General features: G+C 52.8%; 5 protein-coding genes and 1 pseudogene across 9 annotated transcripts; 3 read left to right on the top strand and 3 right to left on the bottom strand.

The window, feature by feature from the left end:
- Nucleotides 1–558: 558 nt before the first annotated feature.
- Nucleotides 559–32995, top strand: MAP1S (microtubule associated protein 1S). Its single transcript, XM_004277568.2, has 7 exons — nucleotides 559–714; nucleotides 1955–2056; nucleotides 3546–3628; nucleotides 4444–4584; nucleotides 5177–7532; nucleotides 25668–25903; nucleotides 26859–32995. The coding sequence occupies exons 1-7, from the start codon at nucleotides 594–596 to the stop codon at nucleotides 27012–27014; spliced, it is 3195 nt and encodes a 1064-aa protein (XP_004277616.1). The 5' UTR covers nucleotides 559–593; the 3' UTR covers nucleotides 27015–32995.
- On the bottom strand, nucleotides 20813–22533 carry LOC101284686 (serine/threonine-protein phosphatase 2A catalytic subunit beta isoform-like; annotated as a pseudogene).
- Nucleotides 32996–40022: 7027 nt separating the features above from the next.
- Nucleotides 40023–67731, top strand: FCHO1 (FCH and mu domain containing endocytic adaptor 1). Of its 4 annotated transcripts, XM_033401468.2 has the most exons (29): nucleotides 40023–40093; nucleotides 44916–44960; nucleotides 45195–45283; nucleotides 45686–45760; nucleotides 50295–50386; nucleotides 51451–51525; nucleotides 52675–52816; nucleotides 54213–54365; nucleotides 54607–54711; nucleotides 55763–55861; nucleotides 55954–56050; nucleotides 57143–57187; nucleotides 57301–57379; nucleotides 58113–58137; nucleotides 58527–58584; nucleotides 59068–59246; nucleotides 59329–59353; nucleotides 59728–59779; nucleotides 60338–60429; nucleotides 60821–61096; nucleotides 62970–63082; nucleotides 63192–63279; nucleotides 63435–63543; nucleotides 64255–64410; nucleotides 64728–64860; nucleotides 65303–65502; nucleotides 66152–66207; nucleotides 66718–66882; nucleotides 67443–67731. In XM_033401468.2, the coding sequence occupies exons 4-29, from the start codon at nucleotides 45734–45736 to the stop codon at nucleotides 67463–67465; spliced, it is 2664 nt and encodes an 887-aa protein (XP_033257359.2). In that variant the 5' UTR covers nucleotides 40023–40093; nucleotides 44916–44960; nucleotides 45195–45283; nucleotides 45686–45733; the 3' UTR covers nucleotides 67466–67731. The 4 variants fall into 4 exon arrangements, with proteins under 4 accessions (XP_033257359.2, XP_012391179.2, XP_033257361.2 ...); XM_012535725.3 differs by lacking the exon at nucleotides 45195–45283; XM_033401470.2 differs by lacking the exon at nucleotides 58113–58137 and having other exon boundaries at nucleotides 40030–40093; nucleotides 57143–57191.
- Nucleotides 67732–78150: 10419 nt separating this feature from the next.
- Nucleotides 78151–88125, top strand: B3GNT3 (UDP-GlcNAc:betaGal beta-1,3-N-acetylglucosaminyltransferase 3). Its single transcript, XM_033401467.2, is given in 9 exon segments — nucleotides 78151–79740; nucleotides 80146–82023; nucleotides 82971–83201; nucleotides 84245–84369; nucleotides 84371–84862; nucleotides 86566–86597; nucleotides 86599–86855; nucleotides 86858–86918; nucleotides 86920–88125. Coding segments are annotated over 6 exon segments (1152 nt in total). The 5' UTR covers nucleotides 78151–79740; nucleotides 80146–82023; nucleotides 82971–83201; nucleotides 84245–84294; the 3' UTR covers nucleotides 87155–88125.
- Nucleotides 88126–89906: 1781 nt separating this feature from the next.
- INSL3 (insulin like 3) lies at nucleotides 89907–91894 on the bottom strand. The gene is made up of 2 exons (XM_004277563.4): nucleotides 91282–91894; nucleotides 89907–90460 (listed from the first exon to the last, which is right to left on the bottom strand). Exons 1-2 carry the CDS (start codon nucleotides 91469–91471, stop codon nucleotides 90249–90251), a joined length of 402 nt encoding a protein of 133 aa, XP_004277611.1. The 5' UTR covers nucleotides 91472–91894; the 3' UTR covers nucleotides 89907–90248.
- Nucleotides 91895–93530: 1636 nt separating this feature from the next.
- JAK3 (Janus kinase 3) lies at nucleotides 93531–109397 on the bottom strand. 2 transcript variants are annotated; one of them, XM_004277562.4, is made up of 24 exons: nucleotides 109284–109397; nucleotides 106804–107000; nucleotides 106220–106343; nucleotides 105785–105896; nucleotides 105462–105607; nucleotides 104760–105054; nucleotides 104087–104209; nucleotides 103830–103987; nucleotides 103268–103379; nucleotides 102872–103058; nucleotides 102165–102292; nucleotides 101806–101937; nucleotides 101137–101221; nucleotides 100195–100322; nucleotides 99360–99492; nucleotides 99126–99277; nucleotides 98836–98986; nucleotides 98051–98190; nucleotides 97790–97979; nucleotides 97169–97293; nucleotides 96710–96882; nucleotides 96268–96385; nucleotides 95793–95903; nucleotides 93531–94849 (listed from the first exon to the last, which is right to left on the bottom strand). In XM_004277562.4, the coding sequence occupies exons 2-24, from the start codon at nucleotides 106985–106987 to the stop codon at nucleotides 94742–94744; spliced, it is 3315 nt and encodes a 1104-aa protein (XP_004277610.1). In that variant the 5' UTR covers nucleotides 106988–107000; nucleotides 109284–109397; the 3' UTR covers nucleotides 93531–94741. The 2 variants fall into 2 exon arrangements, with proteins under 2 accessions (XP_004277610.1, XP_049563281.1); XM_049707324.1 differs by lacking the exon at nucleotides 109284–109397 and having other exon boundaries at nucleotides 106804–107048.
- Nucleotides 109398–117348: the final 7951 nt, after the last annotated feature.

The following is a 117348-nucleotide window of genomic DNA, read 5'->3' as shown; positions in this document are numbered from 1 at the left end:
AATGGAGTAAAATGCCTAGCATATAGCAGAATAAGTGTGCCCTGTTCCAGGCCCAGAGTGCTCTGGAATGTGTCTCGAATTCACATGTACTTTCCTATCTTTAAAACTTTGCACATGATCTAACTTACGCCTCCCATGTCATTGTCCCATCACCCACACCTTGCAAACTCCTATGCATCCCTCAAAGCCCTCAAAGGTACCCTTCTTTTCTCTGTTTAAGCCCTGACCTGGGGAACTGGGACCATCTGGGACCTGGTTCTGATTGGGCCCACTGTGATGTAATGTGAGTTTCCAGAGGGCAGAGATTCCGACTGGCATGTAGTAGGCATGCAGTCAGAACTTGTTGAGTGAATGAATGAGTGAATGAATGAATGAATCAGTGGTTATTTGGGAGGGGTGCCCAAAGTGGAGACCCAAGGCTAGGCCAACCTTTAGGTCTCCATACCCCCATCTCCCACGACCTCAATGGGCGGGAAGGGGCAGATAACGTGCGAGGAGGGGCTTCCGGGCGGGGTCTTCAGCCCTTCCGGTCCGGCCCCTTTAAGGGGCGGGGACAGCAGGGCGGGCGCTCGGAGCGTCTGGCCGGCGCGAAGATGGCGGTTTCGGCAGCAGGGCCCGGGTCGGTGGAGGCGCCCAGTTCACTGCTGCTCGTGGTGGGCGGCGAGTGCGGGTGCCCCGGGCTGCTAGCCTATGTGCTGGAGGAGCTTGAACGAGGTCGGGCCGGCCCGGGAACGCGGTGTCGGGGAGGCGGGCGCGGCGGCGCATCTCGGCCTAAGGGCCGGGGGATGGGGCGGGGGGCGGCTGGATCCGGGGGCCCCGGTGCCCCTATCCCCTTACCGTTAGGCACAGGGCGCAGGCAGAGCCCGTGCGTGCCCGCAGAGGAAACAGCGTTCGGGTTTGGGCTGGGCTGCTCCGCCTCGAGCGGGGTGCAGACCGGGGAGGGGTTACGGGCCCAGGCTTTGGGACCCACGCGATTGGGCAGCATGGGCAACGGCTCCGCTTCCCGCCCTCCGGGCCCTCCTCGAATCCTCGGGCCTTAGCAGCCTGGAAGTCTTGGAGGGAGGAGCAGGGATGGGGAGGCTGGGCCCGGAGCTCCAGGGCCTACTTTCCGCAGCTCCATGAGGAACTGCTAATTGGGGTGTGGGCGGGTGCTGCCTGCTCAAGGGATTTGGCACCTGGGGATATGAGTCATAGGTGCACCTGCAAGGTTAACCTGCAGCCACTTGGCACGGTGGGACCGGCAGGCGTGGTGCACCCCGAACCGCGATTGGAGGGCATTCATCCATCCCCCATCTCTCAGATCGGCAGGGCCTGCCGTCCGTAGCCAGTAAAATGGGACGGCAGCAAACATCTCGGTTCACAGGATTAAGGAATGTCACCCCACAGGGCATCAGGGATAGCGTGGGGACCAAGGGCAGGCTCAGTCCTGCCCTCACAGGACTAATGGGTCTGGTTGGGGGGCGGGTACCAAAGTGAGTGAGGAGATGGACCAAGTTTTAAGCTCAGATGGTTACAGGGGTGTTCAGAGGATGCAAAGGGCTGAGAGGACCTGAAGGGTGGGGAGAAGGACCTCTGGGCAGTGGGAACAGCTCACGCGAAGGCTCAGAGATGGGAACTGTGCCTGGCAGGGCTGAGGAACAGTGAAACCAGTGGTGGGGGTGGGAGGATGACGGAGGGGACAAGATGACTGTGTAGGAGGCCGGGACTTTCTTTCTGATGTCCTGAGTCTTCTCTGTAAAATGCCTGATTTACACTTTGGGTTCCATGAGGGTGGATGCAGTGGGCTCCAAAGGCACATTGGATGGTTCTGAATTTCCAGGCCGTCATGTGCAGGGGCAGGTTGAGGGGAGGGGCCTGTGGCGGCCCTCACCAGCCATCTGCTAGTTATTGAAGTATTCTGGGAGCTGGGAAGCCCAGCTGATTTCCTACCTCCCTTCCCCCCTCTCCCCACCAGGCATCCGGTCGTGGGACATTGACCCTGGCGTCTGCAGCCTCGATGAGCAGCTCAAGGTCTTCGTGTCACGGCACTCGGCCACCTTTTCCAGCATTGTGAAAGGTGAGGCTGGGGACCCTGCATGCCCCAGCTCTCCCCTTCTGCTCATTCAGTGGACAGGTGTTCTTTGAGTGCCAGCTATATGCCAGGCATGGGGGTCAGGGAATGGCTGTAAGCAGCAACAGTAATAACACAACTGAGATCTACTGAGTGCAGAGCAGGGGCAGGCCCTGAGCCAGCACTCACTTCCTTTGGTCATCAGCACCCCACAAGGCAAGAACTTGTGTTTTTGTCCCCAGTTGACAGGTAAGGCAGTGAGGTGTGGGGGACAGGGAGACCTCTGAGGAGGGTCTTTTTGGATGAGAAGCAGCTGGGGCTGGTGTGGAGTGTGGAGGGAAGGGCCCAGTCAAAGGGACGGGACATTTGGAAAGTGAGGGGCTGCTGAGCGGGACTGGAGGGTGGAGTGTAGGCCTGGTGTGGCAGGGACTATGTCTGGTTTATGCCTGTGATTCCTTCACAGGGCCAGGTACACAGTAGATGCTCAATAGATGGGGACCTGAGAAAACAAGATCGAGGAGGGAGTTGGGGTTCCTGGGCCAGCCCCACATGTCCCGTGGCTCCCTGGGGGTTCTGGGGTGACCGGGGTGAACAGAGCAGCTGCTGGGCAGGGCCTGGGTTGCCTGCAGCTCTCCCCTGCCTCAGCCAGCCTGTTGAGTCACCTCCAGGCCGCTGCAGGAGGGGAAGGAAGTGTCCGTCGCCTCATTGTCCCAGTGGTTCTGGGTGGCTTCCTGACCCTCACCATTTGGGGGAGCTGGAAATGCCATCCGCTCTGTGTGGCCTTGACAGCCACTTCCCCTCTCTGTGCCTTAATTTCCCCACCTGAATGGGGCAATATCCGCACATGATAAGAAGCCCGTGATAAACTGATAAAGGGTAACCAGCAGTAGAGGGTCCTTGCCTCTCCAGACCCAGGCCAGGTGCTCCATATTTGAAACACATCTGGTCTCTGGGGAACGGACGAGCGTTCGGATCCCAGAATCAACCCCACTTCCCTCTCCGTGGCCCATGAGGCCTCCCTGCCCTCGGCTCCCTCCTGCTGCCCCTCGCTGCAGCCCCACCTGCCCCTTCCTGATCCTCAGACACAGAGAGCTCAGTCCTGCCGCAGGGCCCTTGCCCATGTTGTGCCCTTTTCCTGGTGTACCCTCCTTGGCCCTCCCTGGGCTCAGGCTCCTTGATTATAAAATGAGGGTGACAGTGGCGTCCCCTGCAGGGCTGAGAGCTGTGAATTGGGCCCTGCCAGCAGTGGAGGCCTTGTTTCCAGCGTGAGGCCTGCCAAGGCGGTTTCCTGTTCTTGCCTCATCCTGACCTGCAGCTTTACCACATGCCTGTTAATCCCTGGATGACCCTCTGGCTGGGGGTTCTGGGAAGCGGGGTCCTGGAGGGGCTCATGGCCGCCTGGGGTTACACAGTGAGGCAGGGTTTGACCTTGTCACAGGCTGATGCCCACACATGTGGCTCAGCCCTAAACTCACAGGGCCCGGTTCCCCCACAGGCCAGCGGAGCCTGCACCACCGTGGAGACACCCTGGAGACGCTGGTCCTCCTGAATCCATCAGACAAGTCCCTGTGTGACGAGGTAGGGAAGGGTAGGCTCCTGGGGGCAGCGGGCTGCTGGGACGAGCGCCATCCCCTGGCCTCACCTCATGTGTCCTTGCCTTCATGCTGCCTGAAATCCTCTTCTTGACACCCAGCAGCAGCGAAGCCTCCCCCGATGGCTCCAGCCTCGATTTATTCCCTCCTCAGAGCTGATGGTGGGAGCGGGTGGAATCAGAAAAGGCTGGAGTTTGGGAGGAAGGAATGAGATAGGGAAGGGCTGGGGGTGGGAGGGCAGAACCCAACCGATGTTTGCGTCCCGTGCGTTCCCTTGGGCTGGGCCCCGCTAATTGTCTGAACTGACTTAATACTTCTAGCTTGTGGACATCTGTGCTCTTCTCTCAATTTCCCATGAGAAAGATGAACAAGATAGAGCCCCGGGACACCCCTCTAGATACTCTTGTACGAGTTGATTCCTCTGATCAAAAATGCTCCCTGAAGGGGCTCGAGGAGACAGAGCCAGACACAGGCCCATCTTCCCCATGGCACTGGGGCTGGGCCAGAGGGAGAGGTGGGCTTCGGGGAGCCCAGAAAGGGTGTGCAGGGCTTCCAGGAGGAGGGGGCACCGGAGCTGGGCTTTGTAGAATGAGCAGGAGTTGGGAGCAGGGATAGGGGGTCGAGCCCGACTGGAGGCCTACAGGCTGTAGTCCCGGCTTCTAGTTTAGTACTGACCAGGCCGTCATGGGGACAGGAGTTGGGTGGTTATATATACATTAGGGGCTGCGGACCACCCCAAAGAGGGGTGCTGACTATCTCACTGCACAGAATAGGGCCTTGAACACTCTCCCTCTCCCTCAGCTCCGGAACCTTCTCCTGGACCCTGCCTCTCACAAGCTGCTGGTGCTGGCTGGGCCCTGCCTGGAGGAGACGGGGGAGCTGCTGCTCCAGACAGGGGGCTTCTCACCCCGCCACTTCCTCCAGGTCCTGGGGGACAAAGAGGTAAGCCGCCCCCTCACCATGCTGCCTCTGAAGCCTGGCTCGTCCCCGCTGGGCTGAGTGGCTCCAGCGACCTGCTGTCCCCCTGAGCATCGTCCCTTCCTCCTCTGTGGAATAATGGTGGTGGCGTGTCTTCCTCCTGGGCCCAGTCCCATGACCCACTGCAGTGTGTGGGCCTGTAGATTAGCAGATGTCTCAGAGTCTTCAAGTGGCACCGCAGATTCTAGGTCCCATCTGAATGGGGGTCCCTTCTGAATCCCTTAGTCTGGGTGGGGCAAAATGAGCAAAAACCTGGCAAACCATGTTTGGTTTGATAAGAACCAGTACACAGGGGTGGTGGTGGGGTGAGTGTAGAAGGTCTCTCTGGAGGATGCTGTGCTTTAGGAGTTGAGAACAGCAAGTGCAAAGGCCCTGGGGCAGGGAGAGTGAGAGAGGAGGGTAGAGGTGGACAGGTGGTGATGGGCCCTTCTGGGATGTGGGGAAGGCTGGGTTTTTGTCCTGAGGGTGACAAAGGCAGGCAAAGGGCCTTAGTTTTCCCAAGGGGCTGGGTGTTGCCTGGCTCCAGGTGACCCCTTAACCATTCCGCCCTCTACAGATCCGGGATCTCCTGGCCTCCACACCCCCGCCTGCAGACCCACCCAAGCTCACCATCACCTGCCCGACCTTTGGTGACTGGGCCCAGCTGGCACCCGAAGTGCCCGGCCTCCAGGGCGTGCTCCAGCTGCGGTTGAACCCTCCAGTGCAGCTGCCGGCTTCTGAGGGCCTGCGTGAGTTCCTGGAGTACGTGGCCGAGTCGCTGGAGCCGCCGTCCCCCTTTGAGCTGCTCGAGCCTCCGGCCTCCGTGGGCTTCCTCAGGCTCGCCCGGCCCTGCTGCTACATCTTCCCTGGTGGCCTGGGGGATGCTGCCTTCTTCGCCGTCAATGGCTTCACCGTGCTGGTCAATGGTGGTTCCAACCCCAAGTCAAGCTTCTGGAAGCTGGTGCGGCACCTGGACCGGGTGGACGCCGTGCTGGTGACCCACGCGGGCGCTGACAGCCTCCCCGGCCTCAACAGTCTGCTGCGGCGCAAGCTGGCGGAGCGTGATGAGGCAGCCGCTGGCGGGGGCTCTGGGGATGACCGGCTGCGCAGGCTGATCTCCCCCAACCTGGGCATCGTGTTCCTCAATGCCCGTGCAGCCGCCTCGCGGCTGGTACGCGGGGAGGATGAGGCGGAGCTGGCCCTAAGCCTCCTGGCCCGGCTGGGCATCACCCCCCTGCCTCTGAACCGTGGGCCGCTGCCGGCCGAGCCCACCGTGCTCTTCCAGAAGATGGGCGTGGGCCGGCTGGACATGTACGTGCTGCACCCGCCCTCGGCCGCCACTGACCACACGCTGGCCTCTGTGTGTGCCCTGCTGGTGTGGCACCCCGCGGGCCCCTCCGAGAAGGTGGTGCGCGTGCTGTTCCCTGGCTGCACGCCACCCGCCCGCCTCCTGGATGGCCTGGTCCGCCTGCAGCACTTGGGGTTCTTGCGGGAGCCTGTGGTGACCCCTCAGGACCTGGTGGGGCCTCGGCGAGCTGAGAGCAAGGAAAGCGTGGGCTCCCGGGACAGTTTGAGGAGAGAGGGCCGGACGACGGCACCCTCCAGGCCCGCCCAGGAGCGCCCCGGGGTGGCCCAGAAGGAGCCACCGCGGGCTGAGGCCCCTCGCAAGGCTGAGAAAGAAGCCAGGCCCTCCCGGGAGGTGAAGAAGGACCCCAAGCCGAGCGCCCCTCGGACCCAACCCCGGGAGGTACGGCGGGTGGCCTCCGCTGTGGTCAGTGGCAAGAAAGCAGGTGCCCAGGTGGCTCCCAAGCCCCGCAGAGCACCCAACACACCCCGCCCGGGTGTCCCACCAGCAGAGAATGGGCCCCGCAGCCCACCTAGCTTCCGGTGCAGAGAGGCCAGCCCCGCCACGGAGGCCTGCGGCTCCCCAGCCCCCCGGCTGGTGGCCACGCCCAGCCAGGAGAGCAGCCTGGAATTGGGGCTGAGCCCAGCTGGGGAGGAGGGCGGCAGCTTGGAGGAGAAGACCCTGGAGCTGCTGTTGGCCACCAGCACCCCAGAGCCGTGCACACCCTCACCCGCCGGAGCCCCCCAGGGCCCAACTGAGAGCAGCGGGCCACTGTCACTGAGCCCACTGCGGGGTGGGGAGCCTGGGCCGGATGCATCCCCCACGGTGACCACCCCCTCGCTGCCTGCCGAGGTGGGCTCCCCGCACTCCACAGAGGTGGACGAGTCCCTGTCGGTGTCCTTTGAGCAGGTGCTCCCACCACCAGCTGCCGCTGCAAGTGAAGCCGGGTTGAGCCTCCCACTCTGTGGCCCTCGGGTGCTCCGCTCGGCCTCCCCACACGACGTGGACCTGTGCCTGGTATCACCCTGTGAGTTTGAGCACCGCAAGGCTGTGCCCATGGCGCCGGCACCTGTGTCCCCCGGCAGTTCCAATGACAGTAGTGCCCGGTCCCAGGAGCGGGCGGGTGCTCCAGGGGTGGAGGAGACACCACCCACGTCCGTCAGCGAGTCCCTGCCTACCCTGTCTGACTCGGACCCCCTGCCTGCCGCCCCTGGCACCGCAGATTCAGATGAGGACACAGAGGGCTTTGGGGCCCCTCGCCGCGACCCACTGCCTGACCCGCTCAAGATACCCCCGCCACTGCCCACCCCACCTAGTATCTGCATGGTGGACCCTGAGATGCTGCCTCCTGAGCAGGCGCGGCTGAGAGAGGGCCTCGGCCATACCCGGAAGCCCCTTACCCGCCCCAGCCGTGGCACCACTGCCCCCAAAGCCACTCCAGTGACTGCTGCCAAGACCAAGGGGCTGGCCAGTGGGGACCGGGCCAGTCGGCCACTCAGCGCCCGGAGCGAGCCTAGTGACAAAGGAAGTCGGGCACCCCTGGCCAGAAAGCCCTCAGTCCCCAAGACAACCACTCGAGGTCCATCCGGTAAGTACCTGGGGGCTGGAGTCCTGCAGTGGGTTCCCTGTCCAAGTCCTCCTGTTCCCCGCTTGCTGTGTGGTCTCAGCCACACGCACCACCCTCTCTGGGCCTCAGTTTCTCAGATAAAATGGAAGCTCTGGCCTGACTCCTTAAGCACTTGCAATTCCAAGGTGCTCAGGCAGTACCGTCAACGGAAATGTAATGTGAGCAGCATCCATCGTGGTGAATTTTCCAGTAGCCACGCTAAGCAAAAAGAAACAGGTGAAGTTAACTTCAAGACCGCCCCCAGGTTGGATGATTGCCTAGGAGGACTCGGTGTATGGTCATACTCATGAGTTTATTACAACAAAAAGATACAGAGCAGGATCAGCAAAAGCGAAAGACATGGGGGGGAGTCCCAGGGAAACCAGGCACAAGCTTCTGGAAGCCTCCTCGCAGTGGAGTCCCATATCATGTGCTTGGTTCCCTGAGCTCCAAGCTGTGACAACACGTGTGAAGTACCGTCGATCAGGGAAGCTCCTTAGAGACTCAGGGCACAGGGTTTCTATTGGGGCTGGTCGTGCTGGCACCCTCTACCTCACACGTACACTGGAAAGGTTTCCAGGATCCAATTCTTGGACACCAGCCGGCTGTCCCGCAGTTGGCCGCAATCCTGACACTGTCTACCCAGAGGCAGAATCACATTCCACAGGTAAAGGGCTCCGTCCCCCGAGCACCCTCCACTTCAGGTGCCAGTCACAAGTCCAGGCTGTTACCCATGCTTCTGACCAACTGGTTGTAAATCGGAGGTTCCCATGCCCCCCTCCTCTGGTTTGATTAATTTGCCAGAGCTGCTGACAAAACCCGGGAAAACCCATTTAACTCACTAGATGACCAGTTTAGTATAAAAGGCTCTTAAAGGGTACAAATTAACAACCAGATGAAGAGATGCATAGGGCGAGGTCCCAAACAAGGGATCTTATGTCCTCATGAAGCTTGGGACCCTGCATGGTAGCACAAAGCGTTCTGGTTCCCTGGTGTGGAAGCTTTCTGTAAAAGGGCCAAAAAGCGGCCTTTTGAGGCTTTTATGGAGGCTTCATTACATAGTCATGATTGACTAAATCATTGGCCAATGGCGAGTGACTCAACCTGAGGCCCCTCTCCCCTGCCCAGGAGTCCGCACGCAAGACTGAAAATTCTGACCCGCTAATCACAAGGTTGGTTCTCCTGGCAACAAGCCCCCACCCTGGGGTGGGATCCAAAGTCACCTTCATTAACATAAACCCGGTTGTGATGGAAAAGGGCTTCTTATTAATAACAAGACACCCATTTCACCCTTTTGGCCCTAAGGTGTTTTCTGGAGCTGAGGACTAGAGACCAAATATAACAGAGATGCTCCCATTGCTCACATTGATCAGAAAACTCCAAGGGCTTTGGGAGCTGTGAGCCAGGAACTGCGGATGAAGGACCAAATATATCTGAGAATGACCAAGTATATGTATTTCTTGTAAATCACAGTACTGCAGTCCACCCCCTGGTGGAACAGATCCCTTACAGCAAAGCAATCATACCTATCACAGCACTTACATTTGGGGTCGCATTTATTAGAACAGATGTAGCAATAGTACCGACATAAATAGGCCAGACATTTGGAGAAGCTGTGTGGGACAGGGATGGATGGATTGGTGGATTTTTGGCTGCGTTGGGTCTTCGTTGCTGTGTGCAGGCTTTCTCTAGTTGCGGCGAGCGGGGGGGCTACTCTTCGTTGCGATGCGTGGGCTTCTCATTGCAGTGGCTTCTCTTGTTGCAGAGCATGGGCTCTAGGCTTCAGTAGTTGTGGCACGTGGGCGCAGTAGTTGGGGCTTGCGGGCTGTGGAGTGCAGGCTCAGTAGTTGTGACGCACGGGCTTAGTTGATCCGTGGCATGTGGGATCTTCCTGGACCAGGGCTCGAAACCTGTGTCCCCTGCATTGGCAGGCGGACACCCGGGAAGTCCCGGGATCGATTTAGAGAAACGTCATTTGCTCCTTGTACCTTACGATCAATTTGTGCAGAACTATTCAGCACAGAAATCAGCTGGTGATTAGCTATCCTGGTCCTCCTCGGGCCAGTCATTTTCCACAGGTATTACCTCCAGAGGAGGCTTTAACTCAGGCTCTCAATACATTTGATCATCAGTATCAGTGTTACCAGAAGACTCATTTACATGAGGTAGTTGAATCTTACCAGCGACAGGGCTACACCATATCGAAATATGGTTACCGTACGATTCATTTTCATTACACAACCAATCGGTAAGAGCTACAGACGTGTTCACTTTGCCTTCCCAACAGAATCTGCCTTTGCCCATATACCAGACGGTATTAAGGACAGAGGTCGTGACCACTGGCCACGATTCAGTTGGCTCCGGATTCCAAGGTAACTAGGGACAAGTTCACGAGCTTGTACTGAGTCTGATTTCCATTGTGTGTTGTATCGCAGGGCCCACCTCCCTTCTGTGGGGAGGACGGGAGTTGTATTTAGAATATTCCTATCCCAACTAACTGTGCTGCAGGGTATATTTTATTTCTAGCTTTACTGGAGGTGCGCGCAGTCAGGGTGCATCTGTGTAAATTATAAATGTCCCCAGAGAACTTCCATGAGCTGGGAGGGCCGCAACATTCCCATAGGTGTGTGCGCCCCTGAGCCCCGGCAGCTACGATTGAGGGCCACTGCCCCGCGGCCACTTCAGCCTGCGCATGTATTTAAATAGTCAGGAGGCCTTGTTGGGTCCCAATGCTAGTTCTACATATCCAGCACTATTGGCAGTCTGCCTGACCCACTTTGCTAAAACCTCATTCTCTTTCCAGGCTGGCTCCCATCCTTCGCCTTCCACCTGGAAGAGAACTCCCCCTAGTCTGCCTGTTCTAATTAATCTTTATCCTCTGGATGCCACTCCTCATTAAAAGCAAATTTCACTTGTCCTAGGATACCTGCTAGCACCTGTTTACCCTAAGGCTCTTTCTGGCTTGTGGGCCAGTGTTGTTGAATCCACCAGAGACCTTGTTGCCGTTGTGTACTAAAGGCCTGGGTGCAGATAGGGTGCATGTTTTGCACCCCAAAATTTTGGGCCCCCCAGACGAGGCTTAGCTGCGTGGTAAGCACACCTAGATGTAATTTAATTTAGTCTGAGTATGCCATGAGGCTTCCCATGGCCTGCCTCGTCTCTGGTAGGGCTGTACCCCAGGGGAACTTGAGCGACCATGTGATGCCCACTGCTTTAATCCCATCAGGGACCCACTGTTTTTCCCTAGTTTGATGAATCGTTTTCCATCCACAAAGCAGGATGACACGTGCTCGTGCACAGCACACCCTCCCATGCTCGGCACGCTGCCGTTATACTTTGTCCATCATAACCAGGGACCTTTCTAAGCAATTGATTGTCACGATCTGTAATTACACAGTGATCACATAGATCAGTCAGCTGGGAGCTATACACCACACAGTTTGAAGTCCCAGTAGGAAACAGTTCCCAAATGTTATCCTTTGTAGTAGATGTAGCCCGAAAAATGGGAGTCAGAAGACACAGGCGCATCGCTAGAATTCCATTTAATCTTTTAACAGTTGGTCCTGTCGTTAATATATCTCAGGACCAGAATGTCTTTCCAGAGCCATGCCATTCAGCTGTGCAGGCTGCTGTTCAATCTTATCAGGTCCCCAAATCAGGGCTGATCTCAGCAGACCAGCTTCAGCCTGCTGGGCATCTGGTATGCTTCTGCTAAGAGATTCTATTACTCTTGCTCTGAGGCTCTCTCCAGGTGTTAATAAAATGTTGGATTTCCCTCATTGCATAACCCACTTATTCATCCCTTTACCCTCAGCTGTTATTCTTCCTCTCCATTTGTCATTTATCTTTACCCACACTTTTCCACTCTTGGAAGGGACGTTAGTTTGGCCACCGTGCTGGTCCAGATTGCTGCCAGGAAACTAGGCTGGCAGGTGTCTCCCCTGCCCCGTCCACTGCCGCTCGCCTAGAGTAGGGTTACACAGGTACAGAACCAGTGGGCTCTTGCAACTGCTAGGCAGCGCGGCAGCATTCACTGTCAGCACCAACTTTGCCAGAGGCGGGTGAAGGCACATTCCGGGCCCATTAGCCCCTTAGGAATTCTGACATAAAGGTTTAAAGATACAGTTACCAGTTTCTTGTTGAGGAATCATCCCTGCTTCTGGCCCCCACAGTTGCATCCCTGGTTCTGGGACCACTGCATCGAGTAGGAGAAGAAAAAAAAAAAGTTGCTGTGATGCGGGGAAGAGTTATACAGTCGCATCAGCATCCTCCCCCACCCCGACTTGCCCACACCCCCAGAAAAGTGGAGGAATCTATCCAGTGGGGACCCGCCCTCAGCCCCGCTCATGTTGAGTGTGAGCACATGCTCCTGACGGTGTGTAAGCCAGCCTCTCAAGCCTGTGTCTCCCCTGGTTTTAGACAGCAAATGCTTCAGCCGCCCATTCCAATGTTCTATTAAACCATTACTCTGAGGATGATACGCAACACATCTGGTGTGAGATCTCTTGCCACTGTTGGACAGTGTGGGCTGTAAAGTGCACCCCTTGGTGCGAAGAAATGTAACTCAGTGGCTCAAATTGTTACAGTATTTTCTGATCCAGTCTTATTTTGAGCATTTGCATCTACCATCAGGTATGCAAACCCAGTGCAGGGTGTCTCTTCCTGTTAGGGCTCATCTATAGCCCCAGGGCTCCTGGCTTTGGTCCAATGTAATCCACTTGCCGGCTACCTGTGGGGCTCTGCATTGCTGCAGCCCTCTCCCCATGCCGACTCATTCATGGACCGCCCTCCCAAAACGTTCACTTGGTGGTTCAGTGACCTTCCAAACCTGGAAGGGGTTCTTCTGGTGGGCATTGACATGTCCTACTTTCACACACCCCTTAAATTCCCAGAGTGATTTCCATAAGGCCGCGCCCCATGCAGGCATCCCTTTCATAGTCCAGGTTTCCATTGCCCGTCTGCCCGACCACACAGCCACGCCATGGGCCCAGGAGTAAAAACCCAAACATAGGGGCTTTTACCGTTGCTCAATTCTTCCACCACTGCTCGGAAAACAGCGTGCAATTCAGCCCACTGAGCCCATTTGTTCTTGCTGCCTCCAGTCAGAGTCTCGCCATCCCCTGGTTTTAATGCAGCCGCTTTCCAAGCAGGTTATTATCCATTCATCTTGGAACCGCCATCCATAAAGCAAGCGCGCTTTGTGGTTCAGTTGAGAGCCGTCCATAGGGCAAGGCCACGTGCCAGTCAGTTCCAGCAGCTCCTCAGGTGGCTCCAAAGTCGGTCCTGGAGGAAAAGAGGCTACGTGCTCATGATCCAGTGGGTGCCTCCCTGCATTACCCTGGCAGCGTGCTCTCAGATGAACCATTTCTCTTTTTATCATGGAACACTTCTGGGCACTGCGTTCATTGGAGTGTTTCTCCAGCATCACCCAAGACATTGTGGGCATCTCAGGTTTCATGATTATTTTATGTCCATCAGTAATCGAGGTGATCTCAGTTAATGCCCAATCGCAGGCTACTAATGGTCTCTCAAATACTGTGTATGGGCCGTAGCATCTTGGAATTTTCTGGTCCAAAATCCCAGTGGTCACTGCTGGGAGGTGCTCCTGGGCTTTTGCCCGAAGCTCCAGTCTGCAGAGTGTACAGAGTATGGCCGACACTTCCCAAATCATACCTGAGTGGGGGGTCGGCAGGGCCCAACGGCCAAGTTGAGAGGGCTGCCACCGTTTGTAATTCAGACACAACCCGCTCTCGTTCGGGTCCCTAACTCAGAGCTTTCTTCCGGGTAGTCTTCCAGATGGAAGCAGCATTCCCAGATGAAAATCCAAGTCAACCAACCAAACGCCGGGCTTCTTGTTTGGTCCTGGGGAGGACAGTGACAGCGGTTTATTTTTAGTCTCTTGTGGAATATTCCAGGTGGCCCCTGCCCAGGTTCTTCCTAAGAATTTGACTGTTCGGGCAGGCCTGGGAACCAGTGCTGGATTTATTAACCCACCCCAGCTGGTCATGTGCGTCCCTGTTGCACTCAGATCAGTCCTAGCCTGCTCTTTGGTTTCCGCTATCACCGTAACACCGTCAGTATAGTGTATGATTACACTGGCGACCCGCATCAAGTCCACGTCCCTTCTGACCAAATCACAACAGTAAGCCAGTGAGTTCAGATACCTCTGTTGCAGCACAGGAAAGGTAAATTGGGATCCTTCCCATGTGAAGGCCAACTGCTGCTGGCTCTTTTCTGAGATCAAAACAGGGAAGAAAGCATTTACGAGGTCACTCGCTGAGTAGCAGCCTCCTTGCATTTTCTGTGTGTCTGGAACGGCTGAGCCGATGGGTGGTACAACTTGGTTTAAGTCTTGATAGTCTACATTTAGTCTCCATGAACCATCCGTCTTCTCCCCAGGCCGCACAAGGCTATGGTACAGTGAATTCGTGGGTACCCACACTCCAGCTTCTAGCATATCATGAATTAAAGTGGTCGTCTCTTTTTGTCCACCAGGCGTTCTAGATCACTCTATGTTAGCCACCTGTGTGTGCTCAGGCAGTTCTAGTGGCTCCCATCTGGCGTCCCCAATTAAAACTGGCCGGAGGGCGGACTTACAGGCCTCTGCTTTACAATAGTAAGTAGGGGAGGCAATCCCCAGTCAGCCAGGCTCCATCCCAGTAATACAGTCAGGTAAAGGAGATGTGACCACCTCACACCAAATCTGTCCACTCACCCCAGTTTTCATCCCAATGTGCACCTTCATCCCATCAACGTTTGCATCTCCAGTTCCTCCCACTCTAACCTTAGCCCCCGCTAAGACTTCACCAACTGGTGTTGGAATCACAGTGCTTTGGGCTCCTGTATCTAGGAACCCTGGGAAGGTCTTCCTCTCCTGGCTGTTTTCTCCACGCCTGTGCAGATGGCCTTGGGTTCCCCCCCCCACCCCGGGGTGGAGCCAGAAGATCCTGGCCTCTGCTTCAGTCTTTATCTTCATTAATCTTCCTAATCCTCACCCGCAGGGGATTCCTGGTCAGGTTTCTCACTGTAATCTTTGCCTCCTGGCTTTCGAAATCCCTCCAAACTAGAGTAAATAGTGGACTTGTTTGGGGCCCTTTAACAAAACGTTGGGGGCCGCACTGGTCCATCCAATCTCTGCTAGTGCTGCATCTGTTGCCGAAACTAGGCTTCTGTGAGCCAGTGCCACATCGAATCTTGCAGGGAGAGTTTTGGGTGAATTAGAAAAGAATAGCTTTAAAAAAAAAGAACCTCATTGCTTTGCCAGGCAGAGTGGGGCACAGTGGGCTCATGCCCCTGAAAAACTGTGTCCCCCAACCCAGGGGGGATTTGGTGAGGAGTTTAATAGCAGTGGTTCAAGGGCGGGTTGTTGATAAGATTAAGGTGTGTGTGTGTGGGGGGACACCTGTACTCCTTTAATCCGGTCTCAGGTAATCTCTTGATGAGCTTCTCTGGTTCCTTTCATCTGGCCTCAGATGCTGTTCTCTGGGATGAATAATGCTGACATCTTCCATTTGTTGGGGGTTTTAGTTCTGTAAAGAGCTCAAAGGTATTGTTAATATGTATCCCTTGAGGTGGAACAGGGCCCCTGCCCCAAGGCTGCCCTATTGTTTCTTGGCTGCCCCTCCCTTGTCTCTGCATCCCCTCCCTTCCGTGATTAGCAACTGTTTGAATCTGCCCTTTGGGACTCCGGGAAGGTCATGGAGGCTGGAGTCTGCCCCTACAAACAAGGAACGGGGTACACAGAAAGGCCTCCATGTCCAGGAGCCCCACAGGGTCCTGCTCAGTTTCACCTGTTTCAACTCTATCAGTGTCTGCTTTATTCATTCTACGTTTCAACAGCCATCTGAAGATTACCACTCCACTCGGTCAAGTCCCTTGACTCTCCCCTTTGTCTCTCCCCGTTTTCTTAATTACTCTAATGTTCTTGGTGTCATCAGAGAAGCTGAGATAGCAGATCTGATAAGGCTTCTAGAACTGTTGTTCAGTTTTGTAGCAGTAAAGTTCCATGGGGTGCCCATGCAGCAAGGGTCCCGTTAATCACGCATTTACCAAAACCTGGGTAACAGGCATATTCAGTGGGTGAATGTCCCAGTTATAAAGCTAATCCCACGTGGCTTGCATAGGAAGCATTTCAGCTGCTTCATCTGGGGTGTCCCACTTGGCATTTATGGGGTGAGTTGGGCAGTCCCCCCTTCCCAGGATAAACACACTTTTCAGTGGCGTTTATCCAGTCGGCCAGGCTGGTTATTCCTTCGGGAATAACCTCCTGTGTGTCTGGAACAATCTGTGATTGTTCAGTAGTGAGCTTCGGGTCCTGCATCAACCCAGATGTGCTCTTCTACTCTGCAGCCTTCAAAACCAAAGACACAGCCCCCAAATTGGTTACTCTCACGATCCATTTTGGTAAAGGTTCTTCAGGAAACTGATGATACCAGTCCACAAAGTGAGTCCGTTTCTTTACACTCTATCTCCTGGTTTTAGTTGTTTCTTGGTTTTGCCCTCCCCCTACATTAACTACCTTCTTGGTGACCAGAGACCTTAGAGGTCTTTCCTGATGCCCCTGCATAATTTTTCCCTCTCTGGGCGGCTTTGAGGCTAATGACCAAACCTCAGATCTACCCAAATCTGAACTTGGTTCAACATCAAGACCCGAGTGAGCACATTTTTTAACTTTCATTTTGGCTACTAGAGATAACAATAACCAGGAAACTGTGTATTCAGCATACTGCTTATTATTTTGCATTTCCTTATATATCCAGTAAGCCAACTCCTTGGGTGTTGGGTCTACTACCATTACTACATTCCGTTGGTAACTTTTACCTTTAGTAACTGATTGCAGTGCAGCTGCAGTTTCATACTGTGGGTGACTGGGTAGCTATCTGGGGATCAGCGTTTGCTCATTCCCCACCCTTTTATCCTTTCTCTTTAAAAAACACATGTTTCGGGGCTTCCCTGGTGGCGCAGTGGTTGAGAGTCCGCCTGCCGATGCAGGGGACGCGGGTTCATGACCTGGTCTGGGAAGATCCCACATGCCGTGGAGCGGCTGGGCCCGTGAGCCATGGCCACTGAGCCTGCGCGTCCGGAGCCTGTGCTCCGCAACGGGAGAGGCCACAACAGTGAGAGGCCCACGTACCACACACACACACACACACACACACCAAAAAAAAAAAAAAAAAACACCATATGTTTATGTAAGCCAGGGTCATTCTAGCAAATCCCACTCCTGACACCAACCAAAAAGGGTTCCTGGACCCAGTTCCACTGTGTGTGTGTCTGTGTGTAGGTTTCCCCACACCAACAAGCAATTCTTGGGTGCCAGCAGGGCGTCCAGGAATTCAAATCAATTCTGACACTCTCTACCCAGAGATAGAATCACATACCACAGGTAAAGGGCTCAGTCCCACAAGACCACCCTCCACGTCAGATGCCAGTCACAAGCCCAGGTTTCTACCTGTGCTTCTGACCAACTGGCTGCAAACCAGGGGTTCTGGTGACCTCCTGCAACTCAGGATGCCAATCGCAAGTCTAGTTTGTTACCTGTGCTTCTCACTGACTAGCTATAAATCAGAGGTTCCCATGACCCCCTCCTTGGGTTTGGTTAATTTGCTAGTGCAGCTTACAGAACTCAGGAAGAACCCATTTACTCCCTAGATTACTCATTTATTACGTATAAAACTCTGTTAAAGGATACAAATCAACAATCAGTTGAAGACATACATAGGACGAGGTCCCAAATGAGGGCTCTGACTGATGTCCTCAGGGAGCTTGGGGCCCCACACAGTGGCACGTAGAAGCACTCTGGTTCCCTGATGTGGAAGCTCTCTGAAAAAGGGCCAAAAAGCTGTCCTTTGGGGCTTTTATGGAGGCTTCATTACATAGTTGTGATTGACTAAATTATTGGCCAATGGCCATTGATTCAACCTCAAGCCCCTCTCCCCTCCCCCAAAATCAAAGGGCAAGACTGAAAGTTTCAACCTCTTAATCATATGATTGGTTCTCCTGGCAGCCAGCCAGGAGAAAATTCCAAGGGTTTTAGGAGGTGTGAGGCGGGAACTGTGGATAAAGACCAAATACATCTGAGAATGATCAGATTTTATATATATATTTGGAAGGGTTCCCACCATTTCCCAAATGATAAGAAGAGTGGCTCACCATGCCTACACTGCTTGTACAGCAATGTAGTTTATGCTGTACACTTGCTCACCCCTTCCTGGGGAGTCTGGAATTTTGGAAATGGTGGGAACCCTTCTGAAATCCAAGTTCCCAGAAGGCAGCCAAGGGCCAACATGTCTGCTTTCTAAGGGTAGCAGTCTTGGGCTTGCTGTGCTTTGGTTTTTTTTTTTTTCAATTTTTAAAAATTGTGCTAAAATTAATGTAACATAAAATTGACTACTTGGGCTCCCCTGGTGGCGCAGTGGTTGAGAGTCCGCCTGCCAAGGCAGGGGACACGGGTTTGTGCCCCGGTCCAGGAAGATCCCACATGCCGCGGAGCGGCTGGGCCTGTGAGCCATGGCCGCTGAGCCTGCGCGTCTGGAGCCTGTGCTCCGCAACGGGAGAGGCCACAACAGTGAGAGGCCCGCGTACCGCAAAAAAAAAAAAAAAAAAAAAAATTGACTACCTTAAGCCATTTTTAAGTGCACAGTTCAATAGCATTAAGTACATTCATATTGTCGTACAACTATCACCACCATCCATCTCCAGAACTTTGATCTTGTGGAACTGAAACTCTGTCCCCTTTAAACACTAACTCCATTCCTCCCTGTCCCCAGCCCATGGCAACTATCATTCTACTTTGTGTCTCTGAATTTACTACTCTAGGGACATCATATAAGGGGAATCATATAGTATTTGGGGTTTTTTGTAACTGACTTCTTCCACTTGGCGTATTGTCCTCTTGCTTTATTCATGTTGTAGCATGTGTCAAAACTTCCTTTTTTAAGACTGAACAGTATTCCATCATATGGATGGGCCACATACTGTTTATCCATTCATCCATTGTTGGATACTTGAGTTGCTTCCACCTTTTGGCTATTGTGAATAATGCTGCTATGAACCTGGATGTACAAATACCTTTTTGAGACCCTTGCTTTCAAATTTGGTGTATATACTCAGAAGTGGGATTGCTGGATCTTATGGTGATTCTATTCTTAGTTTCTCGAGGAACTGCCATACTGTTTGCCACAGTGGCCGTACCATTTTACGTTCCACCAACAGTGCACAAGGGTTCCACCTTCTCCACATCCTTGCCATCACTTGTTATTTTATGGATTTTTTTTTTTTCTGGACACGCAGGCTCAGCGGCCATGGCTCACGGGCCCAGCCGCTCCACGGCATGTGGGATCTTCCCGGACCGGGGCACGAACCTGTGTCCCCTGCATCGGCAGGCAGACTCTAAACCACTGCGCCACCAGGGAAGCCCTATTTTATGGCTTTTTGATAGTAGCCATCCTAATGGGTGTGAGGTGGTATCTCACTGTGGTTTTGATTTGCATTTCACTAATGAATAGTGATGTTGAGCACCTTTTCATGTGCTTGTTGGACATTTGTATATCTTTTTAGAAATGTCCTTTGCCCATTTTTGAGTTAGGTTGTTCGTCTTTTTGTGGTTAGGTTGTGATAGTTCTCTATATATTCTGGATATTGATCCCTTATCAGATAATGATTTGCAAATATTTTCTCCCATTCTGTGGCTTGCCTTGTTACTCTGTTGATAATGTCCTTTGATGCACAAAATTTTTTGATTTTCAGAAAGTTGAGTGTGTCTATTCTTTCTTTTGTTGCCTGTGCTTTTGGTGTCATTGCCAAATCCAGTGTCATGAAGCTTTTGCCTTATGTTTTCTTTTAAGAATTTTATAGTTTTAACTCTTATATTTTGCTTTTTGAGTTAAATTTGAGTTAATTGTTGGATATGGTGCTAAATAAGCATTGAACTTCATTCTTTTGCATGTTGATATCCAGTTTCCCAGGGGCCATTTGCTGAAAAGACTGTCCTTTCCCCATTGAATGTTCTTGGCACCCTTGTCACAAATCATTTGACCATATGTGTGACAGTTTATTTCTGGGCTCTCTATTCTATTCCATTGATCTATATGTCTGTCTTGATACTAGTACCACGTTGCCTTGATTACTATAGCTTTGTAGTAATTGTAGAAATCAGGGAATGTGAGTCCTCCTACTTTGTTCTTCTTTTTCAAGGTTTCCTTGGCTACTTGGGATCCCAGTGAGCTTCCATATGAATTTCAGAATGTATTTTTTCTATGTCTGCAAAAAAAAAAAAAAAAACACTGGGATTTTGATAGGAACTGCATTGAATCTGTAGATCGCTTTGGGTAGTGGTGGCATAACAATATTCAGTCTTCCAATCCATGAACATGGGATATCTTTCCATTAATTTATGTTCTCTTTAGTTTCTTTCAGTAGTGTTTTGTAGTTTTCGTGTACAAATATTTTACCTCCTTTTAAAATTGATTCCTGAGTATCTCATTCTTTTTATGCTCTTGTAAATGGAATTGTTTTCTTAATTTCCTTGTTGAATTGTTCACTGTTAGCGTATAGAAATGCAGTTGTTTTTTGTGTGTGTTAATATTGTATCCAGCTATTTTCTGAATTCATCTGTTAGTTCTAACAGCTTTCTTTTGTGTGTGTGGAATCTTTAGGATTTTCTACACATAACATTATATCATCTGTGAACAGAGATAACTTTACTTTTTCCTTTCTAATGATTCTTCTTTAAATGTTTAGTAGAAACCCAGTGAAGCCCCAGAGGTTTTGATTACTGATCCAATCTCCTTACTATTTATAAGTCTATGCAGATTTTCTATTTCTTTGTGAGTCAGTCTTGGTAGGTTTTGTGTTTCTAGGAATTTGTACATCTCTTCTAAGTGATCCAGTTTGTTGGTGCATAATTGTTCATAGTACTCTCATAATGCTTTTTATTTCTGTAGATTGGTAGTAACATCTCCACTTTCTGATCTTAACTAATTTGAGGCTTCTCTTTTTCATTTTGTTTTGTTTGTTTGTTTAAAATTGAAAGTTTATTCGCTCAGTACACCAAATAGAATGCAAGCACTGTCATGACAAATATACAGAAATATGCAGATCAACATAAAATAGTAATTTAGTGTAAATGAAGGGAAATCTCTTTAAATGTTATGACAACGTACGCCCAAGAATTTTCAGTTAATTATACATTTCAGTAAAATAAACGGTAATGAATTAAGTGGAAGTTAGCTTTATGATTTTTTCTTAAAAATAAAAATCCAACCCTATTAATCCATGCCAGTTAAACACTCTAACTAAGATCTCCAAGTAAGTGCAAACGGAGATGGAGTTAGTTACCTTTTTTGCTTGAACAGCCCCAAGGAAAGCGGTTACTACAAACACAGCAGGCAAACTGTTAAGACCGACCGATCTAGAACATAGCGTTGAACTAATCTCAGTCTCAAGTTGTGCTGAATGCTCATCATTAGTATGGCACAGTTTGGTCCATGATATCGTTTAATGCCAAAACAGATCCCAATTTGTTACAGAAACACATAGATTACTGTTGCTTTTTTTTGTTTTGTTTTTAAATATATATTTTTAAAAAGCCAGGTATACTTCCACATACAAATGCAGGTTTTCCCAGGAGGAATTTACAGAAAGTAGTCGGGGGTGCACTGGGTCACATGAGGCTCTCCACGACGAGGTGCTGGGTCAAACTGAAGGAAGGAATACTTCAGAGTGTCATCTAATTCCATGATAGCAGCCTGGTTCCCACAACGATAACTTAATTATTGTCGGGTATGTTGAAAATGGTAACCACGTTCCGATCATGACACCAATTGTATCCCTCCATTACAAGTTGGTGAGCACGAGAAACCAGTGTGAGACCACTGGCATGGTTAAATGTTTCAGAAATATCTTGTCCAAATGTGTAGCCAGCACCTCGTGGTGAAATACCCCACCCACCACGATCACCTGGATCTGACCATAACGGATCACACGTTGGGCCCTCGTGTGGAACTTCTTGTAAACAATCCAAGGCTCTTCTATGATCCAGTGTATCTATGGATGGGGAAAGGCCACCATGGAGGCAGAGTATCTGTCCATCTGCTAAAGCTGTAAGTGGCAGATAATCAAACAGATCTGTAAAGTATTTCCAAACATTGGCATTTCCGTACTTTCACAGACATTCATCATCAAAGCCATGTACTTGGGCAGTTTGTCGGCTTTCGTGGTTTCCTCTCTATTGTAATATGTTCTGGATAATGCACCTTTAATGCCACAAGAAGAGTCAGTCTCCACAGGATAATAACCTCTGTCTACATAGTCACCCGTGAATAGTTTGTATCTGGTGATTTCCCACCGATTCTATAGAGTTCCATAAGATCATGGAATTGACCATGCACATCTCCACAGACGGTAACAGGACAACGGACCTCTTGCACGTTTGATTCTTTTGTTAAAATTTCCTTAGCCTGGTTCTCGTTAAGTTGTTTACACTCGTTCAGCTGCTTGACCCACTGGTCCAGCTCCTTGGTGAACGCCTTGTCGTCCATGGTGGCCCGAGCCCCTCCCCTGCTGCCTCCGGCCCCCCTCCCCGCCCCCCGCACGCCCCAGCACCCTCGCCCGCAGCCAGCTCCCAGCGGGAGTGGAAGGAGCCGGGGAGTGCGACCCCGCACCACGCCCAAGCCCCGCGGGCGGTTCCGGGCGCACGGCCTCCAGGAGACCCCCGTCCGCACTGGCCCATTGGGCCGTGCGCCCCTGGAGTAGGTGAAGGGCGCGGGGAGGTGTGGGGTTTCCGCGCAGCTCCCGCCGGACGATGGGCACCTGCTGCCGCCTCCCACCCGCCAGCCACTCCCAGTTCCCTTGCCCCTTCTCTCTCACTCTTTCTCTTTTTCTTTCTTAGTCAATCTAACTAAAGATTTGTCAATTTTGTTAATCTTTTCAAAGAACCAACTTTTGGGTTTGCTGATCTTCTGTGTCGTTTTTCTACTCTCTATTCTTAAAATCTTTGCTCTAATCTTTATTTCCTTCCTTCTGCTAGCTTTGGATTTACTTTTGTTCTTTTTTTCAGTTCCTTAAGTTGTAAAGTTAGGCTGTTGATCTGAGATATTAATAAAAGTATTTATAGCTATAAACGTCCCCTTTATCAGTTCTTTCCCACAAAAAGTTTGTCTTTGTCTTTATCTTTGAACAATTTGATTATCATGTGTCTCAGTCTGGTTCTCTTTGAATTTATCCTATTTGGGGTTCATGGAGTTTCTTAGATGTTTATGTTCATGTCTTTCATTAAATATAAGAAGATTTTGGCCATTATTTCTTGAAATAATCTTTCTGCCCCTTTCTCTCTCTTTTTTCTTCTGAGACTCCCATAATGTGTATGTTGGTCCTCTTGATAGTATCCCATAGGTCCCTTAGGCTCTGTTCACTTTCTTCAATTATTTCTCTTTCTGTTCCTCAGACTCAAGAATTTCCATTGCCCTGTCATCAAGACCACTGATTCTTCTGCTTGTTCAAACCTTGAGTGGAATCTTTCTAGTGAATTTTTCATTTCAGTTACTATACTTTCCAGCTCTAGAATTTCTTTTCATTTACTCTTATGTTTTCTATCTCCTTATTGATATTTGTATTTTTTTTCCATACATTGTTTTCTTGGCTTTTTCCACATCTTCCTTTAGTTCTTTGAGTATCTTTAGGACAGTTTTTTAAGTCTTTGCCTGGTGAGTCCACCATTTGCTCTCCCTTAAGGACAGTTTCTGTTAAATTTTTTTCCTTTCACTGGGCCATACTTTCCTGTTTATGTACCTTGTGATTTTTTTTTTATTGAAAACTGTACATTTGAATCTAATAATGTGATAACTTGAGATCCGAAATTTCCCCTTCCCCAGGGTTTGCTGTGGCTCCTTCCTTTGTTTGATTATTGTGGGCTGTCTCTGTGCTGGGGATCAGTCTGTGGTGTAAACTTAGGGTGTTCTCATGTCTTTTCTGACCCTGTACCTTTTGCTGGGCATCTGTGGTTGCTTTCTAAATTCCCCTGCATAGTAGTTGCTTTTGAGTGTCCTAGTGCTTAAATGTTTGGCTCCCGAAAAGGGAAAAAGAAAAAAAAATGAAGGGGGAAGAAAAGAAGAAGAAAAAATTTCCAGTCCTTTAAGTCCCATGTAAGTTGCTTCAGACTTACGCTGAGGGGCTGCCAGCACGACTATCTAGACGGGGAGCAGATTCTTGGAGCTTCCTACTGTACCATCGTCCCAGAATCCTGCTGTGTTCATTCTTTCCTGCATACTACTATATCAAAAGGGATATTTCAGCATGTAATCAATATAAAATATTACTAGATAGTTCCCTTTTCTCTTTCCACACTACATCTTGGGAGCCTGGTGCGTGTTTTGCACTCCCAGCGTGTCTTGTCTCACACCACATTCCAATGCTTGGTGGCCACTGCATCAGTCAGAGCAGGTCTAGAATTACCAAGAGGGGGCTGGTGAGAAAGCAGCGACAACGATGGCAGTCATAATAACTCCAGATCATGTTCACTGAGCGCTTGCTCTGGACTGAGCCCTATTCTAGTAGCCTGGGGTGGTCCTGCCCTCCGGGAGCCGACAGGCATCTCCAGCTTCTCTCCCCATGTGGCTTGTCCTCAGCTCCTGGCCACCCTGGTCTCTTGATTGTCTTCTAGCCTCAGCGCCCCCCTGAGCCCCCACTTCTTGTCTTTCCTGGGCAGATTCCAAGAGAGGCATCTGATGGGCCCTTGTGACCTTTGGCAGGTCAGGGGCTCCCAGCACAGTGGCAGGGAGGGAGAGAGGGTGGCCCCTAGGGCCCATGGGCAAGGCTGGCACCCGGAGGCTGGGGATCATCTGAGACCTTCTCTTCCTGGGCATTTGACCTCTTTCCAAAGGCCACAGTCTTGGCCACTCAGGGTCTCCTGCTCCCACTGCTTCTGATAAACCAACCATCTACATTAGTATCAGCAAAGCCTGTCTTAAAGGGCCAGAGGGAAAACATTTTCAGCTTTGTAGGACAGATGGTCTCTCTCTCAGCTCCTCAGCTAGCTACTCACTCAGCTAGGTGTCGTAGCACAAAAACAGCTCAGTAAGTACTCAGTGGGTGTTCTAGTAAAACTGTATTTCCAGAAGCAGGCAGTTGCCATATTTGGCCCACAGGCCATAGCTTGCCAGTCCCTGCTCTACCCCTGTCCTCCTGCCCCATGGCTTCCGTCCACATTCCCTTTGTCTTCGCTTTGCTGTTCTGCCTCTGCTGCTCCTGTCCCCCTCTCGCCTTCCACAGCCACGGTGGCTTTCCCTTCCTGGGGCACCACTCAGGGTCCTCGACACCACTGTCCCCAGTTATGAGTGAGGGGCGCTACTTGCCCAAAGCTGGGGATTTCATTCATTCTGCAAATGCCCCAGCAGCCTTCTGGGCCCACACCCTGCACTGGGCAACGTTTATGATCTTAAGACACTGAACACCTGGCAGGCTTCCTGTGGCCAAGACCTGGCTATGTCCTCAATCACTTGGTGAGTTCACTGGCCCAGGAATGGTGGCCTTGTCCCCCTTGCACAGGCTTTGGGTTCAGGGCATGGACAAGGGCCTGAGAGCAGCTGCCCCAGCTCCATCCAGGCTGCCCAGCCTGCGTCACCCTCTCTCAGCTCTCCTTCCTACACCCACTCTGGCTCCCTGTCAACCTTGAGGGCAGGGATTTTTGTTTGTTTTGGTCACTGCCGTGTCCCCAGGGTGCGGTGCCCAGGAGAGTTTGATAAATGCCCGATTGGCTCCCCTTGAGTAACTAAACCGGTGGGTGCTGCTGAGAATTCCAGGTACTGCTGCTGTAGGAACTCAAGCTCTAAAACCCCCTCTTCCAGGGAGCCCTCCCTGGCTGCCCCCTCCCTCAGGCCCTGGGGATGTCTGTGTCCAGGGACTGGCCAGGGAGTGTCCAGGCACTGAGGGGTTGGCTGGGGTGTTTGCAGGACAAGCCAGGGAGAGCTTGTCAACCATAAAATGGAGATCAGGCTTCCTGCCAGGGAGGGAGCCACTCAGAGAGGTGCAGGTGGAGCTGGGAGCCTTGTCCTGGGCCCTGGGTCTCAGCCCCTCCCTGTCCCCAGAGCTCACAACTGACCCCATCCCTCTTACCCACAGGGTCAGCTGGCAGTCGGCCAGGAGGGTCACTGGCCCCGCCGAGCTCCCCCGTCTACCTCGACCTGGCCTACTTGCCCAGCGGGGGCAGTGCCCGCCTGGTGGACAAGGAGTTCTTCCGGAGGGTGCGTGCGCTCTGCTACGTCATCAGTGGCCAGGACCAGCACAAGGAAGAGGGCATGCGGGCTGTCCTGGATGCGCTTCTGGCTGGCAAGCAGCAGTGGGACCGTGACCTCCAGGTACGTGACGACCCGGGTGTGAGACAGTCCCGATGACAGCAAATGTCACTGGGACATGGCCCAAGCTCTTGCCACTGGGCAGGGTCAGCGCTTCCCGGTGTCTTCCTGCTGAGCCCACACTGTCCTGTGGGGTTGGTGTGACCCTCACCCGCATCCAAGGAGGGAGTGGGGCTCAGAGAGACTAAGCCATGTCCCCAGGGCCATGCGGCAGTGAGGTCAAAGGCAGGAGTGCCACCCAGCTCTCGGGACTCTGTTCCTGTTACATCCACTTCCTTGTCTGCAGCAAACCTGGGTGAGGTTGCAGGGTGGGGCTGGTTTGATCACCTCGCCTGACCCCTGGCACTGAACCTCCGTAATGTTATGAGAATCAGCCAGGAGGAATAGGTGAGATGTGTGGTATCTACACAGCTAAGAACGTTGAGAATTGACCCTGAGGGCTGGGGTTGTCCTCATGGGAAGCCTTGAAATAGAACCTTGAAGGGTGAGACGAATTTGGATAGAAGGAGCCTCCAGGTACCTGGCCGCCCACTCAGCCTGTGAGTGTGCTGACACCCAGCCTTGTACGCAGCTTACGGAGCAGCTGCGAGGGAGCGTCCAGGGCAGACGGCACAGCGTGGGCGAAGGCCAGTGGCGGGAGCAAGCTTAGTGTATTCAGGGAGCTGGAGGGAGGCCTGGGCAAGAGAACAGGGGGAGATGGCAGCAGTGGGTGTGGGCGGGAAGCATGGAGAAGAATTCGCAGAAGAGTGGTCCGGTTTGTGGAAGGGTCCTTTGGATGCCATGGGAGGGAGAAGGGACTTCGGGGACAGGCTGGCCGCCGGCTGCAGACATCCAGGCAAGAGGTAATGGAGGCGGAGACAAACGCGTTCGGAGAAGAGGGGCCTCAGATGCCTTGGGGCTGGGCCGGGAGGGCAGAGGGCGCTCCCCCTCACCGTTGGTCCATCTGTCGCACCCACAGGTGACCCTGATCCCCACCTTCGATTCGGTGGCGATGCATGAGTGGTATGAGGAGACGCACGCCCGGCACCAGGCGCTGGGCATCACGGTGCTGGGCAGTAACAGCACTGTGTCCATGCAGGACGAGGCCTTCCCCGCCTGCAAGGTGGAGTTCTAGCCCCGCCCCCAGCACCACCCCCCGCCCCAAGTCCGCCGCCGTCCTGAGGTGCACCTGTGTCAGAAATAAAACAGGTACTCCGCGCGGCTGTGGCCTCAGTTCCTTCTGCCGGCAGGAGACTTGGCAGCACTCCGCGCGGTCATTGCTGCCATGTGGGTCCCCAGTTCTGGGGGGAGACAGCTTCTGTGGAGTTCCCAGTAGCCTCCAGGTCAGGCATGCTCTGGCTTCCGTGTCACAGATGGGAAAACCCAGGCCCAAGGGCGACAGTGCCTCTCAGGTGATGACCCCTGGCCAGTGGAGCTCGCTGCTGACCATGGCCCTCCAGCCCATCCCAGCGGCCGTGAGGGCCCTGTTCTATAGACGGGAAAGGCAGCTGCCAGACCCCGGCCACACAAACCATTTAGTGGCCTAGCAGAGATCTGAACCCCAGTCTCTGTGCTCCAAAGCCCTTAAATAAAAGTTGCCCTCTGTTCCTAGGGATAATTGGCACTCATGGCAGGAAAGTCTCACTCTACAGCAAGGTCTTAAAAGGAAATCTGAGGGAATTCTCTGGTGGTCCGGTGGTTAGGACTCAGTGCTGTCACCGATGTAGCCTGGGTTCAATCCCTGGTCAGGAAACTAAGATCCCACAAGCCACTTGGCTTGGCCAAAAAAAAAAAAAAAAAAAGCAATCTGAAACTTAAAAGCTACAAAACATCAATCTCCTGATGAAGCCCCTCCCTGATCTCTCTATTCTGCACATACAGAAACACCTAGATAGTGTTTTCAATAAGATGCCATCTGCACTGGGTTGAATGGTGACCTTAAAAAACTTATGACCAAGTCCTAACCCCTCAATACCTACCCCCCTTTTCCCATGAGGAGAGACTTCTTAGTCCAGGTCTCAAGATAGGTTACTGTTTATACATGAGGTCGTATCACCCTGATTTTTCATCTTGGCCAAACTGTTGAGTACATACAGGTGCTGCCTCCTTGTTCTCATTTCATTTCTTTCCAGGGAGATTTTCTTATATTTATTTTTAATTAGCTGGTTCACTTTTTTTTTATTAGACATTTGTCTTTTTCTCATTCATATATCATAATTCCTTTTTTTTTTAATAGGGACAACAAACTTGTTAAAAATTTTAATTGTAAACAAAAACACGTAACATAGGGACTTCCCTGGTGGTCCAGGTGGTAAAGAATCTGCCTTACAATGCAGGGGACGCAGGTTCAATCCCTTTTCAAGGAACTAAGATTCCACATGCCGTGGGGCAACTAAGCCTGTGCGCCACAACTACTGAGCTCACACGCCTCAACTAGAAAGCCTGGTACCACAAACTACAGAGCCCATGCGCTCTGGAGCCCACGCATCACAACTAAAGAAGAGAAAACCTGCTGCCACAACTGGAGAGAAGCCCGTGCACCGCAACAAAAGATCCCGCGTGCCACAACTAAGACCTGATGCGGCCAAAAATAAATTAAATAAATAAATAATAAATCTTTTTTTTAAATCCTCAAGAAAATAATAATAAAAAAAACACGCATAACATAAAATCTACCATCTTAACAATTAATAAACTTTTGCATTGTACATTTTTTTCCAAATTTACCTTTCAGTTTTGTTTATGAGTAGTTTTGCTGTAAACATTTTATTTTTATGATTTTCAAACCACAGTTCTTTAAATGTCTCTCTTTTGTGCTTTTAGAGGCCCTTCCACAGTTGGCACAAATTCTCCCAGGGTTTTTTATTTCTGTTTATTTTTACCCACCTAGGACTTAATTTGGGGATGAAGAGAGAGGTAAGGATTGCCCCAACCTGGGCAATTCGATTGTTCAATGCTATGTACAGATTTGAAACACTCCTTCCTCCCTGAAAAACATCCCATGTGTGTCGTTGTTTGTTTCTAATTCTGTTCTAATCCATCGCCAACTTTTCTGGCCATCTCCTTGTTTTCGTTGGTATAGCTTTGTGTGCCTTAATAGCTCACCAGGCAGGTTCTTTCTCCTTAATTTTACTTTTTTCCTTCACAAAAAATTGTTTTTATATTCTGATTCTTCTTAGAGTTCTAGAATCTCCACGGAGGGGGCCCAAACACATGCGTAAGAAGCGCTGTCAACTTCTGCTTCTGACCAGATATTGGGCTAGAGTCCCAATAAAAACATCTAAAATTGCTGGGTAAAAATAAGTTAAGTCTTGATTAACATAATGTAAGAGTTAAGTCTTAATTTCTGGTTGCTCAGTGAGCAACCAGAAAATAAGTAACAGTCAGAGGCCAGACCAGTGCAGACAGAAACCCCAGGAGGGAAGCGGCTTTTGTGTTAGACAAGGCAGGTTTGGTCTTCCGTTTTCATGGACCTTCAAGATGGTGTGTCTGATAAGTAAAGACCTCAAAGCATGAAGTAGAAATCAAAATAAGATCTTCCCAAGAATGGAAAGCAAACTTGGGCAGATGACATGGTTTAAAGTAGTCCAGGATGAGTGGGTGTGAAGAAAAGGGAACCCTCTTGCACTGTTGGTGGGAATATAAATTGATACAGCCACTGTGGAGAACAGTATGGAGGTTCCTTAAAAAACTAAAAATAGAACTACCATACGACCCAGCAAATCCACTACTGGGTGTATACCCTGAGGAAACCATAATTCAAAAAGAGACATGAAATGCTGATGAAACTGCAGAACACTGTCAGGTGAAATGTGTAATGATTATGGCCAGTGCTTCTTTTTAAAACATTTTATTTATTTGGCTGTGCCAGACCTTAGTTGCGGCACACAGGATCTTTAGTTGCGGCATGTGGGACCTAGTTCCCTGACTAGGGATTGAACCTGGGCCCCCTGCATTGGAGCATGGAGTCTTAGCCACTGGACCACCAGGGAAGTCCCTAGGCCAGTGCTTCTTAAACTGAGAGCCACACAACACATTCTTCAGCATTTTTGAGTTCTGTAGGAGAATTTTTAGTTTTTAATTAGATGCTAATTTAAAAGTTAATACTAGCATATTTCAAATTATCTGATACACTTATTGTCTGTTGAGGAGACAGGCTGAAAAACTGCACTGACAAACAGATCAGAGGAGGGCTCCGTATTTATGATTGCATTTGTGCTGAGGGATCTCCCAAAGAGTTTAGTTTTAAATGTGTTGGTAAGAATGTCCAGCCCTACTACACATCTTGACGGCAAGAAGGTAACACTTATCCCACAACTACTATTACACAACTCTTACTAGTTTCAAATACAGGAAAAAAATTTCACTCTTCTTTTTTACAGTGATAATTTGCAACTGAAAACCATTTTCATAGAATAAAATGTTGATTTCTTATTTAGTGACTGTGATACTATCATTTGACAATGGTACATAAAAGACCCGTACTCAGAAAACTATAAGATACTGATGAAAGAAATCACAGATGACACAAACAGATGGAAAGATATACCACGTTCTTGGATTGGAAGAATCAATATTGTGAAAATGACTATACTACCCAAAGCAATCTACAGATTCAATGCAATCCCTATCAAATTACCAATGGCATTTTTTTACAGAACTAGAACAAAAGATCTTAAAATTTGTATGGAGACACTAAGGACCCCGAGTAGCCAAAGCAGTCTTGAGGGGAAAAAACAGAGCTGGAGAAATCAGACTCCCCGACTTCAGACTATACTACAAAGTTACAGTCATCAAGACAATATGGTACTGGCACAAAAACAGAAATATAGATCAATGGAACAGGGTAGAAAGCCCAGAGATAAACCCATGCACCTATGGTCAACTAATCTATGACAAAGGAGGCAAGGATATACAATGGAGAAAAGACAGTCTCTTCAATAAGTGGTGCTGAGAAAACTGGACAGCTACATGTAAAAGAATGAAATTAGAACACTCCCTAACACCATACACAAAAATAAACTCAAAATGGATTAAAGACCTAAGTGTAAGACCAGACACTATAAAACTCTTAGAGGAAAACATAGGAAGAACACTGACATAAATCACAGCAAGATCCTTTTTCACCCACCTCCTGGAGTAATGGAAATAAAACCAAAGATAAACAAATGGGACCTAATGAAACCAAAAATGTTTGCACAGCAAAGGAGACTATAAACAAAATGGAAAGACAACCCTCAGAATGGGAGAAAATATTTGCAAATGAATCAACGGACAAAGGATTAATCTCCAAAATATATAAACAGCTCATGCAGCTCAATATTAAAAAAACAAACACAATCAAAAAAAGGGGAGAAGACCTAAATAGACATTTCTCCAAAGAAGACATACAGATGGCCAAGAGGCACATGAAAAGCTGCTCAACATCACTAATTATTAGAGAAATGAAATCAAAGCTAAATGAGGTATCATCTCACACAGGTTAGAATGGGCATCATCAGAAAATCTACAAACAACAAATGCTGGAGAGAGTGTGGAGAAAAGGGAACCCTCTTGCACTGTTGGTGGGAATGTAAGTTGATACAGCCACTATGGAGAACAGTATGGAGTTTCCTTAAGACACTAAAAATAGAGCTACCATGTGACCCAGCAATCCCACTCCTGGTCATATACCCAGAGAAAACCATAATTCAGAAAGATACATGCACCCCAATGTTCATTGCAGCACTATTTACAATAGCCAGGACATGGAAGCCACCTAATGCCCATCGACAGCTGAATGGATAAACAAGATGTGGGACATATATACAATGGAATATTACTCAGCTGTAAAAAGGAATGAAATTGGGTCATTTGTAGAGACGTGGATGGACATAGAGACTGTCATACACAGTGAAGTAAGTCAGAAAGGGAAAAACAAATATCATACATTAACGCATATATGTGGAATCTATTAAAACGGTACAGATGAACAACTTTGCAAGGCAGAAATAGAGACACAGATGTAGAGAACAAACATATGGACACCAAGGGGGGAAAGTGGGAGGGGGTGGTGGTGGGATGAACTGGGAGATTGTGATTGACATACATACATTAATATGTATAAAATAGATAACTAATAAGAACCTGTTGTATAAAAAACAAAATTTTAAAAAGGGAGACATGTACCACAATGTTCACTGCAGCACTATAACAATAGCCAGGACATGGAAGCAACCTAAGTGTCCATTGACAGATGAATGGATGAAGGAGATGTGGTACATATATACAATGGAATATTACTCAGCCATAAAAAGAAACAAAATTGAGTTATTGGTAGTGAGGTGGATGGACCTAGAGTCTGTCATACAGAGTGAAGTAAGTCAGAGAAAAATAAGTACCATATGCTAACATATATGTGGAATCTAAAAGAAAAGTGGGGGGGGGGGGTTCTGAAGAACCTAGGGGCAGGACAGGAATAAAGATGCAGACATAGAAAATGGACTTGAGGACACGGGGAGGGGGAAGGGTAAGCTGAGACAAAGTGAGAGAGTGGCATTGACATATATACACTACCAAACGTAAAATAGATAGCTAGTGGGAAGCAGCCGCATAGCACAGGGAGATCAGCTCGGTGCTTTGTGACCACCTAGAGGACTGGGATAGGGAGGGTGGGAGGGAGACACAAGAGAGAGGGGATATGGGGATATATGTATAAATATAGCTGATTCACTTTGTTATACAGCAGAAACTAGCACCACATTGTAAAGCAATTATACTCCGGTAAAGATGCTTAAAAAAAAATGTCTTAAGATTTATAGATTTTAAATAAATACTTATTGAACACATTAAAAAAAAAAGTAGTCCAGGATGGTGGTAACCCTGGGGGTCTACTGGCAGAAACTTCAACCCCAGTCTTAAAGAATCACCCCAGTCACATCCCAGGAAATTAGAGCCAGAATCAAAACTCACACCCTATCAATGCCAGCAGCAAAGACCTGGTATCTTTAATCCTGGTGTCTTTGCTGTGTTTAATCTTAAAAAGTGAACAAAGAGCAAGAGAGAGTAATATCTGTAGAAGAACCAAATAGAACTAAGAGAAATTAAAAAGCAAATAATCGGGTCAACCGTGGATTTGAGATAGCTGAAGAGAAAATTGGTGAACTAGAAGATGGAACTGAATGAATTTCCCAAACATGGGAAGAGAAAAAGATTAAGAGACAGAGGAGAGAGAGCAGAGGCAAACTCTGAAGGGGATAATGGCGGAGAATTGTCTAGAACTGATGAAAAGTATCAATTCACCCGTATTCAGAAAGCCAACAAAATCCCAAGCAGGATATATAAAAAGACAAATGACAGTGCAGGATACCAAAGTCAACAAGAAAACAGACCAAGAGCCAGCTCCTCAGCCCCACAACGTGAAACTCAGGACACAGTGGGGCACCATCTAAATTGCTAATAGAAAATAGCAAGAAGTTCTCATGCAACAGAAACATCTTTGGGTGAGAGAAATGAATACCCTCATTGAAAGAAATTCTGAGGGAATATTTTTTCAGGCAGAAAGAAAATGATCCAGGTGGAAAGGCTGACTTGCAGAAGGAAACAGCAAAAAAGCAGGAAAAACATTGGTGCAGCTAAAGAAACATCACCATCATTAACAAGAATTAGAATGTCCAATATGTAGGATTAAAACCTAAATGAAATTTAGGCAAAAATGGCCACTAATAAGAGCTGATTGGAGTAAGGTTTTAAAATCTTTGTATTGTTTGAGGGGAGAGTAACATATTGCTTAGCTGAGCAGAGTAGCAATATTAATAGTTACAGTAAAGACTAGGAGAATAGAACTAGTCTATAACTTCCAAATTAGTAGAGGGGGGAAAAATTAGAATGAAGAAGAAATAATCCCAAACAAGCCTTCCATAGGGAAGGAGGTAGAAATAGCACAAAATAAGATAATGGAAATACATAAACATTTCCCAGTAATTAAAATAAATGCAAATGGACAAAAACCTCCAGTTAAAAGACAAGATTTTTTAGACTGTATTTTTTTTTAATTCGTTTTATGCTATTTACAAGAAACATCTCAACATGAAGGTGCTGACTATTTACAATAACCAGGACATGGAAGCAACCTAAATGTCCATCAACAGATGAATGGATAAAGAAGATGTGGCACATATGTACAACGGAATATTACTCAGCCATAAAAAGGAACAACGTTGAGTTATTTGTAGTGAGATGGATAGACCTAGAATCTGTCATACAGAGTGAAGTAAGTCAGAAAGAGAAAAACAAATACCGTATGCTAACGCATATATATGGGATTTTAAAAAGCGGTACTGATGAACCTAGTGGCAGGGGAGGAATAAAGATGCAGACATAAAGAATGGACTTGAGGGCACAGTGGGGGAAGGGGAAGCTGGGATGAAGTGAGCGAGTAGCACGGACAGATATACACTACCAAATGTAAAATGGATGGCTAGTGGGAAGCTGCTGCATAGCACAGGGAGATCAGCTCGGTGTTTTGTACGACCTAGAGGGGTGGGATGGAGGGGGCGGGAGGCTCAAGAGGGAGGGTATATGGGGATATATGTATACGTATAGCTGATTCACTTTGTTGTACAGTAGAAACTAACACAACATTGTAAAGCATTTATACTCCAATAAAGATGTGAAAAATAAATAATAAATAAATAAACATGAAGGTGCTGAAACTTTGAAACTAAAGGATGGAAAAAAATAAACCTGGCAAATACTAAAGAAAAAATTAAAGCTGATATACCCATACTAATAAAGTTATATGTTTGGTATAGTACTAGAAATAAGGACTATCAAATCAAAACTTTTAATTCACCAAGAAGATGTAACAGTTCCAAACTTGTATGCACGTGATAACAGGGCCTCAAAATAAAGTGAAGAACCACTGGAGGGAATAAGTTTATCTTAAAAAAAAAAAAATCTATTAATAGGTTTTCTAACATTTATCCATCCTTACATTCCTAGAAAGAACTCCACTCTGATTTTTATTTTAATAAGTTGTGTATGTGTTGTGGGGAGAGGGGGTCTGGACTTTTGCACTCAACACTTGGTGGACCTTTCCCTGCCCTTCAGATTTCTGCTGGTGCTGTGTTTCTCATCACCCTCATTTAGCAGCCCAGCATGATGGAACTTCCACCATCTAGGACATCAGGTGGCAAGACGGGAAAGGGACATGGCAAATCAGGCACCAGCTCCTAAGGGTTTCCACCATGCCACTTCCACTCTCTTTTCATTGGCCAAAGCAAGTGACATGACTCTGCCTAATTCAGAAGCTGAAAGGTATACTCCTCCCTTGTACGTGGAAGGAGGAGAATCAGAAATAGTGGTGAAAATCAATGAATAACCACTGACACGTCCCCGCAAAGAGATAGTTTTGTCCTGGCAGGAGGTTAGCAAACTCATTCTGTAAAAAAAAACAAAAACAAAAAACAAAAAAACAACACAGATGATTTTTTTTTTGGTGTTGTGGGCCATAGAGTCTGTCCAGACGTCAACTCTGCTGTTATAGCTGAACAAATGGAAGTAAATGGCTGAATTCCAATAAAACCTTGTTTACGGAAAGAACCCAGTGGGCTGGATTTGGCTTATGGGCTGTGGTTTGCCAACTCCTGGTCTAGGGCATTAACTCTGACTCTTTCCCATCTGCCTCCTAGAACAATTTGGGGCCTGGAGTTCCCCTCCCCCTCTTTCTCTTCTCTCTTTCTCTTTCCTCTCTGTGCCTCTCTTCTTCCTCTCCCAGTCCCTCCTGACAGCTGTCTGGCCCAGCCTCTGCGGAGCATGCGCTAAAAATATCCCATCAGTAGCCGAAACACCTGGGGACCCTGGAGCATGCGGCGGGAGCCAGATGTGCGATCTTGACCTAGGCACCCACTCTCTGCGCTGCCTGCTCGTCGGCAGCCCCTCCCCGATACTCACCCAGAGCCCGATCCGCAACCGCCCCCTGATTTCTCTGTGTTGCTTCAACATCCACATCCTGCCTCCAGGCCTTTGCACCCGCGGTGTCCACTCCCTGGAATGCCACCATCCAGCCATTCATCAGTCAGCACATACTGGATGCTGCCCTCGCGGGGCAAACAATGTCAAATAGGGGAGTCAGACACATAGGTGCGGACAACAACCCACAATGACGGGTGTGGTGGGTGGCACGGGGCGCCAGAGGAGCCCCTCAGGCCTGGGGGTCGGGGAAAGCTTCCTGAGGATACAAAGGATTAAGCCAATGTTAGGGAATGACAGAGCGCATGGCTGGCGGAGGGACCCGCAGAGGCAGAGGCTTGGTCTTTTAGAGGAACCGAGAGGAGACAGAAAATTGAAGCTCCCGGAACACTGGCAGGCCGGGGGCGGTGCCGGCCCTACAGCTGCGTGGACACCCCACCGAGCAGTTGGGACTTCCCCTTCAAAGGACTGGGAGTCAGGGAGAGAGGGGTCCAAGCTGGGGAGCTGTGAGCATGCCAGGGTTGGCACTTGGAGTTGGTAGAGGTTCCCAAGGGGACAGAGATGGGGCTGGGGGGACCGGGTCCCTTGTGGGGCGTGGCCAGGGCACTTTTCTGGAAAGATGTGGACTCTTTGAAGGCCACGACGGAGGAGGAAGGGGTAGCCTTTCTCTGAAAGAGCAACGCAAAACCTCTATATCTTCCAAACCCCACCTGCTAGGGGCCCTTCTCCAGGAAGCCCTCCCTGTTCTTCTTCTGGTCCCCACCTCCAGCCCAGGCCCTTCTCTGGCTCTTCATGACCCACTCCCTTTAAAATGCCACCCTATCCACCAGTGAGTCACCTTCTTGTGCTACCTTCTGGTCTGTAAGCTGGGTTGCTGCTGGGACAGGACAAGGTCGGCACCCGCCTACACAGTATGTGCCGTTCCCCTCCCTGGCACATAGTAGGTGCTCAGGAAATGTTGGTTGTGTCCCAGCTTGGCATCATTGGGAATGTGACCTTGGAAACGTTACTTAACCTCTCTGGACCCCACCGAAACCCACCCCACACACAATCTCAGAAAATTGGCCTGAACCTCCAGGGGCTGTATTGGAGGTGACTGGACACCTGAGTTTCCTTCCCCAACCCCAGACAGGCCTGTTCTGCATCCTGTCTTCCCCATCCTCACAGCGTCTTTTGGGATCCAAGGTCAGGACAGGTGAGAGCTTAGGCATCAGTGCACCTGGGTCAAGCCCTGCCTCTGACATGTCTTCACTCTCTGACTTCAGAGAGTAGTCTCTTGTCCACCAGCCTTGGTCCCTTCACCTGTAAAACAAGAATCAAAGCCCCCTTCCCAACCTTGCCCCTGGCCCAGGCTTGAGAGAGGCTTGTATGGGGGTATGAATGCAGTTCAGCCCCCACCTGGCTGGTGTGGGTGGTGCCGGGCCCCCATGGATCTCCCAGCTTCTGGCACGGAGGGCGCCAAGCCTAACACAATGCCCCAGCCCTGGGGTTTATCACTGGGCTGAAAGGAAGCCAGACCAGAGCTTCCATGCAGGAACTGAGAGCTAAGTTACCAGTCAGATGGGGAACTGGGAAGAGAGCACTCCAGCTGGAGGGAACAGCTGGAGGGAGCAGCAGGTGCAAAGGCCCTGAAGTGGGACTGATGGTGGTGGGACTGCCGCAAGGGGCGCGTGGCCAGACTGGGCTGGCCTGGAGGGCTTGGTGGGGGGGGCGGGGGGGGGCAGGGGTCTTTACTGAGGGTGCTAGGCACTCAGGCAGGGTTTGGAGCTGGAGAGGCAGGTGATCAGTTTCTGTTTGAAAACCCCTCTGTGGGTACAAGTTAACATCCTGAAGCCACTATACCTGTGCCCCTGAATGGAATAATTAAGCGAATGGAGAGCGGTTGGTGGGAGCTAGGTTTCTCACCACTGGAGTGGGAGGTTACAGACAGGCAAGGGAGGAGGCTAGGAGGATCCATTTGGTAATGGATTAGGTGCAGACATATCTGTATGAACTCATGTTTAACTTAATATAGATACAGTTACATATGGAAATATTTACAGATCTGTGTATATACACAGGTTAGTATACAAACATATATGTCCTTGCTCTGTCAGCCGCCTAGAAGCAACTACACCCCAGTAGTGATGAGCAAACCTACTACCCAGATCTTGGTTTCTAACAGTATTCTCCAATGAAAGGCACCAGGGCTGCTCCTTGGAGAAAGGCTGATTCTAGGACTGGGGCAGGAAATATACCAGATGAGCTTGGAGCATTTCGTAGTGACAACATAAGGTAAGTGCTAAAAAAAAAAAACCAAGGATGCAATGGATGGGGGCATGTCAAAGGGACATGAGAGCCAACTGAATGAGCTTCCGGGGGCCAAAGCTGGAACAATTTGAGTAGGAAAATCAATAAAGTAGTATTGGATTATAACCCAAAATGTAGAATAAATATCCATGAGTCCGTACTGATATGAATGATTGAATAGATAAATAAATGGGGAGAAGAGACATATTTCCCATCAGAGGAATTCCAAATAATTTTTGCCCTCGAGGTGGGGGAGAGTGAATCCTTATCCCTTAGGTGTGGGCTGTAAATAGTGACTTCCTTCCAAAGCGTACAGCAGGGAAAGGGGGAAGAGACTAACTTGACAGTGGAGACACCTGACAGATGCTACCTCAGCCAGGTGATCTCAACATCAGAGTGAAAATTCACGTTGATGGCATGTGCCCCGGAAGTTTCACCTCTGTGGTCCTCTCCAAACCCATCCCCCCAGTCTAACCCAGAGAAAAACATCAGACAAATACCAATTGTGGCAAGCATATTATGGCATATAAATGTATCAAATCCATATGTTGTACACATGAAGTTTACACAATGTTATATGTCAAATATAGTTCAACTTAAAAAAATTTTTTTAAATCCTGATTGAGGGGCAGCCTACAAAACACCTGACTAGTTCTCAAAACTGTCAAGGTCATCAATACCAAGAAATTCTGAGAAACTACTTAGCCTAGAGGAGCCTGAAAGACATGATGACATGATGATCCCTAACAGGATCCTGGGACAGAAAAAGGACATTAGGGGAAACTGAGGAAATCTGAATAATGTATGTATTTTAGTTAATAATAATGTCTCAATATGGATTCACTCATTGTGAAAAATGTACCATATTAATGTAAGATGTTAATAACAGGGGAAATTGGGTGTAGGACACACAGGAACTCTCTGTATTAGCTTCACAATAATTCTGTAAATCAAAAACTGCTCTAAAATTTAAAGTTTATTAAGAAAAAAACCCTATAGTTGCCATGGGGAACAGGGATTGTCGGGGGAAGAGGTGGAGGCAACAAGAGGCCCAAGTAGAAGCCCAGGCAGCAACCAGGCTGGAGATGACTGGGCCCAGGCCACTGCAGGGTACAGGAAAGTTAGCAAATTGGGGGTGTTTCAGAGACACAGGGCCAGCAGGACCAGTGTGGATGATGAAGGGAAGAGAAGGCTCTCAGGATCTCCCAGGCCTCTGGCCAGCCTCCTGAGCGGCCTTTCTAAGCTGGGGAGGCTGGTGGAGGAGCAGGCCTGTGGGCAGGCAGATCAACCAGGAGTGGAGGTTTGAATGGAGGACCGGCAGGTGCTGTATAAATCTCATTTTATGAGGACTCACTTGAGGGCGACCGGACCCTTTCAGACTTGTGACATGACAACATTCTTAAGGATGGTTCTCCCCACCTCTGGGACCAGATCCTGAGGCTGCCCTTATAAGGCTGTGGACTTGCTCTGTGGCCTGCAGGAGCCTTCTCTGAGCCTCAGTTTCCCCATCTGTAAAATGAGGATCAATAATGTCCCGCTCATAGGCTTGTAGAGGGAATCAAATGAGTCCTTCTCAATGCTTGGCACACATTGGGAAGCTCAATAAACTATAGTCACCCTTCCCACCCAATCTCAGGTGAAAGGAGCGGGACCTGTCGCTTTAAATTATGGAGATTTTAAAAAAAAGGAGCCGCTTCTCCGATTCAGCCAATCAGCGCGCTGGGCTGGCGGAGCTGGCCTCCTAAATGGTCCAATGGCTGGCCGCGCGCTCTCAGAGCCCGCCCCTGCCTCCAGGCCGCCGCGGAGGTGGGGACTCTCCAGGCCACGCCCCAAAGGCGGAGCCAGCTGGCTGCCGCGCCGCACCGCGGAGGGAGGGGAGGGGAGGGGAGGGGAGGGGAGAGGCGGGGCGGGCTCGCGTGTCAGCGACCGAGCCGCAGGTGGCGGCGGGCGCGGGGCTCGGCCCGAGCTCGGGAGGTAAGTGCTGTCCACCGAGACACCCCCGAAACCCCCTGACCCGCGCAGCCCCCAATGCGCACCGCGCCTGGCAGCCCGGCGGTCCCGGGGGTCAAAGGCGCGGCGGGGTGTGAGGGATGGAGAACAGGGGGTGGGGGGGCTGCGCAGTGGGCTCCCCGTCCTTCCCCCCGCTCCCTCGTGATAATCGGGGATCCGCGGAGGGAGCTAGAGACCCCTCCCAAATCCTCCATCTCCTGGCCTAGAACTGGAGCGTGCAGCGGGGCAGCTATGAAGCGCGAGACCCCTCCCCAGATCCCTTTATTCTAAGCCTGGATCTGGGTCTAGGTTCCGGGGCAGAGATGGGGACGCCACTCTCCCTCCAGCCTGGGACCCAGGACAGCCGAAACGGGTCCCAATTTCCCTTTTCCCAGCTCTGGCCTGTAGACCCCTGGGGACCAAGATGAGGAACCCCTTTTCTCTGCTATGAACCCCGATCTAGGCCTGGCCGAGGAGCTGGGGGTCCCCTGGTCCCTCCTCTAGAGTGTCCTTTTCCAGCCCCCCCGAGCACAAGGATGGGCGGTGGAGGGGCCTTTCACTGGCGTCCTCTGCAGGGACCCCAAGTTTGGAATTCTAGCGAGGGGTCAGTGTGGGGTCCCTTGCCTGCCGGGCCAGGCTTAGAGAGACTTGGAGCATGGACTTGGTGGTGGTCCCTGCTTCAGTGGGGTTGGGCAGCGAGCATCTGTTCCCAGGGATTAAAATAAATCGTAAATTAGGATCTTGCTGGAGGCTGGCTGCAAGTGAAGTGCGGAGGAGTGTTGGGGGGTGGGTGGCCCCTCCATCTGCCTCAGATCCCAGAATTCGCCTGCCCCAGCCGCAGTGGGGACCTGGAGGTGGCTTTGGATGGACCTGACTCACTGGTGACCTTGGGCAGGTGACAGACCTCCCTGAGCCTTGATTTTTTTTTTTTTTTTTTTTGAAAGTGGGCTTTGGAGCCTGTATTCTACAGATTCTGAAACCCACCCACCCCATCTTTTGCCAAATGTAACTCCACCCTTTTGCTAAAGATGTTGGTGGTTGGAGGAGAGAGAGCAATAGGTTTGGAGATCTCCCCATATGCCTTGCTGGCCTCTGAGCCTCAGTTTACTACACTGCAAAATGGGTTGATGTCACATTCTGGCATTGCTGGAAGGGTTGTTCTGCCAGACAATAAAACATATTGCCAAGCTGCCATCATCAGAACAGGGGCTCCTCCACTCTGGTCACACCCACTGGACTGCCCGGGGCACAGCCTGACCCACATACCTTCACCCACACCAGGGGCAAAGCCGGTACCTGGGCAAGATCCTGGGCAGGAGGAGGTGGGAGGCACTGGGCCAGTCTAACCCCTATCCCTTGGGGCTCTTTCCCTGTGGTGGGGCTGGGAGTCCAACGCTCCCAGGTTCAAACCCAGCTCTCCTGTGCATGGCTTTGCCCCTCTGCACCTTGATGTGTTCTTCTGTGAAATGGGCTGAATCGCCCTTGGAAGATCAGAGCAGACTGTGAGAATGGGAGTGCTGCAAGTGCAGACATGATCATTATAATACTACAATCATTATCATACAATATTATAATTATTATAATATTGTAATTATAATACTAATTACAATATTAGTGAGCATAAATGGGGTCAACAGCTGACTCGGGTTGGGGCAGGGGTAGGAGAGAGGGAAGTCTGCAAGGGTATTGCCTGCTGTGTCTCCAGAGCTCGGTAGTCAGGTACACAGTTGGTGCTCAATAAGTGTTTTCCAAGTGAAGTGATGGAGAGGGAGGAGACCAGGGCGGGAGGACTGAAAAATTCCTGAGCATAAGCTCAGATGCCGTTCACAGCCCAGTCTGTGTGACATGGGGCCGGTGCCTCAGTTGTCTCATTGGGGTAGTGGCTGAGATGAGATACTGCTTCCAAGTGCCATTGTGAGAATCAAGCCAGATTGTGTAAATGGGCACAGCCCTGGTGGTCAGCCTTAGAGGGGAGGAAGCACATGACAGAGCTGGTCCTTGAAACAGCATATCCAAGCGGCCAGTCACAGGAAAGGAAGAGAAAAACCCCAAACTGGCCCTACTGTGAGCAAATAAGAGTCCAAGGGGGAACAAAATGATATCCTGTTTCGCAGAACCTTAGAGGCCCAGAGAGGTCAGGGGCAGCCCAGGGCCACCAAGTGAGAGGTCAGGAGCTCCAGACAACCCATCAGGAACAGGAGCCCTGCCTTCTTTGCTGACTTGGTTCCTGTCTTGTTTTATCTGCTCCGAGACCTGCTCTAATTCTGAACCGGCAAGAAGCCCCAAGGTTTTGGGAACTGGTGCTGGGGAAGGTAGATCTCTGGGCAGCACCCAGAGCCTGTGTCAGCCACCTCCCGGAAGGACTCTTCCCCAATTCCAGCAGCCAGAGGATGGGGACATCCAGGTCCACTGACAACCTGCTGTGTGACCTTGGGCAAGTCCCTGTCCATCTCTGGACTTTGCCCTGGCTCTCTGGAGGCTGGGAGACCTGGGTTCACACAGGGCTGACTTCATCAGACACGGTGACCACCGTGTCTCAGGCACAATATTTTAGGGGTCTGTAAAGGTGTTTTAACTTCTTTTAAAATCAGAAGGGGAAAAAAAACAAGCTTTGGGGTCAAAGCAAACATTTAATATATGGTATTAATATATTCGTCTCTATGCCAAATGTAATTGTAAAATATAGTTTAAATTCTCTTTTTTTATTGGAGGAAGGGGCCCATGAAAGCAAAAGTGCCTCTGGCCTATGAGCGTCCTCAGGCGGCCCTGGGTTCGAGTTTTGGTGCTCCCATTCATGGGCTGTGCAACCTTGGGCAGGTGGACTCCCCTCTCTGAGTCTTGGGTTCTCCCCCAGTGAAGCAGGCATCATTGGTCCCCCTCAGAATGGTGAGGTGTGGAATGTTTAGCCCAGGGTTGGTGCTCAATTTGTGAGTACTGTTATTCCACAATTGTTGTCAAGATTATTTGCTTGGTAATAATAGCCCTGGCTAGGGGCCTCAGTTTATCCGCCCAGGACCTGCACGGTGCCAGGGAGGTCCCATGGGTGCTGTCTGGAGGGGGAGGGGAGGTGGCTGTTGGGCCGTGGGCGGGGCAGGGTGAGCTTCCTGTCCCCCAGGCACAGGGGCCTCTGCTTGGTGCTAACGGAAGTGGCAGGGGCCACGTGGCTCTCTCCTGGTGCCTGCCCCAGCTGACAGGGGCTCTGGCCCCATTCACTGTCTGGTGAGTTTGAGCCCAGGCCAGGAGGCCCCCATTGCCCCTCCTTGCCCCGCTCAGGAGCAGAAGGGAGACCCTTCTACCTGGCCCGGGTTTCAGGAGAAACAGTAGGTGTCACTTCCTGGGCCGGGCTGGGGCCTGCGCAGGGCCACCCTTTGCTCTGCCACCCTGACCCCCATTACGACTCTTGAGTGGCGGGAGGGATGGCAGGGTGGTCGGGGGAAGATGGAGATCCAGAGCCATGTGTGGAAGTTTCGAACAGGAGTTCTTTTGCAGACAGGTCAGGGACAAAATCATAGTGACCTGGGGCCAGTGAGTGACCTCTCTGTGGCTCAATTTCCTCATCTGTAAAGTTGGGATTGAGCCTTGCGGTGTGGTTGTGAAGGCTGAATGAATGTGTGGTACCTGTGAAGAGCTGGGCACAGCGCCACACACACACTCGTGCTCAGTGTATGTTGGGGGAGGGGCAATCTAATGGGAGTTGTAAAAACAGTAGCAAGATGCTTGGTTTCTGGGGAACTTGGGCCCGGTGGCTCCTGGGATCCTCTAGAGCAGCACTGTCTAGCAGAACTTTATCTGCGCTTTCCAGTTGGGTGGCCACCAGCCCCATGTGGCTCCTGAGCCCTGGGAACAAGACTGGCACAACTGAGGAACTAGGGGTTTAACTGTATATAATTTTATTTAGTTTAAAATTAAGTTGCCACATGGGACTAGTGGTTCCCTTATCAGTTAGCATAACTCTAAGGGATTTGGAGATGCTCAGGGTCTAGGTCATGGCCAGGAACTAAGAAATGAGATGGGAATTTAGGGCTTTTCCCCCTTGGGATGTCAGCTTAGCATATCCCCAGCTGGACTGGGTTTCCTCAGGGGCTACACTAGGAGCTAGAGTTTCTCAGGGGCCCCAGCATCACCCAGCACAGGGTGGTGGTCGGGAATGTTTGTTGAATCAAATAATTGTTTGCCTGGTGAACACCTATTCATGCTTTAAAACCCCAACTTCCACGCCCCCTCCTTTAGTCCAGGTCCCCCAGTCCTTGTTCCTCCATTTGGTTCAGCTTTGACCCTGCAGGACTGGGGTATCTGTGTTCAGCTCTGTTTTCCTAGACTGAGGGCTCCTCAGGAAGCAGGCCCAGGGCTGAATCATCTCATGGACCCTGGTATTGTCCTGGCCAGGTAGGCACATGGTGGGTGCTGGGTGACTTACAGAAGTCAAGTGACCAGGGGCTAGCTGATAATGGGTCGAATTAATCTCACTTTCAAGATTAGAAAACTGAGGCTCAGAAAGGGGCAGCCTTGTCCAAGGTCCTTGCTCAGTCCTTTCCTGGTGAGGCCCAGGGAGCTTTCCCATCCTGCAGTCACCAGCCCCGTCCCTGCTGCTACTGTGCCTCCTGGGCTCCCAGCTGCTGCTGAGCTGCCTGCGGGGTCATGAATTATGGATGAGGCTTGCGGGCTCCAGTGACAAGCCCAACCTCAAGTACATGCCAAGGACACCAAGTGTCCCTCCCTCTTCTGGTGGCTTGGCCCTGCCCCCTCTGCAGGGAGGCCTGGGGTCCTCCAGCAAGACCCCTTCTAGGCATTCCCTCTTGTTTTGCAGATGGGGAAACTGAGGCACGGAGCTGGACAGTGACTCAGATACCAGGTGAACATATTGGCTTCCAGGGGGTAGGGTTGGGACTCATAGGGGCACCAGTGTCAGCTGGGTCACCATGGCGAGGGATGAGCTGTCCATTACAGGAGTGTGCATGACATGGAGACTGTTGTAGAGGGATTCAGGAGACCCCGAGGGAACCTTAGGGGCACTTCAAGGACCCCGACTGCCATGTGGCCGATCACAGTCCCAGTGTCCACCTCTCACCAGACCCTCTTCCCACAGGAGCTGCCCAGCGTGGGGCTGAGTGCTCAGGTTGGGACTCAGCTGGCACGAGTGCAAATCCACTGTCATTTCCTGGCTGTGTGACCTTGGCAAGTAGCTTCCCCTCTGGGCAGGGCTCAGTTTTTCCATATGTGAAATGGCCTAGAGCTTTTCTACCCATCCCTGACCATGAACTCCTATTCATGCTTTAAAACCCCAACCCCTATGCCCCTTCCTCTAGTCTAGGCTCCCCTAGCCCGTATCTCTTCATTTAGTCTGACCCAACAGGGCTTGGGCATCTGTATCCAGCTCTGTCCCCCTAGGCTGGGGGCTACTTGAGGACCATGCCCAGAGCTGTATCATTTCAGGGGCCCTGGCATACTCCCAGCCTTGGGGTTTTTGGTTCCTTCTCCATCCTCTTTCTCCCTCCTCCACAAGGAGAGCAGTTGGAATTTCCCTTCCTCAGGCCCGAGCTGGCTATGACTACAGCTCAAACTTGCCTCTCTCTTCAGACAGGCACCAGACGGGAGCCTTCGGGGGTCTCCATAGAGGCCATCAGAATGTCATATTTTGGGGAGTATTTTTGGGTAAGTAAGATCCGCTGTTACTTTGGTGGGGGCTCCTGGAAGGGCTGTGGGGGCTTTTATGGAGATGGAGGGACCTGGGGGCTTGTGGGCAGAGTCTTGGGCAGATGGAGGATCTGCAGGGGATAGAAGTTAAAGTGGGAAAAGTCAGGCTGGGTTTGAATCTATATCCCCAGATGTCATAGGCCTTGTGATCTTGGGCAAGTCACAGGTTGAACAGGGAGACTGAGGCCCAGAGTAGGAATCTCTCACCCGAAGTTGCCCAGTGAGAAAGTGCAGAGTCAGGGCTCAAACCCAGGGCCAGACTGAACTTTCAGGATCCAGGATCATTCCAGCCAGGGAATTTCCACATCTTCCCCATCCTGGAGAGTTGGGGGGTTTTCTTCACTTGACCCCTAGGGACCCACTCACCTGTCTGCCCTCCAAGCTGGGGACCACATACTGTGACTCAAGGAGCCAAGTGAGACAGACTTGTTTTTATTCATTCACTCCCTCCCTCCCTCCCTGTCACCACCACCCCACACCCAGCCAACTCTGGGAGATGCTGGACCTCCCAAGAGATTCCATCCAAGCCCTGACCCTGAGAAGCCTCCAGTCTGGGGGACACAGAGCCAGTAAGATACACCCAGCCCTGTAGGGTCAGAGGTGAACCCAGTCTTGGGTATGCCCAGAGGAGGAGCAAGGACACAGAGCTGTGTTTGCCATGGGCTTTGAAGGCTGATTTTCCAGGATGTCAGAAAGGCATTCTGGGCAGGGGGAGCAGCCTGGGCAGAAATCCAGAGATGTGACACTGGGTGGCCAGTTGAGGGCACAAGGACTCCTCCCGCAGAGCTAGGCTAATGGGGAGCCACAGAGGATGTGTGAACAGGAGAATCAGGCAAGGACCAGGGCAGAAAGCCCCTTCCTCAGTTGCAAGCCCAGAGCTTGCAGAGGAAGCTCAGTTGCTAGGCAACCCGTTGCCCATGGCAACAGGCCTTTCTCCCTCCCCAGCTGGGGCTCCTCTTACTAGCACTTGCTTTCTTAAAGGGGCTGCATCCCCTTGCCAATTGTGGAGTGGTGGCGGGGGAACGGACCTCCATCTCCTTCCCAAGGGTCAGAGTCCCTGGATTTGCCTCTGAATGGCTGTGTGACCCCATCAAAGTGCTGCCACTCTCAGAGGCCCTGTGGTGATCTGTGTAAGGGGTGGGGGTTGACCGTTTTGAGGATCGGTGGTCGCCCAAGTATTGGAGCCCTGACAGCGGCACCTACATTTATTTTAAATTTCTCTTAATGGCATGCGGCACCTACATTTCTTTTAAATTCTTTTTCATTGTATGAGGCATGCAAGTTCGCTGCAGAAAATTCAGACCAGCAAAGAGAAAATAGAAGCCACCCCCAAATCCTCCTTCCAAAGATAGCCTGGTACACAGTGGATAAGAGCTTTGACTTTGGGATTTGAATTGGGCTCTTCTGGGAGCCCTTGGGCAGGTGGCTTTGCATCTCAAAGCCTCAGGTTCTGCATCTGGGAAAGAGGGATGAAACTCCTGCTTTCCCAGGACTAAGGTAGTACCCCTGGAATGTCTGTTTCTTTTAATTAATGTTTCTTTTTTAATCTATTGTTAGTATTGGTGACTCTTTGCTGGGTGACGGTGGGGCCCTGACTGGCCTGAAGGGGGCTCCAGTCAGGGGAAATCAAGCCACACAGGGATGCCCCAGTCTTGTTGGACCAAGTCAGGTCTGGAGGCATGGACGGCACTGGGGAGCCACGGGGGAAGTGTGAGCAGGAGAGGGACATGATCAAGCTGTATTAGAAAGATCTCTCTGGGGCTGGCGTGGGAGCAAGATTGGAGTCCAGAAGTTCTGAAAGAAGACACAGGCCCGAGACAGCCCCTCCCAGGACCCTCGGCTGCCAGCCCAGCCTGGGGGAGCCAGACACTGCTGGGGGCTTTGCCAGGTCTGGGAAACGGGCCAGCAGTTGGCTCTGAGTCAGCTCCAGATGCTGGCCTGGGCGGCGGTGCCTGGTGCAGCCTCACCCGAGGATCCCCTGGGCAGGGTGGGCGGAGGCCTGCTGGGGCTGTTTGCTGAGCCCTCAGCACTGTGCAGGAGGCCCTGTGTCTTGTACCAGCCTCACCTCACCAAGTCCTTTGGGGGGTGAGTGCTGTCATTGTCCCCATTTGTCAGATGAGGAAACTGAGACCCAGAGAGGTGAAGTCACTGGCTCAGAGTGACCCAGTGCATAAGAGGAGGATTTGACACTTGGGCCTTGAAAGTATGTTTCTAGGGAATTCCCTGGCCGTCCAGTGGTTAGGACTGTGTGCTTTCACTGCTGAGGGTGCAGGTTCAATCCCTGGTCAGGGAACTAAGATCCCGTAAGCCGAGGCCAAAGATAAAATTAAATTAAAAAAGAAAAGAAGTATAAGAGAAAATATATTCCTGGGGAGCTGGAGGGATCAACAATGCATGTTGGAAAGTGGGGGTCTGAGGAGGGTCTAAGAATGTTCCTGAAGGAGGAGGGCCTGGCAGTGATCCTTGAGAGGTGGAAGAATTTGGATGGGTTGAGAAAGTTGCAGGCTAGTGAGCCAGGTGACAGTAACAGCCCCAGCAAGGATACCGTGGTGGGAAAGAGCAGCATGTCTGCACCATTTGCTATCTGCTGGCGAGGCCAAGAGGCTGTCCTGGGTCTTCCCCAGTCTTGGCCTCCATTTTTCCATTTGCACAGCAAGAGGGATCATCTGATGGTGACTTCTGGCTTTATCCTTCAAGCTTCCAGGTAACTGGGAGGGTGAACCCCTCAGGTTGGAGGAGGATGGAGGAAACCATCACTTCCAGAGGGTCTGTGAAGTGCTCCCAAAGGGACCACTTTAGAGATTTGTGTTGGGAATTAAATAACATTGGATCCCTCCATGAGCTTCCTCTTTCAGTCAAATTACAAGGCCCCATTTGGTGCTAAAATATCTCGACTTCCCTCCGACCACAGCTGATCACCCTTTTTAACTGACAGCTCAGTGTTCAGACATGTTGCCTTTCACGTGTGACAGGATCGGGCTGGCATTAAAACATAGTCGTTGCCTTATTTTTTCCCGTCCCCTTCATTATGGCAAGGGGTCCTGGCTTTCCACTTAGAATAGTGGTAGGGACTTCCCTGACAGTCCAGTGGTTAAGACTCCACACTTCCACTGCAGGGGGCATGGATTTGATCCCTGGTCGGGGAGCTAAGATCCCACATGTCGTGTGGTGTGGCCTAAACATAAGAAAAAAATTTTTTAAAAAAAGAAAAAAGAGAATAGTGGTAAGCGTTGCCCTTTTAAATCAATATATTTGGAGAAGAAACAAGAGCCACCTTAAAGCAATGATAACTAAGTAATACCATGAATCAGCAGAAACTAGGGTTGCCTTTGGGGCTTTAGGGGACCGTGATGTGGATCATCTTGGTATTTACTTCATCCCCATATGAGAGGTAGGTGACTCCCTGCCCCCATCTTAATGAGGAGCCACTACAGGTTCAGAGAGAGACAGTGACTGATCTGGATCACACAGCACAGGCCTGGCCTCTCCCACCATGGTGACCCCAGAACTAGGAGGAAAGAGGTTTGGTGCAAGGCATCAGCAGGCACCAGGGTAGAGGCTCTGTTCCCACCAGTCCCAGGTAAGAGCAAAATAACTTTGTCCATCTATTCGACAAACTGAAATGCCCTTTCTGTGCCCCACCCTGTACTGGATATTGCTGGGTCCTGAGAGAGGTGTCAGACCTGCATCCTGCTTTGTGGGGTTCTCAGAGAGGGAGTTTTCATGTTGAAGGGAACAGAAAACACAACTACAGTGACTTAAGCAACAGGGGTCATATTAGTTCATAAAATGGAAAAGTTGTGCAGTAGTGTGGCTTTCAGGGTTGGTTTGATCCAGCAACTCTACTCAACACACTTTTTATTCAGACCCTCTCAGGTTCAGCTTCTTTCCAAAGTTCATGGTTTCCACTTGGTTTCCAGTATCTCCTGTGACCACACAATCATTTATGGAAAGAGAGAGAGAAAAACAGGGGAAGAGACTGTTAGAGAAAGGAACAAACAGAGGCAGAGGTACACACACACACAAAGACAGAAAGATAGTGACAGAGAGAGACAACCAGTGAGTGAGAATGTCTCTCCCTCAACTGTGGGAGAAAAATCCCAGGATTCTTTCTTTTTTTGAATTTTTATTTTATTTATTTTTAAATTTTGTTATTTATGTATTTATTTGTCACGCCTCGTGGCTTGTGGGATCTTAGTTCCTTGACCAGGGTTGGAACCCGGGCCCCCTGACGTGGAAGCGCAGAGTCCTAACCACTGGACCACCAGGGAATTCTCCCAGGCTTCTTTCTGATTGGACCAAATTAAGGCCCATGAACCAATCCTTGTGATGAGGGGGAAATGCAACAGGTTGACTGGCTCAGGCCTGAACCAATCCCTACAACCAAAAGGATGGACTTCTTCTGGTTAGCTCCTCAGCCCAGCCCCTGTTGCTAGGTAACCTTGATGTCCTCTCCATCCCCTTTCTCAATCTCCACCCCCATTCCCTGCAGGGAGAGAAGAACCATGGCTTTGAGGTCCTGTACCACAGCGTGAAGCAGGGGCCCATCTCCACCAAGGAGCTGGCTGACTTCATCCGGGAGAGGTGAGGTCCCCAAGCCCCACCCACCCCATGGCCATGTCCCACAGTCCACACAGCCATGCTCATCTTGTGCCCCAACCCTGGTGCCCCCCTTTTCCCTTGCCCATTCCATCCTTCCACCACACCACACCCTGCCAGAAAGGATCCAGGCCCCTGGGGTCTCCAGGAAGCAAATGGGCTTGAAGACCCTCCGAACCAATGGTTCTCAACACTATCAGCCCCATGCCCCATCTTAAATGACGATCACCAGGTTCTAACGCCTCCCCCTGAAGAGACGCTAATATGACCTACTTACAAGGAGAATTTTGAAAACTCAGTCTCGGGGCCCTGAGTATGATAAAAGAAAAATCATGTATAATGAAATAATCTGCATCTCAGCATGTCAATGCTCCGACGTCTGAGAAAACATAATAAACTCAAATGGCAAGGCAGCCTCTGCTCCCCAGCTTCTCAGCAGCTGAACGCCCGTTAAATCTGGGCAGAAAGTCCAAAGGATTATTAACCAGGTTTTTCTCTTTGTGGCTGTCACTTGGGACCTGTCGCAGCCATACAGGACAGGGGCCACTCTTTATTTCATGGGCCTTCAGACCCTGGATCCATCCACTGTTGCTTATGCTACCCCACGGGTGCCTCTCTCAGAAAATACCCCAATGGGTAACTGGTTTTAACTGGGCACACTGCTACCCCAAACAAAACTGAGGTTCTATTAGGATGAAAATGTGAGTGGATATTAGGTAGGCATTTAGCAGTGTCTAGAGGGAAAGAGGAAATACGAGTTTGTCTTCTGCAATTAAAGGAGACAAAGCATATAAAACATTTATATTATGTGCTTAAAAATTTGTTTATCTGCTGTTGCTACTGCTGCTACTACTACTGATGTTTTTACTTAAGGATTAAAACCTCTCCCATGAATTTCCAGAACACCTCCCCCTGTCAGGGGACTGTATCATTCTCCTGGAGAGACACTGCTTAGATGCTTGAGATGGGGAAACTGAGGCCCAGGGGTGTGGGGCCTTTCCCAAGTGTGCTCAGAACCTTCCCCATCCTTACCTTGTCCTCCTACCCAGGGCCACCATCGAAGAGACCTACTCGAAGGCAATGGCAAAACTTTCCAAGCTGGCCAGCAACGGGACCTCGGTGGGGTGAGTGGGCTCTGGGTGGGGCAGGAGTGGCCAAGGGTGTGGTGCGCTGGGGGGGGGCAACAGGAGCCTGCCCTTGGGTGGACATCTCTTCACGCTTGTGAGATGTGGAACAGGGAGTCATCCCCCTGCTTATGGGGCTGATTGGACAGAGGAATATAGTTCATTCATTCACTAGTTCATTCATTCATTCACTGGATATTGACTGAGCACCTACTGTGTGCCAGGCATTGTTCAAGGCACCAGGGGGCCCGGGGCAATCAAGACAGATAAAGCCTCCAGTCACCTTCATGCCCTGTTCATAGGTGTACATCTGGGATGTGTGACGAGATGGTTGTTAACCACAAACATGAACAAAGTCCTTTCCCAGGGAGAAAAGTGCTAGGAAGAGAACAGGAGCAGTAGAGGCTGGCCGCTATCTCTGGAGCCGAGACCTCAGTAATGCGAAGGAATCAGCCATGGGGGTGTCTGCAGGACAGAGACCCGGGCAGGTGGCTCAGCTAGTGCAAAGGCCCTGAGGCAGCAACGCACCGTACATGTTCAAGGAAGAGCAAAGAGGCTGGCATGGCTGCAGGGCCTGGACAAAGTGGAGATGAAGTAGGGGAGAAATAGAGGGAAGGGGCCACAGGGCCCCAACGCACAGGTGACTTTTAAACCAGGATGTGATGTGGTTCCATTGGCATTGCAAAGTTCCCTGCGGCTCCCGTGGGGCAAAGGTTCTGTCGGGGGCCGAAATGGCGGCAGCAGAGAGCAAAGGCAGGGGGGAGGCCAGAGGGGTCTTCTGTCGAGGTGGGAAAGCCCCTCAAACTTGATTTGGGCAGGTTGAGTCTCAGCTGCCTGTGAGTATCAGGCGGGGCCTGGAGTCCAGACAGAGGACTGCGGGGCCTCGGCCTGGGTTTAAATTCCAGCTCTGATATTCATTTGCTGAGGGCCCTTGGGTGAGTTATGGAGCCTCCCATGCCTCAGTTTCCCCATCTGCCACAGGCCCACCTCACACAACTGCAGTGGGGATTAAATGAATTCATATGTGTTCATGCTTAGCAGGGCCCGGCACACACTAGATGCCTGAGCCAATGCCAGCCATGCTGTATGAGGGGTCCCTGGGGGGCTGGGCCTGCTGGGCCCGGGATGTGTGACCCCACCTGTTTCCAGGACCTTCGCCCCACTCTGGGAGGTCTTCCGAGTCTCCTCAGACAAGCTGGCGCTCTGCCACCTGGAGCTGACACGGAAGCTGCAGGACCTCATCAAGGACGTGCTCCGCTACGGCGAGGAACAGCTTAAGGCACACAAGAAGGTGTGTGCTGTGGGTACCACAAGGCTGGTGGATGCGGGATGCCAGCGGCTCCCAGGATCCCAGGACTTCTGGGGCCTTGGAACCTCCAGCCCCTGGTGTGTGCCTCTGAGAATTCTGTTAATTCCACGACATCAAACTCAGAATCTCACAGACCTGAGCATTGGTGAATTTCAGTCTCAAAATTCAAGAGCAGGGATCTGCAAACTACGGCCCGCGGGCCACAACCAGCCCACCACCTGTTTTGTGCAGCCCTCGAGCTAAGCATAGTTTTTCCATTTTTAAGTGGTTGAAAAAAAAACCAAAAGAAGAATATTTTGTGATGTGTGAAAATGACCCCTGATCTAGAGCATCAGGGGATACAGATCTTGTTATTTGACGTTTCTAGACTCTGGAAGAGCCAGACCTTAGACTCTCAGGATCCCAAAATATTTGAAGCTTAGAATTCTAGAGTCATAAAGGCTTTGCATTTACAGATCCCTAGAATCTGCAGGGGTTTTTTTTGTTGTTTTGTTTTGTTTCGTTTTCTGGCCGTACCGTGCGGCATTCGGGATCCTAGTTCCCTGACCAGGGATCGAACCTGCGCTCCCTGCAGTGGAAGTGCAGAGTCTTGACCGCTGGACCGCCAGGGAAGTCTTGAGTCTGTGGTTTTTTAACCCCCGTTAAAAAAGGGAGTTGGGGGCTTCCCTGGTGGCGCAGTGTTTGAGAGTCCGCCTGCCGATGCACGGGACACGGGTCCGTGCCCCGGTCCGGGAGGATCCCACATGCCACGGAGCGGCTGGGCCCGTGAGCCATGGCCGCTGAGCCTGCGCGTCCGGAGCCTGTGCTCCGCAACGGGAGAGGCCACAACAGGGAGAGGCCTGCGTACCGCAAAAAAAAAAAAAAAAAGGGAGTTGGTAGTACTTCATACTGTACAGTTAAAAATGGTTAAGATGGCCGCTTTTATTGTATATGTATTTTACCACAGTTTTTAAAAAATTGAGGAACAAGGAAGTTTTCTACAGGCTGATATGGAACAATCTTGGGAATGAATTATTAAGTGGAAAAAACTGAGTTTAACAGTATGGACTGTTGCCATTTGTCATAAAAAATGGGCACATTTGATGGTCCATGTGCCAGTTATTTCTGGAGAAGTATCATGGTAATAATGGGAGTTTTTTACCTGAACTCATCCCTTAAAACTTTCTGAAATGTGAATTATGTGTAAATATTACCTATTTAAAGAGTTAACATTTTTGAAATTCATAGAATACTCAGAAAAAGTATTCTCTAGGACCTGGAATCCCACAGAGTTTGGGAAGCTGGGAATTTCATGGCATACACCTGGGGTCTGCTCAGGTCCTGTACCCCAGCAGGGGCTTCAGGTGGAAGCCCCGCATGCTCTTCTCCGCTCCCACAGTGCAAAGAGGAAGCAGTGGGCACCCTGGACGCTGTGCAGGTCCTTGCAGGCGTCAGCCAGCTCCTGCCCAAGTCCCGCGAGAACTACCTGAACCGTTGCATGGACCAGGAGCGGCTGCGGAGGGAGAGCACCAGCCAGAAGGAGATGGACAAGGTGGGCACACAGCTGCAGGTCCCCAGCCACCGCTGGCCCACACAGGTCAGAGGAATTTGCCGAGGGGTGACGGAGCTGCCTGCTGGGAGAGTGAAAACATATCACAGAGCGATGGTCATTGAACCTGCATGAACCACATACATGCTGGGCACCCCAAGGAGTCTACCTGCTGGGGGATGGGGCCGGGGGAAGTGCCCTGAGTGTCACCCTCTCAACTCTGTCCCCTCCCTGTGCCTCCTAGGCAGAGACCAAGACCAAGAAGGCAGCAGAGAGCCTGCGGCGTTCAGTGGAGAAGTACAACTCAGCCCGTGCCGACTTCGAGCAGAAGATGCTGGACTCAGCTCTGGTAAGAACCAGGCATCTGTACCTTAGAGACCTACACATTCCTGGGCCCAGGATGCTCTGGCCCCAGAAGTCCAGAACCTTCCAAACCCTCGACTCCAGAAGCCTTAGAATCACAGGCTTAAAGCCGTAGAATTCTAGAGCCACTTAGCTATTGTTACTGTTATTATTATTTCAAAAACCAAGTCAGTTTTGTGCCTTAGTTTCCCCACCTGTAAAATCGGGGCAGTAATAGTACCTGCCTCATAGAATTGTTGTGAAGATTAAATGAGTCACCATATGTGAAGTTTTCAGACAGTACCAGGTGCATAGAAACCACTCTATGAAGTATTAGTATTATTATTTTTATTATCACTGATGAGGTTTTTGAAGAAGACAGTGCAGAGTTTAGAAGCCAAGAGTCTTCTGACATGTCATGGTAGCTGAAAAGCCTGGATTCCTGGTCCAGCCTCCATCTCTCCCCAGCTCTGCCACCTTTGGCAAGGCACTGCACCTCTCTGGGTCTCTGTCTACCCAAATGTTTGAAAAGCAGATTGGGATCTCAGGATTAAGAATCAGATTTTTTTTTCTGATTTTGCAGTGATAGAAAGTTGCAAGTGATAGAAATCTTCATTCAAACTGACAAGGAGACGTATAGGCTCAGGGAACTGAAAAGTTCAGGGGGCAGAGCTTCAGGTACGGCTGGATCCAGGTGCTCCAATGGCATTGACAGGAAGTTGTGCCTCTCTGCTTCTCAAGTCTGTTTTTCTCCCTGAGGGCTTTACTCCCAGGCAGACATACCCTCCCGGATGTGTGTGTGTGTGTGTGTGTGTGTGTGTGTGTGTGTGTGTGTGTGTATTGCAAAGTAGCCACCAGCAGCCCCCACATGCATCCACCAACACATTGACTTAGGGTATGAAAGTGTTTTCTTCCATGGTTCCAGCAGAAGTCCCAGAGCTCTTCCCCAAACCAATCACTGAGGCCAGGGGATTGGAACATCCTTATTGGTCAGGCTGGGTCACATAGCCACTCCTTGTGGCCCCACCTTCCCATTTGCCCCTCCCCTCCTGCCTCAGCGCTTCCAAGCCATGGAGGAGACCCACCTGCGGCAAATGAAGGCCCTGCTGGGCTCTTATGCTCACTCAGTGGAGGACACCCATGTGCAGATTGGGCAGGTGAGTGGGGCCAGGGGTGGGGAATGAAGCTGGGGTTCTGGGAAAGAGGGCCTTGGCCCTGCCTGATTACACACTTCGTCCGCCTGGCCCAGGTACATGAGGAGTTTAAGCAGAACATAGAAAACATCAGCGTGGAGATGCTGCTGAGGAAGTTTGCAGAGAGCAAGGGCACAGGCCAGGAGAAGCCTGGTGAGTCTGGGCATCTGTGGGGGTTGGGCTGTGGAGCCGTAGGGAAGGAACAGGACTCAAGAGGGAAGAGAATGAACCTCTCTGGGCTTCGTTTTCCTCATCAGAAAAATGGGCTGATGACAAATCTAACTCAGCAGCCCACAGAGGAAGAGGATCTGCTGCCTGATCTGATGTGTAAATCTCTTACAACTGGATACCAGAGGGACCTTGAATGCCAAGCTCAGCCTTTCAGATTTTTCCCTGAGGGCCCAAGGGAGCCATTGAGGGTTGTTGAGCAGAAGACCAATTTGAAAATGTCCAGATACAGAGTTGAGGAGGAATTGAGAGCAAAAGTTTTGGGGTCACATCTGGGTTTGTGTCTTTTCTTTGTCGCTCATTGTGTGACCTTGGACGTCTGTCTTGCCTTCTCTGAGTCTCAGTTTCCTCACCTGTAAAGTGGGGATGATAATAACCCCCACCTAATGGTGTTGTGAATGTTCAGTAATTTGATGCAGATAAAGGGCAAAATGTGTACCTGGCACATAGTAGGTACTCAGTAGATGCTGGTACACAGTTTACGTCCCTAGCTCTAGTCAACCACTAGGGTCTGTCTTTTCTCCCTCCTGTCTCTATAGCTCAGCGCCAGCTCAGGTCACCTCTCCTTGTGTGGGCCCCCACTCTTGCCCTTCACTGGCTCCAGGTTTGTCATGCCCTGCTCCTGCTTACATACCCTCTATGGCTCCCCATCACCCTTGAGAGAGAGTCCCAGGTCATCATCCTGGCACCTGAGGCTCAGCCCATCTCATAGACTTATGGTCCATCCCCTGAACCACCCAAGTTCCACGCAGAAATGCTGGAGGTAGAAGAAGTAACTCAGGCAGTGCCCCCTCCGGTCCATCCCAAGGTGGCAACCATCCAAGGCAGGACCAGAACACTTGGCCCATCCCACTCATGACCATCTCTGGGGCTGGTTCAGCATCTTGGCTCAGGCCCTGGACCCTGACTGGTCTTGAGCTCAAATCCAGGTGCCATTGTGTGGCCAGAGGTATACTGCTACCCTTGCCAGGCCCAGTCTCCCCGCCCAGCTGAGTTTCTCAATCTTTTCTGTCTCAGGGCCTTTGGACTTTGAGGCGTACAGTGCGGCTGCCCTGCAGGAAGGCAAGTACGTCTGGGCCTGGATGCCCAGGCTGGACCACAGGGATGAGGGAGACAGAGCTGAATGGGAAGGGAACCCCCCAGGGCTCAGCTGCATCCCCCTCATCTGTCCTCAGCAATGAAACGTTTGCGGGGAGCCAAGGCCTTTCGTCTCCCAGGACTGAGCCGGCGGGAGCGGGAGCCACCTGCAGCTGTGTGAGGAAGCACCCCAACCCAGCCCTGGCCCAGGCTAACCCAAGATCCCTCCCCCTGCCCAGGGTATCCCAGAAGGCCCCTGCTTAGGGTAGCCCAGGAGAATCGTATTCCAAGCTAGCCCAGGAGTCCCTCTACCCAGGCTAGGCCAGGAGCTCCTCTGTCCCAGACTGGCTCAATATTACCACTGCCCAAGCTAGTCCAGGATCCTCCTTTTGCCAAGACTAGACCAGGGCCTGCCTGTTCCCCCTTCCCCGGCTGGCCCAGGATTTCTCCCTCTGTCAAGGCTAGCCTTACTGTTTCCCCACCTAATCTAGCCTGGCAATTCTTGCTCTGTTAAGATGAGCCCAAGAGTCTCCCTGCCCAGACGGGTATCACATTCCTCCCTATGCCCATGGTCTCCCTGGCTAGCCCAGGATTACCCTTGCCCAGGCTAGCCCAGGATTCTTTGCCAAGGCTAGCCCCATTATTTCCCTGCCGAGGTGAGCCCTACATTCAGACTAACTCCAGGGTTCCTCCCCTTCCAAGCTGACTGAGAACACCCCGTGCTCAGCTAACTCCAGATTCACTGCCCCGGCCCCAAGCAAGCCCCAAGTTCCCACCACCTGCAGGGCTAGTTCAGGACAACATAGCAGCCCAGGGGCTGGCCCCAGGTTCCGTGTCCGGTGTTGGGGGCGGAGGGGAGGGCCAGAGGAGGTGGGGGAGCTGACACTGACACCTCCTTCTGCATTCCCAGAGATTCCCTGGAGCCCGATTCAGGGGTGAGTGCCATGGGAGGGGCCAGGCCGGGCTGCAAGTGGGAGGGGTCCCTCCCACCTTGGCCCCCGCCCAGGCCTGGAAGCCAAGCCTGGAGCTCAAGGGGCAAGAGGTAGCACAGCTTAGGGACCAGGTTCAAATCCCACCGTGGCTGCAAACTCCCACGGACCACGTGGGAGGGACCAATGTCCCCTCTTAGCCTCGATTTGCCCCTCAGGACAGGTTGCGGCATGTTCTGTTCCTCCAAGAACCTGCCCACGAACTGCGAGAAGATCGTTATTGCCATTGGGGTTGTTTCTCGGTCTGAGTCAGGGCCCACAGGTGGAGGGGGGCATGGCAGGGTGAGATGGGAGGTTTGGTACCAAAGAGACTCACTCACCACTTGTCCCTCCAGACATGTCCAGAGGTGGATGAAGAAGGTTTCACTGTCCGGCCTGATGTGACCCAGAACAATATCCTCCTGGCGCCTTCTGGGGGCAGTTGTTGGCACAGCAAGGACAGAGCTCTGTCCACAGTGATCCGCCCACCATTAGCAACCCTCTCTGTGTACATCCTGAGGGGAGCCTCCAGCTGTGAACCAAGCAGATTAAAATGCAGACACTCGCCCCTGCGGGGTCAGGGCTGAACAAGAGGGAGAGAGGGGAGCTTGGTTACCCCAGAGGGGGAGCCAAGGGGACTTCCTGGAGGAGGGGGTCACCGGTGTTGGGGTTTAGCAGCTGAATAGGAGTTTACTAGTTAGGACAGGGCATGCTTGTATGAAGGCTTGTGGGGGGAGGAGAATGGCAAATACATGGTGTCAAGGCAAGGGTGGCAAGTGGTGAGAGATGGAATTGTGCAGTGCCTCGAAGGGATGTGAGCAGGAAGAGATGGATCTGAGGGCTGACTGGAGGGAAACCCCGTGTTAGAATCCGCTTGGCCCCTTGACTGCAGTGCACGCACAGCGGAGCCCTCCCGCTTCTCATCCAGCGACTCCGATTTCGATGATGACGAGCCCCGCAAATTCTACGTGCATATCAAGCCCGCCCCGGCCCGGGCCCCAACCTGCAGCCCCGAGGCAGCCGCAGCACAGCTTAGGGCCACAGCTGGCAGCCTCATCCTCCCTCCTGGCCCAGGGGTGAGGCGTGGGGAGGTGCTGTGCGTGGGGCAGGTGGGGCTGGCTGGATGCCACCGACCTGATGCCACCCCTTTGTCCACAGGGCACCATGAAACGCCATTCTTCACGTGAGTAGCCTGTTAAGGGGTCTTCAGTTTGACGAGGAGCACGTGGAAGGGAGACTGGGCCTGGAGTGTGGGTGTGGGTTTGAATTCCAGCTCTGCTGTGTAACTTGGGGCAGGCTGCTTACCCACTCTGATCTCCTTTTATAAAATGGGGTCATTATGAGAATTAAATGAGAGCCAAAAGGGATCGCTGGGGCTGGGAAAGAAGCCAGAAACTGGAGACAAGTGGGCTCAGGTTCGAACCCCTCTCTGCCTGATTTGCTGGTCACCTTGGGCCGCTGACTAGACAGCTCCAAACCTCGGTCTCCTTGGTGTGTGGAGCGGGAAGCAGTGCAGGCCTGGCGACAGAAGGGCTCAAGGAGGTGCATCTCTTGCAGGGGACACCGCTGGGAAACTACAGAGGCCTCGATCTGCCCCAAGGGCTGGCAGGTGGGTTCCATGGGAGGTGGGGCACTGGGCCCACGTGAGTGGGCAGGTGAGGGCCATCCCTGCCTCTCTCCTCCTCCCCTGCTGCCTCCCCATGTCTCTGACTCCCCTTCTCTTATCCTGGCAGGGAGTTAAGGGCGTGCCGTCTTTGAGGGACCACTCAGTCATTCACTTGATGAACATTTATTGAGCACCTTATGTGTACTTGTGCTATGCTGGGTTCTGGAGATAAATGACCAAGACAGGTGCTCCTCAGAGTCCCATTCTAGAGGCTCAGATTTTTTAAATAGTAAATAAGAGCATATTCAATGCTTCCAAGTGCTGTGAAGAAACTGAAGCAGGCAATGTGATGGAAAACAGGAGTGGGTGACTTTAGTTGGGGCCGTGGTGGAGGGGTAGCAGGGGAGGTGCGAGGACTCTGAGCTGAGCCCTGAAAAGGAGCAGGAGGTGGCCGCAGGGAGATCGTGGGGGACAGAGCTCAAGACCAAGAACAGCGAGTACAAAGGTCCCGAAGTGGGAGGAGGCATGGAAACGCCCCTCTTGTCCATTCTCTGTCCCCAGCTGTGCAGAGAAGCTGCAATCGGACGAGCAGGTTTCCAAGAACCTCTTTGGGCCTCCCCTAGAGTCCGCCTTTGACCATGAAGATTTTACAGGTGATGGGGGTGGGGCTTCGGGGACGCGGGCGGCCAGCAGGAGGAAGGGTGGGGCCACTGCAAGGATAGGAGGCTCAGGACCGTGGGCCAGGCCGGAGGGAGGACTGTGGGGGTCCTTTGTGGGTCAAAGTGAGGGTGGGCGAGGCCATGGCACGAATGGGCGGAGCCGGCGAGAAGGTGTGGCCTTCGTGGGAGTGAGGATGACAGTGAGTGGATAGGCAGGCATCAGTGGAGGTGAAAATAGCCAGACAGCATGGCCTGGGGTGGAGGGGGGGTGGGGGAGACATCGAATGGGGGCGGACCTTCCTTGACATGGGCGTGGCCTGCGGGAGGATGGACGGGACTCCGTGTGAGTGGGGTCTGGAGCTGGCTGCCCCCTTCCCTCCCCCAGGCTCTAGCAGTCTCGGCTTCACCTCCAGCCCCTCGCCTTTCTCTTCCTCGTCGCCCGAGAACGTGGAGGACTCTGGCCTGGACTCACCGTCCCACGTGGCACCCGGCCCCTCCCCGGATTCCTGGGTTCCCCGCCCAGGCACCCCACAGAGCCCACCTACCTGTAGGGTGCCGCCCCCAGAGGCGAGGGGGACGCAGCCCCTGCTGCCATCAGACTCACCACAGCCCCTCGCACCATCCCCGGGTCCCTGGGGGGTGGAGGCTGTGGCTGGAGGAGGTGAGTTCCTCCACCCCTAGTCTGAGAGTTATCTGAGTCCTGGGGGAGGATTGAGCACCTAATGTGGCCAGGGTCTGAACAGGGTGCTGGGGACACAGCCGGGACCCAGGCAGGCAGAAACCCTCACTCTTGCAGGGACAATAGTGATACGGATATTTAACAAGGCAGGAGGTGGCAGGTGCCTGGTAAGGACTCAGAAGGGTAGGGCCTCCCTGAGGAGGGAACATCTGAGCTGGGATTTGATGGAGGTGAGGACGCAGCCATATGGACATGGGGGGGGAAGGGCATATCCAGCAGAGGGCACAGCCTGTGCAAAGGTCCTGGGGTGGAAGCAGGCAAGACCCTTTGAGGAACAGTTAGGAGGCCAGTGTGGGTGGAGCAGAGTGATGAAGGGAGAAGGAGGGAGTGGAGGGGGAGATGTCGGCAGGGAGATGGGATCAGGCGGGGGCTGGTGGTCCCAGGGAGGAATGTGAGTTTTACCCCTAGCAGGGTCAGAGCCACAGGAGGGAGGGCCGTGAGCAAAGAAGGGGTGGAACCTGCTCGGATTGCAGGCTCTCTCTGACCGCTTGGTAGGCAAGGATGAGAGCCAGAGACGAGGGAGGTGAGTCCAGGTAAGTGGTGATGGGGTAACAGTGGGGAGAAGGCCAGAAGACAGTCACGGGACCCGGAGAACAGAGGAATCAGGGCAGAGGGACTGAGGGCAGCTGAAAGGAGAGGGAAGGGCAGAAAGAGCAGGGAAGATGGGGCGGAAGAAGCTGGGGTGGGGGCGTGTCAAGGCTGGGCCTTTAGATGGCAGGTGGATGGGGGAGGCCAGGCTGGAGCACCCTGTGGACAGCTGTATGAAGACATCAGCAAGCTGAAGTGGGATGGAAGGCTGCCCAGGGAGAGGGTAGGAGAGCGCCCAGGCTGGAGCAGGGGCAGGGCTAGAGCGGGGGAGGAAGGAGGGGATTGGCTACTGGTTGGCTCCTGGGGGCCTGAGTCAGTGGGACTGTGGGCTGTGACCACATGAGGTCCCCAGCAGTGGTGACGGGGTGGGTGGGGGGCTTGGTACCATCCTTGGTTAAAGCAAGAGCCTGGTTGGAGCTGGTTCAAGGGAGGGCTCAGGGGAGTGAGTGTAGACTGTGAGTGTAGACAGATAAAGCTGTCTGCGCTTTACTGTAGAACTAAGGTTCTCAACTGGGCCAGTTATGCCCCTCAGGGGACACTTGGCAATGTCACCACTGTTACTTGATTGTCACCACTTGGGGGCGGGGTATACCTGACGTCTGAGGGGTGGAGGCCAGGGAGGCTGTCCAACACCCTACAGTATGCAGGGCGGCCCCAGCATCATGAAGGATCCAACCCTGTTGAGAACCTTGGCACAGCCTGGGGTGTAGGTAGGAGGGGAGATGGGCGAGTAAGCGTTTGTAGATGGAGCAAAGCAGGGACACTAGTGAAGCAAGAGAGCGAGGGGAACCTAGGTATTACACCACACCATGATTAGTTAATTTAGAAGGGTGTGACTCAGACGCAAGCCAGGGTGGGAGACTACCCTTGGAACTGCCGAATGTTGGGTAAAATGCCTCTGCCAAATCCTCACCCCCCCCCCCGTAGAGTGCCTACCTCCTGAGCATCCACCCCTTGCTTGCATACCCCCAGTGATGGGGAGCTCACCCCTTATTGAGCCACCAGTGTAGTGTCTGGGAGACTCAGGGTTGCAGATGGTGTCTACAGTCCTGTCCAGCACCTTCTCTGTAGCCCTAGGACTCCCAACCATCAGGGGGTCTCCTCCTATAAGCCCAACTCCCAGTTTGGGGCTGAGTTCCTCCCCTGCGGAGGTTGGAGAGGCCCAGGCAGCAGCTCAGCCATGTCTGTTCTTATGCTCATTCCCCAGACTTGATGCCTGTACCTGCTGACCTTGCAGCCAGGGAGGGCCTGGCAGCCCCACCCCGGAGACCTCGCTCCAGGAAAGCATCCTGTCCCCTCATGCGCAGCAACGGGGACCTGGTAGGGTGAGGGGGGGTGGCAGGAGCTGGGCTGGGGGTCGCCTCCAGGGTCAGCATCGGGGCACTGCTGCTAGGGTGTTCACAGGCTGGCCTATCTTCTTCCCTTCCAGTCTCGTTCCCTGAGCCCCTCCCCACTGGGCTCTTCAGCCCCCAGCACCATCCCAGAACGGCCCAGCTTCTCATCCCAGACAGGACATGGTACGTGGGTCCTCTCTGGGCCTCAGTCTCACCTTCTCTGATCCGGGTGTGTGGCTTAGTGATACAATGGAGGCCGTGTCGGCAGAGGGCGGGTTCTGGAGCCTGGGACCTGTGCTCACTCTGCCTGTCCCTCATTCCCTCCCTGCCACCCCCAGGAGTCTCCCGGGGCCCAAGCCCTGTGGTCCTGGGCTCCCAGGATGCCCTGCCCGTGGCCACTGCCTTCACTGAGTATGTCCACGCCTACTTCCGTGGCCACAACCCCAGGTACACAGTGGTGGGGCACAGTGCAGATGGTGACAGGCAAACATAGGGCTCCCTGGGGGCTGTGCATCTAGGTTCCGGCAGGGACAGCTTTCAAATGGGTTTCATGATCTGCTTTACCGTGGAACACTGAGCTAAACAACCAGACCCATCCTGAGGGCTGTAGGAACCATGCAAGGCATTTGAGCAGGGCTAGGCATTGATGTAGCCACGGTTTAGAGGAACTCCTCTGAGGCTGCTGTGGGCGTCAAACTGAAGGGAGCAAGACCAGAGGCCAGGCCTGTGGAGGGGGCAGGTTAAGGGTGAGTTGAGGGACCAGGGATAATCTGGGGGGGGTGCCCAGCCGAAAAGACCTTAAGATCAAGCCACAAAGAGGAGGAGAGTATTGGACCGGAAACCTAAGCTGAGGACAGTTACAAAACTGAATGTTTTGCTTTGAGCTTCCTGGTGGCCTGGGGAAAAGAGAACTGGAGAAGGGGGTGTTCCTGTCTCCTTCAGCCCAGTGTGGATTCTTCCTGGTGTCTGGATTGCTGTCCAGGCAGGGACACAAGAGGTGGAGGCTGGGGCTGGGAGGCTGGCCATGGTCAGAGCCTTGCTGATTCTGAGGGACCTGGTGAACCACAGGCTACAGTGAAACTAGGAGAGAGGGGAGCGTGAGGTGCCAGGCACAGCCCTGAGCCAACGCCCAGTGCCTTCACCACCCGCCCCCACCAGCTGCCTGGCTCGAGTAACTGGGGAGCTGACCATGACCTTCCCTGCTGGTATCGTGCGCGTGTTCAGCGGAACCCCACCCCCACCGGTCCTCAGCTTCCGCCTCGTGCACACGGCCCCCATTGAGCACTTCCACCCCAATGCTGACCTGCTCTTCAGGTACTGTTGAGGAAAGGGAGAAAAGTTAGGGGGTTCCAGGGACTGGTGGGGGCCAGGAGCACCCCAGCTCTGAATTCCTGTTCTGCCTCCCGGGATTTGCTGTGTGACCCTGGGCAAGCTGCTCTCCCTCTCTGAAACTCACTCTCCTTCTGTCTTTTGCTTCCCACCCTTGCCCTTCCCTGGGAGTTATGCTTTATTGGTCCCAAGGTTAGCCTGGGAATCTGCATCTTTAGGAAGCCCTTGGTGTAGGTTGGATGCTGGAGGCCCTTGGGACGGCATCTCCCGAGGGTTGGGGTGATTATTCCCGGTCTCTGCAGTGACCCCTCCCAGAGCGACCCTGAGACCAAAGACTTCTGGCTCAACATGGCGGCTCTGACTGAGGCCCTGCAGCGTCAGGCAGAACAGAATCCAGCTGCCTCCTACTACAACGTAGTGCTGCTGCGGTACCAGGTGGGCCAGGTGGATGGGGGGTGGGCAGAGGGGGCAGGGAGGGGATGGTGGATGGGGACAGGGTGAGCAGGCAGCAGAAATGGAGGCTGATAGCAATGACCGTGGGGTGAGCTGTAGGCGGGGTGGGCAGTGTAGGGGGGCCTGGCCTCCACTAGTGCAGATGGCCCCATCGTGCAGATTAGAAGAGGTCCGATCCCAGGACCTGGCAGCTGGCACCTGTCCCCAAGACTTTGTTAGAATGGGGCACTCGTCTGCCCTCTGCTGGAGACGTGTTGTAACACAGCCTCTCATCAACAAAGAGCCCCTGGGGTGTCCTAGGCAGTGCAGTCAGGTCAGTTGAATGGCGGGTGGCATGGCAGGGGCAGTGTGGCTGAATAGTATGCGGTGTGGCAGGACAGGATGGCTCAAGCCGTGTCTTCTCTCCTGTTCTCCCTTCCCCTAGTTCTCCCGCCCCGGTCCCCAGTCCGTGCCTCTGCAGCTGAGCACCCACTGGCAGTGTGGGGCGACCCTCACTCAGGTCTCGGTGGAGTACTGCTACCGGCCTGGTGTCACAGCCGTGTCCACGCCACTCACCAATGTCCAGATCCTGCTGCCCATAGGGGAGCCTGTGACCAACGTCCGCCTGCAGCCGGCTGCCACCTGGTGAGGGCATGTGGGAGGCCTGGGGAAGCTCAGCAGTGCCCCCAGAACCTAGCAGAGCTCCCTTTGATACACCAACTGAAGGGTCCACCCTAGGCCTGACCATTCCCTGTGGGCTCACCTTGCTTGGAGCTAAGGGTGATATTACTAGCAATAATAATGTCTGACACCGAGAGCTTCCTACATGTCAGGCTTGTTCCCTGTTTTCTGCACACACTGACAGGCTTGGGGCTTTTAGCAATCCCTCAAGGGGTTGGCCACCATCATCCCCACTTATGGAGGGGGAGCTGAGGCACACAGAGACTAAGTCACTTACCTAGGTTCCACCAGGATTTCAACCCAGCCACCCACTGGTGGTCCCTGGCTTTCAGTCACTGCACAATGTTGCCTTTGTTTTGTACAAAAGGTAGAACCTGCCACCAAGAAGCCAAATTTATAGGGCCAAACGCATCATCTAAAAGTGCTGCAAGGCTGTAGAGCCTTCAGGAACCAGCTGCTCCACACCCCACCCCCATTTCACACATGGGAAAACTGAGGCCAGGAAGGAGACCCGGCTTTCTCGGGTCATGTAGCCAAGGGGCAACTGAGCTGGGACCCTGGGCTCCCAATGTCCTTTCTGGTGGAGACCGGACCAAGCTTCTCTTGATGCCAGGAACCTGGAGGAGAAGAGGCTCCTATGGAAGCTTCCGGATGTGTCCGAGACAGGGGGTGAGTTATGATTGTGCTTAAGGTCGTGGGGGTCTCAAGTGGGAGAGGCTTATTTCAGCTAGGGGAGAGGGAATTCCCTGGCAATCCAGTGGTTAGGACTCGACTTTCACTGCTGAGGGCGCAGGTTCGATCCCTGGTCGGTTAACTAAGTTCCCGCAAGCTGCGCGACACAGCTAAAAAAATTTTAAAAACGAACTAGGGGAGGATTGGGGATGTGCTAGGAGCAGGGCAGTGTAGCCATCAAGGAAAGCTTGAAAGGGCTTTGACGAAGCTGGAGGAGAGGGCATCCCAAGGGGTGGGCACAAGAGGTGCAAAGGCCCTGAGGCAGGATTCCTTTGCAAACCACACACAGCCCCGTGGGGCCAAAGGAAAAGGGTGCAGGACACAAGAGGAAGTCAAACGGGACAGAGCCACAGATCAAAGGGCTCGGGTGCAGGGCTGAGGAGGAGCCCAGGTCACAGCAGGACTGGGGTCGGGGAACAGGACACAGCTGACCTCAGACCTCCCCAGGCTCTGGCCGCCTGTCTGCCAGCTGGGAGCCATGCTCGGGGCCCAGCACACCCAGCCCTGTGGCTGCTCAGTTCACCAGCGAGGGGGCCACTCTGTCCGGCGTGGACCTGGAGCTGGTGGGGAGTGGCTACCGCATGTCACTGGTAAAGAGAAGGTTCGCCACAGGTACGCCCTCGCCCTGCCGCTGCGCATCTCCGGAGCCAAGACCAGGCCGGGCTCTGAGCCCCACTCCCTGCTTCTGCCAGGGTGCGGGGGTGGGGGAGGCATTTGGGGTGTTTGGAAAGGATAGGTGGGTGTTGGGGCCTGGAGACCCAAGATGGGGGGCACAGGTGGAGAGGGGTGGTCAGGGCCCCAATGAGAGGGATCAAGAAGTGTCCCCTACAGGACTTCCCTGGCGATCCAGTGGTTAAGACTCCGAGCTTCCACTGCAGGGGGCACGGGTTCGATCCCTGGTCGGGGAGCTAAGTTCCCATATGCCGCGGGTGCAGCCAATAAAAGAAGAAGTGTCCCCTGGCCGGCATCCTTGCAAGAACCCAAGGCAGGGAGCCAGCAGCCCCTCTGGTGCACCCATCCCCACCCCCATTCTCCCGTCCCCACAAGGGGCTGCTGGGGTCCATGGGGCAGTGGGAACAGTGAGTTACGGGGGGTGTTTTGAAGAGGATTGGGGGATCCCAGGGTAGGGGCAAGGGCCCCCCCCCGCACCCCTCACAACCCTGCCTCCACAGGGATGTACTTGGTGAGCTGCTGAGCCTGCAGAGGCCGACCAGCACCACTGGCCCCAGCTCTGCACTGCGTCCTGGTGCTCGCTGACTGCTCCCTGGCCCTCCTGCTAGACCCGAGGGTCCCCCACCCTGGCCTCCCCTGAGGCCCTGACTCCATGGAGAGGATCCCAACACTCAGACTGGCTGAGCCTGAGATCCACTCCTGCTCATGCCAACTCTCATGCAGGTCCTTGGCCTTTTAATGTTCTTTAAATAAACACTCTATTTTCTAATAAAATAAATAACAAGCCTTTTCCTGCTCCAGGAAGTCTCCTTCACATCGCCAGAGAGAAGAGGAAGAAAAGACGGATGGGTGGGAGAAATCTAATATCCTTAATAATCCTTAGCCCTGCCCCTCCACCCCCACCTAGCCCGTGTGGGGCGATACTGGGGGAGAAAAAGCCAGACGTGAACACCCCCAGCCCCATGGACCCCTCGAGTCCCGTGGGCTGGTGGAAGAGAACAAGGGCCAGAGGAACCTAGAGGGGGATGCCAGAAAGACTTCCTAAGCAGAAGGTATTATAAATGGGGCTTTGAAGTTTGAGTAGGAGTTTGCAGGCTGGATATGGGCATGCCAGGCAGAAGGATGGTGAGTTGTGAGTTCTGTGAGAAAGCAATTAGTCCACAAACACTGATTGAGCACCTACTGTATGCCAGGCTGTAGAGACAGCTGTGAGCAGGAGAAAGCTCTTAGAAGCTGTGAGGCTGCAAAGTCAAAAGGTGTGGGTTTAGAGCCTGCCTGGCCCCCAGTGGCTGCGTGTCTGAATCAGTGACTTGACCTCCCCAGGCCTCATTTGTAACCCACCTCACTGGGTGGTTGTGAAGAGCTCACATACTTTGAAGAGTACCTGGTACAGAATAAGCACCCCAGAAGTGCTGGTATTCTTTTATTTATTGGGGGTCCTGGGGTGGAGGGTGGTCCTAAGCGCAGGTGTGCAAGGGGTAGCCTGAGGTGGGCCCAGGACAGGTGTGGTAATCCGCATGCTGTGGTGGAGAGCAGGTCTGAACTTGATGGAAAGTCCTGGGTCCCAGTGGACATGTGGGTATGCTGGGTGCCTGACCCTGAAGACCATGCAGATTCCAGGGACCAAGCCAGGGCTAGATGGAGCTCGGGAAGCAGAAAGCAGGATTTGGCCTGTGTGCTCTGATCCTCCCACCCTGTCCTCCAAAGTCAGGGTGTGTGTGGGGGGGGAGGGGCCCGGCTGTACCTCAGTTTCCTCCTCTGTAAAATGGGGGGAAATTCTCTAGTTGGGAGAGGTCTGGGGAGCATCCTCCATTCAGAGCAAGTACACGATCAACACCGTCTGTATGAAGGGCAATTACACTGGTCTCTGCAGCAAATGGGGGCATTTCAGGCAGTGATGTCACCAGCACAAACACGTCACTGCCTCCAACAGCTAGGACTTTGGAGCCACTGGAGGTGGGGCCTTTCCCTTTCCGGCCCTCAGCTCCTCAGCTGCAAGTTCATAGTCCACGCTCGCTCTATGGGGCTCTGCGGTTCCCTGAGCTCATGGGCCCCATAAAGGAGCTAGAATCAAACATCTGAGCCTGTGGGGTTGCCCCCTCCATCCAGGTCTTTGCACACACGGGTGCATGAGTGCGTGCACGCTCAGTGGCTTTGAGCCCTCTAAGACGGTCCCTTTGCTGGTCCTGAGGCTGAGTGGCTAGGGTGCCGTATCCATGCTGTGGGCCACTGAGTGAGGAGACACTTTGTCACGCCTCTGAGCATCACCTGGGTTTGGGTTCTGGCCCATCTGATAAGAGACGGGAAAATGGCACCTCCTGGTGGCTTTCATTTGCTTCCTTTGGGTCACCAGCGAGGCTGGGCAACCTTTAAAACACAGAAGGCCTTTCTGGGTGCGGCCTCTTATGTGCCCGGACATTCAGAGCTGGTGTGACATGTGCCTACCTGGGAGGGTGAGTCCCAGGAGGGAAGGTGGTATCCCCATTTAACTGGCCAACCCCAGGCAGGTGGGTTGTCATTTGGTGGTTTACAACGCCCTGGTCTCCTACACCTGGGATGCCCCAAAACTTCGGTTTGGGGCACAAAGCAATTAGGTGACCAGCCAGAGGCCACCCCCAGTAGGTGAATGGCCTAATTGAGATAATTTTTTAATTGAGGTGACATTCACATAATAGAAAATTAATTATTTGAAGTAAACAATTCAGTGGCCCAATCACAATGTTGTCAACCATCCCCTCTATCTAGTTCCAGAACATTCCCATCACCCCAAAAGGAAACCCATTCTCATTAGCTGTCACTCCCCATTCCCCACCTCCCTCCAGCCCGCGGGCCTCTCACTGTTATGGCCTCTCCCGTTGCGGAGCACAGGCTCCTCCGGACGCGCAGGCTCAGCGGCCACGGCTCACGGGTGGCATGTGGGATCTTCCCAGACCGGGGCACGAACCCACGTCCCCTGCATCGGCAGGCGGACTCTCAACCACTGCGCCACCAGGGAAGCCCTCCTGACGCTTTTGAAGCCACTCTGGCAGTATAGCAGACTCAAACTTCTGACCGGGCAGATCTCAGTTTCCACGTTGCAAGCAGGGCTGGGTGTGACCCAGCTCCCAGGGCCCTCACGTTCCCCGGGAGATGACACAGGAAGGGGCCCTTGCCTGATGTGGCGGTAGATGGGCGGAGCCACGCCCACCAGATCCGGTGTTTGATTCTGGCCCTTTTATGGGGCTCATGAACGCAGGAAACCCAAGGGGACCCCGTAGGATAGGAGAAGACCTTAAGCCCAGGAAACGTCCATGGGCTCCAAAGTTCAAGGGTTTGCCGCCGCAAGAAAGTGGATGAGCCAGAGCCTCTGAGGCCTGAATGCCCCCATTTGATGCAGACATTTAATGTAATCGCCCTTCAACCGCTGTAGTGTACATCATGTAGTTGCTCTGTGCTGACCTTGTCCCCCAGACCTGTCCCAGCTAGAGGAACCGGGGTTTAGTTCCTCCACTTTACAGACGAGGAAACTGAGGCACAGCCAGAACCTGCCCCTTTTCCTCCACGGGAAGAAATCGCTATGGGAGAGGAAACAGGGGATGACTTGAACCACCACCTGGCTCACACCTGTGGACCTGGATCTTCCCCCTCCCCAGAGCTCCCAACTCTAACGTGTCAACACCAGAAACTTCTAGAGACTCACGCAGCACACAGCAGGGTTCGAATCTTCACCAGCCCCAATCCCAAGAATCTTCCAATCTGACTTCTGAAAATGCCAGTTCGCGGCATCCAGACGTCTGGGGTCTCAGGATAGCTTATCGGGTTCTGAAACATTCTAACCTCTTGAAGAGCCACTGGGTTCAACTTGCCTCCCTGCCGCTCTTTTTTTTTTCCTGCCCCTCTTTTAATCATTTCTTCATCGAACACACGTTGGACCAAGCCTGCCCGGGGCCCTGTGCCGAAAAAGGCGCTGTTTGCACACCTCCAGCCGCGGGGAGCTCACTTCCTGACTGTGGGCGGGACTCAAGTGGGGTCATGAGCCGGAATAGGCGCGGGGGAGGCTAGAAGCGACCTGGGTGGTGCCCTGCGGTCAGTGGAGGAGAAGGGGCGGGGCCGGGGAGGGAAGAAGGGAGGGGCCGGCAGGAGAACTTGTACTGGGCCCTGCAGAAACGGCCCAGCTGGGAGTGGGGGCTCCGGCGGAAGGCAGGCAGGAAGCAGCGAAGCCGGGAAGGGCGAGGGCGAGCCAAGAGGAGCAGGGATAGGGGTCGGAGGCTGGACGGCTGTCTGGGGGTGAGTATTGGGGGCCCCGGAGGATCTAACGGAACCCTGGTGGGGGGCGGAGTTGGGGCTCTAGGGAAGCCCCTGCAGGTCCCTGGGGTCGGGTATCTGCCGCGTTTACCCTGAAGAGGCGGGGAGATCCTGGAGCCCCGGGTCTCAAGAACCCTGTTGCCTTCACCCATCGGTGATAGTATTCTCCTGCGTCCCAAGGCCGGCTCAGTCTTGGCCAGGAAGGAAGCCTCACCCACGCCTGGGGAATGGGGGGAGACCGAAGCCATGTGGAGCTGTGGCATCCCTGATCCTGGACAATGTCCCGTCGCAGTCGTGGACACAGTGAAGCAACCCTGGACCCCCACCTCCCATCCTCCTCCTAGGAGAGGGTGGGATCCGAACCCAGGAGTGGAGAGAGCTTTGTATGCGCTGGCCGTTACTATTACTGTTATCGTTATTGTTGAGATCGTTAGCGTACTGATTGAGAGCGTATAGGCAGGAGCAGCACCTGGGGTCCCAGGTTGGGTTTATTATTGTTGCTTGAGGGAACCACTGCTGAACCCCAGCGCTGCCAGGCGCCGGACCAGGTTCCAGCCTGGGCACCCCAGTTCACAGTTTCCTCTGGGATCCATTCCGGTCCCTGCTCAGCCAGTGCCTGGCTGTGTTGTTTGCTTTTGGTTGCTCCTGGTCTCTGAATGCACCTCAGTGTCCCCTCTGGAAGGTAGCAAAATGACCTGGCTTCCATGAGGATGCCTGAGGTGTTAGGCAGTGGAAGCTCTTATGGTGGGGGCGCTTCTGGTCACTGAAAGACCCCAAGTGAGTGATTGTAGGTCTCTGAGCCTCAGTTTTGCCATGTGTCAGCTGGGGCTCATGATACGGAACTGTGGTGAAGCTGAAATAAGTCAGTAAGTGCAATGGCCACTCAGTGGGGCCCACAGAATGTCAGCCATCACCGTAAGTATATTACAGTTACGTCATTAGCCACCTTTCCAGGTTCTCGACCAACTTTCCCTCTGGGTCAGATTTTCTTATCATGGCCACTTTTCAGATGGGGAAACTGAGGACCCATCCCCCTCCCCCCAAACCCTCTATGCCAGCCCTCCCCTCCCCCCTCTCCCTCCCCCCTCCCCTCGCCTCCCACCCCCTGGGGCCAGGGCCTCCCTGTTGTCCAGATCTGGAATTCAGGGCCCAGAGGAAGTTTGCTGGATTTGGGGCTGGCCCTGGGGCTACCACTTTCTCCCACTGCCCTTTCAGTTCCCAAGGTGGCCACCATGACAGACAGGGCTGAAGAGTCCAGAGGAAGAGGTGTGGCCCCTGCGTCAGGTCACTGGGCCCCCACCTCTTAGCAGCCTAGGTGAGCAGTTCATGTTTGCCCAGCCCAGCCTGGACACCCTCCCTTCCCCTCTCCCTCACCCCCAGGGTGCAGAGAGTGATTCCTGCCAGGTACTCTGGGTGTGGGGTAACTGAGAAGGGGCCTTAGAGCTTCTCTGCTCCAGGCCAGAGCTTGGGGAATCCAGACAAGCCTGTTGGCCCAGGGACCCTGGGGCTGGGCTGGGTTAGCCCAGGAGAAGGAGATAAGATGTCACTGAGCGTCTTCTCTTCCTGCCAACAGCCTCTGAGGCCCAGAGTGGGGCAATAACTTGCCCCCCACCCCCCATGAGCCAGGGAGGATGCCCATTGTGGTCCCTCCACCTGATGGGAGCCTGGCTCAGCTTGATTGCCCCCCGTGATAGGGGAACTCACTACCAAGATAGCAGACTAAAGGAGGTCCCACCGGGTGGTGGTTAAAGACAGGGACTGGGCTACCACTTGACCTCCCTTGAATGGGTTCCTTGACCTCTCTGTGTCTCAGTTTCCCCATCAATAAAAATAAGGCTAACAGAGCCCTACCTCCCAGCGCAAGTGTGGAGTGTCGATGAGCTGGTGGTGGAAAGGCTGCATGCAGGATATCGCATGTTAACTCTAACCCTGATTGTGTGGCTCATTGGTGATATTTATCTTTGCATGAAAGAAATTGTGTCTGACAAAGCCTGGATGAGGGCCCTGACCAGGTGTGGAGGTCCTCCAGAAGGTTCCCAGAGGTTCAATTTGCACATCAGCCCTGGATCATGGGAAGATTCTGAGGTTGAACTGCGATGCACACCCTGCCTCCCTAGCCTCAGTTTCCCCATCTAGGAAATGAGCCCAGAGATGCCGTTTGAGGCTCAGCTGGGGGCAGGGCTGGCATTTAATCAGGGGCCTATGTCCAGCCTCAGAATCCTTCCTGGACCCATCCTAGGTACCCCGGGCAGTTCCTGCAGTGGGGGAGGGCAGGCTTATCCAATGAGTCATCCATTAGGAGCCCTGGGACCTGGAAACAGAGGACTCAAGGGTCTAAAGTGTGTGTGTGTCACCCTGCCCCCTCCCACCCTTTCTTCCACGCCCAGGGGTTCACCAGAGTGAATGTTGGACGTATATTTGCATAAAACCCACTTACACACATGGTAAGCAGAGTTGGCCCATAACGAGGCTTTCTTACAAATTATCTTTACTGGGCTTTCTCTTCTTTTTTCTTCCTGTTTACAAAAGCAACTCATGGTCCTTGTAAAAAGGGACCAGCCCGTCATTACTGGAAGGCCAAACTGGTATGAACCGGAGAGGGATCGCCCACAGGTCCAGCTCGTCAGTGTTCAAATTCCAGCAACCTGGTCTCTGGTAGGTGGGTGCCTTCTCTGTGCCTACCTTGCCCCCCTTGGGAACTGGAACAGGGGACCTCCTTGGGAGGCTCAGTGAGAGCCACGGGGGCCCATCCACAGGCCAGTGGTTCGCACCCTCTCTTGCAAGCACCCCTGGCTCCCGTCCTTGGGTCTTCATTCCTGGGACTTACCCTTTTCTGGAAAATTGTCTCCTTCGCTGCCTCTGTTCCCCATTAGCCCATTGGCTCCCCACACATGGTGGTTTGTCTCCATCAACTTGGTTGGGTGCCCAGAACCTAGACCAGGGTGTTCAGCTCGGAGCGGTGACCAGTGTGCAAGTGATAGCGGTAGCTGCTGCCGCCGATACTGATATGGTCATTGTTGTCACTTCGTATATGTGTGACTTGGAGAAAAGGTGACCGCTGAGTCCTCTAGCCTTTCCCAGGGCTCAGGGAGTTAGACACACAAATGGGGTTCTCCTGTCACCGCCCCCCACCCCTCACGTCTCCTTGTGGCAGCCCCAGAATGTTCCAGGCCCCCATCCCTATCCAGATCCCAGCTGAGCGTCGGTGGGGAGCGAAGGAGCAGCTTAAGCCCCGGTGGAGCTCGTATTTATTTAGCACCTGCTGGGGGTGAACCGTGAGTGGGCAGCTGACGCCAGGCAGCCTCGCAGATGAGGCTGCTGAGGCCTGGAGCGGGCGGGGGGCAGCTGCTTGCCCCGAGTCCACAGATGACCAGTAGCCGGGTCGGGCCTTCCTTCCCCGGGGGCCACGGTGGCTGTCTTAGGAGCATCGTCTCTCTTGGTCCTCACGGCTGCTGGGTGAGGGCGGGGAACGAGCCGCCCTCACGTTCCTGTTTCAAGAACTGAGCCCCAGTGACTGGGCTGTTTGGGAGCACCCAGGCCTGGGGGGTCCCCGGAGCTGGGGTAAGGAGGGGGTCGCATGGGTGTGTGTCTGACAGGCCTGGAGAGGGACCCAAGATTCACCCTCTCCAAGCCTCAGTTTCCTCATCTGGAAATTGGGAGCGTCGTGTGGGGAATCGCCTTGATGTGATGGAGGCCTCCAAGTCAGTGTCAGGCAAGCCCCCACTGTCCGTGAAATAGTGCAGGGTGGGGACGGGGGGGGGCTGGTCCAGGCCCCCCAAGGGTGCTAACGGGTAGGGCCTCGCCACCTGGATTGTGTGACATTCTCACTTCCCCATGTGTCTCAGCTTCTCTGCCTTCCTGGCCTCCCCAGGGGAGGTGAGGGGGACAGAGGTGCCCGGAGCCATACGTGCCTGGGTCCTTGACAGACCTTGACTGTCACTTGGGGGTGTAGGCAGAGGCTGGGGGACTAGAGCACTGTCACCAGCGGGGGTCCCTAATTAATTCTGCCAAGTGGTCAGCCCCTTCCGTACATCTAGTGTCTCATTAATATTCAGTGAGTTATTAATATTTAGTACTGTGTGTATATATATGCAACGAATCATGACTATTCAGTGACGGTGTCTCTTCAGGGCTGTTTAGCGGCTCATTCATATCATATTCATTGTGATAATATGCATATTCATTCATGCGTCACAAACGTGCCTTGCCACTATTCATTGTTGCCTTATAAGTATTTCATATATTATAAATGCTGGGTGCCTCCTGCATATTTAACAGATCATTAATATTCAGCACTTCACTAATATTCAGTGCTTCTTGCTCATTAAATGCATCCTGAATATTTTAGTGCCGTGAATATCTGGCCCTTTTAGCACATTAGGAGTGTTCGGAGTCAGGAATATTCAGTGCCTCTTGGTCCTGCCCCCTTGGCTCCGAGGATGTGCTTGCTGACTCCTCAGGACTGAATCATCTGCACCCCCAAGGTCCGGGGTAGGGGACGGCGGCAGCTGCTGCCTAGAATGGGGTTAGCCTGAAGTGAGGCACAAGGAAATAGCCAATATGTGAGTCATCGTTAGCATTTTTCCTCATGCAACGAACAGCAGTGAGCACCAACTGGGGACAGAGCTGTGAGGGCCAAGATGCTGGGCCCCACCTCCGGAGCTCCAGGCAGGCTGGGGAGATGGACAGGAGGGAAGTGAGCAGTTTTGTCTAAGGGTGGTGAGAGCAGCAGAGGAAAGCAGAGCCGGGGTGGGGTGTTTTAGCTGGGAGATTGGGGCGTCTCTAAGGAGATGATGTTGGGCGGAAACCTGAAGATCAAGGAGAACCAGGGGGTAGAGCGGGAGAGAGGGGAGTCCGAGGTGGAAGGAAAGGCAGGTGCAAAGGTCCTGTGGCAGGGCTGAGCCCGGGTGTTTGAAGGAGCTGTGAAGAGGCTGGGGTGGCAAGAGTGGAGGAAAGGGGGCAGTGGACATGGGGCGGGAGGAGAAGGAGATTGAGAGCACCCCAGGGGGAGGCTTTGGGGTTGCAGCCAACGAAAACAAGTGGTTTTGCTGTGTGCGCTGCAGGAAGCAGGCTCTGAGTGATGGTGAAGTTGCAACAGTGCATGGAGGGCAAACAGCCCCGAGCAGGATTGGCCGGTATTGCAGTGGGGGGACTGGGTGATGGGCCCTGAGAGTCAGCCCGGACATCACTGCTGTGACTCTGTACGCCGTGGCACTACTGTCTGTAGGGAGGAGCATGGAGGGGGCCCTGCCACATGCAAGCAATATATGGATGTGTTCATCCGTCACATGCCTGATGGACCTTCCTGGTTTACATGGCATCGTGTCCCGAAGGTTCTCGCCCAGACACCACGCCTGGGTCGCCTGCTGCCCCATAACGTCCCCTCATGAAAGGCTCAGAGACTTCTCACATTTTGTTCTCCCTGGTCCATCCTTCTCTGTCCCCCACATCCGGGCTCTAACTTTTTTTTCTCTTTTTTTGGCCATGCCACACTGCATATGGGATCTTAGTTCCCCAACCAGGGATCCAACCCGTGCTGCCTGCAGTGGAAGTGCGGAGTCTTAACCACCGGACCGCCAGGGAAGTACCAGGCTCTAAATATTGATGACTCCCTTCATCTTATTTGCTGAACTCACCCACGTCCCTGTACCCCGCCAGCCAGCCCCTATCCAGGTCCCCAAATTCTTCTTCTTGGTTGCTGCCCTGGCCTCTAACTCCTGCCCTGATCGCGTTTTCCCCTTCAGTGGCCCCGCGGGGGACTTCTTCAAAGCATAACTCAACCTTGTCCTTCCCCTGCTCACACACCGTCCATGGCTCCCCATTGCGCCTCACCTGCAACATAAGAGCTGCTTTGTGGTCTGCCCCATTTCCTGTTCCTCCCCCACCATCATCTGGCAACCCTGCCTGTATCTCCCTCCTCCTCCACTTCTCCAACCACACCGCCTCGTCTCTCTCCCTTTGATAACCTAAATTTGTGCCCACCTCAGGGCCTTTGCACTTGCTGTGCCCTCTGCCTAGAATGCCTGTCCCCTGGGGCTCTGCCCAGGTGATTTCCCTTCATCCTTCAGGATGTCCCCAGGCTGGTCAGGTCCCTCCCCTGCCAGGGATCCCTCCTTCTTCAACAGCATTTGTCGCAGCTGCGACTAAACAAATCACTTCCTCATGTATTAATATCATAAAAGAAGGGCTGGCTTGGCCATGGCTATGTCCCCTGCACCCTGCATACAGTAGGTGCTTAATAAATACTCTATGGCCCACAAGTCAGTGCAACAAGTAAAACGGTTGGATTCGTACATGTTCATAGACACTCCTGCTTTATGCTGAGCCTCAATGTCCCCATCTGTAAGTGGGGGCACTTAAAGGAGCCAGGACAATGAACCAAGGTCACTGAGGTTGTCACCGCATAGTCAACGTTTGCCAAGCCCTTTAATACTCAATACAGAGTGACCCATTGTGTGTCTGTGGGGCAGGGAGTATTCTCAGCACTTCCATGTGCTAATGAGGAAATAGACTCCCAAGGGGAAGTGACTCACCAAGGTCAACTCAGAGCAAAGAGGTACCATTCAACAAGGAATCTGACCTCTCTGCACCCTGGTCACACACCTCCATGGCTCGCCCATGCCCCCAGGAAGCAGCCCCACTACTCAGCCTGGCGTTCAAGGTCTTTACAGGGTCTGGCCCCACCTCTTAGCCTCAGAAATCAACCCCTCTCCAAATTCTGCTTTTCAGCAAAATAAACTACACATGATTCCTTCAATAGGCTTTGTTTTCTTTCCCTTCCTTGCTTTTGCATTTGCTCTCTTTGCTACCTGAACTCCCCTTGGTGAACTCATATGCATCCTTCAAAACCTCAGCTTCAATATCCTGATCCATTCTTCTGGCCCATCCCTGATCCCACAGGTGTCTGGACTTGTCTCCCCCAGATTGAGGGCTTCTCAATTCCTCCAGAACCTATTTGTTGAACGAATGAATAGTTTTCATATATGTGTTTTGAGATAAGAGCCACTGAGACCCTTCTCAGAGCTGAAGGACTTGGAGATAATGTGGATTTCTGTGGTAATGTGAGTCACCCACTGGGCCACCTTGGGACGACTCTCTGAGCTTCATTTCTCCAGCTATGAAATGGGGGTGGGGATTCCTCCAGAGTTATTCAGACCCCACAAACTTCAGAGTGAGCAGCTATTTGGGCTTCCGCAAGCCCAATCCTTCCAGAACTGGAGAGAGTAGACAGGAGAGTCTTGTGTGGGTTCAGGGAATCGAAAGCAGACCTGAGAGGAACTTCTCACCAGCCATACAGCCCCACCAGCAAAGTCCCCAGAGCTGCCGCACAGTCGCTTAGGAGGAAGTAATACCAAGAGGCTTCCCATCCTTGGCTAAGTGGAGCCCGTAAGCCTCAGCTTTTCCCACGGTAGGTGTGAGGTCCCAGCCCATTTAGAAAGTAAGGCCTGTAAGGAGGGGCTGCGGACTACCTGGGATACAGCCCACTGAGACACCCAGCAAGGTATCCTGGACCAGTAAATCCCCAGCACTTTCAGCCTGGCTGAAAGCGGGGCCTGGAGTTTCTTTTTATGCCAGTCTGGATGTGGGATGTTGTGAGTTTGGAAACATTTGCTGCTTGAAGTTCTAAGGGGCCATGAGTTAGGGGTGGAGGTAGCCTTGGTGGCTGGAAAAGGGAAGGGGATCTGGGATGCATTAATAGAGGTCTAGTGTAAGGGGAAGGGGACACGAGCCTCCATCCCCTCCACCCCCAACTTGAGCTCTCAGACCCCAGTCAGGAGCCTTATGGGGGTTGGGAGGGTGAAGTCGCTGTAAGATCCCTCCATTTAAAGAAACCAGAGACCTGGCAAGAAAAAGTTGGGAATGCAGGTAGCCAACAAAGATTAAGTGTTTCATATGCAAAGGGATCTTACAAATAAACAAGAAAGAAAATGCAAGGAAAAGAACAGGCGTTAATGGATTTAATTAAAACCAAATGGCCACCCCCAAGAGCTTCTATTTCGCCCAGAGACCCTGATCCCAGTGATATGACCCATTTAGTCATTTTACCTCTTCTCACACCTTCCCCCTCCCCAATGTCCAGGTTTGGCTGAGTTGTAAATATTCCTATTTGTTGAGGTATCTTTCTTTGTTTTGGAGCTCTTGTTTGGCACTAAACACATTCCCAGCCAACAGATCCTTGGCCATTTAGGTTTGATTTTCTATTTAAATAGTAGTAAATACTCCGTCTAATGAGCTTAACTAAACCTATATCAGGCATTTTTGTTCAGTCCCTCATTCTCCTCTCTGGATCCTTCCTCCTTTTGAGTTCTCTGTTCTGGTTTCTGTGTTTATTTAGACCAGGATTTCTCAATCTTGAAAATGCTGGATCATCTTCTGTCATGGGGCCGTCCTGTGCCCTATAGGATGTTAATTTAAGCAGCATCTCTGGCCTCCACCTGCTCGATGCCATTAGCAGTCCCCTATCTCCACCCTGCCCCAATCATGATAACCAGAAATGTCTCTAGACATTGCCCAGTAAGTATCCCGTGGGAGCAGAATAACCCCTGATTGAAAACTGATTTAGACTCTAAACTGCAGATGGGGTAGGGGGTGAATCCCCCTCTAAATTTTCATGGGATTCTGAATGAGCGTGTCTCTTAGCCAGAAGTTAGGGTCCCAGGCACACCCTTGTCTTCCAGCATCTGTGGGTCTCTGGCCACCAGTGTCACCGAAGAGAATGTTGTGACATCTCTGGTCTTATTTTTGGTGACTTGGGCTTTCTACTGCAGCTCTTGAGTTTTTTCCTGTCCTCGGAGCTCAGGGATCTGCCAGGTTCACCTGGGAACGCTCCTTTCTTGTGGTCCACTCTGGACTCGGGCCCCTCTTCAGCTCAGGAAAATGTCCTTCTAGGATTCTGTTCATTCCTGCATCATTTTTCAGTTCACAGTCTCCTCTCAAGATGATGATTTGCCTTTTTGGGTCTCCAAAAACCCTCCAGATGGTGAACCACCTGCTGAGGCTGGCAGCTAACCCAGGGATGCCATGGAAACAAGACAGGCTCTGTGCCACCCGCAGACAGGGTCCCCAGCTGCTCGGCCTCCACCAGCTCATTCCCACCTCAGGGTTTTTGCACCTGCTGTTCCCTCCCTGGGGATCTTTCCCTCAGACCCTCAGCCATGATGGCTCCTCTCTGCCATTCACATCGCAGCTTAAGTGTCATCCAGACCTCAAAATCCATACCCGCCACCCAACCTCGTTTCCTCCCGTGGCATTCATCCCCTTGTATCTCTTCACCGAGGTTTTTATTTAGTGTTTGTTCCCCCTCAAGCATGTGGGTCCCAGAGTGGCAGAGACATTGAGGTATCCCGTGCCTGTTCACCACTGTGTACCCGCTCCCGGGAGGTGCCTGGCACACAGGAGAAGCACAGTAAATATTGGCTCGAATGAATGAATGTATAAATTCATTCTGAGAGTCAATATATATATATTTTGGCCACGCCATGCAACTTCCGGGATCTTAGTTCCCCGACCAGGGATCGAACCCGTGCCCCCTGCAATGGAAGCACGGAGTCCTAACCACCAGACCTCCAGGGAAGTCCCAAGAGTCAATATTTTTTCAGATGCTGTGGCATCCCAGCATTCGTTTGTTCATTCATTCATTCAACACACATTTACTGAGCGCCTACTCCGCACCAAGCACAGTTCTAGGGGCTGGGGATAAAATGATGAATAAGACTTATTGCATGGAGCCTGTATTCTGGTGAGGAAGATAGATGAGAAGCAGTACATTTTTTAAGGTTTTTAAAATTTATTTATTTATTTATTTTTGGCTGCGTTGAGTCTTCGTTGCTGCGCGCGGGCTTTCTCTAGTTGCGGCGAGCGGGGGCTACTCTTTGCTGCGGTGTGCCGGCTTCTCACTGCGGTGGCTTCTCTTATTGTGGAGCACGGGCTCTAGGCGCGCGGGCTTCAGTAGTTGTGGCACACAGGCTCAGTACTTGTGGCTCGTGGGCTCTAGAGCGCAGGCTCAGTGGTTGTGGCACACGGGCTTAGTTGTTCTGCAGCATGTGGGATCTCCCCAGACCAAGGCTCGAACCCGTGTCCCCTGCACAGGCAGGTGGGTTCCTAACCACTGTGCCACCAGGGAAGCCCCAGTTTTTAAGTTTTTATTTTAGGAGGTGAAAAGTGCTGTGGAAGAAAGAAAAAGTAGGCTAGGGTGGGGGATCAGGGCTGCCAGTGCGATGGTGTGTCCTGAGGAGGTGTTCCTGAGAAGAGGACATTTGAGCAAAGACAAGAAGGAGGGGGAGGAGGGAGTTGTATAGAAATCTGGAGAAATCAGGCAGAGGAAACAACCTGTGCAAAGGTCCTGAGGCAGGACCGTGCTCAGCATGTTTGAGGTTAAAATCCCAACCACACTTTTACATAGGGTTAATTCCCATTTTACTTTGAAGCTCAGAGAGGTCAAGCTTCTTTCCCAAGGTCACACAGCAGAACCTGTGGAGTGGGATCTGATCCCCATTTTGGGGAGACACCTGGCTGGAGAGACCTTGGCCAGGCAGTGTGCAAAGACAGTGATGGGCACATTGGGGAAATGGCCTCATGGATCAGGGAAGGAGCCTCTGTCCCCAGCACCAGCACCCATTTGTGGCTCTAGATAAAATGGGAAACTACTCTCTTCTTGCTCCCAGGCAATTGCTGGGTGGGGTTGCTTGGAGCTCGAGGGGCCTAATAGAATCCACTGACTACCCCACAGTGTTTCAGGTACCAGAGGGGAGAGCGAGGAGACCCCAGACGAGCACAGACATCCTGAGGCAATCTTAGGTAAGTGCTGGGGTTCACATATTCATTCAACAAATACTTGTTGAATACCCACTAGGTACCAGGTGCCGAGAACTCCCTTCACACCTGCACAACCTAGTGAGTTGCTCAGATGCCCCCTTTATAACTGAGGAAACTGAGACGTTAGGTATGGAGGGCACACAGCCAGGGAGTGATGGAGTTGGGATTTAAACCCAGGAGTTGGACTCCAGAGGGCGCCTCTCTGAGGTGAGACAATAAGTGTTTACTGAATTGGTAAGTTCTGCCTTGGGTCTAATCTGGCATTTTCATGCTGCACTGGAAGATAGATCTTCAAATTTAGGGCTGGAACACAGCACAGTTACCACCTTTCCAGACAAAATGACATTGAGGGAGTCCAGGGAAGCCTGGGAAAGGGATCTGGACAGGAGACCAAAGGCTCTGCCTACATATGGGAAAGGAAATCTTCAGGCGGGGTGGGGGGGGGTTGATGGATAAATTAGTGTGTGCCAGGCTGCTCTCACCTTCTGAGATGGCCCACACTCTGTCCAGTGTGTTTCTGTCTCACTAAATCCACTTCTTACCTATCACTTTGTCTCTCACTGAATTCTTTGTGACGAGACATCAAGAACCTGAGCTTTGTTAAATCCTGAGACCAGAACTAAAACCCCCAACAAATGGAAAATGTTAGCATTCTTCACTCCAGGAAAGACCACCTGAGACCAGATTAAAGGAGTGCAGGCCCTGCACACACCCTAATCCTTATCAGCAGCCCTGCCCTTGAACCATTGCCAAATCCTCCTGGGTTGGGACACACAGTTTTGAGGGGCACGAGCCTGCTGCTTCCCCCTTTTCCCTGGCAAAGCAATAAAGCTCTTCTTTTCTACTTCACACCCCCCCACACACCCAAAACAAGTGTGCCAGAGAGAAACTTAATGAATTTACTTTTATTCATAAATTCATTCATTCAGACACTCTCTGCTTCCCCCATGTGTTTGCCTCATGCTGGGCAACGCCAGGACCCTCAAGAAGCCCCCAGTCTTGGGACATAAAAGTTAGAGATCATGATGAAACCGTACACCTCAGATTGGGACTTGAAACCACGTGCTGGGACTCGAACCCAGCCTAAACACAGGCTGACACTTGGACTCGAACCTGGCCAAAACCCACAGTCTTCCTACTGAGATCACACACCATATCAGGTGAGAAAGGCACCAGGGTATGGGGTTATCAGTTTTTATAGGGGTGGGTAATTTTATAGGCTAATGAGTGGGAGGAGTATTCAGCTATTAGAGGAAAGGGCGGGGCTTTCCAAGAATTGGGCCACCGCCCACTTTTTGATCCTTATGGTAGGTCTTGGAACTGTCATGGTGCCTATAGTGTCATTTAGCTTGCTGATGTGTTAACAGTGAGTGTATACTGAGGCTCAAGGTCTAGTGGAAGTTGACTTGTCTGCCATCCTGGATCCATCTGGTTCTAGTCAGTTTATGTCATGTCTGTGGGCTATGTCATTCTTTCAAAGGTTGTGCCCTGCCCCCTTCCCTCCTGTTTCAGTGACTTAGCCAGAGAGGGAGACAGGGCTAAATAGGAGACCAGGACTCTTCCTGAGAGGTCTAAGAGGACTACCCAGAGAATGGATCATTTGAGATGGGTTTTAAAGGAGGAAGAGGAGTTTGCCAAGGAAGATAGCTTTGTTTGAGACATGCTGGGCCTGAGGGTTCTGTGAAGAGCCAGGGCCCACGCTCAGCTCACAGGACCATTAAAAATAGTCAAGAAGAATGAGTGACGGTTATATCAGAATCCCAGAAGCTCAGAGCTTCCTGGAGGAGTAAGTGAAAAGGGAAGCAGGAAGGATCCCAGCAGCTCTCAACTGCTAAAAAGGGAGTTCTCTGCCTCTCTCGGGAGGCTCCTGGGCCATCTCTGAGAGAGGGACATAAAGAGGACCAGCTTGGATGGGGGGGTGGGATTCTGGGCACACTGAATCTGGGAGGCTCACCTTGGCATCTCCATGCCTGTTTTCTCTGTAACTATTGATCCCCGGTGGGACCTGGGCAACAGTCAGAGCCAACATGGGGTACTGGAGGAGGTGGAAGCCGGGGGAATCTCTGGGGGTGAATTTCAGTATTTTTCCAACTTGAGCAACCGTAGGGCTGCAACCAGGTGTTGAGGTCCACAGGTAGCTCTGGAAAAGTGCTTGGCCCATCTGGCATCTTCAGGCATCTTCAGTGAGTGTTATTGTCTGCAGGAGCTGCCCAGGGGTCTCTTTGGACCAATCCCAAACTCAGGCGGACCAGAATGAGGTGTTCTCGGCACCTGTGGACAGAGTTGGGCCTGGCTGTGGCTCTGGGCACCTTCACCCTCCTCCTTCTCTTCAATCTGCCGGTCACCACCCACCTGCCCAGGCCTGAAGGAGCCACCGGGCACCCCCGTGGCTCTGGTCTGGCCCTCGCCACCCTCCCGCCCACCGCCCGCCCCCTGCCTGGCCAACTCCTCCATGGCTGCCCTGCCGGACTTCGCCAGGCAGCCGCAGCACATCCGCAACTTCCTGCTGTACGAACACCGCCGCGACATCGTGCTGCTCCAGGACGTGCCGCCTGACAAGTGCGTGCAGCCAGTCTTTCTGCTGCTGGTGATCAAGTCCTCGCCCAGCAATTACGAGCACCGGGAGCTGGTGTGACTCAGGTGGGGCCGTGAGCGCCAGGTGCACGGCGTCCAGCTGCGCTGCCTCTTCCTCGTGGGCACGGACCCCAACCCGCCGGAGACACGCAAGGTCAACCGGCTGTAGGCCATGGAGGCGCGGATGCACGGTGACATCCTGCAGTGGGATTTCTACGACTCATTCTTCAACCTCACGCTCAAACAGGTGGGCTGGGGGAGGGAGGGTGTCACGCGATTGGGGCCACCTCTCCTTCCTGTCCAAAGTTGCTACCACCTCCTCTGAGGAGCTCTGGGGACCAGAAACTCCCATCAACCTTGCCCCAACCTCGCCCCTGTCCTCACGGTGATCCGAAGTCTTCTTTGTCCAAGGGAGGCAGGGAGAAAGGACTTCCAAGCCTGGCTTTCCAAGCCTTGATGACCTGGGCTCAAATCCAGACTCTGCTGCTTATCTGCTGTTTGCCATGGACGATCATTCACTTCTCTGGGCGTCAGTTTGCTCATCAGGGAAATGGGATATTAATTGAACTCACCCACCTCTGAGGGCTGCTGTGAGGATCACATGAGATGATATTCATAAGGCACCCGGACCAGTGCCAGGTGCTCAGATAACACTGGCAATGGTGCATGGGGAGAGCTGGACAGAACACATCTTATTTCTTTGTTCTGGTTCTGTCTCCCCATGAGGCCCAGGTCTGTGTGGAAGATACTCAACAAAGACCTTTCTGCTGGAAAAGAAACCATGAGAGGTAGACAGAAACTGGCCCATGCTCAGAGGAGGAATTGAAGGCTCCAAGGACCTACCCAGGATGTGGAGGGTGGGGATGGAGTAAGCTGAGTAGAGACACAAATTGAAAGGGGCCCAGTGCAGGTTCCTGCTCATAGTAAGTACAGACAGGTCTGGGTTCAAGACTTTGAACAACAGACCTTCTCTGTTGTATGACCTTGCTCAAGGCACTTTCTCTGGAGAGCCTCTATTTCCTCATCTGTAAATGGGATTGAAGACCACACCTGCCTCTTAAAACTGTATGAAGGATTCAAGGTAGAGCAGGCACTGAGTACAGTGCCTAGCATGCAGCCAAAGTTATGGAGGTAACTGAAGCCGAGGTGGGTAGAGGGCCCAGAACCTCTTAACATGCCACGTTCTTTGTTTTTTTTTGGTTTTGTTTTGGTTTTTTTTGCCATACGCCTCTCACTGTTGTGGCCTCTCCCGTTGTGGAGCACAGGCTCCGGACACGCAGGCTCAGCGGCCATGGCTCACGGGCCCAGCCGCTCCACGACATGTGGGATCTTCCCAGACCGGGGCACGAACCCGTGTCCCCTGAATCGGCAGGTGGACTCTCAACCACGGTGCCACCAGGGAAGCCCACATGCCACATTCTTAACGCAGAGCACAAAAGCATGTGATAAACATCAACTTGACAAACATGAATCCAGTGCCTACAAAGTATTGACCCCATAATGGGTGCCGAAGAGATGGCACATAGGAGAGACACAGCTCCCACCCAGGGGGATCCCAGAGTCTGGTGGGGGAGGTAGATGTTATATAACAGTCATACAAGTAATTATTTAATGGTAGTGCTTGGCAAGGCAGAGTCAGAAGGAATAGCAATAAATGTAAATGTGACAATTTTCAAGGACTTCTTGGTGCTTTACGGAGCATCATCTCTGTAGATCCCCAACACTCCTGGAGGCAGTTCCCATGATGTGTCCTGTCTGGAAAGTTGGAAACTGAGGCACAGAGAGGGGCAGTTGGTTGCAAAGGACCACAGAGTGAGTCCTTTAACCCAGAATAGCCTGACTGGAAAACACATCCTTGCCTGGCCTCACTGGGCTGGGGTGGCCGACAGGGACCCAAAGCTCATGGCCCCAGGCATCAAGCCCGTGTGCCCTGTCCACCCCCCCTTGCAGGTGCTCTTCCTACAGTGGCAGAAGACACGGTGCACATGCCAGTTTTATGCTCAACTGGGATGATGACGTCTTTGCCCACCCAGACAACGTGGTCACCTACCTTCAGGGCGACAACCCTGACCACCACCTCTCTGTGGGGCAGTTGACCCACAGTGTGTGCCCCGTCTGCCTTCCCTGGAGCAAGTACTATGTGCCAAAGGTGGTGACAGAGGAGGAACACTACCCGCCCTACTGCAGGGGTGGTGGCTTCCTACTGTCCCGCTTCACAGCCACCGCCCTGTGCCACACACCCCTGCCCTGGACCTCTTCCCCATTGATGATGTCTTCCTGGGCATGTGCCAAAAGCAGGAGGGCCTCACACAGTGGTATCCTCACGGCCGGTGTTCAGGCCCCCTCCAGCCGCCTGTCCTCCTTCGACCCCTGCTTCTACCGAGAGCTGCCGCTGGTGCACCGCTTCCTGCCCTACGAGATGCTGCTCATGTGGGACGTGCTGAACCAGCCCAACCTCACCTGTGACAAGCGGACACAGATCTACACAGAGGTGGAGTCAGGGCCCCCAGCCTCGAGGCTACTGTCTCCATCCCCATAGAAAGGGCAGCAGCTTCCTCCCCGGAAGCTGAGACCTTTGTCCTCCTAAGTGGGAAGGACCTAGGAGAGTACCAGGGAGGTTGGATGAGTCTGGCTGGTGAATTCCTACACATCCTTCAAAACTCACCTAGTACTGCCTAGACCGTGTTCCATCATCCTCCCTAGACTCTCAGCTGGAAGGACCATCTCTTTCCATGTCAGCTAATGGCAGAAGCACTTCTGCTAGGGCCCCAGCTGCTGCTGCTGCATCCATCCCTTTTCCATGTCCCACTTCCTAGCCCTGACCTTGATCATGGGCTAAAGCCTAAGCAGTGACCAGCCTCTCCTTGGTTGTGAACCTGCGACGGTGGGTGAATTCCTGCAATGGTTCAAGGCCAATTGAGGACACCTGGGTCCACATGCAGCCGAAGCAAGAAGGATTTTTCAGCTGGGAAGAGGGTTTCTTTTCTCCACCCCTCCCTGGATCTTGGACCCCTCAGATGGTGGGAGGGGCCAGAGAGTCTGGGAATGGGACCGCCCCCTCCCTGCTTGTGGCTTCAAGTGCTCTAATGCTGGAAACATTGGGCAGAGGAGGGAGGGAGCTATCTCAGGCTATGGGAGCTCAGAGTTTCTGGAGTCCCTGACAGGACCCAGCCCCACACTGGTGCTCCCCAACAATACAGGAGAGAGTATTGGGGCAAGAGGGGTCTTCCCTGGGCCCAAGGCCAGCACACACACCTTAGTGCCCAGAGAAGGGGGATATTCAGGTCCTTGGGAATCCCTAAGTTCTCAGGACCCAGGACTGGCCCCCGCCCCTGTGTGTCTCTCAGACTGGGGAGATCCAAGTGAACTGGTGACCCCCCCAGCCCTGCCACCCTCGGACAGGTGTCTGAGACAGGCTTCACAGGGATTGGGGCAGTGGCAAAGGGGGCTTCACACAGCAGAGTGAGGACTGGAGACCAGGTCCTCAGGGAATAAAATGTTTTGCAAAGACTTAGAGGTCTTTTTTTGTTTGTTTTTTTAAGTGATTTACAAGTTTTAACTCAGATCAGTCTACATTCATCCTTAAAATCTCACTTCCAGAAGAAAATATACACCAGTAAAATAGGGCAAGGGGACAGGAGATCACAGGGACTAGTCACATGGGGCCTTGTGGGTTTGGGTGAGGAGAGAGGGTGTTGTTTTGAGGGTTACGGCATCTTTGGAGCAAGGAAATGACATGATTAATTTTATTTATTTATTTATTTATTTATGGCTGCGTTGGGTCTTCTTTGCTGCACACGGGCTTTCTCTAGTTGCGGTGAGCAGGGGTTGTGGTGCGCGGGCTTCTCACAGTGGTGGCTTCTCTTGCTGCAGAGCATGGACTCTAGGCGCACGGGCTTCAGTAGTTGTGGCACGCGAGCTCAGTAGGTGTGGTGCACCGGCTTTGTTGCTCCACGGCATGTGGGATCTTCCCGGACCAGGGCTCAAACCGATGTCCCCTGCATTGGCAGGCGGATTCTTAACCACTGAGCCACCAGGGGAGTCCCGACATGATTGATTTTTAAGTTTTAAGAAGCCCTGCAGCTGCCATGGAGACTGTTGAAAGGGAAGGTGGAGGCTGAGGCAGCCTCCAAGCCAGAGGAGGCAGGCCTGGATGAGGCAGGGGCTGCAGGGGTTTCTACCAGGTAGATGTGATCTCATCCTGCCCCTGCTCTAGCACCTTCTGTGTCTCCCCATTGCCCTCAGGAAAGAGTGCTCCTCCCCTGCTGCATCGGGTTGAAGAGCGTCTCACAAAAGTTCCCAACCACCTGGCACCTCAGAATATGGCCTTATTTGGAAATAGAGTCTTTGCAGATGTAATTAAGGTAAGGATCAAGATAGGATCATCCTGGATTAGGGTGGGCTCTGAATCCAATGAGAGTGCTTTTAGAAGAGACAGAAATGAACACACAGAAAGACATGGAAAAGGAGACGATGTGAAAATGGGGGCAGAGCTTGGAGTGGCGCACCTACAAGCCAAGAATTGCCAGTAGCCCCCCCAGAGTTGAGAGAGGCAGGGGGACAGAATCTTCCTCAGAGCCCTTCAAAAAGAATCAACCCTGCCAACACCTTGATTTCTGACTTCTGACCTCTAAAACTGGGAGGGAATAAGTTTCTACTGTTTTAACCCACCCAGTCTGTGGCTGTTCCAGCAGCCTTAGGAAACTAACACACATGTGAACAGATCACATAGTCAAATGCCCGAGCATTTTTTTCAAGAGGGTCAAATCATACAGTTCCTATCTCAGGATGAAAGGAGGATGCAAGTGAAAAGAATGGTGAGAGTTGGATCACTAAATAGCCACTGTGAGGGGAATTCCCTGGCAGTCCAGTGGTTAGGACTCCACGCTTCCATTGCAGGTGGCACGGGTTCAATCCCCGGTCAGGGAACTACGGTTCCACAAGCCCCACAGCACCACCAAAAAAAAAAAAAAAAAAAAATCCACTGTGACTCATTCAGACATTCATGTGTTGTGTTGGATGTTCAGTGAGGTTAAGGCCCCCCATGAGCCGTGACAGAGACCTGGATTCGAATCCTGAACTTGACCATTCCCTCCCTGTCTGACCTTGGCAAACAGCCAGCTCCCTTGGCCTCAGTTTCCTCGCTTTTTATTGTGATGATTCTCCAATTGTTATTAAGTTTCTGGAAGTGTTGGTGGGTCCACGGCTGCCAGAGGACAATTCCACACAAAGGCTGACCCAGGCTTGTGCCTTTTTCTTGAGAAAATGCAAAAAGTTTCTTCAGATTCTGTAGGCATCTTATTTATTTACTATTGATAACACAGCAAGAGGGGTGTCAAATGCAGGGAGCGGGGTAACTGGGGCTCCTCTGAGGTGAGAACGTTTGAGAACAGGTGTCTGGCATCTCCACGAAACCAAGGATCCTCCAAGCCAGGTTTGGGATCTGGTGTTTTCCTCAGTTGGCCCCCCAGAGGACAGGTGGCCTCGGTGAGGTGGTGAGCGCCTTGTCCTAGGAGGTAATCAACAAAGTCCCCCCCAGACATGGGGCTTCATGGTGCTGTGTGGCATTAGGAGTTCACCAGACCGGACCCCTGTGGGTCTCGGGCTTCCCCAAGGCCACACCCCAGGAGGGTTCAGTGGGGACAGAGGGTCAGCAGGTCTTGCCGGGTGCAGCCACTGAGGCAGCAGTGACGGACAGGGTTGGTGGCAGCTGCCCGGTGGCGGCGGTGGTGGTGATGGCGAGAGGCCTGGGGCAGGGGCTGTGGGGCGAGTACCAGCACGGGGTCCTCACTAGCCATCAGCCCATGGAGGAGATGTTGTCCTTCCAGCCACTGTAGCAGCTCACCTGGGGACAGGGAGGAATTCAGCATAGAGGGGGGACCCCAGAGGACCCCACTCACACTGCACACACAGCCCCCACTCATCATGCACAGAAACAGAAAGTAAACATTTATTGAGTGCCCAGTGTATACCAGGCACAGACTGAATCCCCCATCCGGATGTGTGCAGTCTCGACCCACACCACACTTAAGTCCCCAGCTATGCACACTCCCACGTGTCACCTATGGTAAGAAGGCACAGACACTTCACAGAGCAGATGACAGAAGGGGTGACATACGACGTATACATGTACACACAGATGCAGGCGCACAGCCTCATAGCCCCTCCCACTTCCCTGCGCACCTCTGCACACCCATCTGTACCCGTGTCACACACACAGGACACACACGCATGTGACAGACGTTGTACACAAAGCTGTTTGATACTCCCTGCACCAGGGCCGGGACTAGGGTGAAGAGAGCCAGGCTCGGGCCTGGAGCCCACGATTTTAAGGGGGCGCCAAAAAACCTCAACAACCAAGATCAAACATACTGTCACGGAATATTTTAAAATTAAAATGCATGCAGAAATTCCTGAAGATCAAAATATTGAAACTGTAAATAAAGACAGGATCTGATCTGGCTACGCACTTGTTCAGACTCGCTCACGTCGCTCGCCGCGCACTGATTCCCGCTCCTGGCAGGAGGCGCATTCCCCGTGGACTTGCACACACCCGCTCAGCCGGCAGGTGGACCCCAGAACATGCATGCAAACCCGTCTGCATGCACCTGCCCCACGCCCGGCCCCAGAGACCTCGCAGCACAGTCCTCGCCCGCCCCTACTCACGGTCGCCGCCAGCCACAGGTCGCCCATCCTCGGAGGACCAGCGCGGGCCCCCGCACAGCCGCACCAGCGCGCGCACGATGTGGTGGCCGCACAGCTTCTCGGGTGATTCCTGGGCGAGGGCAGGGCCTAGGGCGAGCGCCAAGGCCGGGCCCAGCAGCACCAGCGCCCAGGTGAGCCGACGGGGGTCCATGGCTGCGGGAGGCACCGGGCCGCAGCGGGGATCCCCCTTATAGGCGCTGGCCCGCCCCAGCTGGGAGCCTTGGAGGGGGAAAGAGCATTCCTGCAGGATGGTCCAGGGAGAAGGTCAAGGACAGGGTCAGGGCAAGCATACTGGAACCCCTGATAGTTGGGTTTCCTTTTTTTTATGATATGAGTGTCTGACAACGTTTAATTGCGGAGGCATTGGCTTCATAGATGGCTCCCCAATAAATGTGACTAGGTAAAGGGCCAGGCCACCTCCTCCCGCTGAGGCACCTTTGTTTTACACATCTCAGCTGATTGCAGTCACTGACCACTTGGGCCACTCGGTTGCTTGTTTTGTTTTCTCTTCTTATGCTTTAAACTCCAACCTATGTTAAATTCACCAATAAAGAGTGAGCCCACGAACTCTTAGGCTCCCACCCTTGACTCCAGGGAAAGCAGGACCCCAGACCCACACTGCTCTCTCTACCCAGGACCTTGCTCTGTGGCCCCGGGAGTGCTGTGTAATTTCCGGGTGTGCTGTGTAATTTATAAGTAATAAACCTTTATTTTCTCAAAGTTTCCTGATGGTTGTTGCTGAATGGCATCTTTCAGTCATAATAAGAACTCAAGGGCCGGTCCAGCCACAACATTGATTTTTTTTTAATTAATTAATTTTTAAATTTTATTTTATTTTTTGGCTGCATTGGGTCTCCGTTGCTGCGTGCGGGCTTTCTCTAGTTGCGGTGAGTGGCAGCTTTCTCTTCATTGCGGTGCGCGAGCTTCTCACTGCAGTGGCTTCTCTTGTTGCAGAACACGGGCTCTAGGCACGCGGGCTTCAGTAGTTGTGGCGCATGGACTCAGTAGTTGTGGCTCGCGAGCTGTAGAGGGCAGGCTCAGTAGCTGTGGCGCACGGGCTCAGTAGTTGTGGCGTGCGGGCTCTAGAGCACAGGCTCAGTAGTTGTGGCGCACAGGCTTAGTTGCTCCGCGGCATGTGGGATCTTCCCGGACCAGGGCTCGAACCCGTGTCCCCTGCATTGGCAGGCGGATTCTTAACCACTGTGCCACCAGGGAAGCCCAACATTGATTACTGATAGGCCGAGATCCATACAAAACAGCCATGGTCTCTCTCCCTGGGCCGGGGCCTTGGGCGTATCTCTCCCAGGGGGACCACTGGTTGAGGAGTCTTTATTTTTTAACCATTTTAAAGAGGAGAAATAGATAAACTGAGAAATAATAATTCCATGGGATGGTGGCAGTGGGCATCCAACCAACTGAGACCAGGGCCATTCAGAACCTTGTTGTCCTTATTAGTGGACAAATAAGGAAACTGAGGCTCAGAGAGGGGACCCCCACACTTGCCCAAGGTCACAAGAGGATGGGCCCTGGGGCTGCGAGTCTTGGTCGGTTCTGCCTCTCCCACACCAGGGTCTCCTTGGGTTGGGCAGGGGATGGAGGGCCTCTACCAGGTGCCAGTCTGGATGCCAGTTTTACCAAGGAGGGAAACTGGCAGAGAGGGAGGTTACTCAACCCAACGCGGGTGAGACCCTGAGCTGAAAACCCTGCCTTGCAGCCCCTCCCCCTTTTCACCAAAGCAGGCTACGACAGTAGGCATAGAGATCTCTGTCTCTGTCTCTCCCCTGCTCCCTCTGTCTCTCTCTTGAGTCTCTCTTGGCCTTTCTCTCTCTGTCTCTGTCACTCTCCAAATCTTTCCAGCAGTGCTGAGCAAACAAGGGACTGGTTTGGCCCCCACTAATGTTGGACCCCTCCCCATAGCCTAACCCTCCCAACCAGGCCTTGCTCTCTGGCCCCCACTAGAGCAGCCTGTTCCCTCCACCCACCAAGAGCCTGTAATCAGTTCCACAGGACAGTGCCAAGGCCAGCAGCTGGGGCTGGGGGGAGGGCTTCTGTCCTCGAGGGCTCCATCCTCCTGTCCCTCCTCCCCCAGCCTGCCCTGAGGCTCCCATTGTGGCCCCCAGGGGTCTCTATCCCCCAGCCCTAAGCACATTCCTCCCCAGCTCACACCCCCACAAGGATCCCCATTGCCCAAGTCCAGCAACAAACCATCCTTTTCACTGAACTTCTTTATTCATTCAACAAACACTCCCAGAGTCCCCTCTCTGCCCAGCCCAGCCCCCAAGGAGCCTCCACGTCAGAAGAGATGGAGCTGGACGCAGACACCACCCCAGCCCTAGGGTCAGAAGTACAGGGCTGACTGGGAGTGGTGGGAGAACGTTCGCTAGGGAACGCTGCAAGGAGGTGATAGCTGGGGTTCTGAGAGATGAATAAGAGTTTTCCAGGGAGGCAAAAAGTAGCAGTAAAACCTTGCAGACTGGTGTGAAGGAGTGGTGGGGTAAGCTTAACCTGCACAAGATGCCTTCTCACAAGCCTCCAGAAGTTGATTCTGTATAGCCAAAGGGCCAACACTGTTGCCCATTATACAGAGGATGGAACTGAGGCCCAGAGAGAGGAAGCAACTCTCCCACCATCACACAGCAAATAAGTGGCAGAACCATCGGCTCCAACACCTGCGCTCTTAACCTCTGTACTCTGAGCCTCCTTCTTTCACCATGCTGTTCCCTCTGCCAAGAATGCCTTTCCTTCCTTCACCCACTGAAAAACTCCTGTTAGGCTCCATTGTCATCAGTTGTGTGATCCTCTGGTCCAGACTGAAAGGGCCCCAGCGTACAGGGAGGAAAACTGAAGCCCTGGGACACTCAGGTTCAGTTAGGGTGGAGTGGGCCATCAGCTTCTCCTGGTCTCTTACACAATTCTAAACAGTCACACAGGCTCCCCCCAAAAAGTGAATTTTCAGCCAGGGCAGCTCTCTTGTCCTTGGCTTCCTCCAGCTAAAGAGGGAGGGGGGAATAGAAGCCTGAGATCACATATTTAAAGCTATATAATGTCTCCTCTGGAAATGAGAGACAGGAAGCTCCAGGCCAGGCCCTGAGAGGTTGGGAAGAACTCTGGTCCCTCAATTCTGGGGGTGGGGGCTCAGTAGACCCCACCCTTGTATCTGTCTTGAATCTTTACAAGTTCCCAATGCTACGAGGCTGCTGTTGCTCTACAAGCCAGGGGTGCTCCCCCAAGTGCAATGTCATTTGCCCCATGAGGGGGTCTCTGAAGCGGGAGGCCCAGAGAGGGGTAGGTCCCTGATCAAGGTCACACAGCCAGTCCATGGAGACCAGAACCCAAAGGTCTGTGTGCAGGAGATATAAAAAAGACAGAGAATGGGGTTCTCCCTCTAGACAAGCAGGTGAGGGTCTCATGCCTCTGGACACTATCCCTGGCTTCCACTCCACAGTGCATCCAGCTGGGGGCCCAGGGCGCTGAATGGTGGCCGGTCTTGTGGGCTAGGGGCCCAGCACAGCTTCATGAGCTCATGAACCTGAGGGGGTGGGAAGAGACAACAGGGTCACATGTGAGTGGTAGGAAGGACATGACTCCTGTTCGCAGTTTTAAAATAGAAATTAGACTCCATCCCTCCCTTGCTCCAAAGCCTCCCATGGCTCCCTATGGATCTTAGAACAAAATTTCATCACCTCCCCTGCCTCCCTCCCTCTACCATCACCTCCATCACCTCCTCTCTTGTTCCATGCAGCCACATCTGCCCCCATCTCATTTTGTAAATACACCAAACTCATTCCCACCTCAGGGCCTGTGCACCTGCTGTGTGCTCCGCTGAGAATGCCCTCTCCCAGCTTTCCCCATGGGTAAGATCCTCTTCCTCCTTCACCCCCTCTAAGAGGCCATCCCTGACCACACACCCCCATCTCTTTCCAGACATTGATCACCACCAGAATGTTCTTGTTAGCTTCTGCCGGTTACAGGGAGGAGGGGTAGTATCTCTTCTGTCCCCTGCTGGGTCCCCAGCACCCAGCACAGAGCCGGCACACAGTCAGCGCTCAATAAATGTCTGTGGCCTGAACAGATTAATTTGTGAATGACCAACCACACGTCAGACACTTCCACAAAAGCTGTGATGAGAAACTGTAAGAGTCACCATCATTTATTGAGCACCGACTGTATGCCAGGCTCAGAGCTGAGCAATGGAGAGATGTTAGCTAATCTGATCCTCTCCCACCCTATAAGGCATTGTTATTCCCATTTTGGAGACAGGTAAACTGAGGCTCTGAAAGTGTTTGTGACTTGCCATACAGTGAGAGAGCAGCAAAGTAGAGGCCAGAAATCCCCTTCAGCCTCAGGCTCTGGTCCCTGCTCTCAATCAAGAGATGTCTGTGGTGGAGAGACCCAGAGGGACAAGCAGGCTTGCCCAGGCCCCCTGGTGAACCTACAAAGTGGGAAACTGAGGCAGGCCCTCCAGTGCTCACCTCACCAGGACAGGCAGGAGGTGCGGGCAGCCTCTGGCCGTCGGCCAGCAGCTCCAGGAGGCGGCAGAGGGCTGGCACATCTCTCTCACATCCCATCATCCGCAGGAACTCCTGGAGCCAAGGGGGAGGGCCCGAGGTGGGGGAGGAGCCATCCATGATGGAAGGGGGAGTGGCCGCCCGTGATGTGGGGGTCAGCCACAGTGAAGGGAAGAAGGGAATCACCCACCGGTGGTGGGGGAAGGGGCCCTCCTTAATGGAGGAGGAGGAATTGTCTGTGATGCATGGGGGAGGGGCTGCCTGTGGTGGTGTGGGAGGTGGGGGTCTGCCATAGTGAAAAGGGGTCTTACTGGAGCCTCTAATGCTGGGACCAGGGGACCCTGAGCAAGAGAGGGACGCGGGCATAAACAGGACGGGTGTTGGCCAGGAAGGGGTTGGTGGGGAGGAGGGTCTTGGGGGTCCAGGGGTGCCGACTCACGGCTGAGGGGCTACAGCTCTTGTCACTGTAGGTGAAGAGCTCGTACAGGACGACCCCGAAGCTCCAGACATCCGACTGGCGCGAGAAGATGTTGTCCGAGAGGGACTCTGGGGCGTACCTGGAGGGGAACAGGGAGGCCTTGGGGGACGACAGTAAGGCATAGGACGGGAAAGGACGCAGCCTCGGACTGGGGTAGCTGGTCACGGTAGGTGGGAGTTATGAGAGAGTCTCCAACCCTGTGGCGCCCCAGGGCGGGGCCTGGGCGGGGTCAGGGCGGAGCCAGAACAAGAAAAGGAGCGTGGTCCGGAAGGGGCCGGGGCCGTGGGGGCGCGGCCAGGGCGGGCCCCAGACCCTGGGGAGGAGGGGCGGAGCCAGGAAGGTGGGAGCAGGGGAGGGGCCTGGGTAGTGGGGAGGAAGGGTGGGGCAGGGGCGAGGTCTCTACCAGAAGATGGGGCTCTGGCCTGGCTCGCGGACCACGTAGTAGTCTTTATCGAGCGGCAGCAGCTTGGCGAGGCCGAAGTCAGCGATTTTGACATGCGTCTCGCTCTCCACCAGGATGTTACGGGCTGCCAGGTCGCGGTGCACGCAGCGGCGGGAGCCCAGGTACTCCATGCCCTGCGGGAGGGCATGGAATATGGACCCCAGGATGACTCCGCAGGGGCCCCAGTCTGACATGGAATCCAACACCAGCCCCAACCCAGACCCCGAGCCTAACCCTACCTCTGACCCATCCTGCACTCCAGTCCTGACCTTAGCCCTAACTCAACCCCGCTTCCAGCCTGACCTGGATCCCAAACTTCAACCCTCAGCCTTCCTGGCGAATCCACGCAGACCTTGCCCAGGTCGAGCCAGGTCAGTTCCCGCAGGTCTGACGGGCTCCCCGCCCTCTTCCGACCCGCACCTTGCAGATTTGCGAGGCGTAGAGGAGCAGGCGGCCAGCGTCAAGGCGCGCGCGGTGCCGCTGCAGGAAGTCGCGCAGGCAGCCGCTGGGCAGGTACTCCATGACCAGCCGCAGGCTCAGGCGGCCTAGGGGAGGCGGGGGAGGCAGGGAGGAGTCACCACAGGGCCTAACTTTGTCTACTCCCTCTCCCCACTCTCCTTCCCGGTTCAGAGTAGGACCTCGTGTCCCTCCTGGCCTCAATATTGCTTTCTGTAAAATGGGAACGGCAACAGTGACGCTTATCGCTAATGTCTTTTTGAGTACTTTCAACAATATTCATTGATTCTCTTAAACCTCATAATGACCCATTTTTTCCGGTGGGGAAATTGTCGATCCCAAGGCAGTCTAGATCAGTAAACAAGACCAGTCAGGGGGATATATGTATGTGTATAACTGATACACTTTGCTGTACAGTAGAAACTAACACAACATTGTAAAGCAACTCTACTCCGATAAAAATTAATTAAAAGAAAAAGACCAGTGAGTAGCACCCGCACTGGCATTCTCAGGCCACCCTAAAATGGTACTGCAGAAGTATGAGGATGTGTGATTTGAAGAGCATCCACTTGGGAGGTGGCTCACCTGGGCCATAGCTGACACCCCGGTACTTGACAATGAAGTCACTGTGCAGGGCTTTGAGGATCTGGATCTCCCGCTGGAAGTCCCTCTGCTGTTCTGGCCCGCTGTGCTGCAACTGCTTCACGGCCACCAGGGCGCCTGTGTTGTCGCCCAGCGGGTCATAGCGGCACAGTTCCACGCTGCCAAAGTTGCCCTGGGGGACAGCAGGGCTGGTGTCCACGTGCATGGGTGCTACCCCACCCACCCCAGCCTAACCCTCCTCACCTTGCCCAGCTGTGAGATGTACTTGAGGTGTCTCTCCTCAAAGATGGTAGGGTCCTGGCAGGCATAGAGCTGGGCGCCATTCCAAAGCCCATCATGGGGAGCCAGGGCACCAGGTGTGGGGTCTGAGAGGAGCTCATAATCTGGGGGGCACAGGCAGTGAGTGAGCAGTGCATTGGGCCCTAAGCCCCCACTCCTAACTGACTTGCTGTGTGACCTCCATCTGAAGGCTTAGCTTCTCTGTGCATTATGGCAGGGCCTCTGCAAGCCAAGAAGTACTTTGTGGGGCTGGAAAAAGGTGCTCCTGGGCAAAGGCAGCCCTCTTATGCAGTGCACATGCTGTACACAGACTGAAGGGCATTTCTCAGACTCCACTGCCGTGGGGTATGGTCAAATGACTGAGCTCAGGCTGATAGGGGACAGAGACAGGCTGAATGCCCCCTTAGGCCCGGCCCATGGAAACCTAGGTGGGACCTTCTACACTCTCTCTTTTTTGCAGAGGATCCAGCAGGGGCCTGAGGCCATGGGATGGGGGGAACCACAAAGGGAGAGTTTCTTGTTGACCTGGACACCCTCGTTGAATGAGAACTAAACATCCATCATGTTCAACCTGGAATTGAGGGGCCTGTTTGTTACAGCAGCTGTTGAAACTCGTGCTGACTGTCACAGTCACCAACCATTCCAACCTTGCCAGGCACACAGGGCAGGCTCTACATGCAAACTTCGCTCTCTTACTGGGCCCAATGTGACATGCCGGCCCTGCCCACCCTGCCTGGCCCAGTGGGCACCTGAAGTGATGAGGCTGTTCAGGTCACGGATGACAGCGCGGAAAGAGGGCCTCTGGCCTGGCTCGTAGGCCATGCACTGTTGGATCAGCAGGGCCAGCTCCGTCCACTTGGGTGCAGGCAGTTGCTGCCGTTCCTGGTAAAACTGGAGCTTCTGAGGGCAGGAGGAGGGGCTGGTCACCCCCAGTGTACCCTCAGAAGGCACCCCCAGACACCCCCATCCTCCCCAAGCTGGACTTCAGTCTACCCTTCTGTCAACTGAGAGCTCTAGAGGCCAATACGCGTGCTCTGACCTTGGCAGGATCCAGGGTGCTGATGGGCATTGTGACACCGCTGAACACCTCCCAGACTGTGGCACCAAATCCCCACTTGTCAGCTTCCAAGCCAAGTGTTCGGGCCTCCTGGAGACACTCAGGGGCCACCCAGGGGATCCTGTCAGTGAGCACTGGTGGGGGGGCAAGGATGGGATCAGAGATCTGCTTCCTTGCCTCACTAGGCCCCTCCCTCCTCCACCCCTCAGCACTCACTCTCCAGGCTTAGCACAGTGGGGCTGACACCGGGGTCACTCAGCTTGATGAAAGGCAGGTTCCCGTCAGCCCCCTCCCGAGCCAGGAGCACCTTCCGGGCTGAGACATTGCCGTGAGGGAGACCTTTGTCTTCCTAAGTGGACCAAGCATAGGAAAATGCCAAGAATGATGAATGAATATTCTGGCTGGCGAACTCCTGCACATCCTTCAAAGCCCACCTGGTACTGCTCAGGCCGTACTTCAGCATGCTCCCTAGACTATTGGCAGTCCACCCCCCATGTCCCACCCTCTTCTCAAACACTGCTCCCCCATCCCATGGCTCCCCACTCCCTTCAGGATAAAGTCAAAGGTCCTCAGCCCGGCACTCAAGGCCCTTTGAGATCCAGCTCTTGTTCATTCTTCCCATGAGCTTCTCTCTCCCACATCTCCACCCTGTTCTCCTGCCAGGCAACCTGCCTGGTGCACCCCAGGACAGACAACACACCTTCTAAGCTGCAGCCTTTGCCCAGGCTGTTCCCTCAGCCTGACATGCCCTCCTTCCTTTCTCCTCTTAATGAACTTCTACTTAATCTTCAAGGTCCCAACTCTAATGTTCTTTCTTTTGGAAAGCCCCCTGCCCTGGGCAGCCTCATTGCTCACTACTCCCCTCAATTTCCATGAATTACAAGCTGTTCCCTTCTGCTCTTACACCTCTGAACCTGTTTCTATGCTGTTCCCTCAGTCTAAAATGCCCTCCCCTTGCACCCTTGCCAAACTCCTGTCCACACGACAGAGCCCACTCTCAAAGCCCCGTACACTCTGTGAATGGAGGGTGGAGCAGCAGAGGAGCACTCACCAGATAGTTGAGGGCATAAGCCAGCTGTTTGATCACCTGTAGTTTCCAGCTGGCCGGCACCAGCTGGCCACACTTGCGCAGATATGTGTCCAGCGCTCCCAGGTATACAAATTCCTGCACCATTATGCCTGGTGGCAGTAGGGAGGGGCACGGTTGGGAGGTAGGACTGCACTTGTGTTCAACAGGCTGTGCCCCAGCTCCACCTTCAAGGGTCCCTTGAACTCTCAGCTCTGACTTCTCCCTCCCCTATTCCTCCATCCTTACCCTACTCACCTCTCTTCCTCCCCATCTCCCATCTCAGAACACTTTGTCTGAAATGCCTGGAAGGTGCCAAGCTCTCTCCATGACTCACTTCCAGCCCTTTGCATGTTCTGTGTTTCTGCCTGGAACATCCCTCTTCCTTCACTTCCCTAATGCCTATTTATCCTTGCCTTTCCAGCTTAGAACTTATCCTTGCCTACCCAGAATCATTGCTTGACCTCCAAGCTGGGTTAGCAGCCTCTGATCACCCACAATGCCCTGCGCTGCCCCCATCACACAAAATCATTTATCATCCTGATCAGCTTATCGTGTTCTACGCTAGGCACCCAGCTCCTGGCACATACTCGGCTCCCAATAAATAGCTGATGAGCTGAACTGATGGAACCGAGGCTTGGAGAGGTAGCGTGGACCTTGCAAAGCTGCAACAGAGTGAGAGTGGAACCCAGGTCTGCCTGACTTGAGATAATTTTGGGGGGCTGGTATTGGTGGGAGCCTGGAGTTGCTTGCCCAAGGAGTAATGATTCAGGGAGATGGGTATAGGCTTGGAGATTTGAGGGGGAGGGTGATAGACCCTGGTGGAACAGAGCCCCAGCCAGGGCAGGCTCTGGATGTGTACGGCTATTGCTGCTGTAGATGGGCTCAATGAGGCAGGGCAGGGGTGGGGCGGGGAATGTCTCTCACTGTCTCCAGCCATGCACACGCCATGGAGCAACACGAGATGCTGGTATGACACTTGGCTCATCAAGGACGCTGCTTCCAGGAATGACTGGGGAGGAAAGAAGGGAGAGAAGATGCATGGGTTTCTTCCACTTCAGGGTCAGACCAAGGACCCCAAACTTGCTGCTCTCACACCTGCTTAGGAGACCTGGCCGCCAGCATCCTTTGGCCCTGGAGTCCGCCATTAGTGCACACAGCACTCTGTATCATGATTTTCTGATGGAGGCAGGAAGTCCCCACTGTATTCTACCTTGAATCTCTCACACAAGTGGGAGATCTGGGGTTTGAGAAGGGCTCAAACCTTCCTCTGTGTTGCCCAGCCCCTGCTGATGCCTCCATCCGCATCATTCCTCTCTTCTACTTTGCTCGTTTCTCTCTGACCCACTGGCCTCCTTGCTGTTCCTTAAACATGCCAGGCTTGGCCCTGCCTCAGGACCTTTGCACTGGCTGTTCCCTCTGTCTGGTGTACTCTTTCTGTTTGCATCTAACTTCCCCGACCCTTCTATATTTCATGGAGATGCTGTGGCTACATTTCTGTTGTTTTAAGACCCTGTGTGTTTCAAATTTCTCTGAATCCATGACTCTCTCTCCACCCAGGCCCTAACCCAGGAGGCCTGGTCCCACCCTGCTCACCTCCATGCAGTTCTTGTGCTTGGCATCCATCACTTTGAGCAGCACCTCTGTCTCTCGGGCCTCCCCATCCACAACCTCATGGCGACAGCCCCGGTAAATCTTGGTAAAGGACCCGTGACCCAGGTTCTCATGCTGGAGAGTGAGGGGGCAACATGAGAGGCCAGTAAGGGGGCTCCCATGGATCCAGTCCCCTAGCCCTGGTCCAAGCAAGGCACAGGACTCATTTTACAGATGATGAAACAGAGGCATAGGGAGGTTACATCACATGCCTGAGGCCACACAGAAGAGATGGATGTAGACCTGGTCTCTCTGGATCTCAACTGAGGCATCCCCCCCCCCCATTTCCTGGGGCCCCTTACCCACTCCAGGCTGTCAGCAGGGATCTTGTGAAATGTCATCTGACTCAGCTGGCATTGGGATTGGGGCTGAACAGGGGATGATGTGGGTGGGTTGCAATCTCTCCGGACCACAATCAGATTGGACTTTTCTATGGGGAGTGGATGGAGGAAGAAAACCAGAGGTCAGAGGTGAAAGGTCCTCAAAGGTTTGCTCACTCCCTGTCTCAGTGTGGGGTCTTCTTCAGAAGCCAATACTAAGAGGAGGACTCGAGGGCACATAATTTATTTGAAAGGAGACTCCAGGAAGTCCCAGTGAGGGGTGGGAGAGTGAGACAGAGAGGGAAGGAACCCTGCAGTGGGTGCAAATGAGCAGCTGATGCTGTGGGCAGCCTGGTCTCAGTCCTGCTAGGGATTCTGGGAGACTCTGGAGAACTCACACCTCAAAGCTGTCCCATCGAAGGGGTTTGTCTGAGAGCAAAATTCACCCAGAGGAAGAGGTAAGAGATGGACAGAGGCTAAGTGCTAGTGACATCACTCAGATCCAGCTGTGCCCGGATCTAACCATGCCTGAAAGCAGCCTCTATCCCACGAGTCCCGAATCACCGTTTTTTCCCTCCTAAACTACCTTGATCTGCAGTCTCTGCCACTTGCCATACTAGAGCTGGAACAGACACAGAAAGGCAGGGACCCAGACTGATCACCCAGCTCAGGGGAGAAAGCAGGCTCACCTTTGGGTCTGGGGGTGCAGCAGAAGGTGAGGTTCAGCTCAACCCCATCCACGTGCAACCCACCACCCCAATAGGCTGCCAGGAGCTCTCGAAGACTGCTGTGGGGCTGGCCAAGGCCAGCCAGGGAGAAGGTTCCTGTGGGGTCGCACCGGATGAGGCAGCCCTTGTAATCAGGGCCCAGGGGGGTCTGCAAAGAGGAGTGGTCCCTGAGTGGGAGTGGGCGGCACCCTCCCCCTCAAATCTCCAAGCCTTTGCCTATGCTGTTCCCTCCACTGGGAATGCCTTTTCCCTCCCCTTCTTCAGGAAGTAATGCTGACTCATCTTTCAGTTCTCAGCTCAAATATCATCTCCTCCAGGAAGCCCTCCTTGCCCTCCTGGCCCCTATGGTAGACTGACCGGGACACAGACAGTTAGGAGGTAGCTGTCGAAATCCTGGGGACTGCGGCGGAGAACGTAGGAGCCGGGAAGTGAACCCCCAGTCTTGAGTTTGTTGATGGCAAAATCCAAGCTGTGGGGAAAGGTGGGAGGGAACTGAGATTCGAAGATGGAGAGAAACAGAGAGATAGAGGCACAGAAACCAAACTAAACCTGAGTTCTAATTCTGGTTTCTCTGAAGCCCTGGGAAGGTCACCAGGCAACATTCCCTCACTCCCTCCCATTTATAAATTGAGCCAGAAGTTGGGCTTCTGCCTCAGGGATTAAAGAGGAGGCTGCAGGTGAAGCCGGGCACTGCGAGCATCCCCAGAAAATGGCTCTGGGGCCTCGAGGAGGGAAGCGGCTGCCCTGGCAGCAGAAAGGAGACCCCAGACTCGTTCAGCGCCAACTATGCACCTGGCGCTGTTCAAGCACTTGATCCCTTGTCCAGGGCTCCTGAAAGGCGAGGACACAGAGGCTCCAAGAAGGGGAGTGACCGAGATTCGGTCCCGGTGAGTCTGGCCACATGGGGGCGGGTCCTTACGTGATGGGGCCATGGCACTGCTCAGCCACCTGCTCCAGCAGCCGCGGCGGCGCCACCTCCTTGCAGAAGTAGTGCCCGGAGTCAGTGGTCAGCCGGAAGTAGCCATCCACGAGCGCCACGAAGGACAACGCTGCGGGCAGCCCCGGGAACTCGGCCTCCTGTGAGGATCCGCGTCAGCGCACGCTGCGACCCGAGGGTGACAGTCCCGCATCCCTGCCCTCGGGTAAGGCAGGAGGGGAACGGGGTCCAGCACCCACCAGGATCTGGTTGTCTGTCCTGGTGATGGTGACCAGGCGGTGCTCCCCGGCGGGGCCAAAGCGTGGGGCCTGCTTGATGCTGATATCCACGATTTCTGGAAAGTCGCAGAAGGGCTGGAGGACCTGGGAAGAAGGGGGAGGACTGAAGCTGGGGATCCCTCCCACTCCGAGCCCCCAGTCCCTTTTGGAAGCCTGGACCCCACCAACCCATACAACCCATACTCATGAGACCCGCCCCTCTCAGCCTCACCCAGTCACATCCCTCTCCCACCCCACCACTGCCAAACCCCGCCTCCTTCTCTCGGCAGGTCCCCCAGCCCACCTCACCCCGACCCCCTCCCTCACTTAGCTCCACTTTATCTCGCGGTGTCTCTTAGTACAGTCGGGAGCCCCACCCACCCTCAGTCCTGCCTCTTCCCTCAACTTGCAGTTAGCCCCACTCTGAACCCCGCCCACCCAACTATCCCCTCCTTCTACGCCCCGCCCATTTCATTCCCGCCTCCTCGCTCAGCCCTACACCTCACTCAGCAGGGTGCCCTCCCCCACAAGCCCTCTCACAGTCCCTCCTCTCTTCGGCCCCGCCCCTCAAGCCCCGCCCATTCCTTGCCCCGCCCCCTTGGCCCCGTCCCCGCCGTTGGCCCTGCCCAGAGCCCCAACCCACCCGACCTCGCACCTCGTGTTCTCCCGGGCTCCAGGCGATGCCGCTGCCGCCAGCCACGCGGAGCTGCCCCGGCGCATCCTGACCACCAGCAGCTCCGGGGAGGGCCACGCGGAAGGTCTCGGTGGCCCTGTCTGGGTCCAGCCGCTCGAGGTCCATGATGTACTTGGCCATGAGCGAGTGCTTATCAGCCTGGCAGGCGGCCAAGCGGCGCAAGGCCCGGCGCACTGTCCTTCGGATACGCCTCCGCGTCACGAAGTTCAGGCCCTGGATCAGGTCGCGCAGGCCCGGGGGCAGGCAGACCTTGTAGCTGAGAGCGGGGGGAGTGGGACCCTCAATGTGGAGAGGGGCCTCCGCAGGGAGGGCAGGGACGTACATCAACCCAGACTTTAGTTGAGGGGCTGGAGTGTCGCCTCACTAGGGGGGCACAGAGACACACTCAGGGACAGGCATGGGCGTAGGGCCTCTATAGGAAGGGCCATTGGGGCCCATAAGACAGACAGGGACACACATAGTCCTTTTAGCTGCCTGAAGCCCGACAATGGAGTCTCAGCGGGACTGTGTTGAAAGGAGGGGTGTGGGCTGGGTCACATGAACACACTGGTGGCTTGTAGGTGGGCAGCCCCAAGGTGGGCCTGGACTCTGGCAGTGCTCTGGTGGAGCCATGCTGGCTCACTCCCAGGTAGAGGCTGGGCGCCACAGCCTGGAAGCCCTCACCTGATGGTCTTCAGCAGCTCCTCGGGCCGCTGACCCTGCTCGAGGGCCATCTGGGCCAGGTCCAGCACAGCCAAGCTGAGACACTCACCCTGCTCCTTGAGGCTGAGGCCCATCGGGAGGCGGCCGCTGACCAGGTCATTGCGGTGCTGCAGGCCAGTCACAGCCCAACCATGAGCCCTGATGCTGTTCTGTAGACCCCCACACCTGGGCTGACCTCCACCCCTGGACTGCCACAGGGAGGGTCAGCCAAGGCTGCCCAAACACAAGCCCTGATGTTGCCCCAGGGACCCCACCCCTGGGCTGAGCCCCAGGCAGACCCCTACCTGGGCAAAGAGGTGCTCCAGGACTGGCAGGTCAAGGATGGCACTGGCTACGTCCTTTCGTAGCCCAAAGCGGTGGACCTTCTCTAGCCCAAACCAGTTGGGGAAGTAAAAGCTGTGCGAGAGGGGAGAACCCTGGAGTGGGGATACGATGGAGGGACAGTGCCAGGACCTCAAAGAGCCCAGGTTATGCCACTGACTTGCTGTGTGACCTTGGACAAGTGACCCACCCTCTCTGGCATTAGTTTCCTCACCTGTGAAATGAGCAGTGATCATGCCCTCCCTGGGGCATCCACCAGGAGATACATGGAGATGATGATTGAGGGGTCACTGTTGTTTTAAACTCCCATTTCCAAAGCCCTCAGCCAAAGGCATGCCCTCTTGGTATCATTTAACCCATACCTGTGGCAGGGGGGGGGGGCAGGGGATACTTCCTACCGGAGCCTGTAGACAAGGACCTGGGTGCCCGCGTCCTCCACGGAGAAGATGTGGCTCGGGGGGAACCAACAGGACAGGTCCTCCAAGGCCAGAGCAAAGAGGGAGTGGTACACGGGCAGGATGCCTGAGGGGACGCCCCCATCAGTTCCCTCCAAGTCTCCCCATCTGTCCCCTGCAGGGCTGCCATGTTATCCCCATGCAGCCCCACAGGCTTTTTCTCACCTTCAGCTCTGACACCATGTCCCACCCCCGCTCGCACCCATTCTAGGGCTCCCCATTGCCCTTAGGAGAGAAGCCATGTGCTCAATCTGCTTCTCAGGGCTCCCTGCCCCTCTACCCAGAGCATCTCTTTCCATGTACAGTTTACCTCGAGGGATGACTAGCTGTTTCCCCTAGTATACCATCACGCCTCTGAGTCTTTGCCATGCCATTTCCTGTGCACCCTCCTCCCTTACCACACCCCTACTCATCCCTCTAACCCCAGCTCCAATGCTGACTCCACTTGGCAGTTCTTCCAGCTCCCAATCTGTGTTCCGCACAGTCCTACCCCTCCCTCTGGCCAAACATTCTAGGGACCCACTCACCACTGGCCTTAGCAGCCCAAACACATAGCTCTTCAGCTGAGTGGTCCCCAAAGGAGAAGGATAGGCACTGTGGGGGTCCAGGGCCCCGCGGGGGCAGCAGCACGTGCAGGGCACCAGCCTCTGAAGAGGAGAGGCTGCAGGAGCGCTGAGGGATCAGGGGCGTCTCCTCACTTGGAGGTGCCATGAGTGCAGCCTGCCTGGACACAAAAAGAGGCAGCCCCTCAGCTGTGATCAGGGGACAAGGCTACAAAGCTTCTGGGGTGGGGGTGGGGGCAGAGATGCTGATGGATGAGGTAGGGATGAAGCCGGAGAAAGAGGGAGGAGACAGGGACAGAGAGAAACTCAGAGATGGAGAGAGACAGAGAGGGGGAGCTGAGTGTGCAAGGTGGGTGAGGAGCCATAACCCCCCAGGTGAGGGCTGTGCTGGGAGGCTGCAAGATGTTCACACAACTTTGTGTGAACTCACACTCCAGACTCTTGGTGCCCAGGACAGACATCTCTAGTCGAACTCCAGCCTCCACACATACCACTTCTCCAACCCTCCTCCAGACAGTCATGACCAATCAATCACAGATATAGGGATTTGCTAACCGGAAAGCAGATAGATACTGGCCTGTGCACATGGGTGGGGATAGAAGTGGCCATCCCTCCCTGTGAAGCTGGAGGATTCAAGCACTTCTGAGGCTGGGGCTAGAAGCTTTTGCAGCTGGTGTGATGCATGCCTTGGGGGCAGATCCAGACTGATGACTCAGTCAACAGAGATCTCTGTGTCTGTCTCCCCTGCTCCCTACATCTCAGTTCCTTTCATCACTCCCACCATTAGGTCCCCATAGTAGGAAGCCCTCCCTGGGATAGGCCCAGGAGGAAACCGTCCATCTTATTCTCAGGCGTTCTACACCAGCCAACTTCCAGATCCCTGTCACCCTGGGGGACCCAGAGCTCAGGACCCCTGGCTGGGCAGAGGGAGGAGTAGGGTTTCAAACCCAATGAGGAAAAGGGGGGAGACAGAGAAGATCCACGTAAATTGACCCAAATGAAGAAGATACAAAAAGAGAACGTTGGATAAAAACTATGTTCCAAAATAATAGCAGGACGGGGGCTGATAGCATTAATTAGAGTTTAACACACCCAGAATATAAGCCTGGGACTGGGGATAGGTAAAAACCCCAGGCCCTGGGTTCAAATCCCAGCCCCACCATATTCTGGTTTCATGACCCCAGCAGGGCTTCCACTGCTGGGACGCAGCTTTCTCGGCTGTGAAATGTGCTGATTCCCACCTGCTTCAGTGAGGTAGCTTGCTGAGCCCAGCCTGAGCTGTCAACACGTTTAATCCACGCTAAGTGGCACAAATCCTTGGTGACATGCCCAGCAAGCCCTTGACAAATGCCAGATGAACCAGACAGGAAGGTCCCTTAGCACAGTGGTTAAGGGGTTACCATCAGGGAGGCAGGGCGTGGGGGAGAGAGAACTTTCCCCAAGGGACAGTCCATTGTCACCAGCTCCCAGACCAGGAATTGGAACGTTCCCGTCCCGTGAGCTCTGACCCTCCCCGCCACCACCCCATCTTGTCACTCCCCACAGAGGTGCCCACAGTCTTATTTCTAACAGTCGTCCTGATCTTGCCCAAATTTGCACCTTTATGTAAATGGAATCACACAGTGTGTCTTGTGTTTAAAATAAATCTTAAAGAAGCATGATTTTTAGGGCTTCCCTGGTGGCACAGTGGTTAGGAATCCACCTGCCAATGCAGGGGACACGGGTTCGAGCCCTGGTCCAGGAGGATCCCACATGTCGCGGAGCAACTGGGCCCGCAAGACGCAACTGCTGAGCCCGTGAGCCACAACTGCTGAGTCCACATGCCACAACTACTGAAGCCCACGCGCCTAGAGCCTGTGCCCCGCAGTGAGAGAAGCCACCGCAAGGAGAAGCCCACGCACAGCAACGAAGAGTAGCCCCCACTCGCCACAACCACAGAAAAGCCTCCTCACAGCAATGAAGACCCAACGCAACCAAAAATAAATAAATAAATTTATAAAAACAAAAACAAAAACATGATTTTTAAAATATCGAAAGTAAAAAAAGAAAGTCTGTCTGGAGCCCAGAAAAATGCCCCTGTTTTAACACCAAAAGTCCCGCATGCCGGGAAGGTTGGCTGGTCCCCCAGTGTTCTGGCCTGGGACCTGGGATTTTAGGGGCATCGAACTGTCCCCTCAGGGACCGGGAGCCCTGGGCGCATGCGTAATGATTCTTTCAGGTCCAGGAAGCTGGGAATTCGAGGCCTCCTATGCAGAACAAAACTGAGGCCCAGAGAGGGGAGCGCTTTGCCAGAGGCCACACACCCAGCTGTCCCAGCTCACATCTGGCAGCTGTCCTCAGAGGCCTGAAAGGCAAACTTGCCTTTGTCCCCAGCTGCGACCATCCACACAGTCTCCTCCCACGCCCATCCCCGACCAGAGCCCTGTGACACCACCAGCTCTTACCTGGAGGTGAGGACCTCTGGGCCAGCTACGGGAGGGCAGAGGCGAGCAACAGCGGGAGGAAAGTCCCACTCGCTCCTTCCTGTGTGGGCCCCTCAGCTTCCTGAGCTGCTGTCACTTACCGAAAGTCATGGCCATGTGGGCGACGGGGTTGGGGGGGGGGTGCGGGGAGGGGCAGAAAGTTCCGGAAGCCTCTGCAGCAGCAGTCCTGCTCAGACAGGCTGCTGGAGACCCCAGACCTAAGGGAAGGGGTGACAGCACAGAGAAGGGCCCAGGTCACACAGGGGGACCTCAGCAGGCTCCAGGACTCACTCTCTGTGGGGCCCTGACAACACCCTCCGCTTCTCCAGTCTCAGTTTACCCATCTGTGGCATGTGTAGGTTGGGCACCTAGATTAACTAATTTCGCACCTAAGGAAGGGAACTGGGCTGGATCTGTCCAGGAAGGAGGCAGGGAAGTTGCCCCAGACAAAAGTCAAGTTCTCCTTCACGGTATTTCTCCCATGAGACCCTGGGAGGGATAATAGCCCACTATTGTGCTCTGTGCCCTAAGCCCAGCCCTAGAAACTGTGAAAACCAGACAGACCCGGACCTGCCCTCAGGCTCACTTCACTATCTGGTCTGGCAGGGAGGCAATTAATCATTATGGATAACAAAGAAAACCAAGGTGACAGGACAGGCACTGGCTGGGGCTCCGGTGCGGGGGTCGGAGGCTCTGTGTAGAGGCCAGGATGGATCAAGCAGGAATCTGAAGCGGGATGAAGAGGGCTCCTGGCAGAGAAGACTACAAGCGCAAAGGCCCAGAGGTGGGAGTGAGTCCGCTGTTGATGAGGTTTTATAAACATAAAAGCTGTTTATAAACATAAACATAAAAGCTGTTTTATGTTTTATAAACATAAAAGCTGTTTATAAACATAAAATAAAAGCTGTTTATGGCCCCAAGGGCGTGGCTGGGTGCAGTGAGGAGGGAGGGGGATGGCGGGCAGTCAGCTGGGGTCAGATCACAGCGGAGTCTGATGGATGCTTTTTAACACCCCTGAGGCTGTCATGAGTGGAGGAGTGGGGCAGTGTCCAGGTCAGACCCGGGCCAGTGTCCTTAGTAGGATACAAACCCCAGAAGGTAGAGCTTTGGGGATAGATTTAAGAGGACCCTTGCATCTCTGTAATCCCGTCACAAGCCCTGGCACAAAAATGGCTTTGGTACGATTTTGTTGACTTTAATTCAGTCACCCACAGACACTTCTTGGGCACTTCCCGTGTGCAGGGCATTGGGGACACAGCAGGGGAGGGAGCAGACCCAGTCTCTGCCTGGTGGAGCCAACAGTCTAGTGGGGGAGATGACAATAAATAAACTATTATCGAATCAGTGTTTCAGTGGCCCTCGGTGCCAGGCTGCTAGGAGAAACGCTGAGTCTGGGAGGGATGCGTGGAGGAAGTGACTTTGACACTGAAATCCAAGGACAAGTAGAATTAACCAGAGAGTGATCTGGAGGCATGGGGAGTTCTGGCAGAGGAACAGCCCAGGCAAAGGCTGAGAAGCTGGGCAAGGTCACAGTGTTCCCGAGAAGGACAGGGTGGCAGGGAAAAGGTGTGCTGAGACGTTTGGAGGCATCAGTGGGGCCTTGTGGGTGGAGGGAAGAGGTATGAGGTATGTCCTCAGCGCAGTGGGAGCCAGAGCAGGCTTGTGGCAGGAAGTGCTGCATGGGAGCTTAGCCATAATATTTTTCTTTCATTTCCTGGGTGGCTTCAGCAGAGAAGAATGCAAACGTGTACTCCCATCCCTGGCCCTGAGAGGGAGGTTCCTGCCCTCCAGGAAGAACAGTGAGTCTCTAGGCCCCTGACAACTCTATGGTCACTGTGGTATGTTGAGAATGAGCAGGAGGGGAACAGAGTCAGGACAAAGGTGGCACCACCAGTCCCAGATAGGAGCATGTGACATCTCCATGAGGAGATTCCAGGAAGCAGAGCCCAGAATTTGCCCAAGAATAAACTGGAGGGCTTCCCTGGTGGCGCAGTGGTTGAGAATCTGCCTGCCAATGCAGAGGACACGGGTTCGAGCCCTGGTCTGGGAAGATCCCACATGCCGCAGAGCAACTAGACCCGTGGGCCACAACTACTGAGCCTGCGCGTCTGGAGCCTGTGCTCTGCAACAAAAGAGGCCGCGATAGTGAGAGGCCCGCGCACTGCGATGAAGAGTGGACCCCGCTTGCCGCAACTAGAGAAAGCCCTCGCACAGAAACGAAGACCCAACACAGCCAAAAATAAATAAATAAAATTTAAAAAAAAGAATAAGTTGGAAACTTCAGTGATGCAAATATCCCAAATTTTCTCGAGGCAAAAAGCCATAAATACAAAGGATAAACAAATGGAACTGGAAACAAAGGTAAGCTCATGTCATGGATAAAATATCCTCATAATATAAGCAACTCCTAGAAGATAATAAGAAAATGCCAATGACTTAGCAGGATATGAATCCAGAAATCACAGAAAATGAAATACAAATGGCTGTTAAACCCAGAAAAAGATGCTCAGCCTCACTCATAATAAGAGAAATGCAAATTAAAAGCAGGATTGACCCTTGAATAACATGGGGTTGCACTGTGAGGGTCCACTTATACACAAATTTTTTTCAATAAATATGTACTACAGTACTACACATTCTGCAGTTGGTTAAATCAGTGGGCCCTCAGATAGGGAGGGCTGAATATAAAGTTATGCATGGATTTTTGAATGCATGGGGTCAGCACCCCTCACCCCCCAAGTTGTTCAAGGGTCAACTGTATAGTGAAACCATATAATTATTTTAATGGATGCAGGAAATGATAAAATTCAACACCTATTCATGATAAAAAGTCTTAGCAAACCATGTGCAAATGGGAACTTCCTCAATCTGGTAAGGAATACCTACCAAAAAAATCTACAGGTAATATTATACTTAATGTAAAAGACTGAATTGTGTCCTCCTGAGATTGGGAAAAAGACAAGGATGCCCATTCTCACCTCTTCTATTCAACATTGTTCTGGAGGTCATAACCATTGCAATGAGGCAAGAAAAATAAATAAAAGGTTTAAAGGTTGGAAAGGAGGAGGTAAATTTGTCCCTGTTTGCAGATGATATGATTGTTTATATAAAAATCCAAGGGAATCTATGACAACTACTAGAACTAATAAATGAATTTAGCAAGTTCACAAGTTAAAAAATTAATGTGTAAAGTTCAGTTGAATTTTTATATACTAGCAGGAAACAACTGAAAATGAAAACAATCTTAAATGCCATTTGCAGCAACACCAAAAAGATAAAATACCTAGGAATAAATCTAACAAAAGAAGTCTAAGATTGTTATACTAAAAGCTACAGATATTGCTGAGAGAAATTCATGAATACATAAATAAATGGAAAGAAATACCATGTTCATGGGTTGGAAGACTCAATGTTATTAAAACATCAGTTGTCCCCAAAATGGTCTACAGAGTCAATGTAATTCCAATCTAAATTCAGCAGAATTTTTTTTTATAGAAACTGGCACTGACTTTAAAATTCATATAGAATTGCAAAGGGCCAAGGTGACTTTTAAAAAGAAGATAAAATCAGAGGACTTATTCTACCTGACTTCTAGGCTTATTATAGAGCTAGAGTAATCAAGACAATTTGGTATTGGTGAAAAGATAGAGAGGTAGATCAATAAAACAGAATAGATTACACTAATGGACTCATATAAATATAACCAGTTGATTGTTGACACAGATACTAAGGCAACTAAAAGAAGGAAAGGAAAGTTTTTTCAACAAACAGTACTGGAACAACTAGACATCATATGGGAAACAATTAACATCAACCCTTACCTCACACCATACATAAAATTAACTCAAAATGGATCACAGACCTGAATGTATAACCTAAAGGTATAAGACATCTAGAAAAAAAAGATGGGTGGTAGGGAGGAAGGAATACCAAGGGGCCGTTTCCCACCTGTCAGACCATCACAGATGCAAAAAAAAAATAGAAGAAAAATTTTTGCAAACTGTGTTAGGCAAAGTTGTCTCAGCTAGAAAACATTGATAAGTTAGAATTCATCATTTTGCTGTTCAAAAGACACACAGAGGGACTTCCCTGGTGGTCCAGTGGTTAAGACTTCACCTTCCAATGCAGGGGGTGTGGGTTCAATCCCTGGTCAGGGAGATAAGATCCCACATGCCTCATGGCCAAAACACCAAAACATAAAACAGAAGCAATATTGTAACAAATTTAATAAAGACTTTAAAAATGGTCCACATCAAAAAAAAAATCTTAAAAAGAAAAAAAAATCTTTTTAAAAGACACCACTGAGAAAACAGAAAGGCAAGACATAGATCAGGAGAAAATATTTGCAATGCATATATTACATAAACAAAATACCTGTATCCAGAATATATCAATAACTCTAACAACTCAATAATAAAAGACAAACAACTCAATAAGAAATTGGGCAACAGATTTGAACAGACACTTCACCAAAGAGGACGTATGAATGGCCAACAAACACATGAAAAGATGCTCAACATTGCTAGCCATCAGGGAAACACAAATCAAAACCACATGAAGATACCACCTCACACCCACTAGAATGGGAAAAATTTAAAAAGACCGACAATAACAACTGTTAACAATGCATTGCTGGTGGGAACGCAAAATGATGCAGCCACTGTGGAAAAGAGTTTGGCAGTTTCTTAAAGCTGAACATAGAATTACACTCTGACCCAGCCATTCCACTCCTAGGTATTTAGAGAAAATAAAATGGATGTCCATGCAAGGTCTTGTATTCCACCATTCATCGAAGCTTTATTTGTAATAGTCTTAAACGGAAAACAACCTAAAAGTTCATCAGCAGGTGAATGAATGAACAAGCTGTGGTCCAGCCATCCAGTGCAATACAACTCAGCGATAAAAGGGAATGAACTATTGATACAAACAACGACATGGAACAATCTCTGAATCATGATGCTGTGTGAGAGAAGACAAGCACGAAGCTTCCATATAAAATTTTGGACTGTGCAAACTCATCTTAGTGACAGAAAGTAGATCAGGGTTGCCTGGGGATGAAAGTGGAGAAAAAGCACAGCAAAGGGGTGCAGGACACTGTGGGGGATGGCGTTCATGATTTTTTTTTAAATAAATTTATTTATTTTGGGCTGCATTGGGTCTTCGTTTTTGGGTCTTCGTTGCTGCATGCGGGCTTTCTCTAGTTGCAGTGAGCGGGGGCTACTCTTCGTTGCAGGGTGCGGGCTTCTCATTGCAGTGGCTTCTCGTTGTGGAGCACGGGCTCTAGGCGCGCGGGCTTCAGTAGTTGTGGCACGTGGGTTCAGTAGTTGTGGCTTGCAGGCTCTAGAGCACAGGCTCAGTAGTTGTGGTGCACGGGCTTAGTTGCTCCGCACATGTGGGATCTTCCTGGACCAGGGCTCGAACCCGTGTCCCCTGCATTGGCAGGCCGATTCTCAACCACTGCACCACCTGGGAAGCCCGGTGTTCATGATCTTGATCGAAGTCATGATTTCATAGATTTACACACTTGTCAAAACTATGTAAAGTGTGCATTTTAAATAAGTGCAATTTTGTGGACTCCAATTATACTTCAGTCAAGCCGAAAAGATGGGTGGTAGGGAGGAAGGAATACCAAGGGGCCGTTTCCCACCTGTCAGACCATCACAGATGCAAAGTGTGAGAACTTGGTGTATTCTCGAGGGTCTGCAGGAACAAATTCTCGTTTGCTCTGTCAAGAGTGGAAATGAGGGAATTCTCTGGTGGTCCAGTGGTTAGGACTCCTCGTTTCCACTGCTGTGGGTTTGATCCCTGGTTGGGGAACTAAGATCCTACAAGCCGTGTAGCATAGCCAAAAAAAAAGTGGAAATGATCCAGCCCAATGGAAGGGACCAGAAGAAGCTGAAGAAATCGCCCTGAAACCCAGCAATTCTCCTTCTAGCAAATAAGCCTTTCAGGAATGATACCTATGCAGTGTTATTTATTCATCAAAGCACTCTTATAACAGCAATCAGTTGGAAACAACCTAGATGTCCAGCCACAGGGGATTCACTGAATAGAGTATGGCCATTCTCAGCATGAAATATTATGCAGGTATGCAAAAGAATAAGGTAGCCCCAATGCTGACAGTGTGGGAAGACCTCCCAGATATTCTGTGAGGGAAAAAGCAAGGTGCAGGAAGTCTGGGCAGGAAGCTTCAGTTTGTATAGAAAGAGAAGAGACAATGAAGATTTCCTCGTATTGGTGAAGACTCTCTTTGCAGGGAAACATAAACAACTTGTTCCCATGGTGCGCGGGCTTCTCATTGTGGTGGCTTCTCTTGTTGCGGAGCACGGGCTCTAGGCGCGCGTGCTTCAGTAGTTGTCGCGTGCGGGCTTCAGTAGTTGTGGTGCACAGGCTCACTTGCTCCAAGCATGTGGGATCTTCCCGGACCAGGGATTGAACGCACGTCCCCTGCATTGGCAAGCAGATTCTTAACCACTGTGCCACTAGGGAAGCCCCCCACTGAGGCTTTTGACACATAATAATTCCTTTAATCCTCAAAACAACCTCAGAGGTGTGCACTGTGATTCCCATTTACAGATGGGAAAATTGAAGCTGGGGGAAGTGGAGCCTCCAGCTTGCTTTGCTTCCCCACCTCACAACACCCTAGGAGTCCCCCACCCCAAATTAGGCTGAGAAAGGGAAATGCGGGTTTGGTCCCTGGGTGTGGGTTGGGGGGTGTTAGCTGCACGGAGCCCACATAGAGCACCTTCCTCACTTAATTTTTCTCCCTAGCAAACACCATGCTCTGCTGTGGCATGCATTTTTCTTATTTATCTTGTTTTTGTCCATTTCCCCCATTAGTGTGTCAGGTCCCCCAGCGCTGGAGTTTTTGGTTAACCTTGTCAGGGCTGTGTCCCAGCTCCCGATACACAGTAAGCACTGATGAATGAATGAATGAATGAATGAATGAATGAATGAATGAATTTGGCGGAGGAGCCTTAGGAAGTTGGGAGCAGGGACAATTGGGGACAGGAGAGGAGGGGGCAGGAGGCTAGGGCCAGGATGGGGTGGCACCTGGGGTACAAGGGAGTGGATGTCTTGGGGACGTTTTGGGGACAAAAAGAAAGGAGCAGAACTCCTGCCAGCCGGGCTCTGGAAGGATGGAGGTGCCAGTAGCCGAGATGGAGAAGGGGGTGGGCAAGATAGGGGAGCTCCGAAGGTGACCGTCAAGATAGGAGGGGCTACTTGGTGATGCAAGCCGCGGTGCACCCCAGAAGCCTGGATTAACAAACTGTTCCCAGGTGCTCAGGGGCCGCCTCTCGAACCAGGAACCTGGCTGCACCTAATTTGAATGGTGACAGAAACGGAGGGACGCCTGGCTTGAGATCCCCGGTCCAGCACCAGCTTATCCGGCTCGGGTTCCCGCGTGGCGCGAGGTGGGGGAGCCGGGAGGGGTGCGCAGGCGCAAAAGGGTGGGTCAGGGGCGCGGCGGAGACCATGGCAAAACTTGCCAGGCAGGACCAAAATGCCAAAAAAAAAAAAAAAAGCTTTTTAGGCAGAACACACACACACACCCCACACGTTCGTTCCTCCTCCTAGCTGCAGGGGTCACCCTGACCCAGGCTTTGGAGATAGAAGCGCCAGGTCCCAAGGCCAGGGCTCTGCCTGTGACCCTCCCTCTCTACTTCATCCTCCTCCCCTTTCCCTTCTCCTCCCCTGTCCTTCTTACTTCCCTTTCTCTGGACCCTCTCCTGCCCTCCCAGGACTTGATTTGTGCCCCAGGCTCCAGGACCTCTTTCCACCGCCTGTTCCCTCCCCACAGCCTGGGGAAGCCGAGGCCTAGAGTTCAGGCACAGTGGGAAGGGCACAGCCAGCAAAGGCAGAGCCCCTGCCACCCCAGTCCAAACAATTATATGCCATTTAAACCTCCTAACAATCCTAAGAGCTGGGGACTATTATTAACCTCACCTTACGGATAGGGAAACTGAGGCCCAGAGCAGTGATGCGCCAGGACACATTCGGTGGGATTCGAACCTGTGCTTATTCCACACAGATGTCCCCGGCTATG

This window comes from Orcinus orca, chromosome 3 (genome assembly GCF_937001465.1).
Source record: "Orcinus orca chromosome 3, mOrcOrc1.1, whole genome shotgun sequence".
NCBI lineage: Eukaryota > Metazoa > Chordata > Mammalia > Artiodactyla > Delphinidae > Orcinus > Orcinus orca.
The sequence above is the reverse complement of the archived record's forward strand: the minus strand, read 5'-3'. Positions and strand labels throughout refer to the sequence as shown.

Coding starts and splice junctions, on each gene's coding strand:
- MAP1S (XM_004277568.2), top strand. CDS start 594: ATGGCGGTTTCGGCAGCAGGGCCCGGGTCGGTGGAGGCGCCCAGTTCA. Junction 2,057..3,545: donor CTTTTCCAGCATTGTGAAAG/GTGAGGCTGGGG, acceptor GTTCCCCCACAG/GCCAGCGGAGCCTGCACCAC. Junction 4,585..5,176: donor AGGTCCTGGGGGACAAAGAG/GTAAGCCGCCCC, acceptor CGCCCTCTACAG/ATCCGGGATCTCCTGGCCTC.
- FCHO1 (XM_012535725.3), top strand. CDS start 45,734: ATGTCATATTTTGGGGAGTATTTTTGG. Junction 60,430..60,820: donor TGACCATGAAGATTTTACAG/GTGATGGGGGTG, acceptor TCCCTCCCCCAG/GCTCTAGCAGTCTCGGCTTC. Junction 63,280..63,434: donor CTCATCCCAGACAGGACATG/GTACGTGGGTCC, acceptor TGCCACCCCCAG/GAGTCTCCCGGGGCCCAAGC.
- INSL3 (XM_004277563.4), bottom strand. CDS start 91,471: ATGGACCCCCGTCGGCTCACCTGGGCGCTGGTGCTGCTGGGCCCGGCC. Junction 90,461..91,281: donor ACCTGTGGCTGGCGGCGACC/GTGAGTAGGGGC, acceptor CCCTGTCCCCAG/GTGAGCTGCTACAGTGGCTG.
- JAK3 (XM_004277562.4), bottom strand. CDS start 106,987: ATGGCACCTCCAAGTGAGGAGACGCCCCTGATCCCTCAGCGCTCCTGC. Junction 99,493..100,194: donor CTTATGCCCTCAACTATCTG/GTGAGTGCTCCT, acceptor TGGTCCACTTAG/GAAGACAAAGGTCTCCCTCA. Junction 96,883..97,168: donor ACGCCTCGCAAATCTGCAAG/GTGCGGGTCGGA, acceptor GCCCTCCCGCAG/GGCATGGAGTACCTGGGCTC.